The sequence below is a fragment of the Oryx dammah genome, unplaced genomic scaffold, assembly GCF_014754425.2.
Source record: "Oryx dammah isolate SB20612 unplaced genomic scaffold, SCBI_Odam_1.1 HiC_scaffold_28, whole genome shotgun sequence".
NCBI classification, from domain to species: domain Eukaryota; kingdom Metazoa; phylum Chordata; class Mammalia; order Artiodactyla; family Bovidae; genus Oryx; species Oryx dammah.
The window spans coordinates 19,301,324-19,422,242 of NW_024070212.1; the positions used below are offsets into that span (position 1 = coordinate 19,301,324).

Here is a 120,919-nt window from a genome sequence, read left to right on the forward strand (position 1 = left end):
GTGGGATCTCATGTGCTGGCTCCCGGCACCTTACTATACACATGCTTATACATACATGCTTGCACATATTTTGTGTACAGAGTTGTGCACACAAAACCATGGCTGCTGTAGTTTAAAATATTTTTAAACATTTTTTAAACTTTTGGCCACACTGTGGAATCTTAGTTCCCCGACCAGGGATTGAACCCGTGCTTCTTGCAGTGGAAGCTCAGAGTCTTAACCACTGGACCACCGGGCAAGTCCCATGGGTGCTCCATTTGATGAGTGACTTAAGGAATTTCCAAAGGTTATGCTGACTATGTAATTTTTGCCTTATGTACTGACTTTGAACCTAACCTTGGTACAAGGTGCAACTCCACTATTGATGGATTTAAGAGAGATTTAGGAGATTGGTGACTGACTGGAATAGAAGGGAGAAGGAGAGGGACTAATTAAAGAATGATAGTCCCAGCTCTGTTGCCTAAACAACCGAGTAGATGGTGGTTCTGTTTACTGAAGGGGGGCCCACAGGAGTAGCTAGTTGGAGGGTAGAGATGATGACCTCAGGTGGAAAATGCAGAAAAAGGTTGGCAAATTGCATAAGAAAGAAAGTGAAAGTTGCTCAGTCATGTCCGACTCTTTGCGACACCATGGACCATATGGTCCATGGAATTCTCTAGGCCAGACTACTGGAGTGGGTAGCCTTTTCCTTCTCTAGGGGATCTTCCCAACCCAGGGATCCAACCCAGGTCTCCCTCATTGCAGGCAGATTCTTTACCAGCTGAGTCATAAGGGTGAACATCCAAATGCCCACCCCTCAGATTATTGCTACATTTTCTTTTTCACATCTCCCATATACCTAGAGGAGTTCACTTAAGAACAAGCTGAATTTGGGCTAAGGGACTTGCAAGTAGCTAGAAGGACAGTGAAAGAGCAAGGTACACATATTGCCTCCTCTTTTCCACCTCCATTCATACTCAATTCCTTAGAATTTGGCTTTGGATATGCTCTTCCTGAAGGTGCTTTTCACTAGGGACACTGGACTACTGAGGATTTCAAAACTGAACTCATTATCATCCTCCAGTAAAACCTGCTCCCCCTCCTGCAGAAACTACCTTACAGTTACCCAAACCTTAAACTTGGAAGTCATCCTAGACAGCTCCTGCAGCAGTTTCTGTCAACCCTATCTCATAAATGTCTTTAAAAGATGTCCCCTCCCTTTTCATCCTCTATACCACTGACAAAATTCTGGATCTCAGAGTTTCTCAGTTTTATTGATATTGAAGATGGTTCCAGTCTTTACCCTTTCTCCAGCTGATCTATTCCTAACTACTTGTCTGTCCATCTAATTTATCTTTTTTGAAAATAAATTCATTCCCATCAGTTTTCTTTTACAGTCCTTTACAAGTGCTTATCCCCAGGTTGGCATAACTTTTTTTCTCTTTTTTAAAAAATGTTTTATTTATTTATTTGGCTGCATAACTTTTCTTAAAAATGCTTTGCTTATTTACTTAGTTGACTGCACCAGGCCTTAGTTGCAGCGTTTTGGATATTTAGTTGTAGCATGCAGGATCTAGTTCGCTGACCAGGGATGGAACTCAGGCCCCCGCCATTGGGAATGTGGAGTCTTAGCCACTGGACCACTGGGAAGTCCCTGGCGTGACTTCTATAGTGGTTCAAGATCTTCCAGAAAGTGTGACTAAGCCTAAATTTCCAACCTCATGGCTAGCTACTCCCCCACACTATTTTTCACTACCTAATGGCTCTTCAAGTACATCAACCAAACTTCCTGCTTTATTGCCTCCTGCAGAAGACCTACGTCCTGAGAATATCTATCATAGACATTCAAGTTTCCAGAGCTAAAAATCCTTGAGAACAATTTTTAAAATATTCTTTATAGCCAGAAGATTTAGCACTCTGTTTAACATAAAATACTGTTTACTTTAGCTGAACTCTGCATACACCCAGTGGTTTGTTCATCCTCCCTTTCCCTTCCAGCAAAACCCTACTCAAGCTTGCATTCCTCCAGGAAACTTTCCCCAGCCGCGTCAAGTAGTTAGGGTCTCTGACTCCTTTATCTGAAGTTAGCACATTTAATTTTACTTATTCTTTTCTTCCAGTTTTATTGAGATATAATTGACACACAGCACTGTATTGAATTTAATATTATATTTTAAGTTTATCCATACAACGAGTTGCCATAAATGTTAACACTTTCACCTTTTGGTAACTAACAGTAATCCTATCCACGCTTGGCGGGGCTCTGTCGAAAGCCATCTCCTCCATTTGATAGTACCCCATTCCTCGAGATAATTACTTCTTCTAACTCTGAGCTCATGATGCTTATATTTATTTAGCACCTGCCACTCTTTCATCATAGCTGCTTACTACTGCTTTCCTGGTTTCCTTCCTCTCCTCCCCGATAGACTGTAAACTCCTGGGGGCTGGGACCGCGATCCTTCTCTTCTCTGACTCCCTCTCCAGACTTGGCGCTGCGCTTTGCAAATGCAGTTCTAAAGCATCTCCGGAAAGCTCCCGAAGGGACAGAGCCCGATAGAGGCGCCTCTGCCGGCGCAGCTGCCCGCCCATCCCTCCACCAGCCGGGGTCCACCCCGCGAGCTGGTCTGGAAGAGCGGACGGTGTACGGGAAAGAACCCCTGCCTGTCCCTGGCCTCCAGAGGCGATCGGATAGGTGCCAGAGTTCCGCGCAGTGATCACGCCCTCTTAGATCTTCACAAGAGTCCTGCCGGGGTTGTGCAGGCTCGGACGGACGGGGTTGCCGGCGCAGGGGCGGGTCACAGCTCATTCCTCGCTCGCTCATTGGTCTCCGAGGTGACGGACAGGCCAAGGAGCCGCTAAGACGCTGATGAGTTAGAAACAACTATGCGCGAAAAATGTAAACAATAAATAAAAGGCTGTGGAAGAGCGGAGGAGGGAACGGCTGGTGTCAGTTTTAGAGCGGCTGGGGCTCAGCTAGTCCCCACTGGGGAAAGACAGCGGTCTTTGTTCTGCCCTCTTTCTCAGTAACCTGGGCAGAGGAGGTCCTGCTTTCTGGAAAGTTGAACAGGCAACAGAATCACAGTTGACTCGCCCGCATGGGACCGAGTCTTCATTATAGTTCTTTCAGCTTCGGTCTAGGGGATACGGCAACCTCCCTTCAGGCACTGGCGCGACACTGTCTGAACTGGCTGTCCAGGTTCCTGCCTGTCTGTCTGTAAGAGGCAAATCTGAACGCGTACTCTGCTTGAAGCCGCCAGTATCCTTGTGGGCAGAAGGGCCAAGATCCATTTTAAGCCTTGTGGATGAGTCATCCTGAACTCGGGTGGCCCGGCCTGCAGCAGCTTGAAGCAGGGTTTCGGTTCCGGCTTAGAGGTTGAGGTTGGGTCTTGACTGAGAGAGCGCAGAATCCTAGCTGTTAGGCAAGTGGTCAGTGACAAGGCTCTGGCCCTTCAGCTTTGTAGAAGAGAGTTCCCATGGAGACGGAAAATAGTGAAACACGAGTTTATTAGGAGGAAAGAGAGTACAGTACATGCAGCAGTCATATGGGTGGACTCAGAAAGCCGCATTGTCTTGGTAATTTGAATCACTTATATGGGGCATTTCTTCTGGGTTTTCCTTTGGCCGATCATTTTAATTTGCCTGGTTCTGAGTCCATTTTTGGTATATCTCAGGATCCTCCTGTGTGTGCAGGTATCTCAACCAAGATGGATTTCAGCGAAGAGGTCTATGGGTAGCGTAGCATCACTTCCCTTTTAACCTCCAAAGAGTTTTCTAGTTGGGATGGTCTCCTTGACTTGGAGAATGAGAAATATGTGGTCTCTAATCTCTTATCTGGGCAGGGCCCAGCCTCCTCTCTCGACTGTCCTGCTATTGATATTTTGAAATTTGTCTTCAGGGAATGAACTCCGATTGTGATGGGCATCTATCTCCTACCTTAATTTGTGATGAGCTCCTGCTTATCTTTCCAGTCACATGTGGGAGGAACCACCACCGGAGTCTGGTCATTTCAGCCTTCTGTATAAGCTACCTCTTCTCCTGGGCTGTACCTGCCCCCTGCACCCTCCACTCTCCTGGAGCAGCTCTGCCCTCACCAGCGCAGAGGCCTTCCCTGGTGCACTCCTGCTGCCCCCAGCCCTACTCTCAGCTCTGGCCCGGTTATCAAGTGCTCCGAGCACAATGGACCTTGCAGCCCTGCATCACAACACTAATCACACCTGCTAGGTCCTTTCCCGGAATGGGAGCATCCTGAAGGAAGGGAACTGTGTGTTTTCCAAATGGGTATCCCACAGCCTAGCACAGGACACATCAATAAGAATTCAATAAATGTATACTGAAGGAATAAACACATGAACTCCATGGATTAAAAGTCAAGATTAAAAAATGTCAGGCAAGGCTGTGGCATTCTGGGGGCTCATCAAAGACATGAATCATAACTTTTTCACTTCTGAATCCTGATAGCCAGCTAACAAGTGACGCTCCTTTTAAATGTGTAAATAAATTCAAGATGGTTTCCCTTGTGGCTCAGTGGTGGAGTCTGCTTGCCAATGCAGGGGACACGGGTTTGATCTCTGGTCTAGGAAGATCCCACATGCCTTGGAGCAGCTAAGTCTGTACACCACAACTACTGCGCCTGTGCTAGAGTGCCCGGGGACTGCAACTAGTGAGCCCATGTGCACACCTTAGAACCAGTGCTCCGCAACAAAAGAAATCACTGCAGTGAGAAGTGCACGCACCACAACTAGAGAAAAACTCACACAGCAAAGACCCAGCACAGCCAAAATAAAGAAAAATAATAATAAATTCAAGATGATAAATACTGATGTTAAGCCGTTTAGTTGTGGTCCCAACTCAACCAGTGGAAAGATTTCTGCTGAGCTAGAGGGGGTGGGGCAGTGGGCCTCAGGGGCCAGTCACCGAGGAAAATCTGGGCAGGCTTGCAAGGGTGTGTTTGTGTGAGACAACAGACACAAGAGGCCAAATACAAGAGGTGTTTACTGTAATGCATATTCCAGAAGGGTGGGGTGGGGTGGGGTTCCCCCAATCTGATCCTCCAAGGCTCTGGGGTGACTCACTCTTCCTTGGGCTCAGAGGTGGGGCTGCTATTTGTTCCCCGAGCTGGGCCCTGCTCCCCGGGGCCCTTGGCATCCCTAGCGTCTCCAGTCACTAGAGCCACATTCCTCAGATACTTCGTGTTGAAGCAGTTGACCTGTTCATCCCCAGGACTCAGTTTACAGCAGAGGGCAGAGTCTCGCCAGAAGTTACGTCGGGAACCACACAGGTCATCAATAAAGGCTGATTTCTGATGACAGAATAAAGAAGAGGTGATGGGGAGGAGGGTTGCCAAGAGTCAGGACTGGTTACTTGGATGTCCAAGTTCCCCTTCCCTCTGCTTCTACTGCTTCCTCCCTGGATCCCCCCACCCCCGGGGGCCCAGAGGGAGTGCAAGGTTGCCTTCCACAGCCAGACAGACTCCTTGTGACAGACAGATGTGACTATCTGGAAATGCCAGAGGCGCCATCATAGGTGCTTAGAGGCGGGGAGCAGGTCAGGTCAGAGACAAAGACTTTTGGAACCAAGAAAGACCTCCCCACTGGTCCTCATCATTTCTGAGGGCTGGTTTGAGGTACTCAGAGAAGCGATGGCCCACTGTGCCAGGCCTCTCCCTCCTCTGCATCCCTGGGAGAGCCCTGTCCTCACACTCACCTCCTCCTCAGCACAGCAGGCCTGCTCTGGGAACGGCAGGTCACAGCAACGGGCAGTCACTTTCTGAATCAGCCCAGGAATCTGCTTGCTATGTTGGTGGAAACGGGCAGGGGTCAGGGTCTCTGAGTGACCCCAGGCACCAAAATGGTGTTTGCAGACCATGATTTTGCTCTTCCCAATAGTGTCCCAGAGGGTGCTCCAGAAGGGAGTTTTGGGGGAAGGGAAGAGCACTGGGGAAGAACTAGGTAAGACTCACTGCTTGCTGAGAACTCTTCGGTTTCCACAGAGGTGATTCATGAGGTTGGGGGTGATTCTGCTGAGGTCAAGGGTCAAGATATCCCGGTCATAGTTTGGATAGGGAGCCCGACGGGCGAAGCACTCGTCGCGGAGGGGGCTAGGGGGGTAGTGGCAACACGAGTGGTGGTGGGTCTTTATAGCCTGCTCCCGGTCACAGTACCCATCGAGGGTATCCTCCCACTGTGGACCAGAGAAAGGCAAGTCAGACGACTGGACACTGGCCCTCCTGTCCCTCTGCTTCCCTCACTGCCTCACACGATGAGACGCGCACTCCCTGTCCCCGGTGCTGAAAGGGAAGGGCAGAGAGGCAGCTGTGGATGTGTGGGGCTGGGAAGGTGGAAGGGGTAGAAGCACAGCCGAGGTTCGGAGCCGGCCAAGGGAGATGTGCTGGAACAGCGGACGGAGAGGATCGGGTGAGGCCAGACGGGTGGACGGCAGAGAGGTGCACATGGGGGGCACTGGGTGGACACGGCCAGGATGGAGGCCACGATGAAGAGACTTGGACGAGGCACACAGTGGACGGACGGACATTCACAAGCAGGCAGATGGGCAGACGTGCTCACAGCAGGTAGCTAGGTACGTGGGTGAACAGGCCGGCGGGATCAGAGGTCTGAGACGGGTGGGCAGGCAGACAGGCTCTTGGGATGCCGAGATGCCCACTTACGGCCTTCCAGGCACAGGTGTGGTTGTTCCCCTGCCGGCAGCAGCGCTGGAACTCCGCCTCCAGCCGGGTCAGTGCCTGCAGCTGCCTTTGGATGGAGTCCGTGGCTGGGAGGTTGCGTGGCACCGAGCGGAAGCGTTTTAGGTGGCAGATATTCTTGATATTGTCCACTGTGGGTAGCCCAGGGGGAAAGGGCAGCTTGGGGCCCAAGGAAATACCAGGCTGGTGGCTGGGGCAGGCCCGGAGCTGGTAGTGTGGCCGGGGAGCTTCCTCCTGGAAGCAGGATAATCGAGCCTCCCCCTGCTTTTTGCAGCACCCGTGGGGTTGGGTCTTGACCGAAAACTCGGCCTCACAGAACCGGGTCACTGCGTCTTCCCACTAGAGTAAGAGGAGTGGGTCAGTCCAGCAGCCCACTGTCCACATTCCTGTCCTCCTCCCAGGCTCCAGAAAAGGCCCCTGGGCAGGCAAATAAGAAAGAAGCGGAGGCTGTCCTCCACGCTTCTGCACATGAGGAGGCCCAAGGGAGGGCCAATGAGAGGGACCTGAGGTTCCTGCACACCCAGGCCTAGGCCTCTAGTCCTTGAAACACACACACACAGTCTGGGGGTTAAAGGACAACCCCAGGATCAAGAGCCCAACCCTTACCACGAGTTCTGCACAGTCCAAGCGGTTTGTGGGGTTGCGACAGCGGCAGCAGCGGGAATATCCAGTCTCCAGCAAATTGAGGGTCTCACCCTGACGGCTGAGGTGGGAAAAGCCAGTCTGTGGCAGGTTCCAAGGGCCATACACCACATGCTGACGACTAGGAAGGCAGATCTGGTCCAAATTGTCCAGAGAAGGCCGCCCAGGGGGGAAGCCATCTAGTCGGTGGCCCCAGCTGCCTCGGGGTCGGCCCTGTTGGCAGTGCTGGGCTGGATTCCAGGACTCGGGCTCTGGGGGGCCGTGGTCCAAGGAGGGAGCTGGCTTTTCTAGAACAGGGAAAACAGTGGGAAGGGGGAATATGTGGAGGGACAGTGAAAGGCTGGATTAAGTTGGGAGGACTGAGAGAACTTGCAGTTGAGGAGAAAGGGCTGGGAGGATACAGAAGAAAAAGACAAGAAATGAATTTGTGGCTCTTACCTTCAGAATGACTGACTAAAAGGAAAAGAGACTTGAGTCACGCAAGGTGTCACCCTTACAGCTCCCAACCCCAAATCACGCCTGCCCACTGTGTTGCTTCCCTGGGCTCAGAATCCCTGCTCCTCACCCCACCCCCACCAGGGTCTGAGCCCTAAAGGGGCGGAGGGACAGACAAAGCTGTCAGTCATTCTCTCTCTGCTTAGATTGGAAAGTCAACTCCCCTTGATATTGGAAAGTCAACTCCCCTTGATATTGGAAAGGTGGGTCTACTGGGGTAGAAGGAGACAAGTAATCAGAAATCATGTTGGGATGGGCACCTCTAGAAGACAGGGGCCCGGCCAGTTCTCATTGATAAAAAGGAACTCAGTGGAGAAGCAAGGGAAAATAAATACTACTTTTGTGTCATTTAATCTTATAATTTTATAAAATAGGTACAAGTTCCCCAACTTCACAAATGAAGTAATAACTAAAGCTTGGAAAAGTAACTCACCCAAGGTTATTACACAGCTAGTAAGTGGCAGAGACCCCAGAGCCCATGATGTCAGTCACAGGAGGCAGGAGGGCAGAAGGGAGGCACTCGCTTACCTTCCTTCTGTTCAATAGGAACCTGGGGAGGGGCCAGCTCCTCTTGGAGGGGGATGGCTTCTTGAGGGAGAGGGGGACCCCCTGAAAGTCACCGAGGACACAAAGGAACAAGGGTCAGGCTGATGTCGGCAAGATGTGGTGGAAGGGGGCAGACGGGGAAGCACTCACCTTTCTTTTCCACGGGGAGCTGGGGAGGGGGCAGCTCCTCTTGGAGGGGGATGGCGTCCTGTGAGGGAGAGGGCTGCACTACAGAAAGGGGTGTGTGTGAGTAGCCTACCGCTTCCTCCCCTCCCCTTCTGAAGATCAAGGTGTAGGCCAGACTAGAAACCTAGAGGTGCAACTGAGACTTACCTTCACTCTGTCCCTCAAAGTGCAGGCTATGCTGGGAGGTGCGAGGGTGACCCTGGGGGAGGGCTCTGCTCAGAGGTGGGGAAGGGGGTGCAGCATAGCCTACTGGAGGCAAGAAGGCAGAAGGTCAGAGCCTGCATTTCCTCCTGGAGCCCCAGTACCATGCCACACCCCTAAATGCTTACCTTCTTGAAGGGGGTGGGTCAGGGGCTGTGGCCCCAGCTCTCTCTGCCCTGAAGCCTTGAAACCTGGAAGAGGAAGGGTGAATCAGGGGTGGTTTTGAGGGGCTCTTTCCTGGCCCTGAGTATGGGAAGGGGAGACACTGGAGGTCAGGAGCTTAGAGATGACGACCAAGACACCAGAAGTCTATTGCTCCTGCCCCAAACCCGCCTGGTCAAGACTGATTCGGTGTGATAATCTGACAGCCTCACTTCCACCAGACTCAAAGTCTTGGGTCTCCCAAGTCCTAGCCTAAAGGGACTGTGACATACGGGGCTGGGGAAGAGGCCTTAATCTTGCTTCAGTGTCTTTCCCTTCAGAGCTTCTGGGCTTTCCCCACAGTTCAGGCCTTGAGCAGGCCAGAGCCTCACCTGCCCGTCTGCTCTGCCCCCACCTACCCTGGGAACCTTGAGACACCTTCGGGCCTCTGGTGAGGAGCCCGCACAGGAGCTGATGTGCCCCGCTGCAATAGCCTCAGCTCCTCACTAGTTTAGGTCTCTTTAGGACCTGAGGAACTGCATGGTTCAGGACTCTTGAAGCAAATCACCCCCACAGCCACAGCGAAAGGACTCGCTTGTCGCTGATTTGCAGTCACGAAAGGCCAGGACTGGGAGGGACAAGACTGAGCCTCCCAGAGACAGATTATATCTATGACGCTCTCTCCAGTTTCCCACAGCAACATTCTGTTGGGCATCCAAGCAGATAATGTGTGTGTGAGCTGGGCGGGCTGTGCCTGGTCCCCTGTGGACAGGTAACACCCCCTCCCCTCCCCTCCTCATCAGGTAAGGAGTCACTGAAGGTTCCCTGGGTCAGTGCACTGGTTTTGAGCAGCCAGGGGCTCCTGGTCTTCTCTTCTGGGTAATAGGTCCCACAGACACTGCAGGTCCCTCACTCTGTGAATTTACCTGCCCTCTCTACGGTCCGTTTGACTCCAATTGTGTGTCTCGGCAGCAATCTTAACAAACCCCTCCCTTCTGTACGCCTGCTCCCCCTCCTGTTAAAGGCTCCAGCACCCAGCCCCACCACAGGCCTGCTCAGAACAGCTAGCCAAGCGGGGTACCTTTCTGCTGCTGCTGAGCCATCCAGGACGGCTGGACCCAGGCCCCCATCCAAGTGCTGGCTCCAAGCCCAACTCACCTATATCAGAGGCCACAGAACCAACAGTCAAACAGGCCAAGACCAAGGCTGCTCCAGACATGGTCCCCATCCTGGGGCAGGTACAGGTGGGCGGCCACCCAGTAGGTCCTCTCAGGCAGATCTGATTGAAGGGCCAGGCAGATGGGAGCCTGCCTGTCCAGTTGCTGTTGCTGCTATTGTGAACTTCAGGGCCAGTTCCTTCTCCTCTTTATAGGCTGCGAGAGCGAGCTCCCGCCCTCCTCAGCTTCCTGCCGTGACTCAGTCCCAGCAGCTCCTCCTCTCGCACTCACCCTGAGGCCTCCTGAGAGGACTGAGAACGGAGGTGCACCCAACTCCAGAGAAACTGATTTTGAGAATCCCAGAGCGAGAGAGGGTCCAAGGCCTTATTCTGTGCCCCAACTTCTCCGTTTGCGTGCTGCCTTCTGTGGAGAACGCATCTGACAACCTGCTGAACTGAGGTGTGCAAGCAGGGCCCTGAAGAGTTGAGACAGGAACACCCTCCAAACGGGAGCTCCCCAACCAGGGAGAGCTCTGGAATGCCCCTTCTCAAACCCTCAAGCCCCTATGACAGAAGAGAGGGAGACAGAGCCAAATTCCTTTTTATGTCCCTGTCAGGAATCAGAGATGAGGACATACACTACTAGCTTCAAGTTTACTGTTTTTATTTAACTTTTTGGCTGTACCATACAGCATGTGAGATCTTAGTTCCCTGACCAGGGATTGAACCCAAGCCCCTGCATTGAAAGCACAAAGTCTTTACCACTGGATCACCAGGGAAGTTCCCCAAGTTTATTTAGTTTCACTCTCCTCACATCCAAACAGCTATAGCTTCTCCCAGACCAAATCTCTTCGTGAAAGTAGATTCACGCCTTCACACGAGTTCTGAGGAGTCTGAGGGACTCCAGACCTGTCAGTTAAGGCATGGCTGGCGGCTCCTGCAGATCTCTGCCACATCTATACACAAATGCTCAGAAAACTTCTTCAGCATTTGGGACCCTGGTGTCCTGCAGCTCCAGTAGCCGCTGTACAGCCTCGGCCAAGTCCCGTTCTCCAAGTCGACGATTATCTCGAGTCCGAATGTTCACTGTTCTCTTACTCTGCTCTCTCTGGCCAACCACTGCAGGAAGAGGGAGGTCTGGGAATCTTAGGAAAAGTGTATCCAAAAGGAGAGGATATCCTCCTTTTGCTGTGCAGAAATCTTTAGGAAAAGCAGAGCTCAGACATGGTTCCGGGAAAGGATATATTTAGCTATCTCTTGCTCTCCAGTTCCCTGGTCTTCCTGAAAGATTCCAGACATTTTCTTACATGCCTTATCACTTCCACTCAGGAGCCCAGGGGTAAGAGACAGTACGGTCAGTCAAAGAAAGACAAACACATCAAGAAGCAGATCCAGAGAGAAAAGTGTCTGTGTGTGTGCATGTACATTAGAGAAAGGGGACGGTGGCAGGGTGGGAGACACGTTATATAAGTCCATGGGGTCATGGCATAGCTTTTGCCAAGACTGGCAGGATGGGTAGGTGTGTGAAGTTGCTCAGTTGTATCCAACTCTTTGTGACCCCATGGACTGTAGCCTACCAGACTCCTCCGTCCATGGGATTTTCCAGGCAAGAATACTGGAGTTGGTTGCCATTGCCTTCTCCAGGAGATCTTCCCGACCCAGGGACTGAACCCAGGTCTCCTGCATTATAGGCAGATGCTTTACTGTTTGAGCCACCAGGGAAGTGGGTGTGTAAAACTAGAGAATCAGGTAATCTGGCTGAGAAATCTCTACTTCTTGCCTTCAAGACAGAGCTCTGAATCTTGGAAAAATGAAAAAAGGCACACAGTTGGCTTAGGCTTTTTCCCTTATGGCCCTTTTCTCATCCCTTAGGGCTGGCTCCACCTAGGTCTAGAGTAAACAAAACTAACTAATTAACGTCTTATTAGCCCTTCCTGTCCCTTTCTGTCTGATGCTCCCTTGACTAATTAACCTGACAGACACCAAGAGTTAGGGTGGGGGCCAGCAGAAAACTGTCCTGAGGGTCAGAGACGCAGGCCAGGGGGTGCAAGCCCCAACGGCTCAGTTGCGCTAAATCCTGGCTCCTGCCCAGCTCGGGGAACGAGCCGCAAATTACCCAAATGTACAAATGACCAGGCCTGACAGACAGGAAAGAACATACAGGCCGGGTGGAAGAGTGTAGGGCCGTGGGGCTGTGCCGACCAGGTCTTACCAAACTGAAAATTGTAGTGTGCGAGCTGAGCCCGGCGGATTCTCCGGCTGAGGGTCAGTCCCGAGTCAGCGTCCAGGTCACCGACCAGTCCCGCAGCTTGCAGGCTCTGCTGTGCCTGGGGCAGAGGGTCATTGATAGGAACTTGATTTAACGGAAGGCTGAGGAGGTGGAATATTCCAACACCAGTTTTCCTCAAGCTCCCCCACCTGCTCTTCCTTCCTCTGCCTCCAGGCTCTCCAGGTCTCTTCACGAACCCTCTTCACTCTCTACACTGAGACCCCTCTGCAGCCCCCACAGCTTCCTTGTCTGCCTCATCCTACAGCCAAGCCTCGCTGGACCCTGCCCGTTTCTAGACACCACTCTAAACCACCAACCAGCTGCTCAGCTCTAGTACTGTCCATTATCCTTACTTCTCTCTAGAAACGAAAAATAAGGACAACATTCATCCAAGGCCCCTTCTGTGCTATGCACCTTATTGTCTATTTAACATTTACTGACTTGTTTAATTTTCACAAATCTCCAGGCAAGGAGGGATTAGCTCAGTTTTCTGATGTGGAATTCCCAGCATGTAGCAATTCCCATTGCTCGTCCCGGGCCTATCAGCCCTGCATCGGCCCCCATCCTCACCTCTCTGGCATATTCCTCCTGCTCTGTCCCCACGGGGATGACCACCACCTGGAACGGGGACAGCCACAGTGGCCTGATTGAGAGAAGAGAGGAAGGCAAACTATTTATCCTGGCTCGGACCACAAGTGTGGCTGCAGAGAGCAGATTCTAGAAGGAAACAGAAGCTGGAGTCTGAAGGGGTGCAGGATCTGGAGCACACACTGCCTGGTTTGAGGGCCAGAACAGACAGGAATTGGGGTCAAAGGTCTCACCATTTTCCCCCACAGCTCTCCGCCAGCACTCCCAATATCCTTTCCACAGAGCCAAGCACAGCACGATGAATGAGGACTGGACGCTCTAGGGCCCCCGACTGCCTTGGAGGGAGATGGGGGTGGACAGAATGGAGAAGCATCACAAAATGAGCATCCGAGATTACCTTCCAGTTTCCAAGAAATCTTCAACCCTGGCAAGGGAGGGTGTGGAGGATGTGGCTAAGTTTTAAGGGTAGAAAGGGAAGTGGGCCTCCACCTAGTCTGTGAGCTGAGGGAAAAGGGGAAAGGACAAGGTGCCATACCCCTTGTACTGGAGGTCAAATCTCAGGGGCAGCTGGAAATCAAGCTGGATCGTCCCACACTGATGGGGTCGACCCAGGGCATCGCGGACGTGCACATCAATCTGGAGAAGACAGAAGGGAGGACACGCGAGAAACCAGAGCCAGTGCCCTGCACGTCCGCCCCTCTATCTACTCACATCCCGGGCTGTGTGGAGAGACACGTCACCCACGGCATCCTGCTCCACGCCACTCACTGGAGACTCTGGCAGTGGCTCTTTCCATTCAATAGTGATGTAACATTAGGGGACGTCAACACTCACATGAATGGCCCAGCCTTGCCCTGGCCTCTCAATTCCACAAGTTTCTCATCTCAGAGACCTTCACCCGAGCCTACACTGTGGCCATAACCTTCATCCCATCATCGCCCAGGATGGCTGTGCCTCTGAAACAATCCATCAGACACCTGCTCCGATTCCTGTACCCTGTCCTTCCAGCTCTGACAATTATTCCTATTAATGACTCTTCAATTTCTCAGCTCTCGGCTTTTCCCGCCTCCGTTTCTCTCCATGAAGCTATAACCACTCTTCAGGTTCCCTGGTATCGTCGTTCTTCTATCACATCCACATGACATGACAAGACTCCACCTTGGCAGCATCCTCGCTGCCCACCTGCCTGGCCCCGCAACAGAGCTGCCCCGCGTTGCCCAGCATACCGCACACTACAGATGCAAAAACAGTGACTGGCGCAAGGGGCCGCTGTGAACCTCAGCAGAAGCCGTGCTGTCGCCAGCGAGCCACGGGCGGTCCTAACCAACTCTGCGCCCTGTTCTCCTCAAGGATGCTCAAGCTTCTCCTCAATTTCCTTCTTTAGCTCCCTCATGACAACTCTACTCTTCCCCACTCCCATCTCAGCAAATGTTCCTGCCTCCTACCTTGTGGAGAATTCCAATAACTGACAGCATGAGAAAGGAAAAATGTCTCAGCTTCTGTCACCACACCTATACATTTCCTTGCACCTACCCCAGCCTTTCCTCCTATCTCCTAAACAAAGGCACAAGGGTCCTGTCTATGGAGGGCTCTGGATCCCATCTCTTACGACGTCCCACAAATGTTCCTCTACTGAAACCCCTTCTACAACTTCAACTTCTTCCGACCCAAACAGGCTCCCTCTCATCATAGCATTTAAACATCCTCAAGCAACATCTCTTTGGATCTGTCAGCTACTCTCTTTTGCCTTTATAAAAGCCAGTTCTTTAAGGTTTGTTTGCTTTGGCCACACCACGTGCGGCTTGTGGGATCTTAGTTCCCCAACCAGGGATTGAACTTGGGCCCTCAGCAGTGAAAGCGCTCAGTCCTAACCAATGGACCATCAGGAAATTCCTTAGAGCCAATGTTTTTGAAAGAGTTATATTCATTTATTCACTTCTGATTCCAACCTCCATCCCCATTTTACTGGAAAATGGCCCCTCAAAACCTAACACCCTTGGGAATTCCCTGGTGGTCCAGTGGGTTGAGATTCTACCTGCCAGAGTGGGGACACAGTTTCGATCCCTGATTCTGGAAGATTCCACATGCCCTGGAGCAACTAAACCTGTGCACCATAGTTACCGAGCCTGCACACCTCAACTACTAAAGCCCATGTGCCTAGAGCTTGTGCTCGGCAATGAGAACCCACTGCAGTGAGAAGACGGCACACTGAAACACTGCAGTGAAGAAGAGCCTCTGATCGCCACAACTAGAGAAAAGGCTCATGCAGTGACCAAGACCCAGTGCAGCCAAAATTAATTAATCAAACAAACAAACCTAACAGCTTTTTCACTATATCCAGCAGGCACTTTTCAGGCCTTTTTTCACTGATTTCTTTCACCTCTTTCAACCTGCCATGTCACTCCTCGACCCAGCCTCTGCCTACAATGTTCCCTCCTGAGACCTCTTTTTACTTAACCAACAATTACTTTTCAGATTAGAAAGAGATTCCTACAGGAAACCTTTTCTGACCCTCCAGAGTAACATGCTCCCTTAGTACCTACACAGTACTGATCCCATGGTGCTGAAAATGCCTTCTTTACCTCCCAGAAGCTTCACCAGGAAGGAAATAAGGGCAGGAAATGTATTGCTTTTCTTTACATCCTACACAAGTTTAAACACATTCCTTTGTATCTATTAAACATTTAATAAAACAAAACCAGAAGATGAGTAAGTAAGACTCTAATCTGGGTCCCCAGCTTACCTTAGGCCCATAGAATGCGCCATCTCCAGGGTTGAGATCCCACGGTGCTCCAAATTCTTCTAGGGCCTGCTGCAGGACCTTTAGAGAGAAGCAGACAAGAGAAGAAATATGTCGCCTTAGACTTTATAAGCAATATATCCCACTAGCCCCAGCAATGACTCTCTCAGCACCTGCCTCTACCAGGGACCCTTATTCCCACCTCCCCTCCCCTTCCATTAGACTGCTTTATCTGCCTCTGCTTCCCTACCACTTGCTCACCTGCTCGGCCTGGTCCCAAAGGCAAGGCTCTCCCAGGAAGCCAGACGGCCGGGTAGACAGTGCCATGTGGAAGGAAAAGCCAAGGATGGTGTAGACCGAGTGGAGGAAATCAAGACAGCCTCGGATCTCTGCTTGCAGCTGGAGGAATAAGGGTAGGTGAGCTGCGTGCCAGCTAGAGCTCTGGGGTCAGGGTGGTAGTTTGAGGGAAAGAAAGCAAAAACATAAAGGAAAGTTGGAGATAGAATGCAGCTGACTTATAGTATATAAAGAGGGCAGCTGAGGGTCAGGAATGTTGGCGGTTCACAAGGAGAATGAAAGGTGGTTTAGACTGCTTCAGTGGAGCTGGGGAAGGGCCACCTGATCCGGTGCACAGAAGATGTGGGCGTCATCCTGCTGGAAGCACCGAAGCCGGGTCAGGCCCCCCAGGCTGCCAGAGGCTTCAGCCCGGTGCAGGGCCCCAAAGTCGGCCAGTCGCAGGGGCAGCTCTCGCCAGGATCTGGGCCGGTGGGCGAACATTAGGCTGAGGTTGGGGTGGGGAAGAGTCAGGGCCACAGGGAAAAACTAACTCCGGAGGCCTGCTCCCCGCCCAGTCCACTTCCCTTCTTTGTACTATCAGCTGATGCCCTCTCAGGCCTCACCCTGCCTCCTGCTGAGTCCTGTTAATTCTGCCTGGTTCTCAAGTAAATTTCTCAGTAACAATAACAGACACCACTTCCTGTGCCCCTGTTCTGTGACAGGCATTGAAGTGAAAGAGGAACCTGAGACAGCAGCTCCAAACCCTTGCTATTACCCATGATGAGACCGAGGCTTAGGGAGGTATGATGATTTCCCCAAATTCACATGGGGAGATAGAGGGCAGATTCAAGACTCAAATCCAGGGTTCCAACACTATTCCAAGGTGCCTTCTATTAATATTTAGCAAACCGGCTGCCTAGCCCTAGCCCCAGAAGAAACCAGGTCTCCTGGCTCCCAGCTCACCAATGTGCAGGGCAGTTCATGGGCTTGAGGGCGAGTGTGTCTGTGGCGGGGCTGGCAGAGTGGTCGCTCTGAGAGCTGGAGGGCCTGTCCAGGCCTGGTGGCTGCAGGGCAAACATGTCTTCCCGATAATGCTCCCAGTGCCCTGACAGCTCCCAGAGCTTTGTAGAAAACAACATGGGGGTTTTCACTTCTGAGAAACCGCGGCGGGTGTACTCAGCCTGCAGAGGAGATGGGACATGGGAGACCAGAGTGACTGGGGAGCAGAGGAGGCAGGGTGGCCGCTGTGTGGCTATCCTGGGCCCTCAAGTCATGCTGATCACAGCTACACCTAGTAATTACCACACCCCCTTCTCTACACTCCCCATAGTAGACGCACTGCTCTTGATTAAGGTCACTTGCACTCTATCATTCCAGGCGGCGCTAGTGGTAAAGAACCCACTGCTGATGCAGGAGACATAAGAGATGTGGGTTCAGTCCCTGGGTTGGGAAGATCCCCTGGAGAAGGAAATAGCAACCCACTCCAGTACTCTTGTCTGGGAAATTCCGTGGACAAAGGAGCCTGGTGCGCCACAGTACCTGCGGCTGCAGTCAGCCACAACTGAAGTGACTTAGCACACGTGCACTCTACAGTATTAATGTTCAAACTTCTAATTCCTCTCTTTTAACAGTTGGATTCTTCTAGGCCCTCAGTCCCTCTCCAGTCATCTTCCCCCTGAACATGGGTCCTCCTTACCCTGATAAAAGCCACCAGTGCATTATACACCCTTGTCCCTCGAGGCAGGAAGAAGCAGCTCCCAGGGCTCAGTTCATGGAAAAAGAAGAGCTCCTGTTCCTGGAGTTGGAATCAGCAGTATCACTTCAAGGTGAAAGCAGGGCTTGAAAACCCAGAAGAGATTACTTGACAGAGTTGCTCAGTTTGTGGGATTCTGAATTTGCTCCCAACTTCACAGATCAGGTTCCCTCCTGGCTCCACAACCCTTATCATCACACCTCCTCCGCCCCCACCCCCCAGTCTCTATACCTTCCCAATGCGCCGGTGGTCCCGTAACTCTGCTTCCTCCCTCCATTCTTCCCAGGCCCTCAGCTCCTCTGCAGTGGGGAAGGAAATGCCGGACACTCTCTGCAGCGTCTCTGGGGCGCCTGGAAATCTCCACACTGATGATGAGTTCTGTGGGAGGACAGAGGGAGTCAAAGGGAAGATGAGGACTGAAGGCACCCACCCAACCTCCTTCAATCCTCAGATGATACTCTGGGCACAAGCATAGCAGGTACCCACTTGACAACAATCCCATCTCGTCTCTCTCACTTTTCCCACCATCCCCAGCAGCAGGATGCCCACCCCATCCTCCAGACAACCCCTGACATGTTTACCTCCCTAGAGGTACCTGGGCCTTGGTTTCTACACATGTACTGCTCAACTCTAACCGCATCTTGTCACCTCTGCATTCTCACCAGCACTATCTTACCAGCACCCCTGTACTTCCTTCCTTCCCCCTCTAATCAACAATGCCACAGGGAAGTAACCCTAAGCCCTGGTCAAATATTAAGTCCACCCATCCCCTTATCAAGCTCCCATACAGTCATGAGAAAACCCAATCTCCCACGCTGTTCCTGGATCCATGAAATTCAAATGCCTCTGCTTCTCGTTCCTTGAACAATAGTACTAATAAGAAACGGCCTGCATTTTATAGTACTTTTAACTTGTCCTGACTTTCTCTTGTGTTAGTTGGTTTTGTGCCTATGATACGGCCCCACTGGCAGGACAAGAATTAACAGCCTCATTTTACAGCTGGGGACCATGGGCAAGGAGATTCACCCAAGGCCACACACTTATCAGTGGCAGAGACAGAACTCAGAGCAGATGCCTAGGTTTTCAGTCCAGGGTTTGCTCTGCCTATCTGCCTCTCCCCTTGCTCCCTGCTTCCTGTTCCTACTCCAACTGACAGTTCACCTTGCCCAGGATGGGTATTTTTATAAAGGGCAGGCCTCTGACTTAAACAAATATTCTCTCTGTGCCTGTCAAATGGTGTTCCACACCTGCTCTCCCCTCAGGAGTCTTCCCTAATGAACCTGTCCAGTCTGTTTATGCTCTCCTTTGCCATCTCTCTTGGTGGTAATGTCTGACTATGGAATTTGAATTGGCTTCTGGCCCCTGGCAGGGTGTCAAGTATCTGTCACTAGATGGGAAGTTTCTAGAAGGCAGGGACAAAGTTTCTTTCTCCTTCCAGATTCCTCCCTTAGCTATCAGAGCAGAGAAGGGGCTGAGAATCACCTTCCCCTTCCTCAACTCACTCCAATGAAAGCACAGGCATCTCAAGCTAACCCAGTCCTCATGACTGACCGACAGCAACTTCAGGCCTCCAATCTGTCCAGTATGCCGAAGGTGGGGGCCTCTGCACAGGTCAACCAGCATGCCACACCTGGGAGAAGGAAGGGGCCAGTGAGTGGTTTCCAAATTCTTGAGTTTCTAAGTTTCTCCCTCTCAGGGTATTTAGCTGACAGAAAGAGATGCAAAGAACTGCTCCACAGAGAGAGCAGTGAGAGATAAACGTCAGTGCCATTCCTTTGGAGCACCGCGGCCTCTCTTCTTCCCCTACGCCAGCCCTGGCCTTCCTTAGCACAGCCCCACCTCTCCCTGTTCCTCTCAGCGTCCGCAGCTCTCACCCATACACTGTTGCTGTTGGGCCTGTCACCTTCTCCTCAATCACGCGAAGCTTAAAGGGGTTATCCTGGAAGAAGGGGAGAGTGAGGACAAGCCTTTATTCTCACAGAGACATCCCGGAGAGAGCCACTCCTCCCCTCACACCTCTCGATCATTCTCCTAAACCTGTGTGTCTCCACCCCACCTTGAAGAGCTGGCAAAGCTGAGCCCGGGAAGCCTCCAGTCTCCGGAAGGGCCGAGCAGCAGCTGCAAGGTCCTGGCAAATCCGTTCCAAAACAGGCAGCTCTGAGCCCTTGACTGTCCTGGAGAGATGAAGGATGGTTGGCTGGCCTCTGTCTGCTAGGGAGCAACACCTGGGTGACACACCTGGGTACTGGCTAGGGGGTGAATCCTGCCCTCCAGAAACATCTAAAGTTACTGGCAAAGACAAAGAGACTAGGGGAAAACAAATAGGAAATCAGGTTCAAAGTTTACAGCTGGTGGAAAACAGGTCTAGGTATGAAATTAAATGTTGCGGGCAGGCAATCTGGATAAACAAAACTAGAGCAACAGTAATAAGGGATGAAGTAAAACTTGAATACATAAAAGCTAGAGAGGGTAAGTTTCAAGCTGATTTAGAGAAGGAAGGACATGGACTAATAGAGACGGTGATACCAATGTCACAGCTGAGGCATGGAGGGATCCTGCCCCCAGTTTTCTTTCTCCTCCAAATTGAATGCATGAACCTCCAGAAAAGGCCTCAGAAACCATCCCAGTAAAGAAGTACAAACTTCCAGTTATAAGAGGAATAAGGCCTGCGGAACTAACATATAGCACTGTGGCTATAGTTGATAAATTCTGTATTGTATAATTGAAATTCTCTAAAAGTAGTTCTTAAGCATTCTCATACATCCAAAAAAGCATGTGATAATTTGATTATGAGAATCCTTCTACAATGTAGACATATATCAAATCACCATAACTATACTTTAAATAAATTACAACTGTATTTGCCAATTAGACCTCAAAAAAAGAAAAAAAAAAAATGGTGATATCTCTGAAAAAAAAAGCACCCCAGAATTATTCTCCTCCTTCCTTGCATTACTCACCGTTCCTTTCCTAAGAAGAAATCATGGTAAAAGCCACATTCTGTGCTTGGGCCTTGGCAGAGGACAGCACCTAGAAGCTGTTCAGCTGCTGCCCCCAGGACATGGGTACTGGAGTGCCAGAATACCTGGGTTCACAAGAAAGGAGTTCATGAGTTCATAGCCTTCTTTAACCCCTACCTCTCTGACCTCCTCAGAAAAGCTGATGTGAACCAGTTATGAGTAACTACCACAAAATGTGGCCCCTGAGCTTGGGGGTGACTGCTGAATAGTAAAAGACAAATAAACAACAACAAAACTGAATATAAAAGAAAGAAGGCCCCTAGAAGCAATGCACAGAAAAGAGTAAGCCCCACTCCTCATTGGTTTCCAGTTCCAGAGCATAGTAGGAGGTTAGTCAGTTTTCATACCATCCACGCTGACATGAAAAAGTGGAGGGGAAGCCAGGTCATGTGCCCAGTTGTGCAAGCCACACTAGAATTAAAAACGTGCCACTGATGACTTATGGGTCTCAAGAGTTGGGGGGCTAACTGGGCATATTATCTATTTTCAACTTAATTCTCTCCCTTTCACTAGCACCACTGGTCACTGCTTAACAGACCCAGGCTAAGTAAAAACTTTCATCCTAAGTTTCCAGCTTAGCCAGGACCAGTCAAGGCAAGCAATATGCCGTAAGCCTCCCAACTGCACTTGGAGAAACTGAGGCAAGGGAAACAAATGCTCGAAATGCCTACTTAAACATCTCTTAGTTTAGTAGCCACTGTATCCCTGATAAGGAAGCAGCTTACCGCTTTCCCCTGTGCAGAACCGAATGTCAGAAACCTGAGGTCAGCATCTGCCTCCAAGGGCCGCTCCAGATCATAAGGTTCTCCGTTCACTTGAGCAGCCACTGCAGTATCTGCCAGGTTTGAACTTCAGCAATGAGGAATACAGGTAAAGAAAAAGACAAGGTTACAATCCAAAGGCGAAGACAGGAACTAATCTCTTAGCAACTCCAAACCTGCAAAGAGGAAACGGGTTACGGGAGCAATAGAATTTATCATTCCCCTCCACCCTCCATGCCTAATGGAAAAAGGTCAGAGACTATGAAACTAATGCAGATTGAAAAGGAATTGGCAGGAAATGCTATTTTGAGGAGGATGGGATAAACATACAAAGTCTTTTCCCTCTCAAACTGAGAAAGAGAAAGCAGAGAGAGAAGCATTATCCTGGTAGGTGCAGAATGAGCCTAGTACCTGATCTGCTGGGCTAGTTGGTAAGGAGTTGTCTTCCATGCTACAGCATCGACTTTCTGACCTCCAGGAAGTGCTATCTTGATAGTCCGCTGTTCCTCCTGTGCCATGCTTGCTAACCTCTTTACCTGAGCAGTCCATAGCTCCTCAAAATAGCCAAGCCGCTCTACCAACCAGTGTGGAGGGGTCGGCACAGCTGCCTGGAGGGAAAGATGTTAACAAGTAACACAGGTTCCATCATTCCTTCCTGGGATTGGGACCGCGCGAAATTAGAACATTTAAGTGGCCGTGGTCCGAATCCTGGGCCTTTAAAAACACTGGGTGATACAGGGCCCTAGAGGCCAGGAGCTCTAGGCTCCCCAGGCTGCCAACACGAAGGAAAAAATGGCGCATCTAAGGGCTAGGGTAGACCGGTTGGGGGCCGCTGGGCGCGAGCAGGCGGCGTCAAGCAGGGTTAAGAGCCTACACTTTGGGGGTTCCGCTGGGCTGGGTCCAATATGGCTCGGAACTTTTGGGTACCTCACGCACCGTGTGCAGCCCGCAGGCATGTAACCCTGGGAACCGAAGCCGCCGCCACCTCTGAAACAGCCCCATTTTCCCTCAGTCCGGTCCTACATACTCAAATGATCGCCGCTTCTCCTTCGCCAGATTCCTCATTGACGTCTGGCCCAACAATATCCATGCCTATTGGTTACTACAGCTGCCACTCCAATCTGGGACCACCTCCAGGAACTCCGAGGAGGAACACCCCACGCAGCACTAGCAGCGGTGTGGGTGGTTCCGCCTGACCGGAAGACCTAAACTGTTACACACGTGGGCAATTCCAGAGACCTGCAGTTTCAAATCAAAAGAGCAGTAAGATATCCTGCGGCTTTGAGGACAGGGGCAGGAAAACTTTCCAGAATGCAAGCGGAAGAGAAACAGATCGGAAAGGGTAGTCATTTCCTTTTAACCATATTTTTACAGTCTTCACTGGCAGGTAGGAAAACAGATAAAAGCATATACTTTGAGATAAGACAAATCTAGTGTAAATCCTGGGGATTGTGTCATTTTGGGTAAATTAACTTCTAGAATTCCCTAGCGGTCCAGTGGTTAAGACTCTGCTCTTCCACGGCAGAAGCCACAGGGAACTAAGAGCCCAAAAGCCAGGCAATGCGACAAAACCAGACACTCCCAAACAAAATAAACTTCTGAACTTCAATTTTCTTATCTATAAAATGGGAATAATAATAGTTTTAATTCTGAATTAAGGTCAATTTTATATTGTCTAATATATTGCATAGTACATAGTAATGGGCAACACTAGTGACAAGCTATGAGAATAAATGAACATAACCACTTTGGGGCTAGAGCAAAGAATCTGCAGAAGGCATTCTTTGGCATCCCTTCATACTCATGGTGCTTAAAGAGGGCCCTTTAGAGACCCCTTAATCTTACAGATGAGGAATTTAAGGTCAGAGAAGGTAAGTGGTTTAATGCCAACTGATGCTGGATTCTGAATCCAAGTTTCCTATTCTTCTACCACAACAGACTTTCTCTGGTAATAAGAGTTTACTCCCAATACAATTCCTCCAACAGCTCAGAAAGAAGTGCCTAATCCTAGAACCTTAGCTCTCTGCTTCCAACCAAGACTGCCTCTAATTCCCATCCTAGCTCTCCTTTAGCCCTCTCCCTGCTATATCCAGAACACAGGACTAGGTGTATTTCATTTGTTTTCTATAGTAAAAATTGAAACACAACCAGATTTGTAAAGTATGAGGGAAATGGATTTAGGGACAGATGTGAGGTTCTTAGTAATTCTCATTAGTCCCCTCACCTGGGGGTGGGGATGGTTGGTGTAGGTTCTCAAGTTTCCAAGGTGATGTTATCAAGCACTGTGGAGGAAGAGCTGTCATAGAAAGGTGTTTAATCTAAGTTTCCAGAGGTTCTGTCTGGGGAGGCAGCAGTTGATCTGAGTCACAGGCACCACTCCGGATCTTGGCTCCATCTTCTGGCATGTTAGACACCCTGAAACACAAAAAGAAATAGACAAGAGTGTGGAAGAGGAAGATTACTTGTATGTGTGTGAGTTTGGGAGAAGGTTGGAAGACTCTTTAAATGGTAATCAGGAAGTGTGACAGCAGGCAGAACTTTTCCTATGGCTCTACGCCAAAAGGGACAGGGAAGTGTTGCACTGCGTGCAACAAAATGGCAGCTGCTCCATAAATAATCATAGATAATTAAGAATATGCCGATCACTGTGCCGACTTGAAACCCCATAGGACCTGTATACTGACTCATACCTTCTTTAACCATTCTGCTTTGGGAGGATAGTATAGGGATGGTGGGATAAGTAGATTAATTACAGTCACAGACAATAGCTGCCCTGCACTCATCCCTCAAACATGTACTGACACTTGCTATGCGCGATGCACTGAGCTGGGTGCTACGGGATGCCAATCAATCGACTGCTACCTCATCACCTATGTGATCTGGTTTCCAGTGGAGGAAGGAAGGAATGTTGTTATTCCATTCCTCCCTGTGTCACAAGCAAGCCAGCAAGCAAGCAGGCAAGAGTAAGCTAGCAAAGGCCAACACATTAACCACTGGGTCTTCACAACTTCTGATCTGTGACTAGCCCATCTCAGCCTCAGAATTTTAGCCAATTAGCCTGCTGGGGAAATATCTGTTGCTAAAACTGCTCCTCCCTTCCACCAGAATATTACTCAACAACCACTATGTGCCAAGTGCCATGCTTCACTATCTCACTGAATTCCGAGAACCCCAAGTAGTAGTTCTTCTTACAGTCCCTTCAAAATGTTGAAAATGACTCTCAAAGAAGTCAAGCCCCACTCCATCTGAATGCAGGACCAGTGTTATAACACGTTATGCTGTCTCACAGGGACCAGGATCATCACCATGCATCACGTTTGGTAGCTCATCTCTTTTTTTTCTCTCCAGGGAACAGTCCTAGGAGCCTTTGGGCCCTAAGAGGCCTTTAATAGGGTGGAGAGAAAGTTAATAAAAAGCCAAGAAAACAGGCAAAGAGACATCTTACCAAATAACCTCTACTAGTCTAAGGTTAAGGAAAAAGAAGAGTTTAGGAAATAATGCCAGAAGGTTTCATAGAAGTCTAGGGAAAAGAACTCCTCAGAAAAGGGTACACTAGACCCTGAATCAGTTTTGAGAAACTCTCAGCTTTACTCCACTCTTAGAATAGACATCCTGTTAGTTACAGCTTTGGTTGAGCAGGTATTGTTTTTATCATCTTTAACTGTAAGAATTCTCTCCATGGAAAAGTACAGTACATTTCCCTCTTGTTATCAGGAGCAACACATACCTCCAAACCTTCATTCTTAGAAGCAAAATTTCCCTACACCAAAGCGGTAGAAGAGATATTGAGGGAAAAAGGAGAAATATAAGAAGGTAAAATACAAGAAAGGTTTGTATCATTGCCACCAAATGGTTTTGAGGCCCAAATAACTAGCAGAGTGGCTAAAGCTACAGTAGGTGCTGTGGGGAGTTTAGGTTAAAAAAATTTCTTTCCCCCCTTAGTAATAAAGATCTAGGATGGGGCCAAACTTTAACTTTGCTTTAAATATACTACAGAGGTAGTCCAGCCAACTTTGCTGAGTAAATTGAGGGGGAAACATTCTAGCCAGAGCATGGGGATAAATTGAAAACAAAACCTTGGGCTCCCCTAAAAAGTCTCTACTAAGATTGTCCTTTCCTAAGACATTTCTTGAGTCGGTACAAGAGAAATACAGCCACCACGCCTTTTAAATGACCCTGGTTGGTCAGTTCAAGAAAATATGACATTTCCTGAACACAGGAGCCAGTGTCAACTTAAGTTCAATGCTGAAATAAAGTAACAAAAACAAAGACCTAAGTACCCTGAAGGAAGGTCCTAGATATTATCTGTACGACTATATGGACCACTACCCAAAATCCAAGATTCCAACTTAATACTTTACTAATCACTACTGCCCTTGGCAACGATTGGCCACCTAGAAAACATGAGACTTTGAGTACTGCCTTATGTAGGTGCAAAGGATTTCTAGCCAGGGGAGGAGGAAACCCATCTCCTTTCTACCCATTCCAACTGAAACACCCCCAAAAAAATGTAGGAAGTTTGAAGTCTTATCTCCTCCTTCCCACAAATTAGGTGACAAAGGACTTAATTCTCAAGAAAGGGATCCAATGGGGAAGGAAAAGGAAGGAATGGTGGAACATCTAATTTGCTAAGAACCCCAGCAGATCCAGGGTGTGCTGGGTTAGTCAACACCCTTTTGAGTCAAACACAAACTGCAGCCTGTATTTGTTTCCTCTGTTGGCACTGCTCACTAGCCCCTCCACCCACATCTGTGTTCTCAACTTTTGACTCCTGCCACAGTGATAAAGGAAAAGGATAGGGTAACTGCAATTATCAGTTTCTAAATAGATCTCAGCCTTCTTATCTGGTTCCCCTCAAACTTGTAACTATTGTTTCTTCTGTCCTCCCCCACCCCCTAGTTTGTCAGAAATAATTTTACATGGCACTTGCTTCTTTCCTTTAAAGCACATGTGCTTCTACTTCTACATGGGGGGAGAGCAGGATGTTTACTTAAGAGCCATCTCATCGGTGTCCCTCTTGCAGCCTCAATGAGTTATTACTCAGCAACTGTGAACAGCAGCTGACCGGACTTGCCTATACAGTTTACTCATAATCAAGTATGAGAAACGCCTCCATACCCTAAAACATACTCTGTCTACATACATGAGGGGGCAACTCATTCCTTCTATACTATATTGGCCCAAATAAAACAATTGTGTGGAAGTTGTGTATTTTCAACATGCCCAGAAAGGCTAGTGAGGAGTTCTAAAAGCTGTTGCTTCCTTGGGATGGGGACAGTAACCAGGTGGCAAGTCAAGGCCCCAAGTGGGGACCAGGAAGTTAGGGTGAGCTGGATTCCAGAAGCGGCCAGTACAGTGTACACCCCTACCTGCTGGGTGTGTTCCTAGACTGTGCTATTTCTGAAGTGTCTGATGACATGCGTGCAGTTTCACATATTCAAGGCTGCTATTTAGGGCCTTCTACCCTGCCAGGGATTCAGGCCTGGTCTAGATGCAATGACTCTCTTTACCCCTTTAGCCAACATTAAGCCTCACTGGGTCATGAAAAGGGATGGGGTGAGAGAGGGGTTGAGTGTGGCTTCTGTTACTGGCAATATGTGAGAAGGGTAGATGTGGGCAAAGAATTGTCCAGAAGGATCCTGACTGCCACTGCCCCAATTTTATGCTTGCTTTAAAAATACTTTTTTGCTCACAATCGTACAAGTTTTTGGGAAGACGTACAAAATTATCATCCATACGGTATACCCACTTCATTACCAACCACTCCCTGAACATCTTGATCCTGCCCCACCCGTTGTCCAAAACTGAATTGCCATAAAGGACTAAACAAAACCCACAAGGCCATAAAGATCTTAAGAAGCTCAGAATGCCTTCAGTGACATTGACTGCGGAAGTCAAAGCGGACAGCTGGACAAGATCAGAGAGGGGAAAAGTCAACCACACAACAAAGGAAACCATACTTTATTAAACAGGAAAACAAAAACATAATATTGGGGGCAAAGAGATTAAAAAAAAAAAAAGGAATGGCTGGAAGAGAGGAAAGCGCAAGCAGTCGCAAGGCAGGCTTGAGATGGGGGGTCTTTGGCGTGTGTTTGCCTCAGACCTGTGCAGGTGCACACACACCAGCCCCTCTACCCTCCTTGCACGTTTAGACCAAAAGCAAATACAACTGTATCTTCAGAGATATATTCAGGCTTTTCTTCCTGCATTCCTGTAGCTGGTTTCACCTTCAGCCCTGGACAGTCATGTAGGGTCTTTGCTGGAGAAAACTTAGGTCTTTCCAACAATAGGCCTGTTCCTCAAAGCAGCAGTTTCAGCTTCTGGAGAAGTTCCCTCCTATTTGCATTCACCAGAGAAGCCTTGGTCAAAGCCCCAAATCTCAAAAGAAAAATGTCAAACCTTTAGAACTAGTTATTTTATTAAATGATATTAATACACATTTCAAAAGGATTTCATTGTTGTTGCCTCTAAAGCATGTACTTGTTTTGTTTTCCACACTGAACACGTGAGAATATCAATCCAACATATCTAATTTAAATCTTAACAGGCACCCCAGCCCATTCAAAAAAAGGGGGGAAGAGGGGAGGCAAAAAGGAGAAAAAGCAGTAATTTACAGCGGCTTCAAAACAGTAACAGCTGAAGCTTACTTCTGCATGAACCAGTAACTTCAGGACTGATAGTGAATATTCTGCAATTAGGAGTTTTAGCATATTCACATTATCTAGATAGGTTTGCTGTACCATATACATCACAAACATTGTATTCCTGGGACTGGAAAGGATGAAAGGCCTATTCTCTTATCATTTTACCCTCCCTGGAAACCAACCAAATTCTGTTTATTCTCAACAAAATTTGGGAGGGCAAATGGGAGCAAGGATAGAGGTTGAATCTAAGCTGACTGAAGAGTAAACTTTTACAGAATATTTAAGGACTCAATTTCTGATGTATCACTGAATTTTAAGTGGTACCAGTGTACTCATGCCGCACCCACCGATTCTCTGTCTGTGATTTTACAGTGAGCACCAAGAACCTTAGTAACAACTTCGCATTATCTGTTTGCATACTGAATCATGTCCTTGCCAAGACGCACTATACTATGCTTTTAAAAAAATCTTGTTCTGAGGTTGAAATACAAAAGTCAGAGCATGGGCACGGAGTTTTAAATCACAGACACAGAAAGAATAAAACCCCTTTGTTTCATGTTATGAATACCAGAATTGTCTTGTTTCACTATATCACATATATATACACATCGTTGTCTTCACTGACTGCTGTAGGCAGATGTCCTTAAAGGTAACAAACAGGTGACAGTTACATACAAATCCTCATTTCCATCCTGAAACAAATGGATTTTGTGGCTTAAAAAAACAAAACACACTCCACAGAAACCCAACCCTTAAAGTCCATCTTTTAAAACTGTACAAGGTCTTCCCTTTCATGTACTAGCTATCATGCTTCTGAGGACAATTAACCTGCCCCAACATTCAAGAAACCACTTTGCTGACCAACCCCTCATTTTCTGATAAAAATCAAATGGTCAGAGAGCCATTTCAAGTAAACACTATTTTTAGATTAATCGAGAGCAGCAGAAAGAATTCACATTCTTTTATTCTAGAATGAAAAACAGCCCACTTAATTTTCTGCAAAAGAAAAAAAATCTATTTCAGTTTTGAGTTAAAACTTCCTCCCTTTACCTCCCCCCACCCCACCCTCACACTCTCTTATACTTTTCTCTAAACAAATGTCTTAGGACTCAGTATAACTGTATTGTTTCTTTGCTTTGCTACACTATATACCTCATCCCACTTACAACGTTGTGGTATCATGCATTTTTTTTGCAAGGAGAGCTACAGCACAGAGACTTGAGAAGGTCAAAGAAAGAACAGCTGGCTTAAGACCAGAAATGCATTAGGAAGATGGAGGACTCCTGGAGAGCCCAAACAAGTAACATGGAATAAATTACACAAAAACTCCCAAACTATGATGCACAATGGCTTTGAGCTGCTCTTTTACCTGCAAAGCAAGCTTATTCTGAGACAAAGAATCACCTTCTGTCACTACATTGCCCACGCTCTCCCATCTGTAAAACTTCACCGGGGGAATCCAAAGCAATCCCTACACTTCCTACAGTGACTTCTACACTAACTTGGAAGAAAATATGAAACTTGCTAGGATTTCCTTTTATAGTCTTTTACTCATCTGGCTGGAGATTACCAGTGTATACTTTAGGGTAAGACACTGAGGAAAAAAATTATAAAAAAAAAAAATGTAGTAAAGCAACATTTGCTTTTCAGTGTCCCTAAACACTCAAAGCGCAGTGATTGTCTTTTCTCAGTACTAGCTGTAGAAATACAAATAAGGAGCTTTTCAGTTCAGGGAGAAAAAAAGCACTTTTTTTTTTTTTTTCCATGTAAAATGACTAAGGGCATAAACATTTTCTATTGAGAGTGGGAGGTGAGGATAAGGTTTGAGCCTTGAAATGTGACAGGTCGCTATCCATAGAGTGGGGTTAACTTAATCAGGTCCTCCTGTTTGTCTGCAAGGATATGTGTAACATCCATTTGTCACTAAGACAGAGCTAAAGAGTATAAAGAAAGATGCTACTAAATTTCCTTCTTCAGAATACCAAGAAGAGGGGTGAATACAGGACTAGGTCAAGGGTAAAGAAAGATAAAGACAAATATTTCCCTTTCCCCATAGTTAACTTTTGGTGACAACTACCAACAAATGTCACAACATTAGGGAGGCACCATGGTAAAAATGTCTACTTAAAAAAAAAAACCTGGGCTAGTATCTGAGAATGTTTCAGTTGCAGCTCTTTATCTACTGTCAAGTACAGTGACTTTCTGGCTAGACTAGAAATGCAGATGAGAAAACTGGGAGAAAAAGTCAATGAAAAAAAAAAGCAGGAAGCAAGAGCTTGATGCCAGATATGTGAAACCACCTCAGAAATATGTTTATGACAGATGGCCAAGTCAGATCACACCATCAATGGCTCCTCTCTCTCTGTATTGCAGTTACTTATTCTTTTAATATACCTGGCCCTCTTTCTTCTAATCAGAGGAGGAAAATTCTTTACTAGGATAAAATGAGGTCCGTATTTCCTCAAAGTTGTTGCCTGATAGAACCTCAGAAGAGGCTGAATTAAAAAACAAAGGCTTAGACTTTGGGAGAAAGGTCAAGAACTCAACTTCAATATGCCTTTTAAAACAAAAGAAAACCCCCAAATAACTTGACAGGTCCGAGGTCTCCCACATTTCCTCCCCTGCAACATCTCTTGGCTGTCCGCAGGCCACAGAGCACACAGGGAAGACAGCCACACGGCTTATAGCAGGTAACTGAGTTGGAGAGAGAAGGGGACAAGAATCCCTCCATTGACCAGGTGATAAGCCAAGCCCCAAATGACATCCCAACATTGCACATGGTATTATCTGTACTGATGGAAGTTTTATTTCAAATGTAGTAATACTCTTCAATAGATGGGGTAAAATAAGATTTGTTCTCCTCCCCACCCTTCAACCCCCCAGCCAAATGAAGTGGCTTTAGTTGTGTTTCTTTGCCCCCACCCCCTTAAAATACAAACATCTTGGAAAAGGTAGGTATAAGTGCAGTGGGTGGGAGGACTGGATGGAATAGTGAAATGTAAGCATATATAACTTTTTAATTTGGAAGGGAGGTCCTTTGTCATAATAAAAAAAGAAAGAAAAAACAGATCAAAGGAGGGAGAACAAATAAAAACAATGATAATAAACCAAACTCCTACTTCCAACGCTCTCTACTGTTCAAATGCCTTTCCCTTAGTTTCCATCAGTACCTGGGAGGGAAGAATGGGCGTTTTGGTGCAAAGAACGGAGGGCCCCTAGCGAAAGGTGGCCTGGGTCTCTTTAAACTGTGGAAAGGGTCTCTGCTGAGAAAAGGCTCCCTAGGCCGGAAGTCTGGCCGGGGACTCCGCAAGATCATACCACTCCGGTTGATGGCGTCTCTGTGCGAGGGACCCAAGGGGGGGCCACTGCTGCTGTTGCCGCCTCCCCCACCTCCTCCTCCATGGGCTGGGCCCAAGTGCTCCAAAGAATGGGAGGGCAGGCTCAGGCTCTCGCGCACACGGCTAAGGCCGGGGCCGTTGAGGTCCCGCTGGGTGGGGGCCCCATGGTCCCTGGGTCCTGGGAGCACCCCGAAATGATCAGCCAGGGTCCCCTGAAGGAGGGAACTATGGTCCTTGGGAAATACTGCCACGGCCCCCGCCACTCCGTGCTCTGCCAGTGGTGGGGTTGGGAAGGGTACAACCCCAGAGTGGTCACCAGGAGGTGGAGGAGGAGGAGGAGCAGAAAAAGGGACGCCACTCCCGCCACTGCCGCTATGTTCCCCGGGGGGCGGAGGAGGGGGTGGGGTGGGGAAAGGAACTCCGCCGTGCTCCCCAGGAGGTGGGGCAGCGTGGGCCAGGGCTGCCTCCTTTGCGAAGGGGTTTGAAAGATCCACAGAGGGTAGATGAGTAGGTGCATCTCGAGAGAAGATACCACCATGATCCTTAGGAGGGGCGGGTGGGGCAGATGATGGCCCCACTGGCTCTCTCTGGAAGGGTGTCCCATGATCCAAGGGGGATGGGGGGAGATGATGCTCAAATGTTGAGTTGAAACTGTTGGAACGGAAGCTGCCGACACTCTCCTGAAATTGGGGTGCTCGTTCTTTGTATGGTGCTGTTTTAAAGCCAGTGAGGCCTCCGCTGCCCCCGCCCCCAAGGGATGCCAACTCAGAGGCACTTGAGGGGCCATTGTCAAAGGAGCCTCCTGAGGTGCTCAGATCAAACCAACCCACCCTTGAAGCCTCACGCCCATGTCCTCTATTTCCCTTCCCAGGGACTCGGATGGACTCTACAGTCTGTATTGGCTCGCCTGACATCCTCCTATTGGATGCATTATGATAACCCAAGGTTTCTATAGGGGCCCCCTTCTCTTCGGTACTATCAGGCAAGTCTAAGCAGGAGGAGGAGACTCGAGTCTCTATGCGATAGTGCTCTTCTTGTTGCTGCTGATCGGCGGCCGTCAAGCTGAGCTGGGCAAGGTTTGACAGGCTGACACCGTCATTTGAAGTGCCCTTGTTGGGGGCCTGGCCAAAATGTTTATCATCTGAGGGCTTTCGTGAGGCATTCTTAAGCATATTCTTAAACTCAATTGTCGACGTGGTGGAAATGGTAGAGGCCAGGACTTTCTCTACACCTGACGTGGGTGGGTGGCCCGTGGGGGCAGCAAGGGTATTCTGCGGAGAGAAAAGGGACCGATGTGGGACTGGGTGAGGAGAGTCTGGGTACTGCTTTTGTGGCAAAGTGAGATGCCCCGTGGCAGCCTGAGACAAGCTATTGTGGTTGGAGTCAGGGGTGAAAAATGAATCATTCTTACTCGGCGATGGTGACCGGTCAGACCCCGCTTCATTCCCTCTGACGCCGAAGGCACTAAACAGCCCAGGGGGAGACGAAAGCCGGCCACAGTTCTCACTGGAGTCCAGGAGGGCCCGCACAGATGCAGGAAAGGCAGACTTTACCCCAAATTCTTGACCCCTGTGGCTATAACTGGACAGGATTGGCTGGTACTCAGTGGTATCAGAAAGCTTGCTTGATTTCAGGATAGACTTGGCTGGTTTCTTCTCTAGGTTCATCATGGCAGATGGTGGAGGCCCTGAATACTCGAAATCTCGGTAATCTTCATCTTCCTGGAAAGAAGTATCTGGATAGAACTTCTCCTGTGAAGAGTCCATCAGAGAAGACGGTCTCTCCATTCCATCGGAAGGCTGCTTATAGGGGGAGTCACTGCCCAAGCCAAAGGGCCGAAACGTAGACACAGAACTGGAGAGCTCTCGGGGGAAGCTTTCCTCTCTCCCAGGGGGTGGTGATCTTGTACTGCTGGGTGTTGAGGAACCAGGGCTAATGATCTTGGAAAGCAGGGACATGGTATCCACGCTGCTGGACGTGGGCTTGTCCATCATCTCATCCTGAGTGGGCGTCCCACTCCGTTCATCCCGTACCGGGGTTCCATCAATGTTGTCGACTGACGTGCTAGTAGGGCCACGCTGGAAGTCTGATGGATGGCTTTCTGCTGAAGCACTGGATCCCAAACTGCTCAGGATTGGGATGTTTAAGTTTAAGCCACTGAAACCAGGATTACCTTTTAAGAAGTTGTGGATCTTCATTTCCAGGCTCGGGGAGGTGGACTCTGACTCCAGCTTTGGCTTGGAGGCCTCTGAGGACTGGCATATGGCAACTTCAGCAGGCGGCGCAGCAGGGCTCGTGTTGTGGTTACCTGTGAACCCCAGAGTGTTGGAGGGGAGCTTGAAAGTAGTGCTTGGGAGCCCTGGGCTTTGCCCAATTGAGGTCTTGCTGGCTGATGTTGACGAGACTTCAGAAGTTGAGGAATTAGGAGAATAGTTGAAGCTTTTGGGAATAAAGGACTGGGTATTGGAGGGCAGGTTTCTTCCTTTTATGCTAGAGACTGTGGTGTTAGCAGGGGAAGCTGAAGTGCTCTGGGGTGTAGTTTCGCTGGATGGAACTGGATTCCCAGTAACACTCTGAAGTAAAGATGACAGGCCTGTAGAAACAAAGATTAGATAAGTTAAGAACAACAACTCCCTACTTTCCAATGAAAACAATGTAGGCTAATCAGATATTCATTCCAGTGGGAACTAGACAGACATTAAAATATGAGATCAAAGGGATTTAGAACAAACAAGTAATGGCTAAATGTCACAGAAAACACTGGTCTGATTTATCAATATAAGGAGAGCAAATTACTGAAATATTTCTAGTAGTCATGAAACAAGGCCAACATGGCAAAAATAAAAGGCAACAGGAAGAGGGAGATTTTAGTGTCAGAATCACTCAGAGTTAACAAGACAAAGCAGGAAAAGAAAGGGGGCATAATTATCTGTAAAATAACACTTTAAGCCAGTTTCTTAATGTTTGGTCTGCGGAATTGTTTCTCTAAACGCAAATAGATATTCTGCCCTATCCTTCCTTTCCAACTTCCGCAACTGTCTCTAATAAGTTAATGTACAGTTATTCTTAGGACAGAGAGAACGACATGCAAATTGCAGGGACTTATGTGACCTGTGATGTTTCTTTTAAGAAGCATATCTTGCTGGATTGGTGTAATATTTGGGGAAACAAGGCTTCGGTTGTAAAATTTTTAGTTGTAAAATGTAGCAATAATAAATATAAATATATACACCACAAAGCTTATAGAATTAGACCTTTGGGGACACTGATCCTTTGACAAGAAGACACACCAATCCCCTTCGTATAGCTTGGAAAATTCAAGGATTATTGGTCTATACATGTTGACACTGAGGAGATCCAACTCTACTTGCTGACAGACAAAACATTCTCAGAGCACCAAGAAAGAATTCTCTGAGGGCAAAGGCAGGCTGAAGTCCACCAAAGCAAACTGCTCCTGTAGAAAATTTCTTGAAAAAATATTTGATCAAGAAATAACAGAAGGTTCTTTATTTAAAATCCAATCATATTTTAGAAAATTTACTCAATTTCTGATCACAAATGAAAATTTTACATACACTTCACCTGAATTAATAGCTTTCAGTTGTAAACTAAAACTGTTCCTTCATAATGATATATGAAAGAAAATATTGCATTTGATATTTCAATTATTGTTTCTTTAAAATTTCAATTTTTATCCTTATTTGCTAAGAGATTTAAGGTCTTAAAAATTTTAAGGTTGTTCCATCTTTGCAGCATTTTCAAATGCCATTGACTTCTGAACAATGATGCATGGCTTTTATTATTATCCAATATTTGAAAAATCCAAATAATTAAAACACTGTTTATTTTCATTGCTATCCTCCTGAAAAAAAAATCTGTATTTAATTAAAAAAAATCTCCCTGGCTATACAATTTTCCTATTTTTAATAGTTTAATTCTTAACAGCAACTGCTTTTACCAAAATCAGAAGTCTTGAAGCACTGGAAAGTGATAATATCATATGATTTAAAAATGATATTCCAGCATATCTTTCAGATGTTGTGAAAGGAATTCTTCAAGAGATCATCTTCTTAACATAAGATACTACTCAGACTTCTGGTAATAGGGAAAATATTACTCTCTTACACTAAATATTACTTTACTTCAATCTTAAACCATACACTATGGTGTCTGCCCACTGAAGTCATTCTTTTGTGCTGAAAATATAACTAAGGGCTGTAGGTGAGACATTGAGAGCAAAATTCTAAGAGATTTCCTTTATGGTCATTGAAGAAAGGTATCTATTTAAGTTGTCAGACATAGTCCTTTTAAAAGGTAAGGAAAATTCCACTTTCCATGAGGAACTCAAAGGTGGTGAACTGCCCTGTTACTCCACAAAGTGTTTTTTCTGAGAGTCCCACTTTTTATTCTATCACAACACACCTAGTTCTGTTTAAATTTTGCCTGATTTGAAGGTCTACATGATATTGTTTTAACAATCTGCTCAAAGAAAAAGCTTCTTAAGGTCTATGTATTACATCTATGTAAGAAGTTGAAATACAAGTGAGTTTAAGGTTTTTACTGTAATTACACAATGATAATAGAAGAGAAACTAGAAAGGAGAAATCATCAACATGCCAATCTCTCAAGCTACTTATCCCTGAAATTAGCAGTGCGAGTTGCACTGGAACACTACCATTAATTCTTTTGCTGGTGTCAGTATGTAGAGGTGTGGATTACTATCTAGTAGTATTTAGTCATGTGTAACAAAATTCTCTTGTATTGTAAGACAAAGTTCACTATAATACAGTGCTCGGCGGATCCACTTATAGAAGTATAGGAAATAAGAAAATGAATAGATACCTGTACTGCTGCGCTCTATTCATATAAAGTGGGATCTCAGCACTACTGACATTGTGGGTTGTATACTTTGTTGTTGGGGTTCTCCTATGCACTGTAGGATTGAGCAGCATCCCTGGCTTCTACCCCTCAAATGGAGTAGCTCCCCACCTCAACCCCAGCTGTGACAAACAAAAATGTCTTCAGACACAGCCAAATGTTCCCTGGAGACTTCTGGTTAAGAACTACTGATGCAGAGTAAATCACTATATTGAAGCTGTAATTCACTGCATAATTATACTCAGGTTGGTAACTGAAGGATCTGAGAACAAAGAGCAAGGTAAGCTTTATGAAAAAATGTTAGAAGCAAAAAAAAAAAAAAAAAAGCAGCAGACAGTTTTAGGCATAAAACATAATTAGCAAGGCTGAATAGAGAGATTCAAACAAGGTAAGAGATAATAGGTAGGTTTCCCTGGTGGGAATCTGCCTGCAATGCAGGAGACTTGAGTTTGATCCCTGGTTTGGAAAGATCCCTGGCAGAAGGGAATGACAACCCATTCCAGTATTCTTGCCTGGGAAATCCCATGGAAGGAAGAACCTAGTGGGCTACAGTCTCATGGGGTTACAAAGAGTTGGACATGACTGAGCAACTAACACTTTCAATAGGTAGTCAGAAAACAGAAAAAGGTATGATATCTATAGAGGCCATTTGGACATAAAAAAGGAGATAATCATGTCTTCTAAGATTTCTGATAGCAGACTGATCTTTTTTTATTGTTTTTAGTTTCAGTTAACATTAAAATATGTAAAATTCAACACATACTCACCTATACTAAGAGTGTGGGATAAATAAGTGAAAGAATACTAGACTCCAGTCAAGAAATCTGGCTTTTAGTCTCAGCTCCTCTAAAAAGACCAATGTGTGACCTTAACCTGGTCACATCACCTCAGCGAGCTTAAATTTCCTCACCCAAGGAGGGGATTAGACTAGAGCATATTTAATCAAGTCTCTTTCTTGACATTTCAAAATTCTATAAATGAACAAACTGTATTATATATTTCATGGCTTTATATTTCTCAGAAATGGTATCCAGGATTAAGCCAGAGACAAACATTCACAGTTCAAAACCCCTCTGGCACATGTCAGTTTACCTTGCAGTGCAGGGGCTGACTGTGTCTGGGTTTTGGAAAGAGCAGACAAAATGCTCTCTGGGGTGATCTCCACCTTCGAGAGGATATTTGCCAGAGGGTTGTGAGAGGTTGTTGTGGCAGGTGCAGGTGTTTTCAGGCCACTGGTGAGGTTGCTCGGGCTTGTAGGAGTTCCTGGAGAAGGTCTTGATGCAGGACTGACCCCTGGTGGCAGAAAGATCAACTCAAGAATACGCAATTCAAAATGACCTTTAAATGCATGACACTTTCCAGTCACTGAATTGAGTCTGCTATGTCTCATAGGAATTCTTCTGTGCATGATCCACTAGTTGTCCATTGCATATACAAAGAAAAAATCTGAAAATTAAGACTTGCTCCTGTCTACTTGGAACATCATTAAATTAGACAAACATCAAGTTTTTTTTTCATATGTATTTACTAGCTTTCAGAGCACCAGTAGAAAGAGATTAGAGAACCTATTTCTTTTTTCTGTACCAAATGAAACCTACACATCAGACTTCTGTAAGTGCTCAATAAATATTGCTGGTTAATTATGATCAGACTTGGTCACTGAATAATTCTATGAGATAAATAAGTTATTTCCTTTTACATGGACTTTTAATACAAGCAATGTTTACATTTTTACATTTTGAAACACTGGGTTAATTTTTAACAGGAAAAAAGGTATATAAAGAGAAAGTCATTTTATTTTTTAATATAAACAGGTATTTAATAAAGAAAAAATTACTGATAAACAAATGAAAGAAAATTTTACATCTTTAATGAAAAGAATGCAGATTCCAACAAACAATTTTTTCTAAGAATTTGACAAAGTATAAAACAAAACTAAATTGTGTTGGAAAGACTGAGAAACAATGGGAACTTTCATATAGTTGGTACACAAAATAGTACATATTTTGGAGATTGTTTTAGTTATATATAATTAAAAAACTTACATGCTGATTTTTTTGAGTCTTTACCTTTTATAAATAAATATTTAATTATTTATGAAGAAATGAAATAATTGGGCTTTTCTTCAAAATAATCAGGACTAGAGAGGACACAGCAGAAACAAGATTGGCCATGTGTTTATACTGTTGAAGATGAGTGATAAGCATATACAAGGGCTCTACTTTGTAAATTTTCATTAAGATTTCCATTAAACAAAAAAGCCCTATTTAAAGTTCCTTTTAAGAAGGGTTGTGCATACATTTTTAGCATTAAGGTTGTTCATTAAGTATTCTTTACAATAGTGAAAAACTGCAAACATACTAGATGGTCTAATGATAAATAATATAAACTACTGAATGCTGTTAAGCTATCAGATGATGTAGATGAATATTTAATGACTTATAAAAATGTTCATGATACGGAGTTAAATTTTTAGTAGTTGATTTCAAAACAGTACATTTGTCCCTCAGTATCAATGGGCGGCTGGTTTCAGGACCCCTGAATATACCAGAATCTGCAGATGCTCAAGTGCCTTATAAAATGGCAAATAGTATTTGCATGTAACCTATGAGCATCCTTCTATATACAGTGCCTATGTGTGTATACACTTACTTACCATGCCACACGGCTTGCTGGGTCTCAGTTCCCTGATTAGGGACTGAACCTGGGCCATGAAGGTGAAAGTGCCTAGCCCTAAGCACAGGACTGCCAGAGAACTGCTCATTCTTCCATATACCTTACATCATCTCTAGATTTAGTTATAATACACATTACAATGTAAATGCTACGTAAGTAACTGCCAGGGCAAGGCAAGTTCATGTTTTGTTTTTTGCAACTTTCTGAAAAAAATTTCCCCCCAAATATTTTCAATCCATGGTTGGTTGAATCCATGGATGTGGAACCTGAGCTGCAGAACTCATGAATATGGAGAACCAACTGTACATGCAATACACTTCAACTATTTCCCCTCCCAAGGCTTCAATTATTGACAGAAAAATTAACGCAAATATTTTACTTCCCCACACACACATACTTGAAAGGTTAATAAACAGAAGTGAGTTCCTTTGGGGTGGCAGGCTATGAAGATTTATTCTTTTATTTTCTAATTTTTCTATAGTGATCATGTATTGTATTTTTATTTTATAATTAAAAAATTACTTTTAATTAGAAAACAAAAACAAAACTCAGATTGATGGTTCAATTAGAAAGATAGAAATAGGCTTTTTATCTTCTTTACTAGGCCTACTTACCAGTATTTTTCATGACTGATGTCAGGCTGCTAAGGATGGAACTGATCTTTGCCAGGTCCACATTAGCTAGGTTTGGCAAAGCCAATGCTGGAGTAGGGGAGAGAAGAGAAGTGTTCACAGGCTTTGGAAGAGGTGGGGTTGCTGCCATGGTCACAGGTGCTGGAGTACACGAAGAGGCTTTTGAGATACTTTCTGTTGGCTTTGTGGGTACAGCAGTGGATACGGTTGACTTCTCCACAGGTTTTTCCTTCCTGTCCTCTACTGTTTTAACAAAAGAAAAGAGATGATATTGCATCCAACTGCTTTCCAGACTCTGCTTCCAATGCAGAATCACATGTCCTAATATTTCCTAAAATGTACTGATTTATTAGAGAAAACTCATTCATGATTTTTTTTTAAAGTTATACTCTTAATAATTCATGAAACTTCTCACCGCTAGTATCTGCTTAAACTGAATTTTCCAAATGCATGTTTTTATTTATTTATTTATTTGGCTGTGTTGGGTCTTAGTTGTGACATGTGGACTTATGTCCTGAGACATGTGGGATCTTACTTCTCTGACCAGGAATCGAACATACATCCGCTGAATGGTAAGGCAAATTCTTAACTACTGGACCTCCAGGGAAGTCCCTCTATAGTATCTTTTATTTTACTTTTTAATGATTTCTTCTATATTAGTATCTGCGTACTGAATTTGTACATTTCTGGAAGCATGTTATTATTTGGTGCACATTTGTGTTTTTTCAGTAATGTTTATGTCATAAACTGTCCTGTCTTTTTTCTGCCATTAACCTGGGAGCTTCTTAAGAGACAGAAACTCTGTACTTACGTTAGTGTACTTTCCTCTGACCTCCCGAAATTGGTCTACTGGGGTAAAATCAGACACTAACGCAATGTTATACTTCCTGCAATAAGATTCTCTTAATACTTTAAAGGCAATGTACTATATGGATAGTGCATCAAATTCAACCTAAGTCAAACTGCCGAATAAAAAATAATTATAAAAGCTGGGGATGCCAGAGAAACAATTCACCCATGCAGGTTAACTGTGTTAATTGTGAAAGTGTGGTTAACAAAATGAGGCTCTGGAATCTTGAAGATCAAGAGTGACAGAGAATAAGGAATTTCAGCATAAGTGGCCCTCCCTCTAGAGCAGTGCTTGTTCGACAGAAATACAATTCAAGACACATATATCACTATAAATTTTCTAGTAACCATAGCAAAAATAATAATAATAAACACAGGTAAAATTAATCTTAATAATATATTTACCCCAATACACTCCAAATATTTTCAGTTTAATAGATTATAAATATAAACAATTATTAATTAGATATTTTCACTCTTTTTTATGGCACTAAGTTTCTAGAATCCAGTGTGTATTTTGTTTCTGCCACACTATGTGGCTTTTTGGACCTTGGGCCCCCGGTAGCAGAAGCGCAGATTCCTAACCACTGCACCACCGGAGAATTCTCTGAACAGCACAGATTCCTAATCTACATGGCATGCCAAATCCTGAGCCACTGCTCCAGAGACAATACTACTACCTTGGTGCTCTAATTTTGTAAGGACTGAACTACCTTTCTAATACCTGCTGGTGACAGATTTATTGGTTGGGAAAGCAAAACAGGTAAGGAGCAAGTGGTCTACGAATCACACAGGACATACCAATGATTTTGGACCCATCGTCTTCCACATCTGAGAGGTCCATGTCTTCCACGTCACGATTATCTGTCGCAGGCTCAGGTGTGGCAGATTTCTCACTCTCTGCATTTGGTGACTGGGATTCCTCACCTCCCATTCCTTGGAAAGGGGACTCAGAGCCAGTCGGGGAGGGAGCATCCACACTTGGGGAAGGGACTGGTGATTCCTCAGGATCAGGAAGGGTTGACTTCAATTGATCCAGCTTTTTCTTTAAATTGTTCACTCGATTAGCAAAGGTTTTATATGCCTAAAAGAGAAAAAAAGAGTTTACTCCTCTGAGAAGTAACCAAGAAGCTACCATTCTGACTAGATCAGATTTCTTCATTATTATTAACTGTATAACTGGTATAAAACAAGAGCATATCATATGTCAAGCATGGAACAGTTTCGAATCTCTGCTTCTTCTATTTCCTAAGTCATTATTACCATCCACAGTTACCCAAGGCAGAAACTTACAAGTTATCTGTAATTCACCTTGCTCTCTTCTATCCCTCCAGGCAACCAATATTTATCAAGAGCCTAAATGTGCTGGCCAACCTTCTAGGTACTGGAAATACAACAATGACCAAGAAGACAAAAATTATATCCATAAATAAAGCAGTTTGAGAGGTCAAACACTATTGACTTAAAAAAAAAAACTGTTTATTTTTTAAAAGTTTTAGGTGTACAAAATTACTGTGAAGATAAAATAGAGTTCCCATATATCTTACACCCAATTTCCCCCCTTTTTTGGCCATACGCATAGCATGTGGGATCCTAGTTCTCTGACCAAGGATTGAACCCACACCCTCTGAGTGGAAACACAGATTCCAAACTACTGGACCCCCAGGGAAGTTCCCAATTTTCCCTATTATTGACACCTTAGTATCATACATTTGTTACAATTAATAAACCAATTTTGATCATCATTATTATTAACTAAAGTCCATACTTTATGAATATTTCTTCAGTTTTTATCTAATGTTCTTTTTCTATTCCAGGATCCTGTCACATCTCCTAGGTTTCTCTTGTTTGTGACAGTTTGCTAGACGTTCCTTTCCATGTTTTTGATGAACCTGACAGTTTTGAAGAATACTGGACAGGTATTTTGTAGATGCTCTCTTAACTGAGCTTTGTCTAATGTTCTTCTCATGATTTGACCGGGATTATGGGTTGTGGGGAGGAAGAGCATAGAGGTAAAGTGTAATTGTCATCACATCACTTCAAAGGTACATACCATCAATATGATGTACCACTGTTGCTGTTAACCTTGATCACCTGGCTTAAATCCTACTAGTCATCTGATTATCTTAACTGCCAATGGCTTGAAGCTCTGTGTCTTTTTCTTTTGGTTAAGGGTCTTGGACTATTAGATCATGGAATCATTTCAGTTGGTTGAGCAAGGAGCATTATTTTTAAAATGGGATGGGGGAGTACTGTTCCCTGGCAGTACAGTGGTTAAGAATTCATGCTTCCAATGCAGGGGGCATAAGTTCAATCCCTGGTTGGGGAAGTAAGATTCCACATGCCATGTGGTGGGGCAAAACAAACAAACAAACAAACAAAAAAAAAGGGTGTTAGGGAGTAGAAAATAAAATACTATAATTGAGCTTTTGCTTCTGGATATAATTGAGTAGTTTGTAGCAAAGCAACACTCCCATCAAGAACAACTAGAAAAGCCAGATATATACATATACTTATCTATACACTTTCACAAGCACACAAATACACACACGCATTTGAATGAACTGTAGAGAGCCAAGGCAACCAAAACCCAGGTGGCAATTCTCCAGCAGGGGGAAACCATGAGTTAAGTCAAGCTGACATTCTGCAGCTGTCTTTCTCTTAAGAGTCCTGCTGATATGGGGGAGCTAAGCAAAAATCTGAGAATTTAGGCAAAAGGAAAAGGCAGAGGGTTACTACTAAATAATATAAAGAAAAATGCAGAATGCTTTTTTTTTTTTAATGTCAGTAGTGGAACGATCCACCCTTTTTACTAGCAAAGGGTGAACAGAAGGCTACTGTATTTCTCTAGGACATTTACAAAGAGTTATCTTCACCTTCAGAAGAAACTGAATAGAAGTAAATGTCCACAGAAAAATGCAGAACTTTTAACAGTCTTGCTGGCCTATAGAAACATTAAAAAAAATTAGGCCAAAATTCTTATGAAAGAGAAAGGACAGAACTGGCTTAACAATATGCTACTGTTTTTCCTTCAAGATATTTGCTGATAGATAACCAGCAGCAAGGAGCTACTGTATAGTACACGGAAACTCTACTCAATATTCTGCAATAATCTATATGGGAAAAGAATCTGAAAGAGAACAAATACATGTGTATATGTAACTGAATCACTATGTTATACACCTGAAACTAACAAAACATTGTACATCAACTATACTTGAATTAAAAAAAAAAAAACAAAACACATTATTTGCTGAATTAAGCAGAAAATTTCTGAAAAGTCAAGTGGAGTTAAACACAGTCTCGTGGTACAGAAGAGACAAGGATTAGAGTTCAAATCACACAATGAAGGAAGGGGCCTAGTGATCGGCCCAGGCTCTAGGTGGGAAAAATCTGTGATCCAGAAGCTGGATGAACAAGAGAAAATCAAAGCCTTCCCCAAACTGCAATTCAGCCTGAAGTGCGATTATTCAGCCAAATAATTAATCATACTTGATTAATATGATTACCTCTCACAATATTGCCTAGCAAAAGAAAGGGTGAATCCTTTCTGAAGGAAAACAAATCACCGACACTCTACAGAAATATATTTATATACAATGCTCAGTATTCAATAAATCAACAAGCATGCCAAGAGATAGGACCAAATGACCTAAAAGAAAAAACAGACACTATGAACATACTCAAAACAAGTACATTCAATATTGGAATCATCTGACAAAATCCAAATAGCTATCATTTATATGTTCAAGAAGATACAGAAAAATATCATCTTGAACAGTTCAGTCCAAAATTCATCAGAGCAAGAGCTTAAGGGTGCCTAAGTTAGGTAACGGAGCCAAAATGGAGTAAGGAAAATGATTGCATGGGAGGAAGGTACTGCATGGGAAGTTGAAGCCTAACCAAGATAAAAAGAAAGCCTATAGGGCTTCCCTGGCGGTTCAGTCCACCTGCTAACGCAGGATACACAGGTTCAGGATACATGCCGCAGAGCAACTAAGCCCTGAGCGCACGAGCTGCAACTATTCAGCCCACGCATCCCAACTACTGAAGTCCACATGCCCCAGTGCCATGCTCTGGAGAAGAAGCCACAACCACGAGGAGCTGTGCACAGCAACTGAAGAGGAGCCCTGCCTGGTACAACTGGAGAAAAGCCCGCACAGCTACAAATGGCCAGCACAGCCTAAAATAAATAAAACTTATTATTTTTTTTTAAAAAGAAAGCCTACAGGGGTGATGGGAGGGATGGAAGTGCTGGAAAATTGGTTATACACATGGGCAATGATCAATTAAGCAATTATGTTGAAGATAAGGGGAGCAAGATTTTGCATTTTTAGAAAAAGCAATTACTAATGTGGAAAGGAAGAAAACTAGAATGAACCTTGTAGCGTTGGATTGGGACTGGAGACAACAGTGTGAACACATGGTTTCTAACATGCATCGACAGATAACAGATGTGAATGTGAGTATATAGATTAAGTATGTATGCATGTATTTCCTAGCTCTGTACACTGATATGGTCTGGCAGCAGTGATATCCCAATAAGAATAAATACACCTAGTATTCAGATCTCAGTTTCAAAATATGTTTTTTTACTAAAAGGAACCAAGACTCCTTGGAGAAATGACTGATTCCAAGGCTGGACAGAAAAGTGCAATATGAACTTGGAATACCTTGCTCCAAAAGTAAGGAAACACAAAAAACAATGGGGACAGGTTAAAAGAACACAGAAAGCAGCTTGAAAGGAGCTCCCGCTAGCCACGTGGAATAATTTGAGCATCAAAATAATTATTTTGTAATGAATTAGTAGTTAGCAATGAATGTAGTTAGTAGCTTCCCTGGTGGCTCAGATCCTAAAGAATCTGCCAGCAATGCATAAACCTGGATTTGATCCCTCGGTCAGAAGATCCCCCAGAGAAGGGAACGGCAATTCGCTTCTGTATTCTTGCCTGGAGAATTCCATGGACAGAGGAGCCTGGCAGGCTACAATCCATGGGGTTGAAAAGAGCTGGACATGAATGAGTGACTAACACTTTCATTTTTACATTCTGGAGGCTAGAAGTCCAAAATCAAGGTACAAGTAGGGCTATGATCCCTCTGAGACTGGGCAGAATTCTTCCTTGCCTTTTCCTAGCTTCTGGTGGTGGCCATCAACCCTTAGCATTCCTTGGTTTGTCAGATGCATCACTACAACATCTGTCGTGGTTGTCACACGACATTCTTTCTGTGCATCCAAATTTCCCTCTTCTTATAAGGACTCCAGTGACACTGGATTGAGGCTTATTCTAATGACCTCCCCCTAACTTGATCACATCCATAAAGTCCCTATTTCCAAGCGAGGTCACTTTCATGTGTACCAAGGGTTAGGGCTTCATCATTATCTTTGTGGGGGTACAGAATTCAGTCCACAGCAATCACCAAGTGAAAACTTTTCAGTGGACAAGCTGCGAAGATGCCACTTTAATAAGATATCAAAGGGAATGTTACAAGTAGTAAAACAAATCAAACTTGTGTGCTAACTGAAAGGATGAAATGAGAAGAACACAATCACTTCTATGATATTCTTACTAAAGACAGATAACCTCTATTTGATCACAAAGAAATATCATATAAATCCAAATTAGGAGACACTGGACAAACTATTTGATTTGTAATCTTCATAATAGTACATCCATGTATTAAATTTCGTATGGTTATGAAAGAGAAAATTACCTTGGAGGAAAACACACATGAAAATATTTGGGGGTAATGGGGTGTCTGCAACTTATTTTCAAATGATTCCCCCCAAAAAGGTCTTCATAATGTACTTAAGATATTTAAGTTTGAGAGTTTTACAAAGTAAACACTGAAAAAAAATGAGAGGAAAAAATTAAAATAGGTTAACAGAATTTCACCATAAAAACAGAATCCTTTCTGGGGAAAAAAAAAAAAAGGCAATTCTAAAACCAACTAAATTAATCAATGGGTTAAATAACAGGTCAAATTCAGCAGAAGAAAGAATTAATGCATTAGAAGACTGGTTAGAAAAAAAAAAGAAGACTGGTGAGTAGAAAATATCTGGAAGAGAAGCACTGAGGGAAAGAATGGAAAATACAGAAAGGAACATAAAAAGACATTTGGAACACTGACGAGATCTAATATACAAATTAACGGAGTTCCAGGAAGAGAGGCGATATAATGTAATAGAAACTGTATTTGACAAGAAAACATCCCCAAATTTATGAAAACATTAAGGCACTTGTTAAGGGTTGAATTATATCCCCTCATAATAATATACTGAAGTCCTAACCCTATACCTCAGACTGGGACCTTATTTGGAGCTAAGAGTTTTTAAAGGTAATCAAGTTAAAAGGAAGTCATCAGGATGGGCCTTAGAGTAGTATGACAGGTAGTCTTAATTAAAAGTGAAAATTTAGAAACAGAAAAGGCCACATGGAGAGACATAAGGAGGAAACTACCATCTACAAGTTAAACAGAGAAGCCAGGAACAGAACCTTCCCTCACAGCCCTCAGAAAGAATTAACACTGTTAATAACACCTTGATTTGGGGCTTACAGTCTCCAGAAGTATAAGACAATAAATTAATGTAGGTTTGAGGTATCCACTCTGAGATACTTTGTTACAGCAGTCCTAGTAATACACCACTGATTCAAGGTTCTGCAAACCCTAAACCGATGAATGACGACCACATCTAGGCAGATCACTGTTTAACTACCGAAAACCAAAGATAAAGAGAAAATATTAACAGCAACTAAATGCATCACAATAAAAAGTTTAATAAACACTAAATAAACGTTGATGACATGAAACAACTGTAAAATCTCTGTGTGTATAATTAAAATATATAACAATAAAAACATAAATCTGGATGGTGGATATAGCTCCTTCGATGATATCTCCAAGTAAACTATGAAGTTAAAGATCTGAGCAGAGATTTCAGCAGTGCCCAGTGCCAGGCAGAGTTAAAGGTTTATGCAATAAGTTAGAGAGGCTTAGTAAATACCTTCACTTCTTATTAAAATGCCCCAAAAGCCATGGATTAGGAGTAAGGACCATGTTCTAAGACTAAGGACTATGTCCAAACAAACCCACCCTAATAAAGCCTAAAACCAAAGCCTTTACATCATAGTAATCCACAGATAATTTAACTAATTGCCAGGAAAAAAGAAAATTTGTTAAAGGAAAATGACACAATTCAGAGTTTCCACAAGTATCGCTCAAAATGTCTCCTGTAAAATAAATTCTTAGACATGCAGAGACAATATATAGATTAAAGTATACACGCACACACAAATTATAAAACAATAGTCAGTAGTATACCTAGAGATGACCGAGACACTAGAATACATAAGGTTTTTAAGACAGTAATTACAAATACATTGAAAAACTTTTAGGAAAAGATGAAGAACAGATGACTAGATTAGAAATCTCAACAAAGAAAAGCAACTCTGAGAAAGAACCAAATGAAAATTCTAGAACTGAAAAATACAGCAGACTTCACTCAGTGGAATAAAGAATATTTGAAGACAAGTGCTTCCCTGGTGGCTCATTGGTAAAGAATCCACTTGCCAATGTAGCAGACGTGGGTTCAACCTCTGGGTTGGGAAGATCCCCTGGAGAAGGAAATGGTAACCCACTCTAGTAATCTTGCCGGGGAAATCCCAGGGACAGAGGAGCCTAACGGGCCACAGTCCATGGGATCTCAAAAGAGTTAGATACAACTTGGCAACTAAACAACAACAAATATTAAGTACCCAAAAATTAGTCCAGTGAGAAAAACGAATGAAAAGAGCAGAAATCTAAGAACACATGGGATGTATAACTGGAGTCCCAGAAGGAAGAGGAATGAAAAAGAAGAAATATTTTAAAAGATAATAGTTGAATAGGCTCTAAAATTTATTAACAGTATCCAACCACAGATCCAAAAAGCTCAATGAACCCTCTTTATCCCTCTGCAGCAGGATAACTACAAAGAAGAAATCTAGGCACAGCTGACTTCTCATTACAACAAGGGAAGACAGGTAAAGGAACATTTTTTGGCATTGAAAGAAAAAAAAACTGCCAATTTTTTTTCTCAAAAATGTAAAATAGAGACATTTAAAAAATTAAAAACTGAGAAGTTCATCACCAACAGTTCTGCACTACAAGAAATATTAGACTTTAGGCTGAAGGAAAATGATCTTAGATGGAAATACGGATTCACAAAAAGGAATGAAAAATAACAGAAATGGTAAATACACAGGACTCTTTTCCCCTTAATTTCTTTAAAAGTCTACTGACTGTTTAAGAAAAATAATAAAAATTATAGAAAATATACATGAGTAAAGCAGTTAACAATGGCATAAAGATCTCGGGGAAGGAAATCTTCCTACTGTTTTCTGCTAGGCCTGCAGGGGACATGGGTTCGATCCCTGGTGCAGGAAGATTCCACATGCCATGGGGCAACTAAGCCTGTGTGTCACAACTACTGAGACCGTGGCTCTAGAGCCATGCTCTGCAACGAGAGAAGCCACTGCAATGGGAAGCCTGCACACTGCAACAAAGAGCAGCCCTGTCTCAACGAAACTAGAGAAAGCCCCATGTGTAGCTACAAAGGCCAAGCACAGTAAAAAAAAAAAAAAGTCTAAATAAATAAATATTCATCTTAAAAATAAGAAAAAGTATAGGAAATGAAATAATATAAAAGAAAACCTCCCAGTGTATTGCATATAACAAGAGCAAGTTTTATTTTGTGAAATTTTAACTGTACATGTGCATACACATGCTGTAGCTCTCAGTTTACATGTAAAATCTTTCTTTCTGTGGTCAAAATCTTTTTGAAAATATCGTTTAAAGGTTTAAGTGTTTCCATGTAAGTCAACCCAGATTATTTAAATAACCTACTCACTTGTCTCCCTGGCTCTGCTGCTGCTGCTAAGTCGCTTCAGTCGTGTCTGACCCTGTGCGACCCCACAGACGGCAGCCCACCAGGCTCCCCCGTCCCTGGGATTCTCCAGGCAAGAACACCTGAGTGGGTTGCCATTTCCTTCTCCAATGGATGAAAGTGAAAAGTGAAAGTGAAGTTGCTCAGTCGTTTCCAACTCTTTGCGACCCCATGGACTGCAGTCTACCAGGCTCCTCTGCCCATCTGATTCTCCAGGCAAGAACACTGGAGTGGGTTGCCATTTCCTTCTCCAATGCATAAAAATGAACACTGAAGTCACTCACTCAGTGTGTTCGACTTTAGCGATCCCATGGACTGCAGCCTACCACGCTCCTCCGTCCATGGGATTTTCCAGGCAAGAGTACTGGAGAGAGGTGCCACTGCCTTCTTCTTCCCTGGCTCTAACAGTCTCCTATTCTCCATTCTGCTATCTTGATTCTAAAATGCAAACCTGATCACATCACTAGCAAAATTAAAATGCTACAACTGTTTGCCACTGCTTTCAGGGTAAAATTCAAAGACCTTAGAATAAACATACACCTTTCAGGACCATGTTCTTGACTCCCTCTCCAGTTTTATTTATCACTTCCTCATAAATGCTCACCTATAAGAAACGACTTTCAGGCCCACCAATTTTGCCATGCTCACTTTTATTCCCATACTCGAGAATGAGAATAAGAGCTTTCATTTAACTAATTACTGCAACTTCAGAGTTTAGCACCTTTGGGGAAAATTTTTCTCCATATTCCCGATCCCCACTCCCAAATTAGCTCAAGTACCTATTCAATCTGTTCTCCTACCACCCGATAGTTACCTTTACTACAGTTTTTATTATACAGAATTGCAAATGCATGTGCTCAATGAAGGGCTTCTTTGCTGGCTCAGTGGTAAAGAATCTGTCTGCAATGCAGGAGCCACTGGGTCGGGAAGATCCCCTGGAGAAGGAAATGGCAATCCACTCTGGTATTCTTGCCTGGGAAATCCCATGGGCAGAAGAGCCAGGCAGGCTGCAGTCCATGGGGTTGCAAAAAGTTGGACATGATTTAGCAAAGAGTTGGAATGACTGTTAGCTGAATAAACTTCTCCCAGCCATTTGCTGTGGATCCTCCAAAGCACACTAAATCATTTTATATACTTTCATAAATAAGAGATGATGGTTCACTACTCAAAAATCATAAAATGGCCTTTTGAGTAAAAATGGTAAACTGACCACTCCCATTTAGTGTCTCTCCCTCCTGGAACACTTATAAACGACTAGTAATGCAACACAAAAGTATGAACCACCAGCATACCTGAGAAAAAGGTTTCTATAACTTTTTAGAAAACAGAACGAGTTGTAAGAGTAAGAAGTGATGAGGCGTAAGAAGTGAAGGCAGAGAAAAATGAGGTTAGGAATATGCAGAAAGGAAGTTACACCTGGGAAAGATTCTGTCTTGCAGAATCCCTGAGAAGTTTTGATCCAAGAAACGATGAGTATAAAAAAGTAGAATGAATACAGGGGTTGAAATTAGAAATTAAAAGTGTGAATACCAAACATTCAATACCAACTCCTCTGCAATCCTGATGTGGCAGGTAAGGCACTATGCCCCAGGCAAAAAAATATGAGTTCTTCTCTAAAGAGTTACAGTATCCTGGCAAAAAGATTCCAGCCTTCTGACATTTAGGACTCCTCCCACCCTAACAGCCAGCTCCTTATCTACAGAGACTTTACTATACTTGGGATAAGTTCAGATAATTCCTATCTATGTACAGAGAGCTTTCCCAATCAATTTTTTCATACCTCATTCTTAAATATGAATAGACAGATATTATCTGATTTTTAAGAAAGTCAGAATCATAAAAGAGAAAAATCAAGTTAACTAGAGGAAGGAAAAAGACTCTAGATCTTCCAGAAAGCAGAACAAAAAGATCAAGGTTGATGAAACATGAAAAACGTAGAACACCTAGAGGATCAATCTAGGAGGTCTAACATTTGATTAATCAATTTCCAAGAAAAAGGAGATACAGAAATTATCTCAGAATTAAAGAATAACAGTCTTCAGGCTGAAAAAGCCCTCCAACTAACCCATAATGAATGCAAAACAAATCACCACCTGTAAATACATCATTGCAAAACATCAGAACATCACAAAAAATATCCTTAAACGCTTCCACAGAGAAAAATGATTCACCTACAAAGACCTTGCAAAGATTTCATAACAACATTAATGACAATGGACTAATGCTTTTTAAGCTGTGAGGGAAAATGATTTTCAACCAGCCAACCTATCAGAGCAAATGTAAAAACAGAATAAAGACATTTTAAAATAGAGAGACCCAGAAAAGTCACCCTTCACAAACTCTTCTTTTGGGAAATTAATAGAGGATATACTCCAGCAAAACAGGAGAGAAAACCAAGAAAAGAAGACATGGAAATTGGCAAATAGAGGCCTCAGCTCAGAAAAGCAGTAAAGAACAGTCCTAGGATGAGATCTAGAGACCTAACATAGAGCAGAAAAGAAGCTCTGATAGGAAGGTCTCTGGGGAAAAACACGGATTTGGAATATCTGATGGGATACAGAATCTAGAGACCAAAAAAAAAAAAAGCTAAAGGCAAACAATGCAAGAAAAACAGAAATTCTAGGAAAAAAATAAAAACTCTCTACTATAACCAGAGTTACTATAAGACCTTGTAGTGAACAATGTTCACACAGTTATGGTGAATGTTTTGCTTAGTAATTTTCAGCCTTTAAAGCAAAGAAGACTTAATTATAATTAGAGGGTGGAATGTAAATATTATCAACCCAGAAAATGTAAAAGTATAGTTTAGTGATGCTGAGAAACTGAAGGGACAGAAGAAAATAATGGGAAAGAATAGGAATGTTATTATTTTCATTTTACAAAGTGGGGAACCTAGAGTAAGTACTCAAAAAAATAGAAAATTTAGTATTTCTAATTACCGGATAATCCACAGATTTTAAAGTTATAATGATACTGGGAGAAGAGGGTAGGGAGGTGACTATAAGCTAAATCTTCATTTGTCACATGAAGAAGTTAACAGATATTGCCTTTTTTCTTTTATTTTTGGTCACGCCCCATAGTAGGTGGGGTCTTAGTTCCCCAAACCAGGGATCAAACCCATGTCCGCTGCAATGGAAGAATGGCATCTTAACCACTGGACTGCTAAAGTCCCAATGAATATTCTTATAAATCAAGAAAGAATAATATGAGTACATTATTCAGAAGTATAGAGGTAAATACCAGAAAAAACAGCTAAATGAGTTAAAAGAAACGGCATCTAAGAAGCGGGATTCGTTGGATATAAAGAATTATATACTGGGAATTCCCTGGGGGTCCGGTGGTTAGGACTCAGAGTTTTCACTCCCAAGGGCATGGGTTCAATACCTGGATAGGGAACTAAGATTCCAAAAGCTCCACAGTGTGGCCAAAAAAATAATAATAATTAAAGAACTATATACTTTAATAACCATGTGTGCATGCATGCTCAGTTGTGTCTGACTCCATGACCCCATGGACTGCATGTAGCCCACAGGCTCCATGGTCTATTTTCCAGGCAAGAACACTAGAGTTGGTTGTCATTTCCTCCTCCAGGGGATCTTCTTGACCCAGGGATTGAACCCATGTCTCCTGTATTGGCAGGCAGATTCTTTACCACTAGTGCCACCTGGAAAGCCCCTCTATAACCGTATATAGTGATTAAAACTAGAAAAAAAAAAAGTACAAAGCAGTTTCTTTCAGGAGCCATTACAGACGAATGTCCAAATGTCAATTCCTCTTCCAGCTGAGGTGGGGAAAAAGGGGGTCCTTAACTGAGTTGATGAAATTCAGTAACAACATTTCCATGTAGCTTTCTGGGTTAAAAAAAAGAAAGTATACATACTTCTGCCCAATTTTATATCCTGTAATAGTAACTTGGCACATAGCCACTGAAAAACTGAGACATAAGGCTTTAGCAAAGCTTAATGGTCTTTAGCATCAGAAAGACCTAGGTATTTTGTTTTTTAAGATTTATTTATTTGGCTGTCTCAGGTCTTAGTTGCAGCATGTGGGAATCTTCAGTTGCGATATGGAATTCTTATTTGTAGCATGTGGGATCTAGTTCCCTGACCAGGGATCGAACCCAGACCCCCCGCATGGGGAGCACAGAGTCTCAACCACTGTACCACCAAGGAAGTCCTCAGAAAGACCTCGGTCTTAATTCAGATGCCTTCACTTGTTAGCTATATTATGACCTTGTACAAGGTTACTAAGTAACTTCTTCATCTGTGAACTAGAGATAATAATGCTTATCCCTATAGAGTTACGTAACACCTATAAACAGTCACAGATATACAGACAGCAACCGACGTAAGACAGTACTAATCATTACTTACATTGGCCACCACTTTTACTTCTTTGTACTGTGCTTCATAGAAAATTCCAGCATTTTCCAGTGCTTCTGTTAACGAGGGCCCATTTTTCACCTGCTTATCCAGTCCATTCACGAATTCCTCCAGCTTGGCACTTGCCTCTTCAAATTCTTTGGAGAATTTCTTTCCACCTGTCTTATCTAAAATAACAAGAGGAAGTATTCTATAATATTCTTAGTCTCATAGTTACACCTTAAAGAAGCTTCCCTAAACCACACAAAAAAAATCAAACAGATTATTTAAATGTTTCATATGATCCTGCTAGATTGAAGTAAGAGTGCATCATGAAGGCACTTGTAATTAAGATAAAAGTTCAACTAAATGAAGTTTGCTGATTGCTTTAATTCACAAATCTGATGTCCCACTGCTACTTAGGAATAATGGAATGAGGCTCAATTCTATACACTTACACACCATTAAGTTTTTTTTATATATACCATTAACTTTTACACTATTATAATAAGATGTATCCCTTTGAGGAAGAAACAGAGGCTCAAAAAAATAAAGATAAAGTGACCTCTATGTGTATCATGCTTAGAAATTCTTTCCTATCTGAAGAAGATCCTTGGTAACTTGAAATCAGAAAAGTACCATGAATTGTTTTTCAACAACAGTGACATTACCAACTTTTACTTATTCTCCTAAGTACTTTTTGCCCAGTGATGCTGCACTATGGCCTTAGGTATAGATATAAATTTAGGCTCTGCATTTTCTTAGCTGTGGAACTTGGGCAAATTTCTTATCTCCTTATGAAGTCTCAGATTTCTTATGTACAAAGTGGAGGTTTTTAACATGCTTCTGGGTTGTTCGGAGGATTAAAGTAGATAATATATGTTCAATTTAAAGCATGGTACAAGAACAAAATAGGTACCACAACAAATAGTTTGGTAGCTATTTACTATTTCAAAAATATTTATCAAGAATTTATTACATACCAGGTATTGCTTTAGGAACTAGGATATTGGAAGAACAAATAAGGATAATTTCTACTTTCATGAGATTCACATTCTAATAAATCAATATGACTATTATTTATAATCTACAATGTAAGGGAAAGAAAGTGACTAATAGACTTTATGAGGTATTATAGTGACCTTATTTATTTGTTTGGGCTGTGCTGTTTGGCTTGCAGGATCTTGGTTACCTGACCAGTGGTCGAACCCAGGCCCACAGCAGTGAAAGCGCCATGTTCTAACCACTGAAATTGCCAGGGAGTTCCCTACAGTGACCTTACTGAAGAGTGAACACAAACCACATAATCATACACATGAAATACACCTCCGTCATAGCCTGATACATCAAGAAAGGACTAGAAGTGGGGAAAAGGATAGAATATGCTTATTAAAAAATTTTTTTTTAATTTTTCTCCAACTTAATGGAGATGTAAGTGGCATGTAACACTGTTCAAGGTGTACAATCTGAAGGCTAGGAATTTATTTATGAAACTGACATACATGAAATCACCACCTGGGAAACAGGTGCCACAATAGTTCTCTACAGCCTGAGGTTCTCTTTATGGAAGCAAGCAGGTTACTTGAAATGACACATCTGGAAAGAGAACCTGACTCATTCTATTTAGAAGGATGTAAGATTACCTTTTAAGCACTTGAGAGTTTCTGTGCTGCACACATCCACCCTCATGGTTGACAGCTGTTTTTCTTTCAGTTCTATCTGATCTTCTGAGCGCTTGTACAGCAACAGCTCTTCAATGAGGGCCTGAGACTGAACACAGACCAGGGTCATACTTCATTTATGAAATCATCCTCTCACTCTATCTTTCTACATCAAAGTAAAACATGACTAAAACCTAACAAAACCATGAGAAGCAAAAACCTTCATATTTCCTCATAATCAGGGATAGCAACATCAATTCTTATATCAAAACCATATTTTCAGTTATATACTTTAAAAGATCTTTTTCATGTTATTCAAAGTTAATTTATGGATATAAAGTTAAGATTGAAACAGGCAAAGATCCATTTATCTCTTCTTTCAATTTGAATTAGATAGTCTTATTATGTTAACTTTAAGCAAATTTTAATTTAATAGTTTCATAGGAAGAGGAACGCCTTCTTTGAGGTTTAATACAGACTTCAGCTGGCATACAGATAAAACTTTTGAGTTTTTGAGAGTTTCAATATGTTTAAAATATAATGGATGCATAATTCAATAAGAAGAAATCTTACAGGATGAACTATACATAAAACTATAACACAAAAGGGTTGGGTAACACTTTGGCACATGGGACATTATTCTGTAACTTACTCGAAATTCAGCAACTATCTTAGACTTGAGAGCGGCTTTTGGATTCGTGGATGCTGTTGAATGAAACAAAAGGTTATTTAAGAATATAGACAAAAAATGTTGACTAAGAAAATTTTCAGCTTTATAGTTGAGGGTATATATTCTTTGAATGTATGTCAAACATGCACATTTAAATCACAGTATAACTCTGAGAACATATAGTGGATATGTAAATTGAAAACTCCCAAGCATGGTCCGTCTAAAAATATGTAGATAGGTTTAACCTACTTACCTCCAACATACCCTGTAAGTCTGAAGTCCTAGAATTACTGACTTGGAGATACATGAAGTATCTTTCTGCCTATTCTGACTGAGTGTAACAGGATCTTAACACCTCAAATTAAGAGTGTCCAGGAGCAGGACATCCAATTAATTCTGATCACTGGCTGAAGAAAATTTACTTCCAAGCATCAACTCTGTTCCTATGTATTTAGTTTTAGATTTGCTTTTTCTGCTGACTCAATTCAAAGCAAAAACAGGCCGGAAAAGTTCTAGGTACAATACTACTGTGGCTGAACTTTGGCTGAAATGACGACTCTTGCTGTTCCTAAGCATGCAACTTATGACCAAAAGGATGTGTGAAAGGACTCCCTTAATCATGATGAATATCACATGCTTGCTGGAGCAAAACCATCCCAAGCGTCTTGTTTCACCTCCCAATTCTGTCTTTTACCTCGTTCCCTCCACACCTTCAAATCTTTCTCAATACTCCTCAGTCTGGCCCAGAGCAGCCTATCACATGCAGTATTCCACTCCCATGGTCTCATGCTGGGTAAACCTGATAGACACAGCAGGAGCTCCTGTTAAGAGAATGGCTTCTGGCCAGGATTGGAGGCCCATGTCTAATCTGGTAGAGTATCTCCCCAAATCTGAAGGGTTTCATGGCTCCCACAGAATGCTTCTTAATGCCTAGTCTCCTCTTCAGCTCTGTTGTTTAATGCCAGCTGCCTCTAACTTCATATAGCTTTGAACCTTAAAGTTACCCTGGGGACTATCATGTGTTTTTTTCTTCTTCCAATCCCCCAACTACTCTTGAATCTTCACACATTTAAACCCTTTTTCTGTATTTCCTTTGTTTAAAGGTAGTTTTATTTTTATTTTTTTAAAGAAGTAACTCCATGATGGCTTGGTTAGTGTAAGTCACTGGGAGCCTCCCAGGCCTGGAAAACACAGGCTTGCCCATGGTTTATGCCAGGTACGATGTCAAATGGTCTACATTTTCTTCTGCTCCAAAAAGAGGAGGTAATTTATATTAGTTGAGATTTTGTTCCTTACTTTGTGATTTCTTCCACTGCTTATTCGGTTGTTTGTTCAGATTTTCTTTCAGCTGCTTCTGAGTTTTGAAAGTGGTACCTGGAAAACATTTCAGTTTTGCAATCTGGCGTTATGGGAAGCTGTTCTGTCTGTCCACTTCAGTGTCAAAGTTGAAAAAAGGCAATCCGAGACTGTGTGTTGTTTTTTTCTTTCCTTTTCTTTTATTTTTATAGAAAGATAAAAATACCCACCAGATCTAAGAAGCTGTCAAATAAACATGATTTCTGTATCACAGAAATAACTAATTTGGAGAAGAATAGGGTAGGAAGTTTAAAAACACTAGGTAACTCATTCAAATGAAGAATTTAACAGCTTCTTAGAAGATGCTATTTTTAAAGCAAATTTCTAGTCAAATAACAGTCATGGTATCAGATATCATCAACTTCTACTCACTGACTTTATTACACGAATCTAATACATAGAAACTAAATAATTTAAAAAACACCTGTATAAAACTTACTGCAAATCTAAATCAAGAGAGACTGAAGAATACCAACATATGATTAATGTATCAAATAATTCAGTGAAAACTGAAACGTTGTCTAAAAATTCTCCCAAAAGTAAGAGGACAGGGCAGTAATTATTGAACACAAAAGATGAATAGTTTAAAGCACTCAAAGTAAAACAAATGCAGAAAATTAATTAAGGATCATCACTTAATATGCTTGCCTTTTCTTAGTCAAAAAAATCAAAATTCAACCCTCTCCAAACCATCCTACTTAAATTAATGCAAACAGATTTGTACAGTTATTTAATTTTAAACAAATAGGGCCATATCCCAAACTTGTCTTTCATTAATAAGCAAAAGGACTAGATCTGTAAAATACATATAATTTTAAAGACTGAATAATGACTTAATCTTTCTTTACAGAGAGAAAGGATACTTACTCAAAGCTTCTCTTAATGCCATAATCATTTCTTCTGGGTATACATTTCTATCTTCCCAGATTTTAAAGATTCGTTCTACAGATTTAGAGACAGATGGATCCCTGAGAAGAAAGAAAAAGTGAGACACAAAAATGTTAAATTTGCGTCTCAAACTAGAAATCTGAAAATAAAGCTGTCAACAAAATTATTTTCCAGGGACTTACCTCATGGTCCAGTGGTTAAGAATCCACCTGCTAACGCATGGGAAACGGAAACTGAAAGTGAAAGTCGCTCAGTTGTATCCAGCTCTTTCTGACCCCGTGGACTCTACAGTCCATTGAATTCTCCAGGCCAGAATACTGGTTGGGTAGCCTTTCCCTTCTCCAGGGGATCTTCCCAACCCAGGGATCGAACCCAGGTATCCCACACTGCAGGCAGATTCTTTACCAGCTGAGCCACCAGGGAAGCCCAATGCAGGAAAACAGAGTTCCATCCTTGGTCTGGGAACTAAGATCCCACATGCTGTGGGGCATCTAAGCCCACATGCCCTAGAGCCCTGCTCTGCAACAAGAGAAGTCACTGCAAGGAGCAGGCCGCGTACCACTTCTAGAGTAGTTCTCACCCACTGCAACTACAGAAAGATAGTGCACAGCAATGAAGACCCTGTGTGCCACAACGAACACCCAGCACAGCCAAAAATAAATAAAAATTAATTTAAAAATTATTTTCCAAATGTCTTTTCATGTTTATTTTAAAACACTTTTTTCTGATGTCTAGGGCTAAAATCTTTAAAAAAGTCTTGTTCAACACTTTTTATTGGTAACATAAATGAGGTTATGGATGACATACTGAACTTTAATACTGGTTTATAAGTTTCATGAGTACCTTATATTTCTATGTCTGTATACATTCATGAGCATACTCATAATCAAAGTTTAATTTTCCATCCATCACCATACAGCTGACTCCCTTTATCCATTTCATACTTTACCACCTTCCCACGCTGGTAACCACTAGTTGGTCCTCTGTATCTATGTGTGTGTTTGGTTATTTATTTTTAATTTTTAAAACACATTCGATATCTGAGTGAAAACGTAAGGTACCTCTTTCTTTACCTGACTTATTAGCATAATATCCTCAAGGTCCATTTGTGTTATCACAAATGGCAAGATTTCATTTTTTAAATTTTATTTTTGACAGGAAATAGCATTTATTGGTGAGCATGATTAAGGAGGGGACAGCGCTGATGCTTGTGTGCAGTGCCCACCATCTATCCAGGGGACCACGATTAGGGATGGATTGACCCCACAGCCGTCTGGCATTTATTGGCGAGCGTGATTAAGGAGGGGACAGCGCTGATGCTCGTGTGCAGGCCCCTGGACAGATGGCGGGCCCTGCACAGAGCATCACGCTGTCCCCTCCAGCATACCTGTCTGGAGTCTATCAGCTCCAGCGCAAGACAACATCTTGTTGATGTGGATGACATGAAAGGGGTGGAGCTGCACTCCGGATGTGAAAACCAGCTCTGCCACAGCTTTTCACTATGTACTTGTTGGCACAAATACGGGCAGCCTCCACGGCTTCAGAGAGCTGATCATACTCATCTGACACCATGTGGCCACAGAGTGGGAACTCATCCACTTTGGCCTTCTTACGCCCCAAGCCAAAGATGCGGATCTTAGCATTAGGGATACCTCGGCAGAAGCGGGACTTTGGGTACAGCTTGTTCTTACAATACTGGTAACACCAGGCGGGACGGCGGCCCATGGCGACACCAGTATCTTCAGTGGCACGCCGAAGGGAAAGAGATCATCTTTTTTTTAAATGGTTGAGTGGTACTCCATTTTGTGTGTGTGTGCGTGTGTGTGTGTGTATATATATATATATATATATCTCTCTCACATTTTTCTTTATCCATTCAACCATCAATGGACACTTACGATGTTTTCATATCTTAGCTATTGTAAATAATGCTGTGATGGACATAGGGGTGCATAAATCTTTTCCAATCAGTACTTTTGTATTCTTGGTATAAATACTCAGACCATACGGCAGTTTTATTCTTAATTTTTTAAGGAATCTCCATACTGTTTTCCACAGTGGCTGCATGGATTTACACTCCCACCAGCAGTGTATGAGGATTCCATTTTTTTCAAACCCTCTCAAACACTTGTTATTTCATGCCTTTTTGAAAACAGTCATTCTAATAACTATCTCTCTGTGGTTTTTTAAATTTCTCTAACAATTTGTAATGTTCAACATCATCTGCCTATTGGCCATTTGTATATCATCTCTGGAAAAAATATCCATTCAGCTCCTCTGCTCATTTTTTAAAGCAAGTTATTGGTTTTTCTGTTGTTGAGTTGTGTGGGTTGTTTATATTTTGGGTATTAACCCCTTCTCAGATATTTGATTTGCAGATCTCTTCTCCCATTCAGTAGGCTATTGTTTCTGTTTTATTGATGGTTTTCCTTGTTGTATAGAAACTTTTTAGTTTGATGTAGTCCCATTTGTTTATTTTTCCTTTTGTACTGCTTGCCTGAGCAGACATATCCAGAAAAATAATGTTAAGACCAATGTCAGCATGTACAGCCTATGTTTTCTTCTAGGAGTTTTATGGTTTCAGATCTTACAATAAGTCTTTAATTCATTTTGAGTTAATTTTTGTGTACAGAATGAGTCCAGTGGCCTAGTTTAGCTTTTTTATGTTGCTCTGGTTTCTTACCCCACCATTTACTGAAGAGACTAGCTTTCCCCCATTGTATATTCTTTGCGTCTGTGCTGTAAATTAGTTGTACATAAATGCATAGATTTCTGGGCTTTCAATTCTGTTTCATTGATCAATTTATCTGTTTTTCTATCAACACCATGCTGGTTTTTGTTATTGTGGCTTTGTAGTATCATTTGATATCAGGGTGTGTGATGCTTATAGTTTTGTGTTCTTTTTTCTCAGTATTGCTTTGGCTATTCAGGTTCTTTTGTGGTTTCATATAAATTTTAGAATTTCTTTTCTATTTTGGTGGAAAATACCCTTTGGATTTTGATAGGGATTGCACTGAACCAATAGATTGCTTTAGGTAATATGAACACTTGACAATGTTAATTCTTTCAATCCATGAGCTTGAAATATCTTTCCATTTATTTGTGTCTTCAGTTATTTTCAACAATGTCTTATAGTTTTCAGTGCACAGGTCTTTCACCTCCTTGATTAAATTTATCCTAGGTATTTCATTCTTTTTTGTTGTGATTCTAAATGGGATTGCTTTTTCTCTTAATTTGCTTTTCTGCTATCTCATTGTTAAAACAGAAATGAAACTGATTTTTGTGTATTGATTCTGTATACTAAAACTTAACTGTATTTGTTTATTGTTTTGAATAGGCTTTTGGTAGAGTTTTTAGAATTTTCTCTATATAAAATTATGGCTTCCCTGGTGGCTCAACGGTAAAGAATCCGCCTGCAATGCAGGAGACAGTCAATCCCTGGGAAATTCCAAGGACAGAGGAACCTACTGGGCTACAGTCCACGAGATCACTAAAGAACTGGACATTTGATTAAGTGACTAAACAACTATAAAAATCATGTCACCCACAGATAGTGACAGTTATACTTCTTCTGTTCCAATACCTTTTATTTCTTTTTCCTGCCTAATTGCTCTGGTTAGAATTTCCAATACTATGTTGAATAAGAATGGCAAGAGTATACATCGTTGCTTTGTTCCTATTCTTAGAAAGACAGCTTTCATTTCGTCACCAGTGAGTATTATTTTAGTTGTGGATTTGTCATATACTGCCTATAATATTATGCTGAAAGATGTTCTTTCTGTACCCACTTTATTGAGAGTTTTTACAACTGGGTGTTAAATTTTGTCAAGTGCTTTTACTGCCTCTATTGAGATGATCATGCTTTTTAATTCTCCTTTTTGTTAATGTGATTATCATGTTGATTTACAGATGAACCACTCTTGCATCCTTGGAATATATCTCACACTGAATCATGGTGTATGATCCTTTTGATTTGGCTTCCTAATATATTTTTATTTAGGAAAAATTGAAGAAGAACTGATTTATAATGTTGCTTTAATTTCTGGTGTAAAGCAGTGTACTTTGGTTATACACACACACACATATATATTCTTTTTCCTATTCTTTTCCATTATAGGTTATTACAAGGTATCGAATATAGTTCCCTGTGCTATACAGTAGGACCTTGTTGTTTATCCATTTTCTATATAGTAGAGTCTATCTGTTAATCCCAACCTTCTTATTTATCCATTCCTTTTCCACCTTTGGTAACCATAAATTTGTTTTCTATACCTGTGAATCTGTTTTTATTTTGTAAATAAATTCATTGTATCATTTATAACTTCTATCTTCTTTATCCATTCATCTGCTGATGGACACTTAGGTGGCTTCCATGTCTTGGCTGTGGTAAACAGTGCTGCTATGAACACTGGGGAATATGTATCTTTTAATATTTAAGGAACTTCTATACTGTTCTCCATAGTAGCTGCACCAATTTACAGTTCCACTAACACTATAGGAGGGTTCCTTTTTCTCCACACTTTCTCCAGCATTTATTATTTGTAGACTTCTTGATGATGACCAGTTCTGTGTGAGGTGATTCTTCACTATTGTTTTGACTTGCATTTCTCTAATACAGTGATGTTGAGTATCTTTTCAGGTGCCTGTTAGCCATCTGGATGTTGTCCTTGGAGAAAACACAATTTTAAGTGTTCTGTCCATTGTTCAATAGTTTTTTTTTTTTTTAATTGAGCTGAATGAGCTATATTCTGGAAAATAAACCCTTGTCAGTCACATTACTTGCAAATACTTTCTCCCAGTCCATAAGTTGTCTTTTCTTTTTGTTAATGGTTTCCTTTGCTGTGCGAAAGCTTCTGACCTTAATTACACCCCATTTGTTTAGTTTTGCTTTTATTTTCTTTCGCCTTGGGATATTGACTAAAGAAAACATTTATGTCAGAGAATGTTTTGTCTATGTTTTCTTAAAGTTTTATGGTGTCAAGTCTTCCTCTTTAAGTCATTTTAATGTCTTTTGCGGGGGGCTGGGAAGGGTTAATAGTTGTATTACATGGGCTTAATCGTCCTGTGGCATGTGCCATCTTCTTGGACCAGAGATCAAACCTGTGTCACCTGCATCAGCAGATGGATTCTTAACCACTGGACCACCAGGAAAGCCCATTAATCATTTTTTAAATGTATAACTCAGTGGCATTCATTATATCCACAAAGTTGTACAATCACCAAACCTATTTCCAAAAATTTTCATTGCCCTAAACAAACTTTGTACCCATTAAACAATTAACTCATTACTCCTTCCCTTCAACTCCTGACAACTTCTAATCTACTCTCTGTCTCTATGGATTTACCTAATCAAGACATTTTATAAAAATGGAACCATACAACTTGTTCTTTTGTGCCTAGCTTATGTCAGCATGTTTTCAAGGTTCATTCATGCATACTATGTATCAGATATGATACTATGTATCAATCATTTTTTACAAAATCGTGGTAAAACAAACATAAAATTTACCATCTTAACCACTTTAAGAGCACAGCTCAGTAATATTATGTGCATTTACACTGCCATGCAATCAACCTCTACAACTGTTCAGACTGAAAAACTGAAATTCTATATCCATTAAATAAGATCTCCCTATTTTCACTACAAACCACAACTGTACCTTCTGTTTCTATGAATTTGACCACTGCAGTTATTTCATATAAACACAGTCATACAATAGTTGTGCTTTTATGATTGGTTTCATTCAGCATAATGTCTTGTAAGAGTCATCTATGTTGTAACGTGTGTCAGAATTGTTTCCTTTTTAAGGTTAAATGATACTCTGTTTTATATATATATCATATTTTATCTGCTAATCTGAAAATCTGGCTGGTTCCTTCTTCTGGTTATTGTAAATAGTGCTATTATGAACATGGGTGTACAAATATCCATTTGATTTCCTGCTTTCACTTCTTTTTTTGTATATAATCAGGAATAGATTTGCTGGATCATATAGTAATTCTATGTTTAACTTTTTGAAGAACCATCAAACTGTTTTTCCATAGCAGCTGCACCATTTATACTTTCCTACAAAAGTGTAGAAGTTTTTCCCATCCTAACATTTGTTATTCTCTAGTTTTGTTTTTAAATTACAGTCATTCTAGTTGGTGTGAACTCTTTGGCTGCTTTTAAAATCTTTTTTGGTAATTTCATTAAAATGGATGACTAGGTGTAACTTTTTTAAAATTTATCCTGCTTAGTATATGTTGTGCTTCCTATTGTTTGAAGATTCATGTTTTACTTTGTTTCTGGTTTTTTTTTTTTTTTTTTTAAATCACTTTCAGAGCATTCTCAGCCATTACCGCTCTCAAAGAACTCAGAAATGCTCTCCTTCTGGATTCTCATTTGATTTTCATTAGGCCTCTCATTCTAATCTCCATTTTGCCACTTCCTTCTCTCTACTGTTGCATTCTAATTTCTTCAGAACTATTTTTTAGCTTAATCTTTTTCTTTTCTAGAATTCCTACTGGTTCTTTTGTCCAAGTATTTTATCCATTGTTCATTTTATTCCATTTAATCTTCTTTTAACATCTTTTATGATTGTCTTAAATGCCCTGTCTGATAATTCAAATATCTGAAGCTCTGTGAAGGAATCTAATCTGCTGATTCTCCTTGCGGTGCTTTGCTTCCCAATGTACTTGGCAACCTTTGACTGTCAGCACATATTTTTTTGTTTGATCTATGAGATTCTTGGTGAACTAAGTAGGAAATGTGTTCCTTAAGAACAAACCTATACTGGAAGCCAGGGGTATTTATGACTCAAGACCTCTTTATTCCCTCTCCACAGCCCAGGTCACATGGTATTAGCAAGCTAGGCATACTAATTAATGTCAGCTCTGCCATTCTAATATGTCCACTGTTGCTGGTTCGGCTTATATTTTGTCAAGAATGTGACTGCTTTATAAAAAAGAACCCTTTAGAATAGATGGCTGGCCATTCAGCCAGAAGTCGTCATAATTATTTGTAAATGTCTGTTTGCAGAGGTTGTAACATTTATTGTTGCTTCTTCAGCACCTACAAAGTGTTCACTAAATAGTAAATGAATGAATGACAACTAGACTTTGTCATTTTCAAACACAACTATTCATTATGAAGTCCCAACAGCTATTCACCAAAATCCTCAAGTAAAATATGCTGGAGAAACAGCAATTGCTAGAAAATCATATAAATAAGACTAGGGTAAAATATAGTAAACAAAGCACAAGAAGGGGAAACTAGACATTTTAGTTCTGGTTTTACTAAGAAGTCTTTAGGGAACTAGATTTCTTCATTTGTAAAATTATTTTTACTAGATAATTTGTTAGGTTTAAAATTCTTGGCTAGATTTGTTTTTCATTTATATGAACATAGAACTCTCAAACTCCCACAATATAACCATCTCTTGAATTTACAAATTCAACTAAAACAAAATCCAGAATAGCAGTTTTACTTACTTTGTGATTCTAGACCTCTATTTCAGCCATTACTGATCACAACCTCAATTTCTACAGAACATACAACTACTAACACATACACATCATAAAATAATTAAATATAAACTTTGCTGTTTGACTTGTAACAAAAAAATTGACTGATTTGCATAATTGACTGATTTGCATAATTGCTAGGATGCTGAATAGATGCTTTGTATACTAACAACCCTTGCCTTAGACCACTTTTAAAACAAAAAAATATAAATTATTTCAAAGCACAAAGCTGATGGAGAGTGTAAGAAGAGGTGCCCAGCTATCAGTTAAAATAAACAGAATTATGAAATTTCCTGGCAGTCCAGTGGTTAGGACTCCAAGGGCCCAGGTTCAAGCCCTGGTTGGGGAACCGGGATCTCACAAGCCTTGTGGCCAAAACCCAACAACAAACATGAACACAAAACCAAACAACTAACCAGAACCAAACAGTATAATCTTGTGCCTCACTCAGGGGAATATCTTTTCTTTATCAACATCTTATTGCTGGAACATCATCACAGTAATGTGCTGTATCTTGAAGCTTCTTAATAAATATTTGCCAACTGACCAAACAGAAGACCAAATAATGGGGTCAACTCAAGGAGCAGGTAGTCAACACTTAGTCAGAATCCACCTTCCAATCTAGGGAACTCGGGTGCGATGCCTGGTCAGGGAACTAAGATCCCACATGCTGCAGGGCTACTAAGCCCACACACGCAACAGGAGAAGCCCACGAGCCCCAACTACGGAGCCCTTGCTCTGCAACAGGAAGCCTGCATACGCCGTGACAAACACCAGAGCAGCCAAATAAAAATAAAAAAACGCACTGCTCTGTATAGCCTAAATAACCCCCACTTATAAAAATGAATCTTTTTTATTTGCCTATAACATGTTTTCCCTAGTGTGTCACTTGTCCTTAATTTTAGGGTGTCTTCTATAATATATTTTCATTTTGATGTAATTAAATTTATACTTTTCTTTATTATCTGTTCTTTGGGTCTTAAGAGCTTTCTAAACTAACCCTTACAGTCAGGAAAATATTCTTTGTCTTTTAACATTTTAAAGTTTTGTTTTATATATCAGAGTAATTCATTTGGAATATGCTTTTGTGTGCGGTATTGGGAAACATTTAACATTTAATTTTATTTATTCCACACAGAAAGCCCATGTCCCAGAATCACTTATTGAAGACCTCATCTTTCCCCCAAAGAACTGCAATGCGACTTTTACCATTTACAGAGGTCCCATATAGGTATGGGTCCAGGTGTGGGATCTCTGTTTTGTTCCTTAAATCTATTTGTCTATCCTTGTATTAATATCATCCTCTTTTAATTACTGTACCAAATAATAATTATTTTTTCCCTATATCAGGTTTTTATTGAGAATAATTTCATTTTTTTATTCATCACTTTGTCCAAAATACAGGTCATGAAATCATTATAGGCAGAGCTATTTCAGCCATCCCATCATCCCTCCACACACAATATCACTAAAAACATGTATTAGAAACTAAACCAAATAATAACTCTTGATGTTTCCTAGGTTAGGACCTACTTGGGTGTTTTGTTAAACTTATTTATTTTGGTTGGCCTGGGTCTTCATGCTGCTTGCGGGCTTTGTCTCGCTGCAGTGAGAGGGGGCTGCTCTTGGGGAGGTGCTCGGGCTTCTCTGTGCTCACTGCTCTAGCTGTGGGGCACAGGCTCTAGGCACACAGGCTTCAGCAGCTGGGACCCGTGGGCTTAGAGCACTGGCTCAGTAGTTACGGCACAAAGAATTTAGATGCTCTGAGGGACGTGGAATCTTCCTGGACCAGGGGTTGGACCTGTGTTCCCTGCACTGGCAGGTGGATTCTTATCCACTGTACCACCAGGGAAGTCCCCTACTTGCTTTTTATCAACAGTTTTGGCTACTCCTAAGACACTGACTCCTCTATATGAATTTTACAATCAGTATAACAAATTTCTTAAAATATCCTATTGGGAACTTGATTAAAGTGTACTATATTTATATGCTGATTTTTATCTTTTTGAAAGTTTATAGTTTTCTCCATAAAGGTCTCAACACACTTTTACTCTACATATTTAGAGCTTTTTTGTTACTGTTAATAACATCATTTTATTATAACTGGTTATTTCTGATATACTGAAATGCTGCTGCTGCTAAGTTGCTTCAGTCGTGTCCGACTCTGTGCGACCCCATAGACGACAGCCCACTAGGCTCCCCTGTCCCTAGGATTCTCCAGGCAAGAGTACCGGAGTGGGTTGCCATTCCCTTCTCCGACTAAAATGCTATTGATTCCTATATGTTGATTTGTATTCAGCAACCTCACTGAACCCTCATAACTGTGTAAATTCTCTTGGATTGCTTATGAAGATGATCACAAAGTCTCTATATCTTTTTACCCTATATGATTCTCTGGGAAACATTTTATAGTTCTTCAACAACTACAAGTCAAAATTTTCAAATTAAACAAAAATATAGTAAATACCATTCATATAAACACTGATTTAAAGTTATAAATGATATTTTGTTGAAACCAAATTGCAATGCAAATATGATACTGTATACAGTTTGAAACTTTTAAAGACCATAATACCATTATCATTCCGTTATTTCACCATTTTTATCCATTTGAATTACTACAAATTTCTTTAGTGTATGCTAAAATTATTAGTGCCTTCAACTGATAGAATTATTTATATTAAAGTCACCTTTAACCTTTCCTCATTAGCCGCTGATAAAGTAATACTGCCTTATACCAAAATACAAACACACAATAGAACCACTGAAAATGACTCACAGAATTGCTAATAAGGTAATCATACGGGTGATATTCAATATGCTTAGACAATCTAATGACGCTTTAAACTATATCCATGGACCCACCAATGAATAACTAGGCCTATACCTAAGAAACATAGGACTCCACGGTATTTCCATCCATGCATCAAGCTAACCAACCACCTATGAATTGACAAGCATTGTGCTGGGAGCAGAAGCTCGAAGTCTGGGAGATAGAAACTGATGACCAAAACCAAGTATATCAATTATAAAGTGGTGTGTTAGGGGCTATGACAAAAGAAGCGGTAGGTATAATGATAGCAAAGAACTGCTTAATCCAGATGGGGAAGAAAAGTCAGGAAGGGTGGGGTAGGAGATGGGAGTGAGGCTCAACAGGGAAGGGACATGCATGTACCTATGGCTGATTCATGCTGATATACGGCAGAGGCCAACACAACATTGTGGAGCAACTATCCTCCTATCAGAAGTAAATACATTTAAATTCAAAAAAAGATTAAGTAAAATTTGAAAAACAAGTTAGGAAAGGAAAACTTCTTGAGGACACTAGATCTATAAGAAAGGTGAAGGGATAGAGTAAATAAAATCTTACAGATTGATACCTAACTGGGAATATTGTACTGCTCTATGACTGACTACACAATTTGTTCTACCAGGCTGCCAATTGAATTTTCAAAAGGAACCAACTTCTTAAATTCATTTACTTAAAATTGTAATTTTAAAACTGTTTAGTCCGAATAAATCTTACATTACAGAAAAGCTGCATATTAATTACATATGATATATATTAACAGATACTTAAAAAGTAATATCCATGTAATCACAACCCAGGTCAAGAAATAATACACTACTGGCTACCTAGAGGACCTGAGTGGGTCCCTTCAAGATCACAATCCCTTCCATTTACCTGAGATGGTAGACTTTTATACCTGTTTCCTTAATTTTGTTTTAAAAATAGGTTAAGTATAAACAAGGCTGCTTATTTACCTTATACAGAGTACATAATGCGAAATGCTGGACTGGATGAAGCACAAGCTGGAATCAAGATTGCCGGGAGAAATATCAATAACTTCAGATATGCAGATGACACCACCCTTATGGCAGAAAGCAAAGAAGGACTAAAGAGCCTCTTGGTGAAAGTGAAAGCAGAGTGTAAAGTTGGCTTAAAACTCAATATTAAGAAAACTAAGATCATGCATCCGGTCCCATCACTTCATGGCAAATAGATGGGGAAACAAGGGAAAACAGTGACAGACTTTATTTTGGGGGGCTCCAAAATCACTGCAGATGGTGACTGCAGCCATGAAATTAAAAGACGTTTGCTCCTTGGAAGAAAAGTTATGACCAACCTAGACAGCATATTAAAAAGCAGAGACATTACTTTGCCAACAAAAGTCCATCTAGTCAAAGCTATGGTTTTTCCAGAAGTCATGTATGGATGTGAGAGCTGGACTATAAAGAAAGCTGAGCACCAAAGAATTGATGCTTTTGAACTGTGGTGTTGGAGAAGACTCTTGTGAGTCCTCTGGACTGCAAGGAGATCCAACCTAAAGGTTCCTTTAGTCCATCCTAAAGGAAATCAGTCCTGAATATTCACTGGAAGGACTGATGCTGAAGCTGAAACTCCAATACTCTGGCCACCTGATACAAAGAACTGACTCACTGGAAAAAGACCATGATGCTGGGAAAGATCAAAGGCAGGAGGAGAAGGGGATGGTTGGATGGCATCACCGATTCAACAGACATGAGTTTGAGTAAGCTCTGGGAGTTGGTGATGGACAGGGAAGCCTGATGTGCTGAGGTCCATGGGGTCACAATGACTCAGACATGACTGAGCGACTGAACTGATTGGCTGAAGTATAAACAATAGTTTATTTTTCTGCCAAACTTGAACTTTATATAAATGGATTCATACTATGTATACAGAAATATTCATTTGTACTTCCAACCAGTATTTTGTGAGACTTATCTATATCATTGTATATAACTGAAATCCATTAATTTTCTTTGCTTTTTGATATTCCAGTATGCCACAATTCATTCACCTTACTGTAAAAAGTGTTTCCACTTTTTAAATTAAGGTTTTCACTTTATTATTCTGCTGGACTGTGTGGTTTGAAGTCTTAGTTCTCCAACCAGGGACTGAACCTGGGCCCCCTTGCAGTGGAAGCATGGAGTCCTAGCCACTGAACTGCCAAGGAATTCCCCCAAATTTTTATTACCATAGACAAAGCTGGTATAAAAATTCCCTTCCACTGATCTTGCTGCAAATATGTAAGTTTCTCAGGGTTTGTAAAAGCTTAGGGTTGGAACTATAAGATCACAGGGTATATATAACAAACTTAAAAAAAAGTGAGGTTGTTTTATGCCAATCAACCCTCAAACCAACAGTATAAGAGAGCTTCCACTGTGCCACAATTTTGCTAGTATTTGTACTGGTGGACCTAAAGATTTATCCTCATCTGGTACATATCTGTGCTAGTTATTGCTTTACTGCCTCTAAGCTCCAACACGCCCTTCCTTGTACTGGGGCCAGACACTGAAAACTCTTATTTCCCATTGGTTCAGAGTTGGACTCTGCCAACAGAGAGCCCTGGAGTGACACTGAGAGGCTGGAAGAAGCAGTAGGGATTCCTCTTTCAGGGTTATATTTTCAAGTGGATCAGCACACAGGCACCCTGGCATCATTTCAGCACAGCTCTTGTAGTTCAGTGGTGAGTGCTCTCTGATCTGTTTCTAAACCACTAGTGACAGGTAGCAGTTTCTTACAGCCATCTACTCTTTCCTGAGGTCTGAATCTGAGCTTGGGGTGGGTTAGGGTGGGGGTAGTTATTTACTTTTCCCTCAGGTTCAGAAGTAGTAGCTGCTTTCAGCACATACTATTCCATATCACCTTAAGAGTTATTTTATTCTTTCTAGTAGTTAGCTACCTTTTACCTACTTAAGGGTCCTTCCCCTGCCACCCAAAGTTAGGCTTCTTAAAATTTATTTTGGCTACACCTGTGGCATGTGGGATCTTAGATCCTGACCACAGATCGAACCTGTGCCCCATGCATTGGAAGCGTGGAGTCTTAACCACTGGACTGCCAGAAAAGCCCCTTAACAATCCATTATATTAAATTTTCCCTGTTTAAATTACTGGTATGTGATTTCTCTCTCCTGATCAGGACTTAACGTATATGATATGTAATATTTCAGCAATTCCAGGGCTACATGACATGTGCTATCAAAACAGACTGAATCCAAAAGGAGGTAAGAAAATATAGCTGTCTGCTATTAAGCCAGATATTAAAGGGATCTGCAAGAACACAAAACACTATTAAAACTATAAATTTCAGCTATTAACATTTATTGTTTTAAAAGTCATTAATAAATATTTAAAAAATTTCTGGCTTGATTTCTAATATAAGTGCCAGGTAAAACTAAAATCTTCAATATATTATCTTTCTTTTATTATTTGTGTTTTTTATATATTCTGTATATAAATCTTTTGTTGACTGCAGAATATTTTTTCCCACTCTGTGGCTTGTCTTTTCCTTCTTTATAGTGTCTTTTGATTAAATGGTAGGTCTTCATTTTAATGTAGCTGAATTTATCAATCTTATGAGGTAAGGTCATGAGATATTCTCCTATGTTGTCCCCAAAAGATTTGTAGCTCTTTCATATTTGTATTTAATATGCAATTGATTTTTGTGTATGATGTGCACAGGATCTAATCTTTCCTATATAGCAAATCTGCCCCAGCAATATGAAAAAGTTCTTTTTCACACAGAGACCAAGTATACATATACACTGGTCTGTTTTTGACCTTGTATTATGTTCTACATGTTTCTTTGGTTATCTCTGGGCAAATATCATTCTGCTTTATTTATCATAGCTTTATAACCAGTCTTGAAACCTGGTAGAGCCTGTCTTCCCACCTTGTTACTCTTTAAGAGTTTCTTGGCTTTTTCTTCATGGGGGAAGAAGAGGGAGCTCTCTGCACTTCCATACAAAATTCAAAATCAATTTGTACTTTAGTTGCCCCCACTGCAAGCTGAGATAACTCCACTGCAGCAGTCATCACATTACTGGTCCACACCTATTCATGCTGTGTCCAGGCTACACCATGTGTTATTTGTTGTCTAAATCTCAGATCATTAACAGTGCAAAGCGCTTAGTAAGTACACAACATATTTTCCAGGAATTAATAAACTGTACAAAAACAAATAAATTTGTAAAATGGGGGGAAACTATTAAGATCTTAATTAAGATTGCACTGGACTTATAAATCAGTTTGGGAAGATATGATATCATTAAATATTGAGTCTTCCCTATCCATAAATTATTTGTTTCAGTTTTCCATACTGTTTCTCAAATATGTTTTATAATTTTTTCAACGTGACCTTATACATCTTTTGTTAAGATTTCTAAATATAGCTGATTCTCGTTAATTGCAGGTTTTGTATTTGCAAATTCACCCATGTGCTAAAATTTATTTGTAACCCTAAAATTTAGTTCTCAGATATATTTTGTTTGGCTAGCAATAAATTTTTTAGAATATGACTCAGTTTCACACATTTAAAATTTGGGAAACTTCATATAGGAATCTAGATTTTGACCTAGCTTAAAAATGACAAAGTTTTTTGGAAAGTCTGACAACATATGTTAACACTGAAGTTATGTTTCTTTACGGCCATAGGCTAGAGCTGAATAGCTGCTGTCCATTTCAGATAGATTTTTCCTTATAATCAACCCACTTCACTCACCCAGGTTACCTGCCTGGAATTTCTAAACATTTGCCCCTCCTAAATTAAAAGTGATTAAAATGATAGCCTTAAATTAAGAGAAATGAATTTGCAAAAGTGTAACTGTGAACAGAAATTTAAAAGGAGGTAATGGTGGTTAGGATGCGGCTGTTTATAGAATACTAAAGCTCATATCCTAATATCCTCTCATTTATCATATACTTTACCTCAGATGGTAAAGAATCTGCCTGCAATGAAGGAGACTTGGGTTTGACCCTTGGATCTGGAAGATTCCCTGGAGAAGGGAATGGCTACCAACTCCAATATTCGTGTTTGGAAAATTCCATGGACAGAGGAGCCTGGCAGGCCACAGTCCATAGGGGTGCAAAGAGTCGGACACAACTGTGCGACTAATACCATATTACAATCAATTTCTTTGTAAGTGAGAATATATTCTGTTTCACTCATAACAGTCTTCTACTCCTGATTCTATTACTATTTTAAAATATATACAAATAAATGACAGGGGAGCTCTGACTTCAATGTTCTTATAAACAATCATCTTGGATATTTTATCTTTCTACATTAAATATTATTAAGATTCTGACTGAGATTACAAGGAATTTATAGTCTACATTTTGGGAAAGAATAACAATACCAGATCTTTCCCTTCAAAATTATATATCTATCACTTCATTTACACACATTTTCTTTAATATCCTTTAGTAAAGTTCAAAAATTCTTCTCTGTAAAACCTTTACATACTTATGTTATTTTTGGGTAAGGTTTCCTTACTTGGGGGACAGGAGGCATTACTTTGTGTTGCAAAAAGAATCTTTTTTCCCTAATTACATTTAAAAGAAAATAATCACAATTTAACCATTTTTTTCCAACTTCAGTAAATTCTGCAATGTACATCCTTTGAAGACAATTTTGCATTTCTGATTTTTTTCTTCAAGATAGATTTCTGAGTCACATTCCTGGGTCAAAGAGGATGGAGAGTTTATAGGCTCTCAATTCCTCAAGAATTTCTGGAGGACAGATCATTTTAAGCCTTTCAACAAATTCTGCCAAATGGCTTTCAAGAAAGGTTCTAATTTATACTCTCACCAGCAGTACAGAGACGCCTGGCTTCCATTAGTAAAAAGAACTCCATTCTTTTGATTAGTGTGAAAAGTTGCATTTAAACTTCTATTTCTTTGTATAGTTCAGTTGAAAATTCTTTTCTTTAATTTTATGTCTTCTGCCCATCTCCATTCTTTGCTCGTTTCTCTATCAGGATGTTAAGTGTCTTGTCCTTGGAGTGTTTAGTTTTTACAATACAAAAATAGTTCCAACAAACAAACGGACAACTGGTTGCCAGTCCCTGGAAGAGGCCCACAAAGGTGCAATGGGCCCATCAAAAACTTACAGGGAGAAGTTGGCCTTTATGCTTCACGGCAGAAGCAAGCCTTCCATAAATCCTCTAATTATATTGTTAATCGGTTACTATTAACATACATAAGAAATCTACTGCTTTTCTATGTTGAACTTGAATCTGGCTATTTAACTGAACTCTCTTATTCATTGATTCTATGTAGGCCAAGGGTTTGCAAACTACAAACCTCAGGCCAAATCTGGTCTGCTGCCTGTTTTGTAAATAAAGTTTTATTGGAACACAGCCATAACCATTTGCTTATGTATTGTCTATAGCAGGTTTCATGATAGAACAGTAGAGTTGAGTAGTGGCAATAGAGATCCTATGACCTGCAAAGACTAAAATACTATCTGGTCTTTTATAGAAAAAGGTTGCCCACCCCTGATATAGGTAATCATATTATCTGCCAATAATGACAATTCTATCTCTTATAAATGCATTCTTCTTCTTACTTATTTAGAAATAAAGGGAATCTCAACCTAATGGTGAACAGTAATGATGATAAAGGGCATCGCTGTCCTGAAATGCTTTTACTATTTCACCATTAAGTGATTTTATTACAGGTTTCTGAAGATAACCTCCATTGAGTTGGAAACATTTTTGGAGCTTAGAATTTTATTTTAAAGGACAGTACTTTATTTTGAGATTATTCCATTCCTATATTTTTCTGTGAAATAGTAACACAAAGTAGTTGTTCATAAAAACATCTTTACATGGTAAAACAAAAGCTGGCAACCCTATATTAATCCATGAACTAGGTCATGAAACCCAAGTCTAAGAAACACTAGGTTAAGTTTTCCAGACTATAATGATATTTACAGCAGAAACTATAAGTGCAGATCATTTAGCACACTGCTTTTCTTACTCAAAATTATACTGAATTTACATATGTAAAGAGGCAGCACAGAACATAAGCTCTGGGTCTAGACATGCTCGTAGGAATTCTGCCAAATACCACTACCCCCTACCCGCCCCTCCAACAGCTGTGAGAACTTAGGCAAGCTATGTAATCTTTCTAAGTCAGTTTTCTTCTCCTTAAAATGGGGACACTTTAAATGTTGTTCTCAGGACTAAACAACCTGAAGTACACAGAGCATTTTGTATAAGTATCTGGTCAATTATGAATTTTCAATAAACGTAGGTGCTATTACTGTTATTACTTTATGTTCTTCTGACGTCTGTATAAATCTTTATTACTTAGTACCTGAAAGTAAGACCACATCTTAATCTTTTGTGATACCAAAGTAGACCATCTCAAGTTTACAATCCAATGGAAGGGACAAGGATCATTCCATTGTGACTGGGTTAATACTAAGGAATGGGTCAATAAAATAGAATATTCATATATTCATACAATCACAACAAGTACATAATTTGAGGAAATATTTGGCTATTTTTATTTTTCCACATAACTGTTTATCCTTCAATTGCGTATATATGTGTATGCTTCTTGCACCAAGCAAACAACTTACAAATATGCATGCAACACAAGGAAAACACTATTAACACAGGGCAAATAAAATCAAATACGAGTGTTCTAGCACTTTGGAAAATGCTGGATATAATTTTGCTAAGAATGGAGTAAATTAATATGGAGTTAGGAGTAAATATTTTCATTTTTCCTAATTACACAGATTTCATGAAGGGAGCAAGATTTCAGAAAGACTATAAGAAAAATGGAAATACATAAAAATCACAAAACAGAAGAAACAGAAAGAAATACAATCAGAGAGTATGAACAGGAGATACATTCTCCTGGTCAAATAAGGAGAAAACAGGCAGAGCATAGATAACAGACAAGTTTTCAAAAAGGGAAGAAAAACTCTTTAAAAGAAAAATATGTGTATTACAAAAAAAACTATAATGAACAATATAGACAAAATACCCTTGGATCTTCAAGCACGTGCAACTTTTCTAATTCTACGGGTAGGATGGGAAATTGAAATTCTAAATTTTCTAAGCTTAGATCCCCGAGAAGAGTGAGAATCCACTTACTTCACTAGAGCAGCTGCTTCAGGAAGTACATCAGCAAATGATTCGCGGAATATGATTGCGTTTTTCCTTTTACAGTTCTGTATGACATCATTGGCAAGGTAAAAAAGATTCAAACGGTGGGGATACGTAGCTGGAGATGAGAAAAGACAATAAAGAAAACCAAATGAGTCAAGTTATACTTAGTGTAACTTACTCGAAATACAGACAGACAGACAAACTAATGGATCAATTCACTGCGCCTAATGCCTAAAAACCTTGACTGCTTCGGGTTAAGTTTCTGTTCAAAGTGTTCCTTTGAGCAGATTTCCACTTTACTTTGTATATGTTTGGCACTAAAAAATACATTAACTTTGGAAAAGCTAAAATAAAACTGTTCTCCCAAACATCTGGGAAGATTAAAAACTGAGCTGAAGTAGTTCAGTTTGCTGCAAAAACACCAGGGTTAGTGGAAGGAGTGTGGGCTTTAGGATCCAATCAGAATGTGACCTTAGACAAACTGCTTAATCTCCTTTCCATTATTATTGTAGACAGACTCTTCTCACCTTCCCATCTACTGGAAGAGAGGCTCTGCTGTCACTTTCATCACCAGGTGAATGTACTGGGAAATAAGTAATTTGAGCCCCAAAACATACCTCGGTCAATCTTTTTTAAAGGTCCAAGGCAAGGCCTTATCTATTTACCACCTGGAACCTTGAGCCAAGCAAACCCAAGTTTCATTATTATCCTGAACAATCTTAATGTCCATATGGATGATTCATCACATTTTCTACTTTCAACCTCAAATGCAGTGACCTCCAAGAACCACTTCTTTCTACACGTTCAAATCACCCTTTCTGATCACAACCACCCACTCTGTTGTATCTGTCCTTCAGTTTCATCAAGGTCTGTTTATTTTCTCCAACTCATGTATAGTCTCTTCTAGTACTCAATTCTTTCTCTACCAATCCCAGAGTCTTTTTGATCCATTATCTAAACCACTCATATTAAACCTGCATATACTTTTCATTCTCCCTACAGTTTATCGCCTATCACATGTGTTCAACAAAATCCTAAATCTGGATCAACCCAACTGAATGTCTTTATTGCACCTATATTTCTGTCCCTGGGTTCTGCTGAAGAAAAATCAAACCAAGAGTATTGAAACAATTCAGTCTCCTCCTCACTGGGCCCTCCTTCCACGTGTCTTTAATTAGCATCTTCTCTAATTTGCTGTTGGACCTATTTCAAACTTTTACCACTCTTGTGATGCACCCTTACTTATACCACATTCTTTCTTACTCTTAGGAGATAAGCTTAATATGCTATTTCACAGAGAAGCAGAAATCATTAGATGGAACTTATGTTCTCTCAAAAAATGTATCCATGGGGACTTCCCTGGTGGTCCAGTGGTTCGGAGTCTACATTTTCAATGTAGGGGGCACAGGTTTGATCCTTGGTTGGGGAACTAAAAGTCCATACACCATAGGGCTCTGACAAAAAAAAAAAAAATGTACCCATATTTAAACCGGTCCAAATCAATTTACCTGAGTCGGTTAAGATCTTTCAGATTTAGGGATCTGAAAGAGTATTATATAGTCACTGTCTCCACTTTGATTTCTAGTAACTCCATAATTATAGGAGCTACCTTTTTTCTGTACTTAAAAAATATGTAATCCACCATATGAGGAGTTTTATATAAAACATGCTATCTCATTTAAGCTGCCATCATTCCACTCACACAGCAGTTACTAAGGTTACCAATAAACTTCAACTTACTAAACCCAAAGGCGAGTTTTTTTTTTCCCACATCCAAAAAAAGCTTATTAGCATGATTAAAAACATTTTCTTGAATAATGACAGAATTTCTAAGCATGAAAGAGAATCAGTGGCTATACTTTATAACCAGTATTTACAACTGCAAAGACAGATTTATTGCCCAGTCTTCATTTTACTACAAACAACCCACATTTACTAGTTCCCTGTGAAGTCATGACTATTGCTTTGGGAATGAGTCCCTACTGCAATTAAGTATAAAAAATATCTTCCATAACTGGACTGTGACCTACATAATTGAGTAAAGAGTTAAAAATTCTTGAAGAGTTGGGTTTTTTGTTTTTTAAAAAACATTCCTTTTACACACTACAAGGTAATAATTAGTATTTTGGCTTTTAAAAATCCTACGTGATATTTAGAATGGCAGTCCCCAAAGGTCCTCCTTTCACACATCTGAACACGCAGACCCTCATCTGGAGTGTACATTCTTGGGGTGGACTCAGAAGACCTCAACCTTCACATGTTTACATGGGTTTGAGAACAAAGACAGCATCATCCAGAACGTAGTAGTCATTATACATGTCGCCCTCACACGGGTATGGCAGTCTGCTGAACTTCAGTAACAAAACCAGCTTTTCTGAAAACATCAGGCAGACTATTCACTTGTTTTTCCCAATTTTGTTCCTTTATTTCCGAAATTTCCAATGGTTTATCCCATTTGCCAGCTACATTCTCCACATAGGGATGAAAAGGTAAGACCAAAGAAACGATGACCCTGCCTCTGGTTGGCTCCAAGACATTTCTGACATCTTTTTAACAAAGTCAGAGAGTGATCACAAGGGGCCAGCAAAAGCTGATGCTATCACACTAACACCCTGCCTCCTGCCATTCATTCATACCAAGCACTCTGTATTTCTTCTTCTGTAGCTGCCACGTCATAGTCTCAGACAGCTCAGTGGCACAAATTTCTTCAAAATGAGGGCTCATGAATTTTGTGACCTCTCCATCTCCAGCACCTAAATCAAGAGGTCTATGGGTTTTCCAGTCTGGGTTAGCCTCTTCCTAGCAACCCACTGATAGATGTTCTAGACATAAATAAGTTAAAAACAGGTGAACGAGTGATATAATTGGATACATAGTCAGTCTGATTTCTCACTGCTGTTGTTTAAGAAGATCTGTGTTCCTTGATCAAGGTAACTCTGAACAGAGACAGCCTGGAGTGACTTACATAATTTCTCTCTGTTGCACACATATCACGGTGGTTCTTGTTCCTGCCGCCCGCGGCCGCAGCCGAGGGCCCTGGCCACTCATCATGTTCACTTACAGGGAGCGGGTGAGCGGGTTCCACAGGATCGACATCCTCCGCACCAGCTACACGGACGCCAGGCTTAGGCACAGTCAGCCTGCGAGCAGCTTCACCCAGGGCTGGGGCCGGCCGCCCCCTCCAGCTAATGTTGCCGTAGCCGCCCAGGCTCAAGCCATCGCACCCAACTCGCCCATCCAGCCCCTTCAGGGCCGAGGCAGGGGGTCAAGGCGAGATTTTTCTAAATGCTATTTCTACAGAGAAGTATCATTTCCACCAGGCTTTTGGTACAGAGAATAATCTAATAAACCCTCTTTTGGTCTCTGTCTTAATCACTCTCTTAGTTCTCCTCTGACATCTCTAGCTACTCCTCCATATATATACACAGGGGGCATGTACAGTTACAGGCAGCTCTGCCTGTGACCCTCCTCCTTTAAATGCTAATGCTTCCCAAGGTTCTCTCCTGAGCACTCTTCTTGATTTGTCAGTAGCATAGTGTTTTAAGATTTTAGGTTAGAAATCAGTCTGTTTCATTCCTGGCTTTGTCACCTACTAGCTTTAGCTGCTACTGCTGCTGCTAAGTCGCTTCAGTCGTGTCCGACTGTGGAACCCCATAGATGGTAGCCCACCAGGCTCCCCTGTCCCTGGGATTCTCCAGGCAAGAACACTGAAGTAAGCTGCCATTTCCTTCTCCAATGCATGAAAGTGAAAAGTGAAGGTGAAGTTGCTCAGTCGTGTCTGACTCTTCACGACCCCATGGACTGCAGCCTACCAGGCTCCTCTGTCCATGGGATTTTCCAGGCAAGAGTACCGGAGTGGGGTGCCATGGCTTATATATTACCTAACTCTTCTGTATGTTACCTTTTTCCTTTGAGAAATGACAACTTCATGGGTTGTTAAAAGAATTAAATAATAAAACCATGTCTGTAAACCATTTAGAATAGCACTCAGTCAACAGAAAATGGAGTGCTATCAGCAGAACTATCCACATTTAACTACTACCACCTGTGTATCAATGACTCCAACATCCACAGATTTCATGTCTGGATTTCCCTTTCCAGTCAACACACACATCTACTTCAACATCTCAGAGGCACCCTGAACTTGATTTCTCAATATTTTACTAATAATCTTCCTCCTCGTCCATCTGTTACTGTTCTTATATTTAGCCAGAATTTCAGCTGTCTTTTTTGGCTCTTCTTTCTCCCTACCTAATCGTTGCCCCATTTTGATAAATCTTCAAGTCCAACCAATTTTGTCTCCAATATATGCCAAATTTATTTCCTCTTTTCCTTTTCTTCCTACCACTGCTCTTTGCTGGGTTATCACTTTTGACCTAGACAACTACTGCAATAACATCTTAACTGTTTATCTTGCCTTGGACCTAATCTTCTCAAATTTATTCTATACATTGTTGGCCAAATTCATCTTCTAATATATAAACATTATCCAATTATTTCTCATATGAAATTTGTCAATGATTTCCAACTGCTTATTAGAAAATGTCCAAACACCTTCAGTTCAGATGCTCAGTTGTGTCCAACTCTTTGCAACCCCATGGACTGCAGCACGCCAGGCCTCCCTGTCCATCACCAACTCTTGGAGTTTACTCAAACTCATGTCCATTGAGGCGGTGATGCCATCCAACCATCTCATCCTCTGTCGTCCCCTTCTCCTCCTGCCCTCAATCTTTCCCAGTATCAGGGTCTTTTCCAATGAATCAGTTCTTCACATCAGGTGGCCAAAGTATTGGGGTTTCAGCTAGGATGGACTAAAGGAACATTTAGGTTGGATCTCCTTGGAGTCCAAGGGACTCTCAAGAGTCTTCTCCAACACCACAGTTCTTTTAGCATCAATTCTTCAGTGCTCAGCTTTCTTTATAGTCCAGCTCTCACATCATTACATGACTACTGGAAAAACCATAGCTCTGACTAGATGGACCTTTGTTGGCAAAGTAATGTCTCTGCTTTTTAATATGCTCTCTAGGTCAAACACCTTAGTTTTCACTCATTTTCTGGATTTTTTACCTTCTCTTCCAGTCTCACCTCTTCCCCTTCAAAGTTCTACCTTTAATGAATTACTCACAGTCCCCAGAAACACCTCACAAAGAATTTCCCTTTTCTATGATAACCTATCCTACATAACTTTCAGTGTTTTCTATTCACCCATAGAAAAAAGCCCCAAATTTTAAATTTAATTCATGTCAGATTCTGACCCCTCTCCACCCCACCTCTACTTTTCCCCAGAATGAATCATCCCAAAGTTTTTTTTTTTTTTTTTTTCTTTTCTTTTGAGGCACGCCCCATGGCTTGTGGGATCTTAGTTTCCCTGACCAGGGACTGAATTGAGGCCCTTTGCAATGAAAATAGAAAGTTCTAACCAGGGAATTCCCACCCTCAACTACTACTGGAGAGACTTAAGAGACTCAAGATTTAGAGCAATCTAATATAACTAATCTGTGTTCCTGAAACGGATACAGGTTTGAACGTCAGCTGTAAACCACATTTCTGGATCAACTGAAGAAATTTGAATGTGGTCTGGGACTAGAGAAAATGAAAATTTACGGAAATGGAAATAAAGAAATAATCAACTGGGGAGAAAAAAAACAGTAATTACAGAATGATCTCGTGTTAAAAAAAAAACCAATGAAAGAGATCAGAAAGAATATGGAATTAAGTTTTAAGAGTACAGATCTCTAGTTTTTTCCCTTTTACCTACTTGTATTCTAATTTTCTATTAATATGATACATTTTTGATCCTTTCATAACTGATTAAGGAAATATAATCATTTCTGTCCAAAAAGTTTAACTGATTGTCTTGAACTAATTTGTATCTCAGCCTGGACCTGTTCTTTGAAATTCAGACTCAGATACCCAAATGCCTAACCAATGGGCTCTCTTGGATGTTTAATACACAGCTCAGACTCAACATGCGATGTTGTGATTTCTTCATTCTCTCCTCTCCTATAGTCTTCTCCATCTCTGTAAATGGCATTTCTTCTGCGGTGGCTTTTCTCAGCCAAAAATCAAGTCATCTTTGACTCCTCCCTTTCACATTACATATCCAATCAAAATACACATCCCATTAATGCTACTTTTTGAAATATATACAGATTTAGGAAGTTACAAATGTGGAAAGGAAGGTTAGAAATAAACCCTGTGGTGCTGGATTGTAATTGGAAGTCTGGTATGAATTCAGTTATATGCAGAAAACATACAGTGAATAAACCTATGTGTCTACATACAACTATTTCTTAAATCTCTCCACTGAAAAGGCCTAGAAGTAATAATATCCCAGGCACCTAATACCGAGATCTTTGTTTCTTAGAGGAACCAGGAGAAATGGCTGATTCCAGGCCAGGAAAGAAAGTATCAATACAAGAGCTGAGAACATCTTATTCTAGTAAAGTGCACGAAGAGTGATGTCCAAAGAAAACAGGCCCGACCTTCAAGAGGCTCCCACTGGCCCAATCTATTGAATGGATAAACGTTATCAAAATCAGTACTAGTCCAAGACTATAACCAACTGAATGAAGTAGCGACCCATGAATCCATACTGATAGAAGTAAGTAAAGAAATACACCAGAGGGGAAAAGCCCGCCTTATAATCAAATGCCAACCTATATATGTGTAAGGAATGAAGGAATTAAAAACCAACATTTGGCAAACATCACACCAAAAACTGACTCAAGCAACAATCATGAATGGATGCTAAACCTGGTGAGAGACAGTTTAATGCAGAATAGGATTATTTGTAAAGTCTCAAACTTCTTGCCCACAAAACTGACAGATTAACATTCAGTTCAGTTCACTTCAGTTCAGTCGCTCAGTCCTGTCTGACTCTTTGCAACCCCATGAATCGCAGCACGCCAGGCCTCCCTGACCATCACCAACTCCCGGAGTTCACTCAGACTCACGTCCATCGAGTCAGTGAAGCCATCCAGCCATCTCATCCTCGGTCGTCCCCTTCTTCTCCTGCCCCCAATCCCTCCCAGCATCAGTCTTTTCCAATGAGTCAACTCTTCCCATGAGGTGGCCAAAGTACTGGAGTTTCAGCTTTAGCATCATTCCTTCCAAAGAAATCCCAGGGCTGATCTCCTCCAGAATGGACTGGTTGGATCTCCTTGCAGTCCAAAGGACTCTCAAGAGTCTTCTCCAACACCACAGCTCTTTTAGCATCAATTCTTCAGCGCTCAGCTTTCTCCACAGTCCATCTCTCGCATCCATACATGACCACTGGAAAAACCATAGCCTTGACTAAACGGACCTTTGTTGGCAAAGTAATATCTCTGCTTTTGAATATGCTATCTAGGTTGGTCATAACTTTTCTTCCAAGGAGTAAGCGTCTTTTAATTTCATGGCTGCAGTCACCATCTGGAGTGATTAATAATATGTTCCTCCAAATAGGCATAATGCTTTAAGAACACAGCATCACTTCTGTGATATTTCTACCCAAAATTGAATAACCTGAATCGAATTTTTAAAATAATCAGACAAATACAAATTTATGGTTATTTTCCAAGTTACTGATCTATAGTCTTAAAAAATTAAAGGGACATGAAAGATAAGGAAAGACTGAGGAACTGTTTCAGACTGAAGAAAACTAAAGAGACATGACAATTAATTCTAACAAATGGCCCTGGACCTTTAAAGACCATTGCTGACATAACTGGCAAAATTCAGCTAGGGTCTGTGGATTCGACGATAGTACTGTGTCAATGTTCATTTCCTGATTTTGGTGGCTGTACAGATGTTACACAACAACTGTTGCAATGTAGTGAACTGTGTCTTCCCGAAATTTACGTGTCTTCCCAAATTCATATGTTGAAGTCCCTAACCCCCAAAGTTCAACAGTATATGAACCGTGAACTTCTAGATGTTCAAGCTGGATTTAGAAAAGGCAGAGGAACCAGAGATCAAATTGCCAACATCTGTCATATTATCGAAACAGCAAGAGGGTTCCAGGAAATCATCTATTTCTGCTTTATTGACTATGCCAAAGCTTTTGACTGTGTGGATCACAACAAACTGTGGAAAATTCTGAGAGAGATGGGAATACCAGACCACCTGACCTGCCTCTTGAGAAATCTGTATGCAAGTCAGGAAGCAACAGTTAGAACTGGACATGGAACAACAGACTGGTTCCAAACAGGGAAAGGAGTATGTCAAGGTTGTATATTGTCACCCTGCTTATTTAACTTACATGCAGAGTACATCATGTGAAATGCTGGGCTGGATGAAGTACAAGCTGGAATCAAGATTGCCAGGAGAAATATCAGTAACCTCAGATATGCAGATGACATCACCCTTATGATGCAAAGCAAAGAACAATAGAGCCTCTTGGTGAAAGTGAAAGAAGAGAGTGAAAAGGTTGGCTTAAAGCTCAACGTTCAGAAAACTAAGATCATGGCATCTGGGCCCATCACTTCATGGCAAATAGATGGGGAAACAAGGGAAAACAGTGACAGATTTTAATTTGGGGGGCTCCAAAATCACTGCAGATGGTGACTGCAGCCATGAAATTAAAAGATGCTTACTCCTTGGAAGAAAAGTTATGACCAACCTAGACAGCACATTAAAAAGCAGAAACATTATTTTATCAAGAAAGGTCCACCTAGTCAAGGCCACTGTTTTCCCTTGTTTCCCCATCTATTTGCCATGAAGTGATGGGACCAGATACCATGATCTCAGTTTTCAGAATGCTGAGTTTTAAGCCAACTTTTTCACTTTCAATAATTATGAATAAAGTCACTACAAATATCTCTTAATAATATCTTTTAAATAGCAAAATTTAATAATTTTGATGAAGTCTAGCTTACAAAAAAAATTTTTTAATGGCCTGTGTTGTTTGTGTCCTATCTAAGAAATCTCTGCCTACCCCAAGGTCACCGAGACTTTCTCATACATAAAGGTGAAAAGACTGCAAACTATAGGATGTTTACTTTCACCCTTCCTCTACAACTAGATGTTCCAGCCAGAGCAGTAAGACAAGAGAAAGGAATAAAAGGCATATAAACTGGAAAGGAAGAAATTAAACAAGATTTGTTCACAAAATAGGTACTAGAACTAGTGAGTGAGTTTTTGTAGAGTTGTAGGATATGCAATAGCTAGGGAAAAAATTTTTTTAGTAGTACCATTTACAAGAACATGAAAGACAGAATCTAGCAAAATAAGATCTTTATGAAGGAAAAAAAAAAGACAATACATGGATGAAAGAAATCAAGTAAGACCTAAATAAGTTGAGAGAGACACTCTATTTATGGGTCAGAAAACTCAATATTGTTAAGATGTCAATTCTCCTACCATTTAATGTACAGATTCAACATAATCATAATCAAAATCTCAGCATGAGTTTTGGGAAAAAACAAACTGATTCTAAAATTTAAATGGAAAGACAGAAGACCTAGAATAGCTAAAATAACTTTGACAATTTTGCTGGAGGATTCACATTACCTGATTTCAAAATAACATATAATAATCAAAGCAGTAAGCTTTAGCAAAAGGACAGACACACAGATCAATGGGACAAAACAGAGTTCAGAAATAGACTCATCTGGTTAATTGATTTTTGACATAGGTACACAGGCAATTTAATGAAGAAAGGACAGTCTTTTCAACAAACAGTACTGGCATAGTTTGACATCCATTAAAAAAAAAAACAAACTTGACCCATACCTCATACCATTTGCAAAAATTAACTCAAAATTACAGACTGAAATATAAAACCTAACTATAAAACTTCTGTAAATTCAATGTTTCATTTCAGGTATAGTGATTTTCATCTTTTCTTTTTTCCCTTAATCTGGCTAAAAATTTATCAATTTCATCAATCATCTCAAAGTTACATACCGAAATATAAAACCTAACTATAAAACTTCTGTAAATTCAACGTCTGTAGGACCTGTACTGTTGCTCCTTCTTCATTTCAGGTATAGTGATTTGCATCTTTTCTTTTTTCCCTTAATCTGGCTAAAGAGTTATCAATTTCATCAATCATCTCAAAGTACTTTTAATGGCATTTTAAATGGGAAATAAACTGACAATAAACATTTGCTAAGTCAAATCCTTTCAATCTGGCAATTCTCTTGCACATGTGCCCCAGGTATAGATCCAAAAGTATCCATAACAGCACTACTCATCACAAAAAAGTTAACTATAATATAGATTGAATCCTGAGTAGTTATGATTTTTTGAATGTAACTAATAGATTATTTTTTAATTTGATGAGATCTGATGCAGCCTGGCAAAGACATCTACTTGGATAGGAAAAAACACCCTTGTTTAAAATTTTGAAGATAAAAAATTATTTCAAACTAATACTCAGCCACAAAACACACGTTAATAAAAGCAAACACACATATATAATCATATATGTGGCTGCTAAACCAGCTGAGTCTGAGGCCTTTTTTAGGTTTTCTACTTCTTGAGCCAATAAGGGTTAATATTTTTATGGACATTTTTTCCATTTCCTTTAGGCCTTAAAACTTATTAAAGTTGAACATGTATTGTTTACAATTCTTAAAAAATCTTTGCATCTACATTAGTCCTCTTTGAAGAACACTCTGGGTAAAAAATAAAATGATATACATATATATAAATCTCATACACATACAGAATATTATATTCAGCCTTAAAAAGGACAGAAACTTCAACACGTCATAATATGGATTAATCTTGCCAAGACGTTATGCCAAGTAAAATAAGTCAGTCACAGAAGGACAAATACTGTCTGATTCCACTTAATAAGGTACCTAGGGGAGTCAAATTCACAGAACAGAAATTGGTTACTAGGGGCTGGGGGATGGTAGGAATGGGGAGTTACTGTTTAATGAGTACAGAGTTTCAGTTTAGAAAAACGAAAAAAATTCTCAAGAGGGACAGTGATGATGGTTGTTCAACAACGTTAATGTACATAAGTAATAAATAAGAAACTGTTAATAACGGAACTGGGCATACAGAGGAAGGTGAAGGGTAACTTGCTTTTCATTTTTTAACACATACAGAGTTTGAATTTACCATGTACTTTTATAATATAGTTTAAAAATCAGACTAGTGAATGGCTCCCTAATAATGTATACTGAAGTGACTCATTTGAAAATAACCCTCCCTTAACTATATAATCCATCATAGCTACCTTCTCACTTCTTACTTGCCTTCCTCATTGATATATCTACTACAATGGCCAGATGTCTCTCCATGTCACTGAGGACTCACTATTTACTTTAAAAAAATATATGTCATTTAATATTAAACATACAAAAAAGTACACAATTTATTAGGTGACATTCTTCTGTCAAGTTTTTCTTTTTTGCCCCACCTTGTTCTCTTTCTCTTTTCATGAATATGACTATAGGCACAGGGACTTTTTCATATTCCATTACTGTCATTTTTTTTGATGTGCAAACTGTCCCACAGTTAGTCAGCAAAATCCTTTTCCAGCCAGCTCTTATATCCTTTTGATAACGATCTCATTCATCTTTGAGCTCTTCTGAGACATTCTTGCCCTCTGGCCAACGATGTTCATTCCATGAGCCTGATGTTTTCTTCATAAGAAGATTTTACAAACTACTGATTCAATCTAGTTAGTACTTACAGAACTGTTCAAATTTCCTAACTCTTCTGGATCATTATTTTTAAAGGAATTTGTCCATTTCCTCTGAGTTTTCATCTACTGGCTAATATTGCTAATATGATTTTTAAACTTCTACTTTATCTGTAGTCATACCCCCTTTTCCAATCCTATTATTTTTTATTTAGGCTTTCTCTTTTTTTTTCTTCCTTGGTCAATCAGACAAAGGTTTATCTTTTACTGTGATTTTTGAAGAAGCAAGTTTTGGTCTTTGATGACCTTTTCTTCTGTATTTATTCTTTGTTTTTATTTTTAATTTTTTTTCTTCTACTTTTCTTGGGCCTACTTGTTGTTCTTTGCCTATTTTTTTTTTTAAACAAAAGATGCTTAGCTTATTAATTTCCAGCCTCTTGCATTTTAAGTTATACATTTCCCTTAATTACAGTTTTTACTGCATCCCAGCCCAGACTTCTTCCCCTAACTCAAGATCCATATACCCACCTAACATGACATCTCCAATGATGTATCTAAAAAATATCTCAAACTCAACATATTAAAAACTAAATTCTTGATTACCACCGAATCTTGTTCACTCAAAGCCTTCATCACTTAACGACAACTCCACCCTTCTCACTCAGGACACAAACCCTGGAGTTATCTTTAATTGCTCTTTTCCTCATACTGTCAGCAATTTGTTCTATCTTCAAAATGCATCCAGAAACCATTTATTTCTTACCACTTTCATCTCTGTCACTGCAATCTAAGCCATCATCATCTCTCACCCGGACTGTTACATTACTCTTGAAATAGGTCTCTCTGCTTTTGTCTATTCCTCCTTATAGTCTATTCTTACCGTGGCAGTGGACAATTCTTTTAAAAGCTAAGTCAGAGCAAGTTGTTTCTCTGCTCGAAACCTTTCAATGATTACTACTTCCACTGCGTACAAGTCAAAGCCTGCCCCCTGTGATCTGCCATCTCCCTTATCTCTTTGACCTTGTCTACTTTCACGCAATTCCAGCCATGGTGTTCTGGAACACTATTCCTTGAACACACCAGATTCCCTCAAACTTGCAGGTCTTAATTCTAACTATTCGCTTTAACTTGAATCCTCTTCCTCCAGATATCCATCGGGCTAACTCAGTGTCTTCAGGTCTGACTCAGCTCTCACTCTCTCAATGAAGCCTAATTTAAGTGTTTCCTTTAATACCGCAAGCTGCCCTACAACCTCAACCGTTCATTCCAATGCCCTTTACCCTGCTCTCTACTTTTTTCCCATAAGACTTCACCATTTTCTACCATACTAATTTACTTTTTCATGATATTTATTGCTCCACAAGAAATCTTAATGCAGTCACTGAAGTGAAGTGAAGTGAGCTCACTCAGTCGTGTCCGACTCTTTGCGACCCCATGGACTGTAGCCCACCAGGCTCCTCCATCCATGGGATTCTCCAGGCAAGAGTACTGGAGTGGGGTGCCATTGCCTTCTCCAGGGGAACTTCCTGACCCAGGGATTGCAGCCGGGTCTCCCACGTTGCGGGCAGGCGCTTTACCCTCTGAGCCACCGGGAAGCCCTAACGCAGTCACCGGTGGATCCCAAATAGACACACAGTAGGCATTCAAAACATGAGTCACTGGCTTTGATGTAGTGGTTCCATGGATAAACAATCCACCTGCAGTGCAGGAGATACAGGAGACGTGGGCTTGATCCCTGCGTTGGGAAGATCCCCTGGAGAAGGAAGTGGCAACCCATTCCAGTATTCTTCCTGGAAAATCCCCTGGGCAGAGGAGCTTGGCTACAGTCCACAGGGTTGTAAAGAGGTGCCATAGCTGAGGCGACTGAGCACATACACAGTATTCTTGTTACTATTCAGCACTGTATATTTTTAAATTTCCACCATGATTTATTCTTTGATTCATGAGTTGTTCAGAAATACACATTTTAATTTCCAAGCAGGGGGAAAATTTTCTTTTGGTTATTAACATCTAAATTAATACTACTACCTGGCTAAAGTACATGAATCTACATGATATAGAGCATCTGAAATTATACTAATCTTTTCTGAGGGGTCAGTATGCATCACTAATTGGCTTAACTAGTCCTTATTTGTTAAAAAAAAAAGCATACTTTCTAATTTTAGAGCACAGGGTTCTCTACATGTGAGTCAACTAAATCAGATTTGGTATAGTATTAAATTCTCTGTATTTTTACAAATTTTGTATCTGTTTAAGCTACCAACAATTAAGAGCTACATTTTAACTCTCTCACTCAGATAACAAAGCTGGTAAATTTTCCTTTCAGAACAGGCATACTTTGGAGATACTGTGAGTTCAGTTCCAGTTTATTGTAAGTAAAGTTCTAAATATAGAAATAAAGTGAGTCACATGAATCTTTTGGTTTCCCAGTGCATTTAAAAGTCATGTTTGCACTATAGTCTACTAAGTGTGCAATAACATTATGACTAAAAAAAATCTACACACCATAATTTTAAAAAGCTGTTGAAAAAAATGGCATCAATAGACTTGGTTGATGCAGGATTGCCACAAACCTTCAGTTTGTAAGAAAAAACACATTATTATCTGCAGAATGCAATAAAACAAGGTATGCCTATACACCAATGTTTGTTGTATATACTGATATCCCTTTACTGGATGCATATAAATTTAAAACTGTTGACTCTTCCAGGTAAACTAATTTTTTTTTGTCATTTTAGGGGTTCTTATTTTTAATAAATTTTTTTGCCTTAAAGTCTCATCTATTTGTTATTCAGTCAGCTACCACAGTGGTATGCTTTTGTTTTGGGTTTATAATTATATTTCACCTTTAATTTTCCATTTTGCATGTCTCTTTGTGTATGTATCAGTTCAGTTCAGTCATTCAGTCGCTCACTTGTGTCCAACTCTTTGCAACTCCATAACCGCAACACGCCAGGCCTCCCTGTCCATCACCAACTCCTGGAGTCCACCCAAACCCATGTCCCTTGAGTCAGTGATGCCATCCAACCATCTCATCCTCTGTCGTCCCCTTCTCCTCCTGCCCTCAATCTTTCCCAGCATTAGGGTCTTTTCCTATGAGTCAGCTCTTTGTATCAGGTGGCCAAAGTACTGGAGTTTCAGCTTTAACATCAGTCCTTCCAATGAACACCCAGGACTGATCTCCTTTAGAATGGACTGGTTGGATCTCCTTGCAGTCCAAGGGACTCTCAAGAGTCTTCTCCTACACCACAGTTCAAAAGCATCAATTCTTCGGGGCTCAGCTTTTTTTATAGTCCAACTCTCACATCCATATGTGACCACTGGAAAAACCATAGCCTTGACTAAACGGACCTTTGTTGGCAAAATAATGTCTCTGCTTTTTAATATGCTGTCTAGGTTGGTCATGGGCTTCCCTGGTGGCTCAGAGGTTAAAGCGTCTGCCTCCAATGTGGGAGACCCGGGTTCGATCCCTCTGTTTTCAGATCCCCTGGAAAAGGAAATGGCAACCCACTCCAGTACTCTTGCCTGGAGAATCCCATGGAGGGAGGAGCCTGGTAGGCTACAGTCCATGGGATCGCAAAGAGTTGGACAAAACTGAGTGACTTCACTCACTCACTCAGGGTAGTCATAACTTTCCTTCCAAGGAGTAAGCGTCTTTTAATTTCATGGCTGCAATCACCATCTGCAGTCATTTTGGAGCACCCCCAAATAAAGTCAGCCACTGTCTCCACTGTTTCCCCAACTATTTCCCATGAAGTGATGGGACCAGATGCCATGATCTTAGTTTTCTGAATGCTGAGTTTTAAGTCAACTTTTTCACTCTCCTCTTTCACTTTCATCAAGAGGCTTTTTAGTTCTTCTTCAATTTCTGCCATAAGGGTGGTGCCATCTGTATATCTGAGGTTATTGATATTTCTTCCTGAAATCTTGATTCCAGCTGGTGCTTCTTCCAGCCCAGCGTTTCTCATGATGTACTCTGCATATAGTTAAATAAGCAGGGTGACAATATACAGCCTTGATGGACTCCTTTTCCTATTTGGAACCACTCTGTTGTTCCATGTCCAGTTCTAACTGTTGCTTCCTGACCTGCATACAGATTTCTCAAGAGGCAGGTTAGGTGGTCTGGTATTCCCATCTCTCTCAGAATTTTCCAGTTTATTGTGATCCACACAGTCAAAGGCTTTGGTATAGTCAATAAAGCAGAAATAGATGTTTTTCTGGAACTCTCTTGCTTTTTCCATGATCCAGCGGATGTTGGCAATTTGATCTCTGGTTCCTCTGCCTTTTCTAAAACCAGCTTGAACATCTGGAAGTTCACAGTTCACGTAGTGCTGAAGCCTGGCTTGGAGAATTTTGAGCATTACTTTGCTAGCGTGTGAGATGAGTGCAATTGTGCAGCAGTCTGAGCATTCTTTGGCATTGCCTTTCTTTGGGATTGGAATGAAAACTGACCTTTTCCAGTCCTGTGGCCACTGCTGAGTTTTCCAAATTTGCTGGCATGTTGAGTGCAGCACTTTCATAGCATCATCTTTCAGGATTTGAAATAGCTCAACTGGAATTCCATCACCTCCACTAGTTTTGTTTGTAGTGATGTTTCCTAAGGCTCACTTGACTTCACATTCCAGGATGTCTGGCTCTAGGTGAGTGATCACACCATTGTGATTATCTGGGTCATGATCTTTTTTGTACAGTTCTTCTGTGTATTCTTGCCACCTCTTCTTAATATCTTCTGCTTCTGTTAGGTCCATACCATTTCTGTTCTTTACTGAGTCCATCTTTGCATGAAATGTTCCCTTGGTATCTCTAATTTTCTTGAAGAGATCTCTAGTCTTTCCCTTTCTATTGTTTTCCTCTATTTCTTTGCACTGATCGCTGAGGAAGGCTTTCTTACCTCTCCTTGCTATTCTTTGGAACTCTGCATTCAAATGGGTATATCTTTACTTTTCTCCTTTCTTTTTCACTTCCCTTCTTTTTACAGCTATTTGTAAGGCTTCCTCAGACAGCCAGTTTGCTTTTTTTGCATTTCTTTTTCTTGGGAGGCCAGGGGCAGCGGCCAAGAGGAGCTACCCCACGTCCGAGGTAAGAAAAACCCCAGTTAGACAGTAGGCACTGAGAGAGGGCATCAGAGGGCAGACAGACTGAAACTATAATCACAGACCACAGGCCAATCTGATCACATGGAGCACAGTCTGGTCTAATTCAATGAAAGTAATCCATGCCGTGTGGGGTCACCCAAGACGGATGGGTCATGGTGGAGAGGTCTGACAGAACGTGATCCACTAGAGAAGGGAAGAGCAAACCACTTCAGTATTCTTGCCTTGAGAACCCCATAAACAGTATGAAAAGGCAAAACGATAGGATACTGAAAGAGGAACTCTCCAGGTCGGTAGGTGCCCAATATGATATTGAAGATCAGTGGAGAAATAACTCCAGAAAGAATGAAGGGATGGAGCCAAAGCAAAAACAACACCCAGTTGTGGATGGGACTGGTGATAGAAGCAAGGTCCGACACTGTTAAGAACAATACTGCGTAGGAACCTGGAATGTTAGGTCCATGAATCAAGACAACTTGGAAGTGGTCAAACAAGAGATGGCAAGAGTGAATATCAACATTCTAGGAATCAGCAAACTAAAATGGACTGGAATGGGTGAATTTAACTCAGATGACCATTATATCTACTACTGCGGGCAGGAATCCCTCAGAAGAATGGAGCAGCCATCATGGTCAACAAAAGAGTCCAAAATGCAGTACTTGGATACAATCTCAGAAACGACAGAATGATCTCTGTTCATCTCCAAGGCAAACCATTCAATATCACAGTAATCCAAGTGTATGCCCCGACCAGTAATGCTGAAGAAGCTGAAACTGAACAGTTCTATGAAGACCTACAAGACCTTCTAGAACTAACACCCAAAAAAGATGTCCTTTTCATTATAGGGGACTGGAATGCAACAGCAGAAGTCAAGAAACACCTGGAGTAAGAGGCAAATCTGGCCTTGGAGTACAGAATGAAGCAGGGCAGAGGCTAATAAGAGTTCTGCCAAGAGAATGCACTGGTCATAGCAAACACCCTCTTCCAACAACACAAAAGAAGACTCTACACATGGACATCCCCAGATGGTCGACACCGAAATCATATTGATTATATTCTTTGCAGTCAAAGGTGGAGAAGCTCTATATAGTCAGCAAAAACAAGATCAGGAGCTGACTGTGGCTCAGATCGTGAACTCTTTATTGCCAAATTCAGACTTAAATTGAAGAAAGTAGGGAAAACCACTAGACCATTCAGGTATGACCTAAATCAAATCCCTTATGACTATACAGTGGAAGTGAGAAATAGATTTAAGGGCCTACATCTGATAGAGTGCCTGATGAACTATGGACGGAGGTTCATGACACTGTACAGGAGACAGGCAAGACCATCCCCAAGAAAAACAAATGTGTACGTATAGATAGACTGTTAAAAAAAAATCCAAACTGATCATCTTTTGTTTAAGTGATAGAATTATTATATTTACATTTAATTGTGACTGATATATCTGGACTTGTTTTTTATCTACCCTGCTTTTCCTTTATGTCATGTTTCTCTATTCATGCCTCTGGGAAGTTTATTTTTAAATTCCATCTCCTCCCCTTCTAGGGCTGGAAATCACATATTCTATTCCAGTCATTTAGCATCCCCTCTTGGGGGATATATATGCGTGTGTGTGTGTTTATATAAACAAGGTCACAAGTTAAACAATATTTTAAACATCTCCTGTCCTGAAAAAATACAAGGATTTTAGAACACTTTCATTTAAAATAAACTTCCTGATCTACAATATGTTGTCTAGTATTAGTTGACTTTTCTTAAACTTCGCAAATTAAACATTATTTTATACGGATAATGTTTAGATTTACTCCCATGCTATTTCAATCTATTTGGTCAACACTGCATTTTCTCTCTCAATCCCTCCTCCTAGGGTTATTTTTCTTCATCCTTCAGTACACAACCACCGGTAGTAGTATAGCAGTGTTACTCACTTAGTTGTGTCTAACTCTCTGCAACCCCATGGACTGTAGTCCACCAGACTCCTTTGTCCATGGAATTCTCCAGGTAAGAATACTGGAGTGGGCTACCATTCCCTTCTCCAGGGGATCTTTCCAAGCCAGGGATCAAACCAGGGTCTCTTGCGTTGCAGGCAGATTCTCTACTGTCTGAGACGCCAGGGAAGCCCATTAGAAGGTCATAAAGCAAAGATCTGTTGGTTTCCAGCTTCCATCTTTCTGGAAATGACTTCATTTTACCCTTGTTCTTAAGAAATCACTTTGCTAGGTGTACAATTATAGATTGAAAGCTGTTTTTTTCTCTGCATTTTGACTACTTGATCTCAATGTCTTCAGCCTTCCACTGTGGCTATCAGGCTGATTGTCCTTCCTTTAAAAGCTACCTGTCTGTTCTCTGTGGCTCTTTTTAAGGGTTTTCTCTTTATCTTTGAATGTATTCTTCAGTTTAACTAGAGTGTGTAGGGTATACATTTCTTATTTAATATTCTCCATATACATTCTACTTCCTGTACGTTCATGTCTTTCATTAATTCTTAAAATTTCTCAGCCATTATCCCTTTATGGCTTGCTCTCAGTTCTCTCCTGAGGCTTCAAGCACACAGATGTTAGATTCATTATTGTACCATTCCAATCAATTTGTCCCTTGCACTACATTTTGGATAAGTAATTTAGGTTTATCCCTCAGTTCATTAATCCACTGAGATCTTAATTTCAAGTTATATTTTTCATCTCTAATATTTCACTTTGATTCTTCTATATATCTACATAACCATGTTTGAGGGTCTTTCATTTCTTGCTGCATTTGCAACTCCATCTTTTATTAATTTAAACATTTTATATATGACTATTTTATATCATTCCAATAGTTTAACTTTTTAGGGGCTTATTCACTCAATCTCACTGAAAGTGACTTATCCTTGTATTTAGTAATTCTTTGCTCAATTTTATTTGTGGGATTTCAAAGAGCCTAACCAGAAAAAAGCCTCCTCTCAAAGTATATTTACAATTGCTTTGGCAGAAAGGGGACAGAGCTGACCTTGATCCAATTTCGCATCTTTCTCCGAGGGTTATTTCACTTTGCTGTGGGCCAAAGGTTTAGTTTCCCATTGGAGCTAATATGGCCATTTGCCTTGAGAGAGAAAGCAACCTTGCCTTTTTTGTTTGTCCACAGCTCACTGATCCTGCTTCATCTGCCTCTTCCCTTTTGCGAAAATAGGCCCTTAGAGAGTGCCTTACTTTTTTAGCATACTCAGTAATGTATTAGAAATTATGCTTATAACCTTCCATACAGAAGAATTCCAAATAATTTACAAAGATACTGCCCCTTCAAAGAGATGAGACATGAACTCTGCACTCCTTAAGTGTGTACTGCGCACAGTGATTTCTTTCCAAAGAGTATTGTTTGATGCTGGGGGCGGGGGTGTCGCAGAGACTGACTTTATAGTGAAGAAACCTAACTAATACTGCCTCAGCCAGGTGATCAAGGGTAGCACCATGGGTGGTAAGTCACGCTGACAGGATGCTCCTGATGTGATGTGATGCAAATGGCACTTTTCCTGTGTTCTTTCCAAAAATCTATAACTCCAGCTAATCATGAAAAAAATATATATATATTTACCTTTACACGTGTGTATGTGTGTATATATATATATATATATATATATATCAGACAAATTGATATATTTATTTGCTTGTTTTTGCCATGCCGAGTGTCTTGTGGGATCTTAGTTCCCTGATCAGGGATCCAAATCCCCTGCAGTGGAATTGTGGATTCCTAACCACTGGACCAGAAGGGAATTCCCCAGACAAATTCATACTAAGGGACATTCTATAAATACCTGATTAATAATCCTCAAAACTGTTAAAGTCTAAAGGAGCCTAAAGTGACATGATGACTAAATATAAGATGAAATTTTGGATGGGATCCTGGACAGAGAGAGACATTAGGCAAAAACTCAGGAAACCCACAAATAAAGTATGGACTCTAGTTAGCAATTACCTATCAATAATTGTTTCATTAGTTGTAACAAATGTACCATATACCAATGTAAGCTGTTAACAACACGGGAAACTGGGTGTCAGGTATACCAGAACCCTCTATTCTAACTCTGCAATTTTCCTGTAAACCTAAAGCTATTCTAGAATAAAGTATTTTTTTTAAGTTATGTTACAATTTCTGCAGGATTTAGCTATGTTTTTTAGTGCAAAAAATATAGTCTCCCTGCAAAATATCTAGTCTGTTTTATCATCTGAGACAGAAATCAGTCCTATTCACCCTTCTCCCCACAACAATCATGCTCTTTCCCAGAACAGGAAACTCCACTGGCACACTTTCTCTTCCCATAATTTCTAAGAAATTACTTTGCTGATCCTCTTCTCTACCTAGGATATCTTTTCTTCTGAAACACTCCCTGTTTCCAAGGTTCTTTCATTGGCCCTATTCTCTTCTCACTTAAGGTATCGTGCCCCTAAGTGCTCATTCATTAACTGCTACAGATAAGCTTGCAATTCCCCAGTCTACGTCTCTGTTCCAAAGCTCCCTCTCAAATACAATAAATACAACAGAGTAATTATGAATATATTTTTTAAGTCAGAACTAGTTTTAAAGGCCAGCTCCTTTTTCCAACTGCATGACGCTTTCAAGACTGCTTTTCTCATCTATACAATGAGACAATAATAGTATCTACCTTTTCAAAGATTTTTCTCAAGCTTATGTAATATACATGAAATTCCTAGCATTGCATCAAGTATATAACTGAAAATAAGTATTAGCCAATATTAAGATTATAAGCACTAGAAAAACGGTTAATTATCTATTAAACAACTTGTCTCAGATGCCCTCCAAATACTTCAAATCCTTGTGTTCAGCCCATTTTCATCACCTATCCTCCCAAATTTCCTGTCACCCAAGACAATCCACAGAATCCATTTTCTAAGATTTCTTCTAACTTCATCCCCAACATCCAAGTGGTCAGGAACTTCCATCAAATTCTACTTTCTAAATACCTCTTAGAGCTTATCTGTCCTCTCCACTACCACTATATTCTATTATTTTAATTTAATTGGAGGCTAATTATAATATTGTGGTGGTTTCTGCCATTCACTGACATGAATCGGCCATGGGTGTACATGTGTCCCTCATCCTGAACCCCCCTCCCACCTCCCTCCTCATCCCACCCCTCTGGCTTGTCCCAGCGCACCAGCTTTGAGTGCCCTGTTTCATGCTTCGAACATGGACCGGTCATCTGTTTTACATATTAAAATATACATGATTCAATGCTACCCTCTCAAATCATCCCACCCTTGCCTTCTCCCACAGAGTCCAGAAGTCTGTTCTTTACATCTGTGTCTCTCTTGCTGTCTCACATATAGGGTCGTTGTTTCCATCTTTCTAAATTCCATACATATGCATTAATATACAGTATTGTTGTTTTTCTTTCTGACTTACTTCACTCTGTATAATAAGCTCCAGTTGCATCCAACTCATTAGAACTGATTCAAACCCATTCTTTTTAAAAGCTGAGTAATACTCCATCGTGTATATGTACCACAGCTTTCTTATCCATTCGTCTGCTGACAGACATCTAGGTTGCTTCCATGTCCTGGCTATTATAAACGGTGCTGTGATGAACATTGGGGTACACATGTCTCTTTCAATTCTGATTTCCTCAGTGTGTATGCCCAGCAGTGGGAATGCGGGATCGTATGGCAGTTCTATTTTCAGTTTTTTAAGGAATCTCCACACTGTTCTCCATAGTGGCTGTACTAGTTTGCATTCCCACCATCAGTGTAAGAGGGTTCCCTTTTCTCCACATCCTCTCCAGCATTTATTATTTGTAGACTTTTTGATAGCAGTCATTCTAACCGGCACTACCCCTATATTCTTTCAGATCTTTGTAATTTGGTTATATTATTCTAGTGGCTTCTGACATTTCCCCCAAACATGTTGCTATTTATTTTTAGAAACTGTAATATCAGCTTCAGGTATTGCTATTTTAAAAAACAAAATACATATTTTGGGGGGCATAATACAAAAGCAGTTCATTCATCACTCTTGGTTGTCTTTATCTCTTTCCTATCTACTCACCCATTCCCATTCTCTCCCTTTCCCCCAAACTCCTCACCCTATTTACCACATAGCTCAGGAAACTCCCCAGACTCACCCACCTCTACCCATGTCATGGGCCACTTATAGGGTGAGTCTTAACCTGAGGGAAAGAACCTTCCATAATGAAGAATCTCTTCTAGGGAAAAGAAAGGATTTAAACTCAATTTAAGAAATGTTTTCCAAGTTGGCCAAGAAAAAGTCAAAACTTCGGCAATTTTATATTACTGAACACAGACAGGTGTTCTGAAAGCACTGGTCAGGGGAGTTAAATATGGCAAGAAGATACTAAAGTTCAATCCAATCAGCTATATCACCATATAGCAATTATAAGGGTGCCTCAGACAAAAAGATAAAAGTCAAAGAAAACAGCAAAGTCCAGGAGCAGCTGATGATGTATATTACAATGGGTTTTAAAATATAATTTTTAAAATACAAAATACATTAAAAATCTGAGCTTACTGACTTCAACTTTTAAATTTTAAAAGCTTTGAATAAATCCGTAAAATATACTAATACCAGTATTACAAACAAATAATTTGCCCAGTATTACAATCACCATCTGTGGCAGCTCTTGTCCCTTGACATAGCTACTTCGTTTCAACATGGTCCCCCTCCTCCCCCGACTGTGTCTTAAAAATCATGGCTTTCGCTGCTTCTCTTTCTTTCCCGCCCTCGCTCTATGTGCACCTCTGGCTGTTCACTCTGCTTCTGATTCTCTTATACCTTTGCTTGTATTTGGAATGTCTTCTTTCACCTGCTTCATTATTTTTATTTTTGTACAAGTATTTCCTTCATGAAGTCTTTCTTACTACACACAAATATAAATTTCTCTTTGCTCTTTAACTGGGAGTTTCCTAGAAAAACTTCCATAACAAAGCTTCCCAAAGTGTGTTCCATGGAACACTAATCACATGAGATGGCTAGAAAAGAAAGGAATGCCATGATCAAATAAGTTTAGAAAATATTGAACAGACTATGTCCCACCTCTCCGGGGAATTTATGAAGCATTTTATTCAAGTCCAGCAGCATGAAACAGGTTTATCTTTAATTTCATAGTACCTAAGCTTTCACATGGAGAAGGGAATGGCACCCCACTCCAGTTCTCTTGCCTGGAAAATCCTGTGGACGGAGGAGCCTGGTAGGCTGCAGTCCATGGGGTCGCAAAGAGTCGGACACGACTGAGCGACTTCGCTTTCACTTTTCACTTTGATGCACTGGAGAAGAAAATGGCAACCCACTCCAGTGTTCTTGCCTGGAGGATCCCAGGGACGGGGGAGGCTAGTGGGCTGCCGTCTACGGGGTCGCACAGAGTTGGACACGACTGACGTGACTTAGCAGCAGCAACAAGCTTTGACAGTGACACCCTAAACATTACCATTTTCTGGGGAAATGCTGCTGCACAAAGTCAAATTCATACAGTATTTGTTATTCATTGCTACGTTTTATCTTCTCAGTATCTTATCCACACTTCTCAGTTCATACATATGTACACAGTAAGAGGACAGAAATGAATTCTCACCCCAGTTTACACTAAATACAGTACATATGTGTAAGGATGCCCTAAAAGCAGATTTCAAAAGCTTTTCACTTTTTTATTACCAAGTTTTTAAAGACTTTAAAAATAAAGTGACACTAACCTTCCAAAATGTGTTTTGAAATGAAATTTTCTTTTACAAAATCTTTAATTTAAAAATGTACATGAAAATGATTAACATTTGGTCTTTATTATTCCAACTTCAATTTTTAGAAACCCTTTGTTTTTAACAGGTCATTTTAAAAAATCCAGCAACACTAAAGTACTGCTGTCTCTATGAAATTCCCTCTGGAGGTGCATTTTCATATTAGCACAATAGTTATAAAAACATATGAAAGATTCTTAAATTCTATGAACTTCTAGAACTGCAAGATGCTGTTATATGAATAGGCACTTCAAATACTCAAATTAGGTAAACAGTTTCCAAATTAGTGCATTTTCCAGGTATTCTCTAGTATTAACAAAAGAAGGACCAAAAATTCCATGTTCATTTCTTTGGACTATTAACCTTAAAATTTCACCTGGGGTATGCAGGATTAACTGGAACAATTTACAGCTTAAGCAGACAGGCCTGCATGAAATACGGTATAATAAAAATAAACACCATAAACAGACTCAATCTCAGAGAATGAACTTATGGTTGCTAGGAGGGAAGAATGGGGGGAAGGGATGGGGAATTTGGGATCAGCATGTACACATTGCTATATTTAAAATGAATAACCAGATGAACCTAGAGCCTATTATACAGAGTGAAGTAAGTCAGAAAGAGAAAAATAAATATCGTATATTAACACACATAGATGGAATCCAGAATAGAGTGGAACTGAAATATATGTATTACCATATTTAAAACAGCTAGTGGGAAGTTGCTGTATAACACAGGGACCTCAGCCTGGTGCTGTGATGACCTAGAGGGGTGGAGGAAGGAGACTCAAGAGGGAAGGAATATATGTATACTTATAGCTGACTTACATTGTTGTATGGCATAAACCAACAGAACACGGTAAAGCAATTATCCTTCAATTAAAAATACAGAATATATATATAAAACCAAAAATTTTAAAAGTGGGAAAAAATGGATAACCCACAAAGCTACTACACACCACATGGAACTTTGCTCAGTGTTACGTGGCAGCCTGGATGAGAGAAGAATTTGGGGGATGAATATGTATAACTAAGTCCCTTTGCTGTCTACCTGAAACTATCACAAAACTGTTAATTGGCTATACTTCAATGTAAAATAAAGTTAAAAAAAAAAACTACATAACATAATTGCATTTAAAATAGTGGGCACTTCCCTGGTGGTCCAGTGGTTAAGACTCTGCCCTCTCAAAAAAGGGAGCATGAGTTCAATCCCCAGTCAGAGAACTAAGATCCTGCAAGAATACTAGAGTGGGTTGCCAAGCCCTCCTCCAGGGGATCTTCCCAACCTAGGACTCAACCAATCTCTTTTGTCTCCTGCATTGTCAGGCGGATTCTTTACCACTGAGCCACGGGGGCTTCCAAGAGAAGACATCTCAGGAAATAAACAAATAAGGCAGAATCTCATAATGAGAAAAGGTATACAAAGAAAATAATGTATTAATGTATTAAAGAGAATGACAGGCAGGAGCAAAAGGGATAGTAGGCACTAGCTCTTTAGCTAGGATGATAGGGAACAGCCTTGAAGGAGATGACATTTGAGTTAAGACTTGAAAGACATGGACTTCAAGGCAAATTTTTCATATAAAGTTGTAATTTATAAAATGGTAGTGATAATATAAATGATAGTGTATTTTACAACTTTATTTGGCAAGATAAAAGTCAGCAAACTTAAGATCTCACAAATTAAAAAATAATAATGCTTATAAAATAACATCTGGAAACCTCTGGGTTTCCAGAAACAAGGCGTTAAGATGAGAGACAATGGATGTTTAGCTCAGAAATTGATAAAGGTCATTTTACAATATAAACCAGTGAACTCTCAAATCTTTTGGTTTCAGGATCCCTTTTCACCCCTAAAAACTACTGATCATCTTTTGTTTCTGTGGGTTGTGCATGCTCAGTCGTGTTCGAGTCTTTGCAGCCCCATGGACTGTAGTTGCTAGGCTTCTCTGCCCGTGGAATTTTCCAGGTGAGAATACTGGAATGGGCTGCCATTTCCTACTCTAGGGGATCTTCCCAGACCAGAGATCAAACCCACGTCTCTGTGTCTCCTGCAGTGGCAAGTGGATTCTTTACCCCTAGCACCACCTGGGAAGCTTATGTGGGTTCAGTTCAGTTCAGTCGCTCAGTCGTGTCCGACTCTTTGCGACCCAATGAATCGCAGCACGCCAGGCCTCCCTGTCCATCACCAACTCCCGGAGTTCACTCGGACTCACATCCATCGAGTCAGTGATGCCATCCAGCCATCTCCTCCTCTGTCGTCCCCTTCTCCTCCTGCCCCCAATCCCTCCCAGCATCAGAGTCTTTTCCAATGAGTCAACTCTTCGCATGAGGTGGCCAAAGTACTGGAGTTTCAGCTTTAGCATCATTCCTTCCAAAGAAATCCCAGGGCTGATCTCCTCCAGAATGGACTGGTTGGATCTCCTTGCAGTCCAAGGGACTCTCAAGAGTCTTCTCCAACACCACAGTTCAAAAGCATCAATTCTTTGGCACTCAGCCTTCTTCACAGTCCAATTCTCACATCCATACATGACCACTGGAAAAACCATAGCCTTGACTAGATGGATCTTAGTTGGCAAAGTAATGTCTCTGCTTTTGAATATACTATCTAGGTTGGTCATAACTTTTCTTCCAAGGAGTAAGCGTCTTTTAATTTATGTGGGTTAGATGTATCTATGTACTGTATAAATTCAAAATATCAACTCATTAAAAACAATAATAAACCATTCAGTTAATATATTATATATACTCTATTAAAAGCAACTATATTTCCAAGACAAAAAGTTTAGTGAGGACCGCAGCACTGTTTTACCTTCTTGAAAATCTAATGTTTGGCTTAATAGAAGACAGGTAGGCTCTCACATCTGGTTCTATATTCAGTTTATTGCTGTATACAAGTTAATAGATTTTTTTCACCCCTGCAGCTCAGCAAAATCATCACAGTAGACAGGCACAGGTCTCCCCTCACTGGGGGTGATGCCCATGCCCTTTCTCTGCCTTGCTTCTATCTTAGCAGACCATTTCTCTATGTACTCTCCCACTTGTTGTTATGCTATGTCTGTAATAATAAATTTTATGCCTGCAAAAAAAAAAAAATCAACAGGCACAGAAATCACAGAAACAGAGAATAGAATGGTGGTTGCCAGGAGCCAGAGAGTAGGGCAATGGGTAGATGATGGCTAAAAGGTACAGACTTACAATTATATAAGTTCTGGGCATCTACTGTAAAGCAGGGACTACAGTTAACAATGTGGCCTTATATACTCACAAATTGCTAAGAGACAACATCGTAAATTTTCTCCTAAAAAAAGGAGGGTAATGATGTGAGGTGATGAAGATGTTCAACAACCTTACTGTGGTAATCATTTTGCAATATACATACATGTATCAAATCATCATAACTTATACAATGTTATATGTCAATAATATATCAAAAAGCTGGGAAAAAGACAGGCACAAGGGCTACTGTCTTATATTCTATATACTACACTATACAATACTACAAAGTACCAGTAAACTTTGAAAGAAGTGGGAAGCTGTCTAACACAAAGGTAGAGTGTAGGCTCTGGAGTCAAGACTATTTAGATCTGCATTCTGGCTCTACTGTTCACTAGCTGTGAACCTTGAACAATTCATTTTACCTCACTGAGCCTTCAAGTGCTTCAATTATATCATCTATAATATTTTATTATTTTGCCCCTCACCAGCATAGCTAATTTTACATATATATCACTAGTAGACTTACTAAGTAATAAATTACATAATACCTCATGAATTGTTATGAGATCACATGCTAAGAACTCAGTTAATGTTGGCTATTTATTACGAAATCTATTAGTGACAGTGTTTGTGAAGGTATCTATCCTAATGATTAGACATTTAATAAGGAACACTGTTAACTAATAACAAAGTACTTGTAAGCAACTCGGGCTTTGAATCCACTGTATGTCTTTTCTTTCTCCCACTTGCTGTTACCTTCTGCCTTCAAAAAACTAGCTTATGCTTAGCCACCCTGAAAACAAGCAGCTTCCTTTTCCTATGCTAGAAAAATGTTCTAACAATTTCCTCAAAATAATCAACTGACATCTCTAAGTCTCATTTTCCAAAAATTTTAAGTGGGGATAACTCCTATCTTACAGAGCTGATGTTAGGATTACAGGTAACATATATACATATGACATCCAGAAAGAGTGCTCAGTGAATACCTTCACTCCAACCAAAACATGATACCTCTTCTAAACTACAACAGCATATATAAACTCATATTACCGTACTTCCCAGAACCAGCTATTTTTGTTCAATTCTTATCTTAGTTACAAAACATTAAGTTCCTTGTAATTCCATCTCTTTCCGCAACCTAACAAAGTTTTATAGAGAGTAAACATCTAGTATTTCTAAATTCATTTTCTGAATTCTGTATCCTTAGACATAGGAATACACACAATAAAAGAGATTTTAATAACTCAAGTAATACTGACTGCCTCTTGGACAGAGATCATAATTTTAAAATAATGATCCTGCTACTTTAAAACTATCACGATGATAAAGGGAACACAAAAACATAACAGGACCCATTTGGGTCTTTTTAATTAAAAATGAAGTTATAAAACCTAACATTAAAAAATTTTTTTCCCTTCTAACAGTGAAGTTTTCACTAACGGAAATACTCTATCTGCTTTCTCTCTCTCTCTCTCTCCCTCTGCCCCTCAGTGAGTACCAAAGAAAAACAGAGTGAAAGTAAGTGAAACTAATCACTAGTGAGTGAAGGAAGAGAGATGAGGGAAAGATAAAGGCTGCAACCAAAATTTAAAACCAGCATTCTAAACATTTTCTTTCAACAAACAGCCTCTAATTCAATGTTTCTTATAGAAAAAAAAACAATGAGGTATTTTTTAAAACTGTCTTTATCTTAGTCTGAAAGATACTTTAATGTTCTAAAGCACAAATGGAACTGTTGCCTTTATCCAAACAGTAACTAGATTCTACTACTCTCTCCACAAGATGTGCCTTTCTCCACTGTTCTATAATTAAAATCTGTGGGTACAGGGGAATCAAAAGCACTACAAACTCCTTTCTGTTTCCTTGACAAACAAAGAGCAGCTTAGTCAAGGTGGTTTGTGCAACAGTGTTAAGTTTTGGGGTAATTTTTACTAGGGTCTCCTGAAATCCTTCTACACATTAAAAAAACCCTCATGTTAAACAAACAAACAAACAAAAAAAAAAAACTCACAACTCTTATGTATTCTCAGTTCTCAAATAGCTGAAAGTTTAAAGCAACGAACTCAAAATACACCCTTAAGATTTCTTAAAGTACTGCTATAAAACACTAAACATGGGAAAAGGGGGGTGGAAAAGAGAGAGAAAAGATGGTAACTGAAGGACAAAAGCTTAGGAGAAAAAGAAGTTTGGATGCAACTATTATTTATTAATGAAAGGCAGGAAGCCAAATCACTAAAATAAAATCAGTAAGTCTTCACTCTCTTAAAAAATTACACACACATATACACTCAACCCCTTCTCTACCAACAAACTGTAATTTGGGGGGTGGCCTGTTTAAGGAAATGTTAGTATTAGTAATTTTCCACAGGACATGAAAATTTCCAATGGAATTTCAAGGTATTTCCACACCACAAAATCATTTGAAGTATTTCAATAGTGTTTCACACTCTGAGTTATGGAAATGTTTATTTGCTACATAATTTTAACATTTTAGCTTACTATAGATGCATAACAAAATTGTTTTACATACTGTTTTAAATCTACCTAGGGTCATGTATATAATACTACCCTTCAGCATTTGAGAGACAGCAGGTAAATGAAGACTGCAACAACTTCTTGTAAAGTCTCTTAATACACACAAAAAGGCTCCTTTAGAACACACCATTATAATAATTAGGTGTATAATTAAGGTAGCTCATGTTTTGAAACACTGTCTGAAAACATGGAAATCATCTACATCTCTATGAAAGGAGGGCAGGAGAAGGAAGAAAAGGTGACCAAGGTATCCAAAGGGCAGGGAGAAGACTGATTATGCAATAACTTTACAATTGGGAATTACAACAGACCTAATGCCTAACTGATCCAGAAGTGCTGTTAAACCCAAGCCAAGAGTAGAAACATGAAAAAGATCAAAATAAATTTATTACTTCTTTGGGGAGCTGAAAGTTCGTTTACCCTGAACTTCAAAAAGAACCCAAGCCAATAACACAAAACACCAACTAAGTAGAAAGAGATATCTAAACCACCGGAATGCCCCAGAGCCTTCTCTCTGGACTTCTTCCCTATCTATACTCACTACCCTAACTTACCACAGTGACTTCTCTCTCTGCACTTACTTCTAGTACGTCTCTTCCAGGCTGTCTCTAAAGACAATTTACAGACTCAACAGACACCCTGTGGTGACAGTCACACAACTTCGTGAATACACTGAAATAAGTGAATGAATTGTACACTTTAAATGAGTGAAGTTTGTCAATAAATGTTAACTCTTTCTAGTCACTCAAGGAAAAAAACAACACTCATTCTTGATTATTATCCTCTGTTGCTGCTGCTGCTGCTGCTAAGTCGCTTCAGTCGTGTCCAACTCTGTGTGACCGAATAGACCGCAGCCCACCAGGCTCCCCCGTCCCTGGGATTCTCCAGGCAAGAACACTGGAGTGGGCTGCCGTTTCCTTCTCCAATGCCGGCAAGTGAAGTCGCTCAGTTGTGACCTCATGGACTGCAGCCCAACAGGCTCCTCCTGTTACCACACATTTAATTCATTCAGAACCCTGATTGGATCTATTCTCAAAACAAATCTAGAATTAAACTGCCTTTTACTTCTTTCACAACCTGGTCCAAACCCACCAATATTTTATCCCAGGACTACTACCACAGCCACCGACTGGCATCCCTGTTTCTGCAGCAATTAGAATGATCTTTTAAAAACAGAAATCAGTTCACATCACTCCTTTGCTCTAACAGTTCCCCATCTCATTAAAAATAAAAGCCTAAGGATGCCTATAAAACTGTGATCTGCCCCTCCTGTCACATTACCCATCAAAATCTGAGTTCATCTGCTAATCCTCTCTTTCTTTACTCCTTTCCAGTCACAAAAACTTTCCTGTTGTTCCTTAAACTCACCAGGCACACACTAACCTCAAGACCTTTGTGTTTTTGTTCTCCCCTCACACTCATATCTATATTGTTTATAGTGCCTCATCTTCCTGCTCAAATGTCACATTCTCAGTGAGGCCTTCCCTTACACCTAATTTAAATTCCTGTAGAATGTTCAAACTACCACACAACTGCACTCATCTCATACACTAGTAAAGTAATGCCCGAAATTCTCCAAGCCAGGCTTCAACAGTAGCCATGAACTTCCAGATGCTCAAGCTGGATTTAGAAAAGGCAGAGGAACCAGAGATCAAATTGCCAACATCCGCTGGATCATCAAAAAAGCAAGAGAGTTCCAGAAAAACACTTACTTCTGCTTTATTGACTATGCCAAAGCCTTTGACTGTGTGGATCACAATAAACTGTGGAAAATTCTGAGAGAGATGGGAATACCAGACCACCTTATCCGCCTCCTCAGAAATCTGTATGCGGGTCAGGAAGCAACAGTTAGAACTGGACATGGAACAACAGACTGGTTCCAAATAGGAAAAGGAGTACATCAAGGCTGTATACTATCACCCTGATTATTTAACTTACATGCAGAGTGAAAATGAAAAGTGAAGTCGCTCAGTCGTGTCTGACTCTTCGCGACCCCATGGACTGTAGCCTACCAGGCTTCTCTGTCCATGGGACTTTCCCAGCAAGAGTGCTGGAGCGGGTTGCCATTTCCTTCTCCAGGGGATCTTCCCAACCCAGGAAAGAGTACATCATGCAAAATACTGGGTTGATGAAGCACAAGCTGGAATCAAGACTGTCGGGAGAAATATCAATAACCTCAGATATGCAGATGACACCACCCTTATGGCAGAAACTAAAGAGCCTCTTGATGAAAGTGAAAGAGGACAGTGACAAAGCTGGCTTAAAACTCAACCTTCAGAAAACTGAGACTATGGCATCCAGTCCCACCACTTCAGGGCAAATAGATGGGAAAATAATGGAAACAGTGACAGACTTTTTTTTTGGGAGAAGGGGCCTCCAAAATCACTGCAGATGCTGACTGCAGCCATGAAATTAAAAGATGCTTGCTCCATGGAAGAAAAGCTATGACCAACTTAGACAGCACATTAAAAAGTAGAGACATTACTTGTGAACAAAGGTCCATCTAGTCAAAGCTATAATTTTTCCAGTGGTCATGTATGGATATGAGAGTTGGACTACGAAGAAAGCTGAGCACAGAAGAATTGATGCTTTTGAACTGTGGTGTTGGAGAAGACTCTTCGGTCCATGGGGTTGCAAAGAATCGGACACAACTGAGGGACTAAACTGCACTGAACACTCTGTATTCCCTTTCCCTGCTTTATATTTCTCTACAGCACTCCTAGTATTTTTTACCTTCCAATGTACTTAACATTGTTTGTCCGCTGCTTGTCTCTCCTCACGAGAGTACAAGCTCCGAGAGGGCAAACATTTTTCTCCATTTTGTTCACCTGCTACATCCCCACTGCCTGGCACAGCAGGTATCCAATAAGGCACTGTTAAAACCACTGAATGTAAGGATTTATAAGCAGAATTCATCTTGAAACGTTAAGAATCTGTACCAAGTCCACTTACATTTGTACACATGTGATATGTGATTAAAAAATCATATGCCTAAAGCAGTATTGTTATACTCTATATGCCTGACCAACATACCTGTTACAAAGGATGAATTACAAGGAAAGTAAACAGTTAAAGGAACAGCTACATTTCAGATACCAGAACCACAGAAAATAGCTCCAGATCCTCAGATTTATGGAATAGCAAATAAAAGATTACAAGACTGCACTCTCCACTGACTAGTGGAGCTAACCAGAGTGGTACCCTAAACTTTCTACCACCAAAAACTCCTATTATTTAATCTAAAAGCACCTAACATTTAGAGATTTCTGTCAAGTACACAACTTTAATACCTAACATGTTCAGCTTTGTTGCTCCCCTTTTTAAAAATTATAAATGACTATCAGAACTTCAAATCTATACAAGATAATCAGTTTTCCCACAGAAAACAAAAATAAAAACAAATCCCGCAAAGCTTCAAGATCTAGACATTTTAGTTAATCTGGCCTAACAATGAGTAAATAGGTTATCAAAGGTTTTCTGCATTGTAGAAAATATAAGAAAGACTAGTACAGTGGCTATGAGTGTGAGTGTACACTCTAAATCAAGAATGCCTGGGTTTAACCCTGGATCCATCACTTATTAGCTCTCTAACCTTGGGCAAGCTACTCAACCTCTCAGTGCCTCTGTTTTCCCATCTGTAAAATGGGAATCATAATAATACGTACTTCAAAGAATTATGATGACTGAATGAATTAATGCAAAATACTTGGAGCAGTACCTGGCGCATAATAAGCACTTGATAAAAGTGAGCTAGAAAACTACCATCTTCATGGTTCACCCAAGGATTTGAGAAACCATTGCCATACACCAAAACTAGTAATTGCACTTTACAAATTCTCTGCAACAAATTAATCCTGTATGAAGAAAAAAGGTTTTCCCAGTTCATGTTTATATGACAGTTTCTGTTGCAGACAAAATACCGGATTGTACTGAGATTTGTTTCAAATGGGAGGGGGATAGGAGAAAAAAGATCGGCCCTTAAAAGGATAACTACTGAAGTGGGGTGATCAGTGTGGGGGAGATGTCATTACTTTTCTAATTTTGTACACATTTAAAGTTCATATCAAAAACAGCTAAAAGGAAATCTTAACAGATTTTTCTGTTCTACAAATGATTCTATTCTCCTATATCCCCCTTTTCTTCAAAAACTCACTTAAATTCTCATACACCTTCTAAAACAGAGCAACCCATTCAATGGTTGGAAGCAAAACATCGTGGAGATATCATGAACACAACATATTCTATTTTTTCCTACTACTTCAGAGAACTTGCTAATTCACTACAGAAAGGCTGGCTCAAATTATCTGCCCCTGACTAGGTATACAGTTTTCAGCACCATTCCCAAAACAGTAATTATTTCAAACAGTCAGGACCTTAAGATTAACTACATCATCCCTGTCATCATCATAAATAATCTGAACATATTTCTATACGCTAGGACCTATACTAAAATACATGCATTACCTTCTTAAATCTAGACAACAAGCCTATGAGAGAGAATTCTCTCTACTCACAAATCAGAAATCGGGGCTCACAACTTAAGCACTATGCATAGAATCACCCACGTTATTTATTAACTGATGGAATTACGATTTGAACCTATATCTAAAGTCTGTATTTTTCTACTTTCCATATTGATTTCCATTTTACATTAAAAATGGGAGGGATGAATGACATATAGAAATGACAATAGTCATATTGCACATCAAGCCTATTCAAGAGCCACATTTTGAAACTGTAAACAACCATATCTATTATTTCTTTTACTAAATTATAAATGTGGCCTTCTGTTAAACAGAAATTAAAACCATTCAAGTTCTTGATTAACTACTTCACAAAATTATATTGGCAAATATCTACTGATTACTTATTGTGTGCCAAACACTGTTCTAGTTGCTTGGGATACAGCAGCAAAGAAGACATAGCCCTGGTGAAATAACACAGACAGCAAACATACAATAAATAAATAATTTCATAAAATGAAAAATAAAGTGATATGATAGAATTCAACTGAAACCACTTAAGATCATTATGGAAGACCTTTCTGAGGAAGTAATATCTGAGCTTAGATCTAAAATGATGAGAAGACAGCAATGGAAGAAGCCTTAGAAGTAGTAGGCAGGGCAGATAGTGTAAGAACGTGTAGACCTTTTTACCTGTAGTAAAAGAAGTTTAACTCTTCAGCCTGTTGCAATGAAATGTCACTGGAGGGTTTTAAAGCACAGAAATGACATGGGTTCATGATACAGAAAGATCACTTTTGGAAAATGATAGCAGTGGAAGGGTCAAACAAAATAAAACAAGCCTGAATAAAATTGGTAAAACCCACCAGGGAGTGTGTCTTCAGGAAGACTACTTGCCTTCTCTAATAAATTATTTTCTTTATTTCTATTTATTTTTTTGCCATACCGCGTGGCTTTCAGGATCTCAGTTCCCCAACTGAGGACTGAACCTGAGTCATGGCAGAGAAAGCCCAGAATCCTAACCACGAGGCCACCAAGAACTCCCAAAATTATTTCCTCTAAAGTGAACTAAAGTCTCTTAATATACATTATGAAATAAAAGATTAAATGAAAATATCTCAGGAAGAGTTATACAGTTAAATTCATGCTGAGGCCTAAATATAAATTACTAAAGAACAGATGCCAAAAGAAAGACAAGCAAAAGTGGCATCAGGAAAATGGACAGAAAGGCTGTGAATCCAAAGATATCTATCTATTGCACAAATTTGCCTAAAGTTGATTTAGAAGCCAAACTCCAAAATATAACACTACCCTCCCAAATGTTTCTCTCAAAAGGTTTTATTTACAATAAGACAGATGACATTCACTAATGTAAACATAAAACAACTATAAATTACCCTTAACCATTTTAGAAAGTGAAGCCCATTTCACCAGGGGAAAAAAATCGGGTTTATAGAAAGCAAAAGCATTTAGCGACACAAACTATATATAATGCACTTCAAATGAAGTATTGTCTTCCTAGAGCAACCGTTCTTTTTCACTCTTAAAATACCACGAAGGGAAGTAAGCTGAGGCACAATGTAAAAAGTAGAGGCAGAAAAATTCTGGCTCCAGTGTATCTCATCATCGCTGACTAGAAAAAACATACTGTAATTGTCAAATGCAATCCCACAGGCAGGGATAGAGACCAACTTATCCTTGCAAATGAGGTAACCAATAGTTAAAGCACCAGAGCCCAAAGGTAGGAAAACGTTTTAAAACAGAAAGAAAAATATGTTTAAGAACAATATGTCCTCAAGCACTACTTGCTACCACTGGTAGACCAAATACATTAAAGAAAAAAACATGAAGACATTATTCTACAAAATTAAATGTGACCACTGTCATCTGATACGGTGGAGTCAAATCCCAACTCCACCATAAGCTTAGCAGCTTCCTTAATATTTCTGAGCCTTAGTTTCCCCATCGGTAAATCAACGATTAAAAAATCTACTTAGGGTTAGTTTAAGGTAGAATGAGATACTAGATATACTGTAAATGACAAAAGGCCTGGGCACATAGTAGATACTTATCATGTGAGTCTTTGATAGTGAGGAGTACTTGATATTGTATTTTCTAATTTTACTTCTTGGAAAGAAGGTAACTTTGATCTGCTATTAGTAAATACAGGTAATCTCACAAAACGTCTCTCCCAACAATAACTATACACAAATAGTTTGAAGTTTTGAGGTCTATGATTTTGCAAGTTTTATCCATCCGTTCCCTAAAAAACTAAACACATATCAAAACACTACACAGGGAGTAACAAAAGTGGAATAATAATAATAACTGGATGATGGGTTTCACTGCTGACAGCCATAGACAAGAAGTAACAACAAACAAAATTCAGAGAGACACAGGGATTTAGGGTCAACCATCTCTTCTGTGTAGGAAGGAACAATGACTTCTCCACACTTCCTTCGTCCTAAAGATTTGAAATCTGCAAACAATCCACGCTTCCTGACAATTTAATAGACTTCTTTTCCGCAGTAAAGCAGCAAAGTGAAATAAATTCAGCGAAGTAGACAAAAAAGCAATTAACTCGGGGTGAGCGGGGGGGGGGGGGAGTAGCATATATTCAAAAAGCACACTCCTGATTCCTTGTTTTGGTTACCTAAGAAACCAATTTCTATTCTTGAAAAACGTTATCTGAACTGACTGAAAAGTAGACGGATATGTTTTCCATTTTAAGGTATTAGTGGCAATACGGACTACGGTTGTTTCTGGTCAGTATCAAGAAGCCTGTATTTTACTGCAGCAGACACAGGTCGAGGAAAACCTCTCAGGTGGTCGGTCGCCTGAGCTCTATGTGGCGCTCACGTTACCTCTTCATCTAGGTAAGGTTCTTCTTACCACACATCACAAGTTTTAGGTCAGTGGAAAATAGAATTGTCCAACACATTCCCGCGAAGTAGGTGCATTTACTACTGCTTAAACCATAGCAGTACGAGAAATCATTCACACATCAAGGCCTATTAGAAATAAACGGACGCGACAATTTCTGTGAACGTTCAGTAAATACAACACCACCTCACAAGGCTCTGAAATAACATATAAATCTCTACAGAATTGGCCCAACGGCCCAAGGTCACGCCAAGTCAGTGGCTATAAAATCCAAGAAATGATGAGCCTCCTACAGTTCAGACAATCCTGGCTAGAAATAAGTCTGGGTTTGGCAACACTTGGGTTGAAGCTCTAATTTGAACAACCCCAACCGAATGCAGCGGCTCCACAGGGAAACCCTACACGTTTCGAGCAGTATTTCCTTCTATTCCCCAGTCTTCCCTTCCCTGGCCACCCCCAACACTCACATCTCCGGAGCCACTTCATCCAGTGGTAGACGATAGTAGTGTGGTGTTTCTTGTTCTCTATACACCAAGACGACAAGCCTTGAATAGATTCCATGGTGTTAGTTACCGACTGGAATTTTCGATCCAACGAGGACTCCAGAGCCCCTGCCGAAGAGGCCGACGAGGAGGAGGCCTTACTGCCGCCTCCGCCGCCGCCGGCCGCCATCTTCCCGGTTTGCACAAGCGCTGCTGCTCCTCTGGCGGCCGCGGCGGCGACGGCGACGGCGGCGGGAGCGGGCAAAACAATCACTGCGAGTGCGTGAAAGCCGCAGGTGGGGAGGGAGGCCAGGGGGTGGGGACGGTGCACGCGCTAAGCTCTTCTGGAGGTAGGACAGGAGGACCAGGTGCTGGGCACGCTGGCGGCTCCTACACGCTGCAAAGAGGGGCTGCGGGTTTCGAAGGTTTATCAGAATTGTTCAAGGGATTGTGTTTAAACCAGTCAGCAATCACGAAGAATTACGCAGAAAACAGCTCCTGCAAAGCCTTTCTAAACGTCTGGCCCGGAAATTAAATGGTTTTATACTCTTCGGCTCTCAACGTTTAAGGCCCTTCCCCAACACTCCTCTAAGAGTGGGCGTTAATATCTTAAAGTAAATACTACCCGACTGCCCCTTCAGTTGCAGAAATCTTTCTCCTTTAGGTCCTCTAGCACAGAAAAGCCCAAGGCTACCTAGTCAGGAATTTTTTTGCAACGCAATAGCAGCAAAGGGACAGCAACAGTATCGCGCACGCGCTGCTTGGACCCGCCCCTCTGCTTCCTTCTCAACCTAGAAAGCAGAGGGAGGCGTGATGGCGGGGCAATCTGGCCAATCAAGGGAGAAGACGAAGAAGCGCGCGCAGAAGCCCACAAGCCCCAAGGGCTAAGGAGGCGCTTCGATGAATTGTGCGCCTGCGCGAGAGGCCACCGTGTAGCGGGTTGGGAGGAAAAACGGGGAGGGAAGGGCGAGGGAGTTGGTCTGACTAAAGAGAGGTTGGGGGGAGGGGTTTCACCGCTCCACCCCGCGTTTTGCTTCCTAGCGAGGTGTCTCTCTTGGAGCTGTCCAGCTCACACCACAGGACCGAGAAACTCCCACTGTTCAGCAGCCACTTATTTTCTGGCACTTGCAGCTGCCGCTGCCGGCGCCGCTGCTAACTCCTCGGGACACTGACGCGCGACAAAGTAGATGGCAACCATCTTGCAGTGACTCAGAGGGTGCGCATGCGCCAGCTCCGGCAAGCCATTCACTACGCAGACTCCCAGACCAAACAATTTTTTACACTCCCCTTGGACGATACCATTCACAGCTCCTGGACCTTTTTGGAATATAGGAAGAGGAAGTAAATGACGTGAAACGAAAATTTTCCCTGTAGAATTTTCGAGACAAGGAAACAATAAAAGGCAAAATGTGATTCACCTTCGCCAATTATGATACAGTCTCGCAATTGCATAATACATTATAGTTTACAAAACCCTTAGAAATCTATTATATTGATTAGAACAACCTAAATTAACCAGGCCATAGCATCTGCCTATGTAAAACTTATGGATAGATTTGGAGGCTTCTGTGTTCCACTAAGCACATACAATTACTGTATTTTAATTCTTTCACGTCTCCACAGTAGACTCACATTTCATATTTGTTAATCCAACAAAAAGTTGTTGAGTGTCTTGTGCCAAATACAGTTCTAGATGTGGGGCGGTAACAGAGCAAAACAGACAAAAATCCCTTTCCTCTGGGGTTTATTGGCAGGAGACCATAAAAATATCAAGGAATAATAAGTTCTGCAATGCAGGAGACCGGGGTTCGATTCCTGGGTCGATTCCCGGGTCAGGAAGATCCCTGGAGAAAGAAATGGCAACGCACTCCAGTATTCTTGACTGGAGAATCCCATGGACAGAGGAGCCTGGTGGGCTACAGTCCATGGGGTCGCAAGAGTCGGACACGACTTAGCGAATAGAAGGTACTGTGTGTGTGTGTGTGTGTGTGTGTGTGTGTGAGAGAGAGAGACAGACGGTAGTGTGTGTGTGTGAGAGAGAGAGGGTACTGTGTGTGTGTGAGAGAGAGAGAGGGTACCCTGTGTGTGAGAGAGACGGTAGTGTGTGTGTGTGTGTGTGTGAGAGAGACAGACGGTAGTGTGTGTGTGAGACAGACGGTAGTGTGTGTGTGAGACGGTTGTGTGTGTGTGTGTGTGAGAGAGAGAGAGGGTACCGTGTGTGTGTGTGAGAGACAGACGGTAGTGTGTGTGTGTGTGAGAGAGGGTACCGTGTGTGTGTGTGAGAGAGGGTACTGTGTGTGTGTGTGTGAGAAAGAGAGGGTACCGTGTGTGTGAGACAGACGGTAGTGTGTGTGTGTGTGTGTGTGTGAGAGAGAGAGAGAGAGGGTACTGTGTGTGTGTGTGAGAGAGAGAGAGGGTACCGTGTGTGTGTGTGATCTTTAAAGGAATGGTGGTTTGGTGATCAAGGACGGCTTTGGGAAGGAAGTGATAATTTGATCTGAATGTTGAGCTCAAGGTAACCAAGCAAATATGGGGGAGGGAAGAGAAAAAAGCGTGCTGGCAGAAGGAACAACTAGTGCAAAGGACCTAAAACACAAATGTCTTGAAATATTAGAGGAAGAACAGGGAGGCCAGTTTGACTAAAGAAGAGGGGACAAATAGTAAAATATGAGATCTGAGAGGTGAAGAGAGAGAATTCATGTGGCCTGGAAGTCCATTCTAAGAACTTTTGCTTTTAACTTTGGGATTTGAAACACTTTTAAGCAGAGCAGTTTTAAACAAGAAAGTTACATAGCATTCTTTTTAAAAGATTACATTGGTTGCTATGTTGAAAATAGACTTCAGAGTAACCAGTTAAGGAGACTTTTGCAGTAATCCAGACAAGGAAATGATGGTGGCTTCTACTAGGGTGGCAATAAAAAAAAGAGAGAGAGAAGTGGTGTCAGATCCTAGATATAGTTTGAAGGTAGAGTCCAGAGAGGATTGCTCATAAATTTCAAAGGAATATGAAAAGAAAAAGAAAAAAAAAGAGGCAAATATGGCACCAAGGTTTTAGACCTGAGCAACTAGAACGGTGTTTCTCAGCCTTTTTCCCATAACTGTTGATCCTAAAGATTTTTCTTAGATATTTGTTCCTATTCCCCCAGCCCCCATGAAATGTTAATGCCACAGATATACTGTATATCTGTTTATGTACTGTCTATGTATCTGTTCTTTATACAAGAATAAGAATGAACTTTGTATTCAATGCAGAATTAAGGATGACTAAAATCTTTAAGTTAAAAATTAAAATTTTTTGGACTTCGCTGGTGGTCCAGTGGTTAATAATCTGTCTGCCAATGCAGTGACATGGGTTCAATCCCTAATAAGGGAGAATTCCACATGCCAAGGGGCAACAAAGCCACTGTACTACAACGACTAAGCTGGAGCTCTACAGCCAGTGCTCTGCAACGAGAGAAGCCACTACAATGAGAAGCCTTGGACCACAACTAGAAAGTAGCCCCCCAGACACACACAACTAGAGAAAGCCTGAGCACAGCAACAAAGACCCAGAGCAGCCAAAGGAAATAAATTTTTTAAATGAAAAAAATTTAAACCTGGTAATATATAATAATTTTATAACTATTTACTGAGTAAACTTTAATGTAATTTATTTCTATAAGTTTTAATTCATTATACTACATATGTAAATTACCAATATATATAAATACATCTAGCAATGTAATAAGTTTTTTTTTTATTTTTGTAATCAGTTTTTTTAAAAATCATTCAAAACTTATTTTCCAGTAAAAGTAAAATTGAAAAATTAATCTTAAAAAATTTTAGTGAACTTTTATTTGACATGAGAAAATTGCTAGCTGCTAGAGATTCAAATATTGACAGTTTTTCTTCTCAGAATTGACATAGTGATTAATTAAATAACTTTTGTAGAATTGAATAATACAATATAAACAATTTTTATTTGCTTCTCAGAGTCCAAATCATGCACAGAAGCACAAAGAATCACACATAACATTCCTGACAGCAGTAACTGTGTAGGTGCTTCCTTCACTGTTTCCTAGGAAGCCCACTACTTCACAGTCAGTAGGCCACCGACTTCAAAATAGGTCATTTGAGAGAGAAAAAGTTCTCCAATCACAGCCATCTGTTCCTCATATTTTTGTAGCACTGATTTTGCATACATCTTTTCTATCTTCCATGAACTCAATGTCATTGCTTCTTGTGTCATAGCCAGGAAAATGAGAGAAATTAAAGTAAAGGGTAAGATTTTGTCGGGTAGAGTTCAGCTTTGGAAAGTCACAAAGCACTGCAATGTCTAAAACTTTCATTCCCTCAAGTTCATAAAAGAAGTCTTGGTAGGAAACATCAATTTAAGAATTGCCAGTATAGAGATGATCTGAGAGTTGCCCAGAAATTGAGTGAGCATAAGTATTAATAAAAGTCCAAGGACTGGCCAATCAGAAGCAAGTTTCGAAGGAGATAGAAAAGCAATGACCAGTGAAGGAGAACCCAGAAAGTAGTATTCTGAAAGCCATGTCATGAAAATCTGTTAAGGAGGGAGTAATTGTGTCAGATGTTGCTGCATAGGTTGCATGAGAACTGAGATAATCATTGAATCTGGGAAACATACTAGTAATTGGTAGGCTTGACAAAGGCTGTTTCCAGGAAGTGACTGGAGAGGGCTCTGGAAAGAATGGGAGAAGTGGCATTATCATATATAGACAATTCTTTCAAGAAATAAAGTGGGAGCAGAGTAATGGAGCTGAAGCTGGAGGGAAATGTGGGCTCACAGGTCATTTCTTTTTTTCTAAGATGGGAAATAATGTACCTATTTTCAGATGCTATGGCTGATACACTATAGAGATGGGACAATTGCTGAATTGATTTCCTTGAGTAAGTGGGAGAGGATAGATCAAATGTTAAGTCCATAGACAGTTCCCTTCTTGTAACAGGAAGGTAGAGGATCTAGGTAGAAATTCTGGTAGGTTGATAGATTTGTTGAGAATGTGCAGAAATTCTCAATTGCTTTCTTTTCTCAGTGAAATATGTGCTGAGGAAGCACACTTTTAAAAAAGTGAAGATCTGTTAATTGCCAATTCCAGTGCACTGTTTACAGTCTCAATCCTTAACTTTTCTGTTAAATACTGTAATGGTTTAGAGTAAGACACATAGAACCAGACTGCTCAAATTCAGACTCTGCCACTGTCAGTGGCAATTTACTTGCCAGTGGCCAAAGGTAAATTTCTTTACCTATCTGTCGTGCTATAATTGTTAAACAAGCTAATGCATGTAGTGTTCAAAGCAGTGCTGCCTGGCTTAGTAAGGCTTGATGATGTTGATGTCAGCTATTATTATATTTAAATCTTTCTTAAAATTCTTTCCCTTTACTTCTGTTATACAGTTTTTAATCAGATCCCACTAAATAAATGGCTCCTTTTTCTGCCCATTGCTAGTTTTTATAACTTGTGTTTGCCAACATTCCATTTTTAGCCCTTCTCTCATCTTTCTGCTCATTCTCTCTCAAAGGTTAAATTTATCACCTGCATTCACTTACAAAGTTATCCTGGTTATCTTTGTTATCCTAGTTACCTTTCATTTTACCTGTTCCAAGGGCTTCCCTCATAGCTCAGTTGGTAAAGAGTCTGCCTGCAATGCAGGAGACCCCGGTTTGATTCCTGGGTTGGGAAGATCCCCTGGAGAAGGGATAGGCTACCCACTCCAGTGTTCTTGGGCTTCCCTTGTGGGTCAGCTGGTAAAGAATCCGCCTGCAATGCTGGAGACCTGGGTTGGGACAATCCCCCAGAGAAGGGAAAGGCTACCCACTGCAGTAGTCTGGCTTGGAGAATTCCATGGACTATATAGTCCATGGGGTTGCAAAGACAAGACTGAGCGACTTTCACTTTCACCTAGTTATCAAATCCTATAGACTTCTACCTAAAAATTTCTTGCATAAATTCCCTTTTTTCCATACCCTTGCCTTCCATCTAAAGGTTATCATCACCATTCTAATCAACTATGTCAACAGCATCATGATCAGTGTCCTAGTCTCTCTTTAACTTATATACATTACCAGTATATAATGTCCTAGTTTTCCTCTACTCAATGACAACCAAAAAACTTGTTTCTAGATTGCCAATAACAATCTACCAAGTTAA

At 41.0% G+C, this 120,919-nt stretch overlaps 3 protein-coding genes, 1 non-coding gene and 2 pseudogenes across 12 annotated transcripts; all 6 read right to left on the reverse strand.

Annotated features, from left to right (window-relative positions):
- Window positions 1–4,953: 4,953 nt before the first annotated feature.
- ECM1 (extracellular matrix protein 1) lies at window positions 4,954–10,244 on the reverse strand. 3 transcript variants are annotated; one of them, XM_040230778.1, is made up of 11 exons: window positions 10,049–10,244; window positions 8,878–8,940; window positions 8,696–8,797; window positions 8,513–8,590; window positions 8,345–8,425; window positions 7,760–7,774; window positions 7,286–7,608; window positions 6,644–7,018; window positions 5,939–6,159; window positions 5,683–5,770; window positions 4,954–5,278 (listed from the first exon to the last, which is right to left on the reverse strand). In XM_040230778.1, exons 1-11 carry the CDS (start codon window positions 10,116–10,118, stop codon window positions 5,048–5,050), a joined length of 1,647 nt encoding a protein of 548 aa, XP_040086712.1. In that variant the 5' UTR covers window positions 10,119–10,244; the 3' UTR covers window positions 4,954–5,047. The 3 variants fall into 3 exon arrangements, with proteins under 3 accessions (XP_040086712.1, XP_040086714.1, XP_040086715.1); XM_040230780.1 differs by lacking the exon at window positions 7,760–7,774; XM_040230781.1 differs by lacking the exons at window positions 6,644–7,018; window positions 7,760–7,774 and having other exon boundaries at window positions 10,049–10,243.
- Window positions 10,245–10,806: 562 nt separating this feature from the next.
- Window positions 10,807–22,514, reverse strand: TARS2 (threonyl-tRNA synthetase 2, mitochondrial). Of its 2 annotated transcripts, none has more exons than XM_040230775.1 (18): window positions 22,390–22,514; window positions 21,865–22,061; window positions 21,418–21,541; window positions 20,633–20,757; window positions 19,729–19,846; window positions 19,547–19,611; window positions 19,224–19,302; window positions 17,904–18,050; window positions 17,616–17,714; window positions 16,883–17,100; window positions 16,262–16,424; window positions 15,905–16,042; window positions 15,647–15,724; window positions 13,439–13,539; window positions 13,137–13,238; window positions 12,886–12,958; window positions 12,259–12,373; window positions 10,807–11,165 (listed from the first exon to the last, which is right to left on the reverse strand). In XM_040230775.1, exons 1-18 carry the CDS (start codon window positions 22,453–22,455, stop codon window positions 11,017–11,019), a joined length of 2,157 nt encoding a protein of 718 aa, XP_040086709.1. In that variant the 5' UTR covers window positions 22,456–22,514; the 3' UTR covers window positions 10,807–11,016. The 2 variants fall into 2 exon arrangements, with proteins under 2 accessions (XP_040086709.1, XP_040086708.1); XM_040230774.1 differs by having other exon boundaries at window positions 22,381–22,495.
- A 1,235-nt stretch (window positions 22,515–23,749) lies between these two features.
- RPRD2 (regulation of nuclear pre-mRNA domain containing 2) lies at window positions 23,750–115,965 on the reverse strand. 6 transcript variants are annotated; one of them, XM_040230750.1, is made up of 12 exons: window positions 114,750–115,527; window positions 76,753–76,882; window positions 58,309–58,409; window positions 57,382–57,459; window positions 56,068–56,120; window positions 55,398–55,524; window positions 53,767–53,942; window positions 41,272–41,554; window positions 39,604–39,864; window positions 37,406–37,606; window positions 31,268–34,028; window positions 23,750–23,868 (listed from the first exon to the last, which is right to left on the reverse strand). In XM_040230750.1, the coding sequence occupies exons 1-12, from the start codon at window positions 114,952–114,954 to the stop codon at window positions 23,772–23,774; spliced, it is 4,473 nt and encodes a 1,490-aa protein (XP_040086684.1). In that variant the 5' UTR covers window positions 114,955–115,527; the 3' UTR covers window positions 23,750–23,771. The 6 variants fall into 6 exon arrangements, with proteins under 6 accessions (XP_040086684.1, XP_040086685.1, XP_040086686.1 ...); XM_040230754.1 differs by lacking the exon at window positions 23,750–23,868 and having other exon boundaries at window positions 32,618–32,706; window positions 32,847–34,028; window positions 114,750–115,965; XM_040230751.1 differs by lacking the exon at window positions 57,382–57,459 and having other exon boundaries at window positions 114,750–115,965.
- On the reverse strand, window positions 43,250–43,379 carry LOC120857136. The gene has a single exon (XR_005719606.1).
- Window positions 59,687–61,289, reverse strand: LOC120855940 (annotated as a pseudogene).
- Window positions 78,524–81,034, reverse strand: LOC120855393 (annotated as a pseudogene).
- Window positions 115,966–120,919: the final 4,954 nt, after the last annotated feature.

Excerpts from the sequence above, each read along its gene's own strand:
- ECM1 (XM_040230778.1), bottom strand. The coding sequence starts at position 10,118 with ATGGGGACCATGTCTGGAGCAGCCTTGGTCTTGGCCTGTTTGACTGTT. Across the intron at positions 6,160-6,643 it reads ACACCTGTGCCTGGAAGGCC|TGGGAGGATACCCTCGATGG; the intron begins GTAAGTGGGCAT and ends TCTGGTCCACAG. Across the intron at positions 5,771-5,938 it reads CGAAGAGTTCTCAGCAAGCA|CAAGCAGATTCCTGGGCTGA; the intron begins GTGAGTCTTACC and ends CCACCAACATAG.
- TARS2 (XM_040230774.1), bottom strand. The coding sequence starts at position 22,455 with ATGGGGCTGTTTCAGAGGTGGCGGCGGCTTCGGTTCCCAGGGTTACAT. Across the intron at positions 16,043-16,261 it reads TCTTCTGTGCACCGGATCAG|CTGCAAGCAGAGATCCGAGG; the intron begins GTGGCCCTTCCC and ends TTATTCCTCCAG. Across the intron at positions 11,166-12,258 it reads ACACTACAATTTTCAGTTTG|TGGTTGGCCAGAGAGAGCAG; the intron begins GTAAGACCTGGT and ends CTCTTCCTGCAG.
- RPRD2 (XM_040230750.1), bottom strand. The coding sequence starts at position 114,954 with ATGGCGGCCGGCGGCGGCGGAGGCGGCAGTAAGGCCTCCTCCTCGTCG. Across the intron at positions 53,943-55,397 it reads AACTCTCAAGTGCTTAAAAG|ATAAGACAGGTGGAAAGAAA; the intron begins GTAATCTTACAT and ends TTGTTATTTTAG. Across the intron at positions 39,865-41,271 it reads CGATGGGTCCAAAATCATTG|TAGAGGACAGGAAGGAAAAA; the intron begins GTATGTCCTGTG and ends TTGTTAAAACAG.